The 111,504-nt window shown below is 52.6% G+C and overlaps 1 protein-coding gene and 5 long non-coding RNA genes across 24 annotated transcripts; 2 read left to right on the forward strand and 4 right to left on the reverse strand.

The window, feature by feature from the left end:
• Nucleotides 1–4,426: 4,426 nt before the first annotated feature.
• On the reverse strand, nucleotides 4,427–20,528 carry LOC144336679 (uncharacterized). The gene is made up of 2 exons (XR_013408937.1): nucleotides 18,960–20,528; nucleotides 4,427–4,774 (listed from the first exon to the last, which is right to left on the reverse strand). It is a non-coding gene; the product is annotated as an uncharacterized LOC144336679 (long non-coding RNA).
• SMARCA4 (SWI/SNF related, matrix associated, actin dependent regulator of chromatin, subfamily a, member 4) lies at nucleotides 6,130–108,554 on the forward strand. Of its 19 annotated transcripts, none has more exons than XM_028839590.2 (36): nucleotides 6,130–6,278; nucleotides 30,287–30,539; nucleotides 31,445–31,577; nucleotides 32,357–32,761; nucleotides 33,085–33,183; nucleotides 33,842–34,100; nucleotides 35,495–35,621; nucleotides 37,396–37,569; nucleotides 39,071–39,244; nucleotides 40,466–40,633; nucleotides 40,747–40,797; nucleotides 48,203–48,333; nucleotides 48,514–48,571; nucleotides 52,781–52,902; nucleotides 55,237–55,387; nucleotides 57,822–57,985; nucleotides 64,060–64,126; nucleotides 64,672–64,782; nucleotides 67,112–67,354; nucleotides 69,237–69,350; nucleotides 70,053–70,160; nucleotides 71,132–71,218; nucleotides 72,010–72,056; nucleotides 74,115–74,281; nucleotides 76,615–76,778; nucleotides 79,170–79,397; nucleotides 79,649–79,747; nucleotides 80,005–80,082; nucleotides 80,795–81,013; nucleotides 85,840–85,935; nucleotides 87,495–87,748; nucleotides 104,164–104,272; nucleotides 104,698–104,799; nucleotides 105,681–105,813; nucleotides 105,974–106,116; nucleotides 108,065–108,554. In XM_028839590.2, exons 2-36 carry the CDS (start codon nucleotides 30,318–30,320, stop codon nucleotides 108,095–108,097), a joined length of 5,040 nt encoding a protein of 1,679 aa, XP_028695423.1. In that variant the 5' UTR covers nucleotides 6,130–6,278; nucleotides 30,287–30,317; the 3' UTR covers nucleotides 108,098–108,554. The 19 variants fall into 19 exon arrangements, with proteins under 19 accessions (XP_028695423.1, XP_077833407.1, XP_028695427.1 ...); XM_077977281.1 differs by having other exon boundaries at nucleotides 30,290–30,539; XM_028839594.2 differs by lacking the exon at nucleotides 85,840–85,935.
• On the reverse strand, nucleotides 7,081–8,530 carry LOC144336673 (uncharacterized). The gene is made up of 2 exons (XR_013408931.1): nucleotides 8,380–8,530; nucleotides 7,081–7,775 (listed from the first exon to the last, which is right to left on the reverse strand). It is a non-coding gene; the product is annotated as an uncharacterized LOC144336673 (long non-coding RNA).
• Nucleotides 20,903–25,443, reverse strand: LOC144336663 (uncharacterized). Its single transcript, XR_013408921.1, has 3 exons — nucleotides 24,743–25,443; nucleotides 22,577–24,337; nucleotides 20,903–21,189 (listed from the first exon to the last, which is right to left on the reverse strand). It is a non-coding gene; the product is annotated as an uncharacterized LOC144336663 (long non-coding RNA).
• On the forward strand, nucleotides 40,865–46,357 carry LOC144336658 (uncharacterized). Its single transcript, XR_013408915.1, has 3 exons — nucleotides 40,865–41,147; nucleotides 45,101–45,365; nucleotides 45,448–46,357. It is a non-coding gene; the product is annotated as an uncharacterized LOC144336658 (long non-coding RNA).
• Nucleotides 89,387–92,430, reverse strand: LOC144336657 (uncharacterized). Its single transcript, XR_013408914.1, has 2 exons — nucleotides 92,010–92,430; nucleotides 89,387–91,708 (listed from the first exon to the last, which is right to left on the reverse strand). It is a non-coding gene; the product is annotated as an uncharacterized LOC144336657 (long non-coding RNA).
• Nucleotides 108,555–111,504: the final 2,950 nt, after the last annotated feature.

The raw sequence follows: 111,504 nt of genomic DNA on the forward strand, positions 1-111,504 counted from the left end.
CCACAGCCTCCCAAGTAGCTGGGATTACAGGCGTGAGCCACCGTGCCAGGAATTTTTTTTTTTTTTTTTTTAATTGAGAAGGAGTTTTGCTCTTAGTTGCCCAGGCTGGAGCGCAATGGTGCAATCTAGGCTCACTGCAATCTCTGCCTCCCAGCTAATTTATTTATTTTTAGTAGAGACAGGGTTTCTCCATGTTGGTCAGGCTGGTCTCGAACTCCCGACCTCAGGTGATCCACCCACCTCAGCCTCCCAAAGTGCTAGGATTACACACATAAGCCACCGCACGCCTGGCTGATTTTTTTTTTTTTTGAGATGGAGTCTCGTTTTGTCGTCCAGGCTGGAGTGCAATGGTGTGATCTCAGCTCACTGCAACTTCTACGTCCCAGGTTCAAGCGATCCTCCTGCCTCAGCCTCCAGAGTAGCTGGGACTACAGGTGTGTGCCACCATGCCTGGATAATTTTTGTATTATTATTTTTTTTAAAGTAAAGATGGTGTTTCCTCATATTGGCCAAGCTGGTCTCAAACTCCTGATCTTGTGATCTGCCTGCCTTGGCCTCCCAAAGTGCTGGGACTACAGGTGTGAGCCACTGTGCCTGGCCTACACTTACAATTTTTAAGAGGCTGTTACTGTCTTCTGTTTTCAGAGCAGTGCATTTCAAGTTTACAAAATTGCCTAGCATGGTAGCTCACACCTGTAATCCCAGCACTTTGGGAGGCTGAGGTGGGAGGACTGCTTGAGCTCAGGAGATCAAGACCAGCCTGGGCAACATGGCAAAACCCCATCTCTACAAAAAAAAAACAAAAATTAACCAGGTGTGGAGGTGCGCACCAGTAGCCCCAGCTACTCAGGAGGCTGAGGCGGGAGGATGGCTTGAGCTCTGGAGGTTGATGCTGCAGTGAACCATGACTGTGCTACTGCACTCCAGCCTGGGTGTGACAGAGTGAGACCTTGCCTCAAAAAGTAACTAACTGGCCGGTGCGGTGGCTCACACCTGTAATCCCAGCACTTTGGGAGGCTGAGGCAGGCGAATCACGAGGTCAGGAGATCGAGACCATCCTGGCTAACACGGTGAAACCCCATCTCTACTAAAAAATACAAAAAAAACTAGCCGGGTGAGGTGGCGGGCGCCTGTAGTCCCAGCTACTCGGGAGGCTGAGGCAGGAGAATGGCGTAAACCCGGGAGGCGGAGCTTGCAGTGAGCTAAGATCCGGCCACTGCACTCCAGCCTGGGCGACAGAGCGAGACTCCCTCTCAAAAAAAAAAAAAAAAAAAAAAAAAAAAACAAAAAAATTGGCCGGGCGCGGTGGCTCAAGCCTGTAATCCCAGCACTTTGGGAGGCTGAGACGGGCGGATCATGAGGTCAGGAGATCGAGACCATCCTGGCTAACACGGTGAAACCCCGTCTCTACTAAAAAATACAAAAAACTAGCCGGGCGAGGTGGTGGGCGCCTGTAGTCCCAGCTACTCGGGAGGCTGAGGCAGGAGAATGGCGTGAACCCGGGAGGCGGAGCTTGCAGTGAGCTGAGATCTGGCCACTGCACTCCAGCCTGGGTGACAGAGCGAGACTCCATCTCAAAACAAACAAACAAACAAACAAACAAACAAAAAATTAGCCAGGTGTGGTGGCGGGCGCCTGTAGTCCCAGCTACTCCAGAGGCTGAGGCAGGAGAATGGTGTGAACCTGGAAGGCGGAGCTTGCAGTGAGCCGAGATCACGCCACTGCACTCCAGCCTGAGCGACAAAGCGAGACTCCCTCTCGAAAAAAAAAAAAAAAGTAACTAACTTAATAAATAAATGTTTATAAAGTCATTAGAAGAATTGGTGTGCAGCCCCAGGGAAAAGTAATAGCTGGATGAGACCAGCACAGCAAAACGCCTTTCCTGAGAGAAGCAGAGCTGCTGAGGCCCAGACTCAGCCGGGCTTACTCTCTCACATCTGCAGGTGATGTTCGGGAAAGCCCGGCTTGATTTGCCTTGGGACAGCTTCCAGCAGCTCCAGTTCAGGGTTGGAAAACTTGTTCTGCCACTGTCTTGTGGATGCCACTCCCAGATTTATATATTTATTTTTTGATGGACTCTCGCTCAGTCACCCAGGCAGGAGTGCAGTGGTGTGATCTCACTGACTGCAATCTCCGCCTCCTAGGTTGGAGAGATTCTCCTGCCTCAGCCTCCCAAGTAAAACTGGGACCACAGGTGCCCGCCACCAAGCCTGGCTAACTTTTGTATTTTTAGTAGAGACAGTGTTTTCCCATGTTGGCCAGGCTGGTTTCAAACTCCTGGCCTCAAGTGATCTGCCCCCCTTGGCCTCCCAAAGTGCTAGGATTACAGGAAAGAGCCACAGCGCCCAGAGCAATCTTAGGTGGATTTTCTCCATTTTAGTTGTACTCATTTGTGTGTGTGTGTGGGTGTGTGTGTGAGTGTGTAGTAAATTTTATAAGATTTGCTTCCTACGTAGGTTTGCATATTCACGCCCACATTCAAAATACTGATCAGGGCTGAGGTGAGTGGCTCACTTGAGGTCAGGAGTTCCAGACCCACCTGGCTAACGTGGTGAAACCCCGTCCCTACTAGAAATACAAAAATTAGCCAGGCATTGTGGTGGGCGCCTGCCATCTCAGCCATTTTGGAGGCTGAGGCAGGAGAATTGCTTGAACCCAGGACGTGGAGGTTGCAGTGAGCCAAGACTGTACCACTATACTCCAGCCTGGGAGACAGAGCAAGACTCCATCTCAAAACAAAACAAATTAATCAGATAGTATGTAACATTTTTGAGATTGGCTTCCCGCCCCTCCCCTCCCTGCTCCCACCCAGAGCATAATTTCCTAGAGATTCATTCATTTCAGCTGTTGTGCATCTCAGTAGTTTATTCCTATTTAGTTTTTTGAGACTGGGTCTCGCTCTGTGGCCCTGGCTGGAGTGCAGTGATGAAATCATGACTCACGCAGCTTTGATCTCCTGGCCTCAAGTGATTCTCTCTCCTCAGCCTTCCGAGTAGCTGGGACTATAGGCTGAATGAGCACGCCTTGCTCATTTTTTTTTTTTTTCTGAGACGGAGTCTTGCTCTGTCGCCCAGGCTGGAGCGCAGTGGCCGGATCTCAGCTCACTGCAAGCTACGCCTCCCGGGTTCACGCCATTCTCCTGCCTCAGCCTCCCGAGTAGCTGGGACTACAGGCGCCCGCCACCTCATCCGGCTAATTTTTTGTATTTTTTAGTAGAGGCGGGGTTTCACCGTGTTAGCCAGGATGGTCTCAATCTCCTGACCTCGTGATCCGCCCGTCTCGGCCTCCCAAAGTGCTGGGATTACAGGTTTGAGCCACCTCGCCCAGCCGAACCTTGCTCATTTTTAAAAGTTTTCTAGAGATACCGTCTCATCTCCCTATGTTGGCCAGGCTGGTCTCAAACTCCTGGGCTCAGGCGATCCTCTTACCTCGGCCTCCGAAAGTGCTGGTATTACAGGCATGAGCCACCATGCCCAGTTTGATGATTACTCTTGATGGAGACCCAAAGTGCCATAATTCAGAGCCAGAATCTTTTTTTTTTTTTTTTTTTTTTTTTTTTTTTGAGACGGAGTCTGGCTCTGTCGCCCAGGCTGGAGTGCAGTGGCGCGATCTCGGCTCACTGCAAGCTCCGCCTCCCGGGTTCATGCCATTCTCCTGCCTCAGCCTCCCGAGTAGCTGGGACTACAGGCGCCCACAACCGCGCCCGGCTAATTTTTTGTATTTTTAGTAGAGACGGGGTTTCACCGTGGTCTCGATCTCCTGACCTTGTGATCCGCCCGCCTCGGCCTCCCAAAGTGCTGGGATTACAGGCGTGAGCCACCGCGCCCGGCCAGAGCCAGAATCTTAGAAGAGCTTAATAAATTCAACTTAAGATAAAAAAAAAAAAGGCTAAAATAAAACACAAAATTTCTGACAAGTGTGGGCAGTCAGGTTTCCATATGTAGTTGGTAGAAGGGGTATGCTTAGTATAAACATAATGTGAAATGCTGGGTATTTCCTGAATTGTGTTAAAACCACAGCTACCGGCCAAAATAAAACTATTACCCTGAGTTTCTGTCTTGGAAGAATTGTTTTCTGAACTGTATATCTCACTGCTAGGTTTAGGGAAATCACGTTTTCTTTTTTTCTTGTGAGACAGAGTCTCGCTTTGTCACCAGGCTGGAGTGCAGTGGCACGATCTCGGCTCATGGCAACCTGTGCCTTCTGGGTTTGAGAGATTCTCCTACCTCCGCCTCCCAAGTAGCTGGGACTACAGGCGCATGCCACCACCCCCAGCTAATTGGAAAATCACCTTGAGGCCCAGATTTGAGGGCAAGAGGTCATCTTCCCTCCCTCCCCCTCCTTTCTTTCTTTCTTTCTCTGTCTTCTTTTTTTTGAGACGGAGTCTCCCTCTGTCAACTCTGTCACCAGGCTTGAGTGTAGTGGGGTGATCTCGGCTCACTGCAACCTCACCTCTGCCTCCTGAGTTCAAGCGATTCTCCTGCCTCAGCCTCCCGAGTAGCTGGGATTATAGGTGCCCACCACCATGCCCAGCTAATTTTTGTATTTTTAGTAGAGACGGGGTTTCACCATGTTGGCCAGGATGGTCTCCATCTCTTGACCTCGTGATCTGCCTGTCTCGGCCTCCCAAAGTGCTGGGATTACAGGCCTGAGCCCGGCCAATTTTTTTTTTTTTTTTGGAGGTGCAGTCTTGCTGTGTCACCCCAGCTGGAGTGCAATGGTGCGCTCTTGGCTCACTGCAACCTCGCCCTCTGGGGTTTAAGCAATTCTCCTGCTTCAGCCTTCTGAGTAGCCAGGATTATAGGCGCCTGCCACCATGCCAGCTAATTTTTGTATTTTTAGTAGAGACAGGGTTTCACCATATTTGTCAGGCTGGTCTTGAACTCCTGACCTTGTGATTTGCCTGCCTTGGCCTCCCAAAGTGTTGGGATTACAGGTGTGAGTCACCGTGCCTGGCCTCTTTTTTTGTTTTTTGAGACGGAGTCTTGCTCTGTTGCCCAGGCTAGAATGCGATGTTATAATCTCGGCTCACTGCTAGCTCCGCCTCCCGGGTTCACGTCATTCTCCTGCCTCAGCCTCCTGAGTAGTTTAGGACTACAGGCGCCTGCCAACATGCCCGGCTAATTTTTTGTATTTTTACTAGAGACCGGGTTTCACCATGTTAGCCAGGATGGTCTCGATCTCCTGACCTCATGATCCACCAGCCTAGGCCTCCCTAAGTGCTGGGATTACAGGCGTGGCCTACCGCGCCCGGCTAATTTTTGTATTTTTAGTAGAGACGGGGTTCACCGTGTTGGTCAGGCTGGTCTCTAACTCCTGACCTCAGGTGATCCGCCCGCCTCGGTCTCCCAAAGTGCTGGATTACAGGCGTGAGCCACCAAGTTCAGCCTCTCACACTGCGCTCTTTTGCTTATTAATCTTGCTTCTTGTCCTCCTCCCCCACTAGACCGTGGGCTCCACGGTGGCTGAGATACAGTAGCAGATCAATAAATATTTGCTAAGCTAATTAACGGCACTCGGGAGGTTTTGCAGAGAAGGCGGCCACGGTCGGGCCCCGCCTAGCTCCCCAAACAGGCCTTGCCGCCCCAGATCAGGGATCAAAGCGGTTCCCAAGCGCGCCCTTGGTCCGCGGAAAACCACTGCCCGGTCTTGGCCCAGGCGGCCGGTCCTACGGTCCAGGGTTCCTATTTCCGAGCCTCAGGAACCTCCTTTCCCCATGGATCCCACGGCCACCGGGATCCCATCCCCCAATTGCCCCGCCGCCACCGCCACCGCCGTCGCCGTCGCCGCCGCAGTGGCGCCCGCTCTGCGCATGCTCCCGTGCGTCAGGACGCGCGGCGTGCGGAGGGCGAAGCTGCCCGTGCGCAGGCGCGAGGCCTCGCAGCCCGAGTGGGGCGGTGCACGGGACGCGCGTGCTTCCTCCGGACCACGCCCACCTCTGTCAGCTCAGGAGCGGGCGCGCACGCGCGGGGGGAGAGGAAGGGCGGGCTGGCGCGCGCACAAGGCTGGGCAGGCGGCGGAAGCTGGAGAGGCCGCCGCGGTGCTGAGGGGGAGGGGAGCCGGCGAGCGCGCGCGTAGCGGGGGCGCGGGCGGCGCGCGTGTGTGTGAAGGGGGGGCGGTGGCCGAGGCAGTCGGGCGCGCGCGCGAGGCTTCCCCTCGCTTGGCGGCTGCGGCGGCTTCTTTGTTTCGTGAGGAGAAGCGAGACGCCCACTCTGCCCCCGGCCCCGCGCGGAGGGGCGGGGGCGGCGCCGGGAAGGCGACGGCGCCGGCGGCTCCCGGTAAGGAACGCGGGCCGCGGGGGCAGCGCGGCGCGGGGCCAGGGAGGGCGGTTTGAATGGAGCCGGGGCGCCGAGGGGGGAGGGGGCCGCCGGCGCGCCCTGTGCGGGACCGGGGTACGGCGGCGCCCGAGGGTCAAGAAGCGCCGCCGGCAGCCGCGCTCGTGGGGAAGGCCACAGCGTCGCGAGGCCGCGGCAGCGGCGGTCCCCGCGGAGCGGCGGGGTGGGTGGGGGGCCCGGGCCGCGTGGAGGCCGCGCGATCCTCTCTGCGCGCGCTCTCGCCGGGGTCGCCGGACAAAGCTCGCCCCCCTCGCCCGGCACCCCTACAGTAGCCCTCCCAATTGCAGCGGCTCCAACAATAGGCAGGCGTTGGGGCTTTTCTGGCTGCGTGTTAAGGGGTCCGACCCGAATGTTGCCTTTTTGGCGAAGCTACGATCTGGGCTCAGTAGCCAAACCTCCAGATATGTCCGGCGTCGGCCGGACACGGGCATTAGCGGCCCCCTTGGGCTAGCCGACTTCAAATTGTCTTAAAAACGCGTCATTCCAGATTTTCAAGGAAAGGTAAAGGACTCCCCCAATGACTTTCAGTTAGTGACTTCAAAATGTTTGCCCGGAATTGGGGTTGGGGATGGGGTCGGCGGCAAGTAAGGGAGCACGGTGGAAATCCTTTGCTGTGTAAAAGCATTGCTTTTCTTTTGCATCCTTTTTCCTCCTTCCCAATTGGTTTTTCAGATTAAGGCTTTTATTTTCAACGTGGACCTTTTAGGCGAGTGTTTTGTCCGGATCTTGAAGACACCAGTCTTGATTTTTGTTTTTTTTTTTTTTTTGGTCAATGTCTCCTTGGGGAAAGTAGAAAGGGAGTAAGCGGAAAAGCCACTTCGCAGGAATTTGAAACAAGTTTTCAGTTTGGATTGATAGGGTGCATTAAGCTTGATTCCTGGTGCTGTCAGTCACTTAGCACACTGTCACTTTAGGGAAGTGCTTAACCTCTCTGAACCTCTTAGTTTTCCTCCTTTGTGAAAGCTCCTTTGTGAAAGGGGGTAATCTCCCAAATGCAGTTGGTAAAAGCCTGTAAAATGGTTCCTGGCAAGTGGGAAGCACGTTGTTACTGTCTGGTTCAGTCTCCCTCATTGTTCAGCAAATAACTTCTTGAGGTCCTACTAAGTGTTGGATGGTCGGGGGGTTGGATCCTGGAACCTCTGCAGTCTTGGAGGGGATCGGGTGGTCAACGTGGGAACAAACACTCTTGGCCTGTCATTTAATGCTCTTGACCTGCGCTGTGAGAGGGACACAGCGGACAGGCAGGGGATCGGTGGTAGCCAGAGATCACGGGGGCTGCCTGAAAGAGGGGCCCTCAAAATCAGGGAGGATATATGTAGGATTGTATTTTGTTTTTGAGACAGAGTCTTGCCTGTCGCCCAGGCTGAAGTTCAGTGTCCCGATCTCCGCTCACTGTAACCTCTGCCTCCTGGGTTCAAGCGATTCTCCTGCCTTAGCCTCCTGAGTAGCTGGGACTACAGGTGCCCGCCACCACGCCTGGCTAATTTTTGTATTTTTAGTAAATATGGTGTTTCACCATGTTGGCCAGGCTGGTCTCAAACTCCTGACCTCAGGTGATCCACCCACCTCGGCCTCCCAAAGTGCTAGGACTACATGTGTGAGCCACCGCGCCAGAAGTGTATTTTGACTTTCCCTGGCCACCTGGGACTAGCCATTGTTCCCCTCAGCTATACTCACGCATCACCTTGGTCCTTTCCGGTGTAGCTGTCACCCCCAGCACCGTGAGAGCTGGGGTTGTGTCTGCCTGGCTGACCCCAGAGTACTCTGGGCCTGACACATAGTAGGTCTTTAGAGAAATTCTGTGGATTGAATGAGGGGGGTGGGGTCCTGTGGAAGATCACGTGACCATCTGTGTAAAAGGCTTGGTGCAGGGTGGGGTGCAGTGGCTCACACCTGACATCCCAGCAATTTGGAAGGCTGAGGTGGGGGAATTGCTTGAGCCCAGGAATTTGAGACTAACTTGGGCAACATAGTGAGACCTCATCTCTACAAAATATATAAAAATTAGCTGGGTGTGGTGGCATGTGCCAGTGGTCCTAGCTACTCAGGAGGCTGAGGTGGGAGGATTGCTTGAACCAGAGACGTGGAGGCTGCAGTGAACCATTCTTGCGCCCCTGCATTCCAGCCTGGGTACTAGAGTAAGAATGTCTCAAAAAAAAAAAAAAAAAAAGAAAGAGAAAAAGGAGAAAAAAAAGCTTGGTGCAGAACTGGGCATGGGTTGTAAGGGATACAGGTTAGTTATTTTAACAGTTTTTGAACTTTCCAAGCCATTGTTTCCCGAACCTCAGTTGTCTTCCTCTCCCCTACAAAGTGTGGGGTGGTGGTTAGCGTGGGGCGGTGGTAAGGAGTACCCATTCTGGAATCAGACCTCCTGAATTCACACCCAGCTCTTGAAATCCTAGCTTAACCTCAAACGAGGCGCTTAGCAGTAGGGCCCCCACTTGTGAAACAGGTAGGACGAGGATGCCTGAAACTTCACAGGCTTCTTGTGAGGGTTGAATGAGGTCACATGGGAAGCCGCTAACACACTGCAGCACCTGATGCATAGTGAACACTCGATTTTTTTTTTTTTTGAGATGGAGTCTTGTTCTGTCACCTGGGCTGAAGTGCAATGCCCCTGTAGTCCCAAGCTCCTTGAGAGTCTGGGGCAGGAGGTCCAGGCTGCAGTGAGCCGTGATTGAGCCACTGCACTCCAGCCTGGGTGACGAAGCGAGACCCTGTCTAAAAAAAGAAATAAAAATTAATGCATACCTAGTTAGGAAAGTAATAAATGGTTTTGCATGGGCCACCTAAAATCATTTTGTGTTCAGCCCTTTAGGAGATGTAAATGTTGATGGTGCAGGCTTTTGAGCAGGGGAGGTGGTATCATCAGAGGTAGGGTGATACAGGGCAATGCAGTGGTCTCCAAACTTTTTGTCAGTGAGTAGCATTCCAACATATGTGTATTTATTTACAATTTATTTGCATACCTTTGCTTCTCCTTGGGGACCCTCAAAACACCTGGAAATAACCTTAGACTAAATCCATGTCTTGGCTGTTTATGGGAGGTGGGAGCATGGGAGGGACTAGGGTTTTGGGCAGATGTCTAGTGGAACTTTCTTTTTTTTTTTTTTTTTTTTTTTTGAGATAGAGTCTTACTTTTGTTGCCCAGGCTGGAGTGCAATGGCACGATCTCATCTCACTGTAACCTCTACCTCCTGGGTTCGAGCAATTCTTCTGACTCAGCCTCCTGAGTAGCTGAGATCACAGGTGTGCGCCACCACACCCAACTAAGTTTTGTATTTTTAGTAGAGACGGGGTTTTACCATGTTGGCCAAGCTGGTTTTGAATTCCTGACCTCAACTGATCCACCCACCTTGGCCTCCCGAAGTACTGGGATTACAAGCATGAGCCACTGTGCCCGGCCCTTTTTTTTTTTTTTTTTTTTTTTTTGAGACAGAGTCGTTCTGTCGCCCAGGCTGGAGTATAGTGGCGCGATCTTGACTCACTGCAGCTGCCGCCTCCCGGTCTCAAGCGATTCTCATGCCTCAGCCTCTCGAGTGGCTGGCACTACAGATGTGCACCACCACGCCCAGCTAATTTTTGTATTTTTAGTAGAGACTGGGTTTCACCATGTTGGCCAGGCTGGTCTCGAACTCCTGGCCTCGTGTGATCTTCCCACCTCAGCCTCCCAAAGTGCTGGGATTACAGGAGTGAGCCACCGTGTCCGGCCAGTGGAACTTTCTATCCGTAAGGAAACTTTCTATCAGTTCCATCGGTGGAACTTTCTATCAGTAAGGAAACAGAGGCCTAGGGTTATTTTCTTTCACAAGCGCTGTCAAGTCAACTGCCTGGGTTTGACTCCTGGGTTTGTCTTTTTCCGTCCCTAGGTCATCAAGGCTGCCGTGGCACAGAGGGACCCATTCATGGTGCCTATAGACAGAACACAATGTGAATGGCGCCCCCTGGAGTTGTGCAAGAAATGACCCAGTCACTCTGCCCCATTTATGTGGCAAACAGGCATGCATTTAGTGCCTGCCATGTGCCAGGCACTGCTGGGGAGCTGGGTGTTCCGTGGGGAATGGGCAGACAAGGGTCCTGTTCTCAGTAGCTCACATCCCACTCTTGATTTGCAAAGCGGGGCAGTATTAGTACCCAGGTTGTAGGATTGCTGCAAGAGCTCAACAACCAGTGACAAATGCGAAGTGCTTAGGATGGTGCCTGGCATGTAGTGCTAAACAGTTGTTAGGTCTCATCATTTATCGGGATTTCTGCAACAGCCTGGTGGGATGACATAGATAATATATTTTTTCCTCTCGTAAGAAGTTCTATATGTTTCTTTTTTTTTTTTTTTTGAGACGGAGTCTTGCTCTGTGCCCCAGGCTGGAGTGCAGTGGCGCGATCTCGGCTCACTGCAAGCTCCGCCCCCCCCGGGTTCACGCCATTCTCCTGCCTCAGCCTCCCGAGTAACTGGGACTACAAGCGCCCACCACCTCGCCCGGCTAATTTTCTTGTATTTTTAGTAGAGACAGGGTTTCACCGTGTTAGCCAGGATGGTCTCGATCTCCTGACCTCGTGATCCGCCCGTCTCGGCCTCCCAAAGTGCTGGGATTACAGACTTGAGCCACCGCGCCTGGCCAGTTCTATATGTTTCAAAGTGGTAGCAAAGGAATTAGCTCCTCCATTTTGTCCTTAATGGTTGCGCGTTAACAGCAGGGATACGTTCTGAGGAATGTGTTGTGAGATGATTTTGTGGTTGTGTGAAGATTGTAGAGTGTGCTACACACATCTGGATGGTGGCGCCTCATCCACATGTAGGCTCTGTGGTATAGCCTGTTGCTCCCAGGCTGTAAACCTGTACAGCATGTCCCTGTACTGATTATTGTAGGCAATTGTGACCCGATGGTGTTTGTGTATCTAAATATATCTAAACATAGAAAACATATGGGAAAAATACAGTATTATGATCTTTAATAAATTTTTCTAACTAGACAATTCAAAGAGGAAGGTATAATCTTATGAGACTATTTTATATTTGGTCTGTCATTGGCCAGAATGTTACGTGGTGAAGAAAACCATGCTTTGAAATTTCACCATAAGGCATTGGAAAGGGGAGAGTGTCTTTAATGGCATGGGTTTTGTTTTGTTTTGTTTTGTTTTTTTGAGACAGAGTCTCGCTGTGTCTCCCAGGCTGGAGTGCAGTGGCGTGATCTCGGCTCACTGCAAGCTCCGCCTCCTGGGTTCACGCCATTCTCCCGCCTCAGCCTCCCAAGTAGCTGAGACTACAGGCGCCTACCACCACGCCCGGTTAGTTTTTTGTATTTTTAGTAGAGACGGGGTTTCACCATGTTAGCCAGGATAGTCTCGATCTCCTGACCTCGTGATCCACCGGCCTCGGCCTCCCAAAGTGCTGGGATTACAGGCTTGAGCCACCGCGCCCGGCCTTGTTTTTTTTTTTTTGAGGTGAAGTTTCCCTCTTGTTGCCCAGGCTGGAGTGCAATGGCGCGATCTTGGCTCACTGCAACATCCGCTTCCTGGGTTCAAGCGATTCTCCTGCCTCAGCCTCCCGAGTAGCTGGGATCACAGGCGCCCGCCACCACATCCGGCTAATTTTTTGTATATTTAGTAGGGATGGAGTTTCATCATGTTGACCAGGCTGATCTTGAACTTCTGACCTCAGGTGATCCACCTTCCTCAGCCTCCCAAAGTGCAGGATTACAGACATGAGCCACTGCGCCTGGCCGGGTTTTTAAAAATATCAAATGTTCAGCCAAGTGTGATGGCTCATGCTTGTAATCCCCACACTTTGGGAGGCCAAACAGGGCAAATCACTTGATCCCAGGAGTCCAAGACCAGCCTGGGCAGCATGGCAAAACCCCATCTCTACAAAAAAGTTAAAAAATTAGCCGGGCGTGGTGTTGCACGCCTGTAGTCCCAGCTACTTGGGAGGTTGAGGTGGGAGGATCAAGCCCAGGAGGTGGAGGCTGCAGTAAGCTGTGATTGCACCACTGCACTCCAACCTGGGTTATGGAACAAGACCCTATCTTTAAAAAGCCGGATGGGTTGGGCTGGGTGCAGTGGCTAACGCCTGTAATCCTAGCACTTTGGGAACCTAAGGCAGGTGGATTGCCTGAGCTCAGGAGTTTAAGACCAGCCTGGGCAACACGGTGAAACCCTGTCTCTACGAAAATACAAAAGAAAGTAGGCGGGCGTGGTGGCATGTGCCTGTAGTCCTAGCTACTTGGGAGAGTGAGGCAGGAGAATTGCTTGAACCTGGGAGGCCGAGGTTGCAGGGAGCGGAGATTGTGCCACTGCACTCCAGTCTGGATAACAGAGCAAGACTCCGTCTCTTTAATAAAAAAAAAAAAAACAAAAAAAAAACCCCGGGTGGGAAGGATAACAGCTGCTCTAATACTGGGGGAAGGTATGAGAGGGAACAGGTCAGAATGAAGCCTGAGGCTGAATGGAGGAGCTTCAGGTGCTGCCACCCTCATAGGTGTCAACCCTAAGGAGACATAGCAGACTCATTAGTATGCCCAGTGATTTCTTGATTGAAGTTTTCTGTTAACTGCATCCTGAGGAGATTAATTTTTCAGGGTGTGGGATTGACGGGCATGTGAATTGTGGCCTCAACTCTTTTTCATATATGGGAAAGGGCCTGGATGGAAGTGCCAAGTGTAGCTGAGTTTGTTGTTACAGGGCAGAGAGAAGGGGTGCATTGATTTCCCTCCAATTCCCTCAGGGAAGGGGGCTTTCTTTTTTTTTTTTTCTTTTTTTTTGAGACGGAATCTCGCTCTGTCGCCCAGGCTGGAGTGCAGTGATGCGATCTCAGCTCACTGCAAGCTCCGCCTCCTGGGTTCACACCATTCTCCTGCCTCAGCCTCCCGAGTAGCTGGGACTACAGGCGCCCGCCACCAAGCCCGGCTAATTATTTTTTTGTATTTTTAGTAGAGACGGGGTTTCACCATGTTAGCCAGGATGGTCTCGATCTCCTGACCTCGTGAATCACCCTCCTCGGCCTCCCAAAGTGCTGGGATTACAGGCATGAGCCACCGCGCTCGGACGGAAGAGGGCCTTCTTTAGAAAACAGTTAAATGTTAGCAGGGTGGAAACCATCCCTGGCCCCTTTCAATTTTTTTTTTTTTTTTTTTTTTTTTGAGACAGAGTTTCGCTCTTGTCATCCAGGCTGGAGTGCAATGGCGTGAGCTTGGCTCACCTCAACCTCCGCCTCCCAGGTTCAAGCGATTCTCCTGCCTCAGCGTCCTGAGTAGCTGGGATTACAGGCATGTGCCACCACGCCCGGCTAATTTTGTATTTTTAGTAGAGACAGGGTTTCTCCATGTTGGTCAGGCTAGTCTCGAACTCCCGACCTCAGGTGATCCACCTGCCTTGGCCTCCCAAAGTGTTGGGATTATGGGCATGAGCCACCGCGCCCGGCCTCAAATTTTTTTTAAGTCCCAGACTGGTTTCCAGAGCTTTACTGTTGGGGACTCTGTTACCTCCCTAAAGGGACATAGCTTCATCTATGTATGTGGACACTTGTCACTGTGAACCGTTTTGCCCTGCGTGCAGCCAGCTGTGAGTGTGATAGAGGAGCACGAGCCCCATTTTTAGTGGCGAACGACTTTAAAATGGTTCTTTGAGGTGCTTTTTTTTCCCCCCCCACTTTTTATTTTTTTAGAGACGGAGACTTGCTGTGTTGCCCAGGCTGACCTTTAACTCCTGGACTCAAGTGATCCTCCGGCCTCCACCTCCTGACTAGCTGTAATTACAGGCGTGATCTGCTGTGCTAGCTCTTGGGGGTTTTTTAGGTTTTCTGTTGGCCACTGACAAGTCATGCCCCAGTGGCTCAGGAAGCAGGTGGCTGATGTGACAGTTGCTGCTCACCTGTTCCAGTGGGAGACTTGAGGGGGAGGGTCTGCTGTATGCGACCCAGCTTGCCCCGAAAGTCCCAGTAAAGGGGCACAGTGGATGTCTCATTGTGCCCAGGGAGCTGAAACTGGCCCTGTGATGATCAAATGTGATTCTGGCACAGCCTGGACTGGCTGGGCACCAGAAGGCCTTCCCCACCTCCTGGAGGCATCTCCTGGGTGCTCCCGCCTGTGGGAGTGGCTCTTGGCTTGCCCTTCCTCTTGGCTCTGCCCTTCCTCGATCTTCAAGGTTCTCATCCTATCCCTTTTGATCCTCGGCCTGAATCAGTTACTCAGGCCCTGGAGTCAGCGAGACTTGAGGTGGGATTCTCTTCTGCATGACTTAACCTCTTTGAACTCAGAATTCCGTTTTCCCAACAGAATCTCCCTGACCTCCACCCCCCACCTCAGGAACCAGGGGCTGAACCCTGGCCCTGCTTGGCTTTGCCAAGCCTTGCTCTAGGGCTTGGTCAGCCTCGAGGAAGGGGGGTCTTTTTATGTTTATTTAAAAATTTATGTTTTAGGTTTGACTTTCTTAGAAGTGGAGGTCTTGCTGTTATCTCCCAGGCTGGTCCTGAACCCCTTGGCTCAAAGGATCTGCCTACTTCAGCCTCCCAAAGTGCTGGGATTATGGGCGTGAGCCACCACACCCGGCCCCTTTTTATATTTCTTTCTTTTTTTGAGGCGGAGTTTGGCTCTTGTTACCCAGGCTAGAGTGCAATGGCATGGTCTTGGCTTACCACAACCTCTGCCTCCTGGCTTCAAGTGATCCTCCTGCCTCAGCCTCCCGAGTAGCTTGGATTAAAGACATGCGCCACTACGCCCAGCTAATTTTGTATTTTTAGTAGAGACGAGATTTCTCTGTGTTGGTCAGGCTGATCTCAAACTCCCAACCTCAGGTGATCCGCCTGCCTCAGCCTCCCAAAGTGCTGGGATTACAGGCTTGATTCACTGCGCCCGGCCCCCTCTACGTTTCTAACAGCACGTCCCAGCCGAGACCCTGGTGCTCACCCTTGCCTCTTCTCTTGCCCTCACCTGCACATCCATTCCATCAGCATGTCCAGAGAAATTAAAGTCATCAGACCGTGCCACTCCTGTGCCTGGAACATTCTAGCACCTCCCCACTGCACTGGATGCTCCTGGAGCCCCTTTACTGCGGCCCTCAAGGCCTATGACTTCTCCCCTACACCCCACTTGCAGCCGCACCCACTTGTCCTCTGAGGTATGATATGAAATATATTTGGTCTTTGTGCCACATGTCATAGGAGTGATAGGGGTGTCTTTTAAAATTCATAATGAGCCCCTTTTGATCACAGCTGAGTTTATGCTTATGAGGTGATTTAGGGTGGGGCTCCTAGATAGCCCAGGATGGGGCTGGTCACCAGAAAGACCAAGTGGTTAGAGGGTGGCATGCGCAGAGGGGGTGGTGAAACTCTGCATCTCTTCCATCTGGTTGACTGCGAGTCGTATCCGTTATAATAAACCATTAATGGGAAGTGAAGTGCCTGCCTTAGTTCTGGGCGCTGCTTTAGCAAATCAATCAAATTGAGGAGGGGGCTGTGGGAATTCCCAGTTTATAGGTGGCTAGGCAGAAGCACTGGACCCTGGGATGTGCAAATGGCATTTGTAGTGGGAGCAGTCTTGTGGGGCAGGTCTTCTTTTCCTTTTAGAGACAGAGTGTCACTCTCTCAACCAGGCTGGAGTGCAGTGGTGCAGTCATAGCTCACGGCAGTGTCCAGCTCCTGGGCTCATGTCATGCTCCTGAGTAGCTGGGACTACAGGTGCGCACCACTGCCAGGCTTAGCTAATTTTTACATTTTTTTGTCAAGACAGAGTGCTATGCTTCCCAGGCTGGTTTCAGACTCTTGGCCTCAAGCAGTCCTCCCTAAGCGCCGTGGTTAGGCGAGCCCACTGCATCTGGCCGATAAAGTCCTTAACTTGTGGGAGATAGGGTCTGAATTGAGTTAAATTATAGGACACCCAGCTGGTGTTTGGAGACTTGGAGAATTACTTGGAAAAGACCCATGCGTCTGGTCACAGAAGTGTTCTCTGTTGTGAGAGTATTTTCTCTGAGTTGGTTTTCTCTGAGTTGGTGTCAAAAGTGCTGTGTGAGAGTGTAGAGAAACGAAGTGTGGGCCGGGCGCCGTGGCTCACGCCTGTAATCCCAGCACTTTGGGAGGCTGAGGCGGGTGGATCAGCTGAGGTCAGGAGTTTGAGACCAGCCTGACCAACATGGAGAAACCCAGTCTACTAAAAATACAAAATTAGCTGGGTGTGTTGGCTCGTGCCTGCAATCCCAGATACTTGAAGGCTGAGGCAGGAGAATTGCTTGAACCCAGGAGGTAGAGGTTGCAGTGAGCCGAGATCGCACCATTGCACTCTAGCCTGGGCAAGAAGAGTGAAACTTCATCTTAAAAAAGAAAGAAAGAAAGAAAGAAATGGAGTGTTTTCCCACCCTCCCTGCTCCAGCCACACTGGCTGACTTGCTGTGCTTTGGAATATGCCAAGCACAGTCCCACCCCAGGGCCTCTGCACTTGCTGCTCCTTTGTGGTAAATAACCACATGATGCCCATGTCACTACAGATCTCCGCTCAGACATCATCACTAATATGTCCCAGGCCACCGTAGACGGAGTACCTGTCATCTGTTAACCCTGCGAACCCTCCTTGATTAGATTTATAGCACTCCCACCGTCTATGTGGCATTGTGTCTTTTTTTTTTTTTTCTCTTTGAGACAAGGTCTTGCTCTGTCACCCAGTGGGGAGTGCAGTGGTGCAGTCATAGCTCATGGCAGTCTGGACCTTCCCACCTCAGTCTTCCAGGTAGCTGGGACTACTGCTGCATGCCAGCTAATTTTTGTATTTTTAATAGAAACGAGGTTTCACCGCGTTGGCTAGGCTGGCCTCAAATTCCTAGCCTCAAGTGATCTACCTGTCTGAACCTCCCAAAGTGCTGGGATTACAGGTGTGAGCCACCGTGCCCACCCTGAGTACTTTTTTTATTTTTATTTTTCGGGGGAGGGGAGATGGAGTTTTGTTCTTGTTGCCCAGGCTGGAGTGCAATGGTGCGATCTTGGCTCACTGCAACCTCCGCTTCCTGGGTTGAAGCGATTTCGATTTTCCCGCCTCAGCCTCTGGAGTAGCTGGGATTACAGGTGTGCACCACCACGCTCGGCTAATTTTTGTTGTTGTTGTTGTTGAGACGGAGTCTCGCTCTGTCGCCCAGGCCGGAGTGCAGTGGCACAATCTCAGCTCACTGCATCCTCCGCCTCCTGGGTTCAAGCGATTCTCCTGCCCCAGCCTCCACACCAAGTAACTGGGATTACGGGCGCCCGCCACCGTGCCAGCTAATGTTTGTATTTTTACTAGAAATGAGGTTTCACCATGTTGGCCAGGCTAGTCTCAAACTCCTGACCTCAGGTGATCCACCTGCCTCGGCCTCCCCAAGTACTGGGATTACAGGCATGAGCCACCGCACCTGGCCCTGAATACTTTTTTTTTTATAACGCTTCCACTTCCTATGTGACATTGTTTTGTGTTTGGCTGTTTCTGTCACTCTGCTGTCCACTCCGCCAGGTAGGAACTATGTTGTTCTCTGCCAGATGCCCGGAGTTTGGATCCGACTTGGTGCATTCAGCGCTGTTAGTATTTGGAGGTAGTCATCAGTAAGTCCTCTGCTGTGGCGGTGGAGAGGGCCTGTCACGAGTGACACTGGGCAGGTGTGGATTCTGCATCTCCCTGCCCACTCTTGGCCTTTGCGTGCCCCTGTTGTGGGGACTCCTCTTGCCCTCTCCACACAGTGTCACTCATCGTGCTCAGTGTTGCATATATAGCTGATAACAGCAGACCCAGTGGTGGCGCAGGACATCCATCCAGTGGGCCTGGGCCAGCCTAAACAAAAGAATAGGGACTGGGCAAGTGGTTCACGCCTGTAATCCCAGCACTTTGGGAGGCCAAGGTGGATGGACCACCAGCTCAGGAGTTTGAGACTAGCCTGGCCAACATAGTGAAACCCCATCTCTACAAAAAATATGAAAATTAACTGGGCATGGCGGCATGCGCCTGTAGTCCCAGCTACTCGGGAGGCTGAGGCAGGAGAATTGCTTGAACTCGGGAGGCGGAGGTTGCAGTGAGCTGAGATTGTGCCACTGCACTCCAGCCTGGGTGACAGAGCCAGACTCCATCTTTAAAAAAAAAAAAAAAAAAAAAATGGGGTTATTGGTGTTCCATACGGAGCATGGGTCAGGATGGATTTGTAACACTTGATGCAGTTACTGTATGTGTATTTTTTGCTGGGTCACATTGTCCCATGGAGACATGGTCAGAAGAGCTTGACAAACATCCATCTAATTAATACATAGGATAGTATTTGCAAGCTTGCAGTGTAGACACCACACATCCCTGTGGGGTTAGAGGGCCCCTTAAGGCAGAGAACTGTCCTGGATGCTTTTAGGTCCTCTGTGTAGGTGCTCTTAAGTGGTTTTCTTTTTTTTCTTTTTTTTTTGGAGACGGATTCTTGCTCTGCAGCCAAGGCTGGAGTACAGTGGCGTGATCTCGGCTCACTGCAAGCTCTGCCTATCAGGTTCACACCATTCTCCTGCCTCAGCCTCCCAAGTAGCTGGGACTACAGGCGCCTGCCACCACTCCCGGCTAATTTTTTGTATTTTTAGTAGGGACGGGGTTTCACCGTGTTAGCCAGGATGGTCTCGATCTCCTGACCTCGTGATCCGCCCACCTTGGCCTCCCAAAGTGCTGGGATTACAGGCGTGAGTCACTGCACCAGGCCAGCGGTTTTCAAGTGAATGAAAATAAAGGGGGAGATTTCAGCCAATAAAATCATGCGTAATTTCCAGTGCTAAGAATAATACTTGGTAACAATTTGGCTCTTGTACCTTGTAGGTAGAACTGAGAAGACATTGTAATTTATCACCATTATATGATTTAGTTTCTGAAATGTATTCCCTTTTAAATGTAGGGCAGGGCTTTGCTACTTAATTATATTGCAAGTAAAATGCCACAGAGCAGTCAGCATTGGAAAAGTGCGGTCGCCTCACGAGGAACCCATTTCCACTCATTCTCTAAGACCACCACATATGTAATTTTAGGGTTCACAGATGAGTGCCCTGCACCATCAGGTCAGATGGGGGAGGTTTTCTTATAGACCACCGAGGGAACCATTTTGTTTTGTAGTTCACGCATAGTAAACGGGCTGGCTCTGCCGAAGCCATCCTGCCCATTGCTGCTGTTCTGCCTAAGCCCCTGCCATAACATGACGCCCATGTTCGTCTGCTGCTGAAATGTGTCCATGAACAAATTTCCCCAAGCCCCAAAAAACAAAATAGCAGATATCCTGGGGCCAAACGTAAATATAATGCTGGTTTCTCAGGCAAGGTGAAAACAACCACCATAATTCCAACAAACAGATTTCCAAGGGATCCCATTGCCTGTTAGCAACCTGCCGTGCCTGGGGCTGGTCACCGCAGTGCTTTAAAGACAAAAGCTAGGGGTGGCGTGAAAGAAGAGACCAGACCTCTTCCTCAAGCAGTCTGGTTCCACATTTGAACATCAACAGATGTTTCTATTTTAGATGATAATTTTGATGAAGTTGAAAGTAATGAGAACATGGTAGTCCTCACATCCTTTGATCTTTCTGTTTTATTTCTACAGAGACACTTCCTGGGCATCTCCTGTGGGTATTTATTTCATGGGTATTTTTCTGATTTAGGTTTTTTTTTTTTTCTTGGAAGTTTTTCTTTAAAAATCTGAATATAAAAAGTAATAGATGGCTATTGTAAAAAATAAATAAAAAGCGCCAGACATCTGTGATATGGAAAGTGTAAGTTCCTCATCACATGCCATCAGAGAGAGCTACTGACTGTGCTGACAGCAGTTTGTTCATGTTTCCTTTTGGGTAATCTCTATGCATGGATTAACACGCATATGTGTGTGTGTGTGTGTGTGTGTGTGTGTGTGTGTATATATATATATACATTTTTTTTTTTGAGACAGTTTTTTTTTTTTTTTTTTTGAGACGGAGTCTCGCTGTGTCTCCCAGGCTGGAGTGCAGTGGCGTGATCTCGGCTCACTGCAAGCTCCGCCTCCCGGGTTCACGCCATTCTCCCGCCTCAGCCTCCCAAGTAGCTGAGACTACAGGCGCCCGCCACCACGCCCGGCTAGTTTTTTGTATTTTTAGTAGAGACGGGGTTTCACCATGTTAGCCAGGATAGTCTCGATCTCCTGACCTCGTGATCCACCCGCCTCGGCCTCCCAAAGTGCTGGGATTACAGGCTTGAGCCACCGCGCCCGGCCAGAGACAGAGTTTTGTTCTGTTGCCCAGGCTGGAGAGCCGTGGTGCGCTCTTGGCTCACTGCAACCTCCGCCTGCTGGGTTCAAGTGATTCTCCTGCTTCCGCCTCCCAAGTAGCTGTGATTACAGGCACCCACCACCATGCCCAGCTAATTTTTGTGTTTTTGTAGAGATGGAGTTTCACTATGTTTGCCAGGCTGGTCTCAAACTCCTGAATCCAGGTGATCCACTCGCCTTAGCTTTCCACAGTGCTGGAATTACAGCAGTGAGCCACCACGCCCGGCCATATGCACATATAGTTATTCTTTCTTTCTTTTTTTTTTTTTTTTTTTTTTTTTGAGACAGGGTCTCACTCTGTCACTCAGATTGGAGTGCAGTGATCTCGGCTCACTGCAATCTCCGTCTCCTGGTTCAAGTGATTCTCGTGCCTCAGTCTCCCAAGTAGCTGGGACTACAGGCGCATGCCATTATGCCTGGCTAACTTTTGTATTTGTACTAGAGACGGGGGTTCTGTGTTGGTCAGGCTGGTCCCGAACTCTTGGCTTCAGGTGATCTGCCTGCCTCAGCCTCCCAAAGTGCTGGGATTATAGGCATTTGCCACCACACCCAGCCTCACTTTGTTTTTTTTTTTTGTTTTTTTTTTTGAGACTGAGTCTTCTCTGTTGCCAGGCTGGAGTGCAGTGGCACGATCTCAGCTCACTGCCACCTCCAGCTCCTGGGTTCAAGCAATCCTCTTGCCTCAGCCTCCCAAATAGCTGGGACTACAGACCAGCGTCACCACGCCCAGCTGATTTTTGTATTTTAGTAGAGGTGGGGTTTCACCGCGTTGGCCAGGATGGTCTCAAACTCCTGACCTTGTGATCTGCCCACCTCGGCCTCCCAAAGTGCTGGGATTACAGGTGTGAGCCACCATGTCCGGCCTCTGAATTCTTTAATGGTGCCAGGACTTCTGCAGCATGGGTTGTGTGGGGGTTCTGATTGCTGGGCAATTGGAGCTTCTCAGGAGAAACTGAGGCAGTATAGCCACACCACTTCCAGACCTTTTGGCCCAGGGAAGCTGAGAGCTTATTTTTATCTCCTGTCCTCCTGGACGTTTGACTGAGTGTTTTAGATTTTTAGCTTTTACATTTTCGTGCCTGAGTAGTTTCATTTCTGGTCATTCCTTCTGGCCACTGGTCTGGATTCCCAGGCTCTGTTTTCTCCTTGTGGAGGCCCCTGCAGCGCCCGATCCAAGGGCCGCACACATCTGGATTTGGCTCCCACACACATGTACTAACTATTCTCGCCCTTTTGGCCCCTGAATCCCCTTGTCCTTTGCTTTTTCCGCCTGAGTAGGTGTGGCCTCCTGGTCTGCGATGAATTTCAGTGCTGCGTGAATTTCCCCTGCTAGTGACTTATCCTTGAGGCCTCCATCGCAGGAGTCTAAGTGGCATCGTGTAAGACACCTTAGGGACAACCTTTGGGGACCCCAGGACTTTGCTGAAGATGCCAAATCCTTAGTTTCCTGTATAGAAGGGCAGGGATGATTGATGATGGGGGAAGAAGGGGTAGAGAGAGGGGTGTTCCTTGTCCTTAGACCTCTTTCCTGGCTGTGCTCGTTCGGCCTTCCCATGTAGACATCTCGCTGGAGCAAGGTGCACCTGGCCCCACTCTCCATCCGGCTTCTACGGGGCTGGGCTCACACCGGTCCTTCAGGGAGGGTTAGCTGGCCAGGAGGAGTTTGAGGACTGAGAACAACACCATGCTTATGGCTGTGGGAGCAAGGAGGGATAAGAGATGTTTGTGCGTCAGGCACTGTGGCTTGGGCTGGGTGCGGTGGCTCATGCCTGTAATCCTAGCAGTCTGGGAGGTTGAGGTGGGTGGATCACTTGAGCCCAGGTGTTTGAGACCAGCCTGGGCAACATGGTGAGACCTCATTTCTACAAAGAAATACAAAAATTAGCTGGGCATAGTGGCACGAGCCTGTAGTCCCAGCTACTTGGGAGGTTGAGCTGGGAGGATCACTTGAGCCCAGGAGTTCAAGGCTGTGAGCTGGGATGGCGCCACTGCACTCCAGCCTGGGAGACAGAGCGAGACCTTGTCTCAAAAAAAAAGGGGGGTTCGGGTGTGGTGGCCCACATCGGTAATCCTAGCACTTTGGGAGGCCAAGGCAGGCAGATTGCCTGAGCTCAGGAGTTCGAGACCAGCCTGGACCACACGGCAAAACCCTGTCTCTACTAAAATACAAAAAAATTAGCCGAGTTTGGCAGCCTGCACCTGTAATCCCAGCTGCTCGGGAGGCTGAGGCAGGAGAATCGCTTGAACTCCAGAGGCGGAGGTTGCCGTGGGCCGAGATTGCGCCACTGCGCTAAGCCTGGGTGAGAGAGCAAGACTCTGTCTCCAAAATAAGCAAACAACCAAACAACAAAAGAATTGTTGGCAGCTGCCCAAATCTGTGTTCACTGATTGCCAGGGTGGGCGTGTCATGGCTGACAGCAGGTCCTGGATTGCACCTGGGGGTTTGCTGCTCTCCAGCCAGCCACTTCTGCCTGATGGGTCCCCAAAAGGGGAAGCCAGTCTGTTGTTCCTGAGCAGCACTTGGCAGGAGTGTTACTCGCGGTTTGTGCTGGCGGGAGGCTGAGTTTCGGACTGGAGCTCTCAGGAGTGTCACTCATCTTATGGCTCAGGTTTTTTTTTTGTTTTTGGTTTTGGTTTTTTGAGACGAAATCTTGCTCTGTTGCCGAGGCTGGAGTGCAGTGGTGTGATCTCGGCTCACTGCAGCCTCTGTCTCTTGGGTTCAATCAGTTCTGCCCCAGTCTCTCGAGTAGCTGGCATTACAGGCATGCACCACCATACCTGGCTACTTTTTGTTTTTTTAAGTAGATACGGGGTTTTACCATGCTGGGCAGGCCAGTGTCGAACTTCTCACCTCAAGTGACCCGCCCGCCTCGGCCTCCCAAAGTGCTGGGATTACAGGCCCATGGCTCAGTTTTCTCATTTCTGTTCAGGGAAGGGAGCCTCTGCTTCACATTTTGATAGGAGCGTCCGAGGACCTCATCCATGTGATGCTCCTAGTGTGATACTTTCACGTGCTAAGCAGCTGCTCAGTAAACCTGGGGAGAGATGGGCACCTTGATTTCACCAGCTGAGTAGCCGGCACTTCCTGCCGTGAGTGATCGTTTGATGTTCCAGCCTGTAGAGGAGGAGGTAGAGCCACAGGGAGGTTACCCGTGAGGCAGGTGGTACTGTGGCTTCACAGTCCATGTTCAGAGTGTGGGATGCATGGCAGTGAGTTCCACTGTGGCCTTGGCCTTGTGACCTGAACTCTTTCACTGCCCTGCTGTGTGGCCTCTGAGCCTCAGGGACTCATCTGTCAGCAGGACCACTGTAGTCCCTGTACTAGTGTGGCGGGGAGGGCCCAGTGGCTGAGTCTCAGTTGTTACTGTCAGGTAGGCTGAGGCCCCTACCTCCTGGCTACATCTTCCTTCCTTGTCATTTCTTTGTGACTGAGACATCCTCAGCAGTTGTAAATCTCTGGGAGGGGAAGGCAAGCCACAGTGCCCCCTGGATTTGCAAATATCCCTTCGCTTCCTCTGTCATGACCTTGGGATAGACGAGAGTTTCTTAAATAGGACTGCAGAAATGTTAAACCTCAAAGACCAAACTTGATGAACTGGCCTTCGTTAGAATTAAGAGCTTCTTTCTTTCTTTTTTTTTTTTTTTTTGATATGGAGGTTTACTCTTGTTGCCCAGGCTGGAGTGCAATGGCACAGTGTCGGCTCACTGCAACTTCCACCTACCGGGTTCAAGCAATTCTTCTGCCTCAGCCTACCAAGTAGCTGGGATTACAGGCACGCGCCACCACGCCTGGGTAATTTTTGTATTTTTAGTAGAGACAGGGTTTCACCATTTTGGTCAGGCTGGTCTCGAACGCCTGACCTCATGATCTGCCTGCCTCGGCCTCCCAAAGTGCTGGGATTACAGGTGTGAGCCACCACACCCGGCTGATACTTTTTACTTTTTAAAAGTGGATACCGGCCACATACATGGTGGGTCACGCCTGTAATCCCAGCACTTCTGGAGGCTGAGGCGGGCAGATCACTTGAGATCAGGAGTTCAAGACCAGCCTGGCCAACATGGCAAAACCCTGTCTCTACTAAAAATACAAAAAAAAAAAAAAAAAAAAAAAAAAAGAAAAAGCCAGTTATGGTGGCGTGCGCCTGTAATCCCAGCTACTCGGGAAGCTGAGGCAGATAATTGCTTGAACCTAGGAGGTGGAGGTTGCACTGAGCCGAGATCATGCCACTGTACCCCAGCTTGGGTGATGGAGCGAGACTCTGTCTCTAGATAAATAAATAGATAGATATCTCAGTAGCCAGTAAGCATACGGAAAGGTGCTCAGTGCCATTAGTTGTGAGGGACATGCAAATGAAGACCATAAAAAGATGCAATTGGACATTGATGAGAATGTTAAAAGTTGTAAAGACTGACAGCAAGTTTTAGGGTTGATGAAGAGCAACTGGGATGCTGTCCCTGTTTGGGAGATGGGACCATGTGTGTAGATGATACGACTATTTTGGAAAACTAGCAAAGCTAAGTTTATGCCTCCCTTATAACCACCAGTTTCATTCTTGTACACCCAGGAAGAACCAATGTCAGTGTCCACCAAATGACTCTCATAGCAGCTTGATTTGTGCTGACCAGAACCTGGTAGAGTACAATGTCTATGAAAATGACAGTGCTCAGATAAAAAGAATGGATGACTGTCCCAGACATGGTGACCCTGTGATTGTCTTTTTTTTTTTTTTTGAGACAGGTTCTTTCTGTGTTGCCCACGATCATGGCTCACTGCAGCCATGACCTCCTGGGCTCAAGCAGTTCTCCCTACTCAGCCTCCCGAGTACCAGCTAATTAAAAAAAAAAAAAAAAAAAACTTGTAGAGATGGGGTCTTGCTATGTTGCCTAGGCTGGTCCTGAATTCCTGGACTCAAGTGATCCTTCTGCCTCGGCCTCCCAAAGTGCTGGGATTATAGGTATGACCCATTGCTCCCAACATTACATTATTTATATAGTTTATAAATTAGGTATCATAAGTATATACTATATATCATATTATATATATTATAGGTGTGACCCACCACACCTGTCATTTTATTGGAAGTGCAATAACAAGTGAAAGGAAGCTACAGTGGTAGTGAAAATAGTGGTTTCCCTGGGAGAGTGGTATTGACTAGGAGGGGCTCAAGAATGCCTTCTGGAATGTCGGGAGGGATATCTGACGCAGTGTTCTTGAAGCTGTTCACCTGTGATTCTGCGATCAGGGCGTGTACAAGTCAGTGAGAGTAAGCAGAATCACATGCTGCTGCCCTCAGTACTGAGCTGAAGACATGGAGTAGCTCCACGGCTCTCCACTTGGTGCTGCAGGTTGGCCAGTGCTTGTTCAAGTGCAGGCACCAGCAACTTCATCACATGCTTTGGCATTGGGTGATACTGCTGGGGATGGCTTTGCATCATGCCCAGGCTGTTTGGATCCCCTTTTCTGTCACTCCACACGTGTCTGAGCTTTCAATCCAGAAAGGAATTTGTGGATGCCGGTGGCACACGCGTTCCTGCTTCACTGCAGTCTGACTCTAGAGGCAGCATTTTCAGGAGCAGAGGCCATTCTAACAAGCTTCTGTGAAACCCCTGTTTCTAAACAGCAGACTTGCCATATTCGGGCACAAAATGGTTTTTTGAGGCAGCACCTTCGGTGTTCTCTGTGTGTCTGTTGACGAAGTTAGCACTGCTGTGAGTCGGAGCTCTTCCTGGAGTACTGTGATGGCATCGCATGATTTGATGGAAGGGAGAGGGAAGAAGTTCTAATGCTGAGTGTAAAGTATGATTAGGAGATCTGGGGGTGGTGGCATACATCTGTAGTCCCAGCTACTCGGGAGACTGAGGCACGAGAATTGCTTGAACCCTGGGGACAGAGGTTGCAGTGAGCAGAGATCACATCACTGTACTCCAGCCTGGGCGACAGAGCGAGACTCTGTCTCAAAAAAAAATGTACAATGAGGAGAGCTATAATTTCATTCACTTCCCAGTGTACACTCATTGGCTTGTCCACCATTAGAGAGGGAAAAGATGGTTTGCACTTAATGACCTGGATCTTTTTTTCTTTTTCCTGTGAGACAGCATCTCGCCCTTTTGCCCAGGCTAGAGTGCAGTGCGCAGTCATGGTTCACTGCAGTCTCAAGCTCCTGGACTCAGATAACCCTCCCACCTCAGCCTCCCGAGTAGCTGGAGCTATAGGCATGTGTCACCAAGCGCGGCTAATTTTTGTATTTTTTGTAGAGATGAGGTTTTGCCATGTTGCCCAGGCTGATCTCGAATTTCTGGGTTCAGGCCACCCCCCCGCGTTGGCCTCCCAAAGTGCTGGGATTACAGGCTTGCTCGATTGTATTTTGCTGTCAGTTTCAGTTTATTTGACTTAGAATACAGACCTTCAAGTGAGGAAGAAGCTATAGGTCCCTGAATATCACAGGATCTGTGAAGTATGTGGCAGTCCTGTTGTCCCTTTTCCTACCTCATTGCAACACTCTTTGGGCCTGAGAAGCCTATGGGGACAAAAGGCCCAGAGGGAAGCGCCAAGGAGCCAATGCGTCCCCGCTGCCCTGGCCATGCCCACGTTGCTGGGCTTCCCACCTATATATAGAGGCAGCTGCAGGCGCATCCTCCCTGAAGACACACCCGCGGACCAGAGGCTTCAGGCTCCAAAATCAGCATCTTAGTAACGTAAACACAAGGTTCAGACTGTTGTCACATGGCAGAGGTGAGGGCGGCATCTCATAATCAGACAGTCCTGTTTCTGTAGCAGAATGTGTGAATATCCACATGGAGAGTCAGGTCAGATTTTGCCTCCAGATGAATTTCCTCGCAGTAACATATTTAGATTTTTTTATGTCAGGGTTCGCTGGAGTGCCAGTCACTGGTTCCTCCCCTGCTGAGTTTCCTGGTCCTCTCTCCTGCTGTTCGCCATGAAAGTGGAATGAGGTCGTTTTGAGCCTTTCGTCTCTTGTCTAAGAATATATCCCTATGGCTGGGTGCGGTGTCTGACACCCGTAATTCCAGCACTTTGGGAAGTCCAGGCTGGAGGATCCCTTGAGCCAGGATCAACAAGAGTTTGAGACCAGCCTGGGTAACATAGAGAGACCCCGACTCTACAAAAAATTAAGAAAAATTGGCCGGGCGCGGTGGCTCAAGCCTGTAATCCCAGCACTTTGGGAGGCCGAGGCGGGCGGATCACAAGGTCAGGAGATCGAGACCACAGTGAAACCCCGTCTCTACTAAAAATACAAAAAAAAAAAAAATTAGCCGGGCGCGGTGGCGGGCGCCTGTAGTCCCAGCTACTCAGGAGGCTGAGGCAGGAGAATGGCGGGAACCCGGGAGGCGGAGCTTGCAGTGAGCCGAGATCGCGCCACTGCACTCCAGCCTGGGCAACAGCGTGAGACTCCGTCTCAAAAAAAAAAAAAAAAAAAAAAAAAAAAAAATTAAGAAAAATTAGCCAGGCATGGAGATGCACTCCTATGGTCCCAGCTACTCTGGAGGCTGAGGCAGGAGGATGGCTTGAGCCCCTGAGGTCAAGGCTGCAGTGGGCTATGCTGGCTCCCCTGCACTCCAGCTTGGGTGATAGTGTGAGACTCTGTATACAAAACAAAACAAAAACCCCTACCTTTCAAATTAAACTTTTTCCCCGAGATTACCTAATACAATGTAATTTTTGACCAGGAACGGTGGCTCACACCTGTAATCCCATAACTTTGGGATGCCAAGGCAGGTGAATCACCTGAAGGTCAGACATTCGAGACCAGCCTGGCCAATATGGTGAAACCCCGTCTCTACTAAAAATAAAAAAATTGGCCAGGCGCGGTGGCTCACGCCTGTAATCCCAGTACTTTGGGAGGTTGAGGCGGGTGGATCACGAGGTCAGGAGTTCAAGACCAGCCTGAATAACATGGTGAAAGCCCATCTCTATTAAAAATAGAAAAATTAGCCAAGCATGGTGGTGCGCACCTGTAATCTCAACTACTCAGGAGGCTGAGGCAGGAGAATCGCTTGAACCTGGGAGGCAGAGGTTGCAGGGAGCCAAGATCATGCCGTTGCACTCCAGCCTGGGGAACAAGACCGAAACTTCGTCTCAAAAACATAAATAAAACAAAAAATAGAACTTTTTCTTTTTTTTTTTTTTGAGACAGGGTCTTGCTCTGTCACCCAGTCTGGAGATCTCAGCTCACTGCAAGCTACGCCTCCTGGGTTCATGCCATTCTTCTGGCTCAGCCTCCAGAGTAGTAGTAGGTGGTGGTGCCCACCACCATGCCCGGCTAAGTTTTTTTGTATTTTTAGTGGAGATGGGGTTTCACTGTGTTAGCCAGGATGATCTCGATCTCCTGACCTTGTGATCTGCCCGCCTCGGCATCCCAAAGTGCTGGAATTACAGGCTTGAGCCACCGCGCCCGGCCAAAAAATAGAACTTTTTAAATCAAGATAATTAAAAATGTTCCTACACGTCTTACAGAATTTATCCTTAGAACCGGAAGTATGCTGGAGAGTTCAGGGGCAAAGAGATTCATTCCAAAAGGCACCTGAAACAAAAGACAGATTTGCGACATGCTTAACCAGAGAGGGGCTATCAAAAAACCCAGGGTGTCAGAGCCAGGAAATGCAGTGTAGCTGTTAGAATTTGTGTTTTAAAGACTATTAAATGATAAGAATCGCCACAGGTAAGATTATATGAAGGAAAGCCTAGAATATATTGAGAAGTTCCACAGAGCGTGTGTGCGTCTTCAGCCAGCGAGGACCTTCAGCCAGTGAGGCGGGGAAGCCTCTTTACAGACACAAGTATCTTTCCTCTCCCACGTGTCCCTGGGTGGTTGGAGGACATCTCCTGATGCATATTAGCATCTAAAGGAAAAGGTGACGTTTCTAAGTGTCAGGGACCAAAAAGTGCCATTATTTGTGTCATCCTTTAAATTATCCTTTTTAAATTAAGTTCATTTATTTTAAGGGAAACTTGGTCTTACTACTTTCAGCGGAAAACCAGCAGAATTTGCCATAAATATTTGTTTTGGCTGAATTGATGGCATTTCAGTCAGAGGCGGTTTTTTTTTTCTGAGACAGAGTCTCACTCTGTTGCCCAGGTGGGAGTGCAGGGGTGTGATCTGGGTTCACTGAGACCTCTGCCTCCCAAGTTCAAGCGATTCTCCCGCCTCAGCCTCCTGAGTAGCTGGGACCACAGGCGTGTGCCACCATGTCCGGCTGATTTTCGTATTTTTAGTAGAGACGGGGTTTGCCTGGTTGGCCAGACTGGTCTTGAACTCCTGACCTCAAATTATCTGCCTGCCTTGCCCTCCCAAAGTGCTGGGGTTACAGGTGTGAGCCACCGCACCCGGGCAGTCAGAGGCTATTTGAGCCATAGTCCTGCTCTTTCTGTTAGGAAGATAAGCAAGTGGAGAGCAGTGTGAAGGGTAGACCAGCATCCCGGTGAGACATTCTCTGCCGTGATCAGGAATATGGCAGGAGACCCTGAAGGTCCCTGTGGGGCAGTGCTTGTCTGTGAGCGTGGCCCACCTGTGCCTGAGATGTTGCACTTCCTCTGAGAGTGGTCGTGAAGAAAAGGTTCAGGTGACTGGGGTGAAAGGTGCTGGCTTCCTGTCGGAAGGAGATTCTGATGTCCCTTGCTATCCCTGTCCTGCCTCACCCTGGGTCGTGAACCCCAGACTGACTGGGACTTTCTGCCAGCAGGAGGCCACTGTCTGCAGCTCCCGTGAAGATGTCCACTCCAGACCCACCCCTGGGCGGAACTCCTCGGCCGGGTCCTTCCCCGGGCCCTGGCCCTTCCCCTGGAGCCATGCTGGGCCCTAGCCCGGGTCCCTCACCGGGCTCCGCCCACAGCATGATGGGGCCCAGCCCGGGGCCGCCCTCAGCAGGACACCCCATCCCCACCCAGGGGCCTGGAGGGTACCCTCAGGACAACATGCACCAGATGCACAAGGTAGGGGCCCCTGCCCCCTAGGGCTGCAGGCAGCCTCTGGACCGAGGGCCTTACTCAGAGGACGGGGGGGAAGCCTTCTTGTTGGAGGTGGCATGCCTTGGCTCAGCCCCCTACGCCGGGGCCCATGGCCGTGAACAGAGGGGTCAGCTCGTCGGACTCCAGCCTGTGCTGGCACATGATCTGGGCCTGAGCAGCACATCGTGGCCCCTGCGGACACCTGCCCCACCGTTTCCGCTCCCTTGCTTTCTGCGTGGGAAATTTGGGAATATCACTCCAAAGTTTTCTTTTGGTAACGAAGAAAAACATCCAAATTACTAAAAAGGCTTTTAGCCACGTTGTTTCCCCCGTTCTGGCTGTCGAGCTCACCTGTGCCGCTCGCAGAGCCGAGCAGCGGGTGCCCTTTTCTCCAAGGCGCGCCCCTCAGCCACTCTCTTTACCACTCACCTGCGCTGAGCAGGACCTTCAGTCAGCGAGGCGGAGAAGCCTCTGTATGGTCACAAGTCTCTTGTGTGTGTCCCTGGGCATGGTTAGAGGACATATTCTCTTATACATACAACATCTGAAAGAAAAGGTCGTATTAGCATCCATAAGAAAAGTGATGTTTCTAAGTGTCGGGGCCACAGGAGGTCCTGGGTGGTGGAAGATGAGGATTGCCTGGCCACAGTCTCCCAGGTGCTCGTGCTCCACTGGGTGACATTTATTTTGTGTACCTGTCTTGAGGCCTAAGTAGGTGTCAGAACCCTGCCTTAGAGCCAAGCCGTGTAGTAACGCTGGGGACTGGGGAGATGCATGTTGTCATAGGTGGCCATTCTCAGTGCCCTCGAGCTTCTCTTGGGCAGCGCATAGCCGTGCCACCACCTCACGTTCCACATGCTCACCCTGCCTTGTCATGGTCCCTCTCGCAGCCCATGGAGTCCATGCACGAGAAGGGCATGTCGGACGACCCGCGCTACAACCAGATGAAAGGAATGGGGATGCGGTCAGGGGGCCACGCTGGGATGGGGCCCCCGCCCAGCCCCATGGACCAGCACTCCCAAGGTACCAAACTGCTTTCCTTCCTGTCTTGTGTTTGTCATACACCAGAGTCCTCAGATCATTTTCTTCCCCTGGGTTCCCACAGGATGGATTCCGGGAGTACCTAGGATGATTTAGCCAGGTGGGTGGCCTGCCACAGAGGGCTGTCTGGCGTGGCATGGCTGGTGCTCTGTTCTGGCCACCTCGTCTTGGAGCAGCCCCAGAAGGGGAAGTGCTGGTTGGGGGGCAGACCGTATTCAGCATGGGTGATAGAGGACGGCTGTGCAGGGCAGCAGCCCCATGCCACTGAGGAACTTACTGAAAATACAGATTCCTAGGGCCTGGGACTCTGCTTTAATGAGCCCAGCAGGTGCCTTTTCTGTACGAGGACAATTGAGAAGTGATATGGTGGGTGACTTGCCAAGTTCTTGCTGTCATCAGGGGTGGGAAGCTCAGGGGCTCCACTGGGAATGGAAATGTTGGGAGCGGGCCCAGCCAGCCCGAAGATGTGGACCCCACCTGTGGACAAGCAGGCGGAGGCCGGGAGAGAGCCGTGATTTCATGCACAGGTTCTCAGCATTAACCAGCAGCACCTTACTGAGACGTGGGTTAAACCAAATCCACCATGCCGGCTACTGGGCTGAGGTGTCTCCAGCGCGTGCCCTCCAGGTGCCCCTGATTGACTCAAGAAGGATGCCATTTGGTCGTGCCCTGTCTCAGAGTAGGAGCTGGTGTAGGGAAGAAGTTGTAAAAATCACAGACGTAGGCTGCCTAGTGACCAGTGGGCTGGCCTTTCTCTGCAGGTTACCCCTCGCCCCTGGGTGGCTCTGAGCATGCCTCTAGTCCAGTTCCAGCCAGTGGCCCGTCTTCAGGCCCCCAGATGTCTTCCGGACCAGGAGGGGCACCGCTGGATGGTGCTGACCCCCAGGCCTTGGGGCAGCAGAACCGGGGCCCAACCCCATTTAACCAGAACCAGCTGCACCAGCTCAGAGCTCAGATCATGGCCTACAAGATGCTGGCCAGGGGGCAGCCCCTCCCCGACCACCTGCAGATGGCGGTGCAGGGCAAGCGGCCAATGCCTGGGATGCAGCAGCAGATGCCAACGCTACCTCCACCCTCGGTGTCCGCAACAGGACCTGGCCCTGGCCCTGGCCCTGGCCCTGGCCCCGGTCCCGGCCCGGCACCTCCAAATTACAGCAGGCCTCATGGTAAGGCTGGCTGCCCTGGCCCTCAGGTGTCTCAGAGTGAATGGCTGGGGCGTGAGTGGAGGAGTGGACAGACTGGGCTCTGCTGCCAACTGGGTTCCCCGGTTTGGGATTGCACGGGCCCATGCTGCACTTCTGGGTGCTCGGGTGGTGGGGGCAGCTGTCCTGCTAAATGCTGTTTCCCCAGCTCCCTGCTTCCCCTGGGGGTGCTGGTTAATAGGTGTATCTGCTGTGTCCCCTGAAGCCAGGGCTGCCCACGGGGCTGGGCGCAGGCATAAACCTGGGGAGCACTATTTTCTCTTTTGTTTGTTTCTCCCTACGTGTAGGTATGGGAGGGCCCAACATGCCCCCCCCAGGACCCTCAGGCGTGCCCCCTGGGATGCCGGGCCAGCCTCCTGGAGGGCCTCCCAAGCCCTGGCCTGAAGGTGAGCTCCCTCTTCTATGGTGGTGCACCCATGCCCTGACTCCCCGTTGCAAGCTTGGGTGGCGCAGGCCTTGAGATGAGCCCTGGCAGGGAGGAAGGGCCAAGGTGGCCAGCCCGAACCGCAGCCTGCACTTTTCTTGTGGTGGTCCCCAGGTCTCCCCTGTAGCCAGTCAGTTCCCAATGACTGTCATTTTATCCCATCCCTCGTGGCCTTCACCCAGTCCCTGAGCCCTGTATATGTGGTTGCTCAGTAAGTGCTGCAGGCTCCCATCTGGTGGGCTCAAAGAGACAGTGGGACTCATTACCCACCCTCTTGGAGCCTGAGGTTTAGCGATGGGCATTGAAGGGCAAATTGCTTCCGTTGGATTTAGCACTGGGAGGAGACGACAGGAAATGCTGCTGTAGAGCCACAGACAGAACACTGAAGCCTCAGGGGTGTGGGGCTGGCCCCAGTGAAGGGTGTGAGGGACAAGGGTGAGGCTGAGATCTGGAGGAGGTTGGCGCCCAAGGCGGGTGTGAGGGACACCCCTAGGTGAGAGGTGGGAGGTGGGCGGGGTCTGCCTGTCCCCAGGGCCTCGAGCAGCCCAGCAGCTTTCTGTTTCCAGCCTGGATGGGCCCCAGAGCTCAACACGATGCCCTGGCTCCTTGCCTCCTCCCAGGACCCATGGCGAATGCTGCTGCCCCCACGAGCACCCCTCAGAAACTGATCCCCCCGCAGCCAACGGGTCGCCCTTCCCCTGCGCCCCCTGCCGTCCCACCTGCCGCCTCGCCTGTGATGCCACCCCAGACCCAGTCACCCGGGCAGCCGGCCCAGCCCGCACCCATGGTGCCGCTGCACCAGAAGCAGAGCCGCATCACCCCCATCCAGAAGCCGCGGGGCCTCGACCCTGTGGAGATCCTGCAGGAGCGCGAGTACAGGTGAGGGCGTGGCCCCAGTTCCCATATGTCCCATATGTCCCCCTGGGGAAGCCACTCAACTTTCTCCCCCGCCTTAGGAAACAGTGCCCTGTGCCCACCGCTGCCACTTGGCCTACACCTCCTTCCTCACCTCCCTGCTCCCACTCTGGCTGCGGTCTGTTTCCCACACAGCAGTCTGAATTCTCTTTTTTTTTGAGATGGAATTTCACTCTTGTTGCCCACGCTGGAGTGTAATGGCGCGATCTCAGCTCACCACAACCTCCATCTCCCGGTTTCAAGCGATTCTCCTGCCTCAGTCTCCTGAGTAGCTGGGATTATAGGCATGCGCCACTGCGCCTGGCTAATTTTATATTTTTTTTAGTAGAGACAGGGTTTCTCCATGTTGGTCAGGCTGGTCTCAAACTCCTGACCTCAGGTGATCTGCCTGCCTTGGCCCCCCAAAGGGCTGGGATTATAGGCGTGAGCCACGTCGCCTGGCCTGAGTTCTCTTTTCACGATTGATTGACGTCAGATCTACTCCCTGGATTAAAACCTGCCTGTAACTCCAATTATCTGCCCAATAATCTTTGCCTTATGTCCACTCCTGCCCAGCATCCTTCCTCACCCACCCCACTCTCTCTGTTCCTCTTTTCATTTATTTAATAAGTTAGGCTTTTTCCTGCCCCAGGAACTTTGCACAGGCCGTGCTGGCTCCTTCTACTCATTCAGGCCTCATTGCTGGGATTCCCTCCTTCTGGAGGCCCTTCCCGTCACTTCCAGCCACTCTCTGGAATTGCAGTGGTTATTTTATTTTTTTAAATCTCTGTTATGGACTGTTTTTTCTAATGAGGCTGAGAGTTCCTTGACTTGCTGATCTTGTTTAGTGGTAAGGCCCTGCGCTCAAAATGGTCCCTGGCATACAGTTGGTGCTCAATGAGTATGTGCGGAAAGACTGATTAAGAGGATTAGTTCACATAACCTTCCTATGTAACCTTTGTAATCTTCAGACCACACCTCTAGGGTCTCTCCAAGGGGTCGCCTCAGTTTTGAGATGAGAATGCTGAGGTGTGCAGGTGAAGTAGATTCTCACGGCCCTGTGCCTCATCCATGCCAGGGCTGCATGAAAACCCCGGCCCACCTGATGCCAGAACCTGGCTCACACCACTGAACAGGCATGAACTGGGCGCGCCTATCAGGAATCTTGTTTGCTGCCCCCTAAGGCCCGGTCCTGAGGAGTGTCCCTGGCTGCCTCCCTCTCTGCTCTGCCCTGCGGCCAGCATCCTCTTCTGAGGCATCTCTTGCCTCATGACCAGCACCTTCCTTCCTCGAGGGATGGGTCCCCTGCAGCTCCAGCTATAACCGGGTGCCCTGGCAAGCCTCTCACTGCCTTTGCTCCTTCTCTTCTCTGCTCCCAGGCTGCAGGCTCGCATTGCACACCGAATTCAGGAACTTGAAAACCTTCCCGGGTCCCTGGCCGGGGATTTGCGAACCAAAGCGACCATTGAGCTCAAGGCCCTCAGGCTGCTGAACTTTCAGAGGCAGGTGGGTGCCGGCACGGCCGCAGCTTTCCAGGAAGGGCCTTTGTCACCAACACTTCTGTTAAGCCTCCAAGTATGGCTTGCTGGGCTGGTATTACACCTGCCTGGGCTGTGAAAAGCAGCTGTGGCCACCCATGGGCACTCATTCACTGCAGAACCTTCCTCTTGCGTCCTGCACAGTGCTGGAGACATGGACCTCTCTACCCTAAAGCACTTGCCTCTTGAAGCAGACTTGCAAGGGCTTCTTTCTTCCTTTTCTTTTCCTCCCTTTCCCTTTTTTTTTTTTTTTTTTTTTTTTTTTGGGAAACAGTCTTGCTCTGTCACCCAGGCTGGAGTGCAGTGGCACAATCTCTGCTCACTGCAGCCTCCGCTTCCCGGGATCAAGCAGTTCTCCTGCCTCAGCCTCTCAAGTAGCTGGGATTACAAGTGTGTGCTACCATGCGTAATTTTTATATTTTTAGTAGAGACAAGGTTTCACCATATTGGCCAGGCTGGTCGCAAACTCCTGACCTCAAATGATCTGCCTGCCTCGGCCTCCCAAAGTGCTGGGATTACAGGCATGAGCCACCATGTGCTGTCCCGCATGGGTCTATTTCTGAGGGTACTGTTCTTAGTGAGACCCTGGAGTGCAGTGGAGAGATCACAGCTCACTGCAAACTTGACCTCCCAGGCTCATGTCATCCTCCCACTTCAGCCTCCTGAGTAGCTGGGAGTATAAGCGTGCACCATTACACCTGGCGAATTTTTCCTTTTTTTGAAACAGAGTTTCACTCTGTTGCCCAGACTGGAGTGCAGTGATGCTATCTCGCCCCACTGCAGCCTCTGGCTCTGTGGTTCAAGTGATTTTCCTGTCTCAGCCACTGAGTAGCTGGGATTACAGGTGTGCACCACCATGCTGGGGTTATTTTTTTTTTATTTTTTATTTTTTTTGAGACAGAGTCTCACTCTAGCCCAGGCTGAAGTGCAGTGGCATGATCTTGGCTCACTACAACCTCTGCCTTCCAGGTTCAAGTGATTCTCCCACCTCAGCCTCCCGAGTAGCTGGGATTACAGGCACGTGCCACCACGCCTGGCTAATTTTTGTATTTTTGATAGAGACGGTGTTTCACCATGTTGGCCAGGCTGGTCTCGAACTCCTGACCTCAGGTGTTCCTCCTGCCTTGGCCTCCCAAAGTGCTGGGATTACAGGCGTGAGCCACCACGCTGGTTTTTGTGTTTTTAGTAGACTCAGGGTTTCTCCATGTTGCCCAGGCTGCTCTCGAACTCCTGAGCCCAAGCCATCCACCTGCCTCGGCCTCCCAAAGTGCTGGGATTATAGGCATGAGCCATTGCTCCTGGCCACCTAGTTAATTTTTCGGTTAGTTTTTGTAGAGGTGAAGTCTCACCATATTGCCCAGGTTGGTCTCAAACTCCTGGGCTTGAGCAGTCCTCCCACCTTGGCCTCCCAAAGTGTTGAGATTACTGGTGTTAAGCCACACACCCAGCCAAGGGTGCTGTACTTCTGAATGACTCCTAAGAAGCTGTGTGTGTGGTAGAGGGGGGCAAGCTGGAGGTCCAAGAGGACCCACTGGCTAGGTGTCCAGAAGTGATCACCTTCTGTCCTGTGCTCGCCCTGCCCAGGGACACCTATTAGATGTCCCCTGCACACACGGACTGGGTGTGTAAGGCACTTAAAATGCTCCTTTAGCGGTGTAGCATGTGACGTCATCATGCGTGTTCGTCATTGTGGATGCCACAGAGCCGTGCAGCGCATGGGCATGTCCTCTTCCCTCCTACAGCTGCGCCAGGAGGTGGTGGTGTGCATGCGGAGGGACACAGCGCTGGAGACAGCCCTCAATGCTAAGGCCTACAAGCGCAGCAAGCGCCAGTCCCTGCGCGAGGCCCGCATCACCGAGAAGCTAGAGAAGCAGCAGAAGATTGAGCAGGAGCGCAAGCGCCGGCAGAAGCACCAGGTACACCCCGGTGGCCCCAAGGCCCTGCAGCCCACCCACCTGGCTGCCTGGCTTGTCCCAGCGGTTGTCACGGGGCTGTGTTTGCTTTGTTCCTAAACATGCTGCTTGTCTCTCTCTTTTGCTCATCGTAACAGTATTCTAGGCACTGAGAGCGTATTGGTGTAAAAACCGAATGGTAGGGAGAAGATAGTGATCAAATCCCTGCATAGTATGTCTGGAAGGTGATAGGGCACAAAGAAAAATCAAGCTGGGATAGAGAGAAAGGAAAGGGCTGTTGTAGACCTGATGTTGGGGGAGTTCTTTCTTTTGGAGGTGACATCTGGGCAGACCCCCAAGGGAGGGAGCCACACAGATCTGTGGAAAGAGCTTTCTGGGAAAAGGAGAAGGTGCAAGGGCCCTGGGGCTGGAATGTGCCTATGTTTTCTATGGAAAGTAAGGACCTGCATGTAGCCAGAGTACAGTGAGTGGCGGGGTGAGCTGAAGGAGGGGAGGTCAGGGAGGTGACGGGCAGGTGATGTGGGACCTTGTGAGCTTCAGGGAGGATTTGGGCTGTCGCTCTGAGTGAAGTGGGAGCCATAGAGAGTTCTGGGCAGCACAGGGACTGATCTGACTCAGGGTTTCCCAGGATGAATCAATAAGATGGAAATCTTCAAATCTAAAGTCAAGTAAGGATTTGGGGATGATTGTGCTGATTTGGTCATTTATAGATTTTCTAGAGATTTTCTATCATTTATATCTTACTGGTGTAGTGTAAAATAATCTAGACAGTCAGCACAGCAATCTCTGTTAACAATTTTTTTTTTGAGATGGAGTCTCGCTCTGTCGCCCAGGCTGGAGTGCAGTGGTGCAATCTTGGCTCACTGCAACCTCTGCGTCCCGGATTCAAGCGATTCCCCTGTCTTGGCCTCCTAAGTAGCAGGGATTACAGGCATGCGCCAATACGCCCGGGTAATTTTGTATTTTTGGCATGCGCCACTACACCTGGGTGATATTTTTTATGTTTGTAGTAGAGATGGGGATTCGCCATATTGGCTGGGGTGGTCTCGAACTCCTGACCTCAGGCATTCTGCCCTCCTTGGCCTCCCAAAGTGATATTCTAGGTTGTTTTTTTTTCTTTTTTGAGACAGAGTCTCTTTCTGTTGCCGAGGCTGGAGCACAGTGGCACAATCTTGGCTCACTGTAAGCTCCACCTCCCGGTTCACGCCATTCTCCTGCCTCAGCCTCCCTAGTAGCTGGAACTATAGGCGCCCGCCACCATGCCCGGCTGATTTTTTTTTTTTTTTATCATTTTTAGTAGAGACAGGGTGTTAGCCACGTGTTAGCCAGGATGGTCTCAATCTCCTGACCTCGTGATCCACCCACCTTGGCCTCCCAAAGTGCTGGGATTACAGGCATGAGCCACCACACCTGGGCAGTATTCTAGGTTTTAAACAAGCCTTACGGGGGATGTGTCCGCCATGCTGCTGAGGGGTCAGCCTTCTCTTTTGCGTGTTCTCTACAGGAATACCTCAATAGCATTCTCCAGCATGCCAAGGATTTCAAGGAATATCACAGATCGGTCACAGGCAAAATCCAGAAGCTAACCAAGGCAGTGGCCACGTACCATGCCAACACGGAGCGGGAGCAGAAGAAAGAGAACGAGCGGATCGAGAAGGAGCGCATGCGGAGGCTCATGGTATGGTCCCACCTTCTTGACATGCACCCTTCCACACGTGTGGCTGGTACTGCAGGTTCCAGGGGTCGCTCCCCAGGGTCACACCCAGGCATTTCAAAGCTTGGAGTTAGAAGTGGGGCGAAGGAAAGAGCAGGCGCGGGCTTGGGAGTCAGTCCTGGGCTCGGATCTTTGCTGATCCCTCTGATCATCAGAGTGACTGTGTGACCTCAGACCACTTTGCTGTCTCCTCTGCCTTCACTGGAAAACGGAGGTGGTGCCCCCTCCCCTCATTCTGTGAGAGCCACAGGTGGTGTGATCCAGACCCCCTACCCCTAGGATAAACATCTCTGACCATTTATTTGTGGCTGAGTCGCTGGTTGGACAGATATTGGGAGCGCATTCTGAGCCAGGTGCTGCTCTGTGTAAGGGGGACACAGAAGGGAGCACGACACGGCCTCTGTCCTGGTAGGTTGTGCTTGAGGGGCAGATATACGAATGAAGCAAACAGAGTAGTGGATGGTGACAGCTGCAGTGAGGAGGGTGAAGCGGAATGGAAGGGGAGGGACAGGGTAGTAAGTGAAGGCTTCGGAACAGAGGCCCAAAGGGTGGCCCTGATGCACAAATGCAGAGACCTAGGAGAGGAGCCCCAGGCAGCACGGAACAAAGGTCGAGGTGGCAGGCAGCCGTATGCCAGGGACAGCCGGTAGCCCTGGGCTCCCAGCACAGCATCGTGTGAGGTGGGAGGTGAGGTCAGAGCTCACAGGGGCAGGTGGGGCGTGGGACCTTTCAGGCCATTGGGAGGACTGTGGGTTGAATTCTGATCGTGAATGAGAGCCTCACCCGGGAGGGTTTTGGCTGTGGGTGATGTGATCTGATGTCTTCTTAGAAAGGTGAGGGGCTGCTGTAGGAGTTGGTGGGAGGGATGCACCTTGGACTTTGTGGAGAGAAGGCTTTGGGTTTGGGGTGTGTTTCATGAACAGAGTGGATAGGACTGGCTCATGGCCTCTGTAGCTGGCTCCTGGCGGGACCATCTGCTTAGCAGGTGCCTTTGGAACCTAGCCCTTGGTAGGTTTTGAGGAAATAGTTCCTGAACAGGGAGTCGATTGCTGTGTGAAGGGTCAGTGGCGCGGCACCCCCATGAGCCATGCACGCCCTCAGTGTGCCTCTGGGTTGACTGGCCATGGGTGCCCACAGACGTGCACAGTGTGCCACCACATTGCAGTAACCCCCACGCTTTTGTAGGCTGAAGATGAGGAGGGGTACCGCAAGCTCATCGACCAGAAGAAGGACAAGCGCCTGGCCTACCTCTTGCAACAGACAGATGAGTACGTGGCTAACCTCACAGAGCTGGTGCGGCAGCACAAGGCCGCCCAGGTCGCCAAGGAGAAAAAGAAGAAAAAGAAAAAGAAGGTGTGCTGGGCCTGGTGTGGCGCCTGCCGTGGGTGGGATGGGAGCGGCCGCCTTCGCGTGTGTGGCCTCAGCCTGGCGGGTCAGAGCCTGACTGTGTCTCTCTCTATTTCCAGAAGGCAGAAAATGCAGAAGGACAGACGCCTGCCATTGGGCCGGATGGTGAGGTGAGGAAGCAGGGCTTCTTTTGGAGGTACCAACCCAGCCCTGAGGCGCTGGTCTGTTTCAGACATTAAAACCTATGTTCTTTTAAAATTATGAACAATGATATATGATGATGGTGAGAATCCTGGGGTGTCCTCTGACCCCCATCCCACCCGCCCCTTCATCCCACACGTTGTTTTCTTCCAGACCTTTTTCTATGCATGTGCCGCAGGATTCATCTTTCAGGTTTTACTTTATTGTAGCGTCTGACTTACAGGAGAGGCGCGAGAACCATCCCGAGATGTCCTGTGTGTTCTTTACCCAGAGTCTCCATTTTCACGTTTTGTATTTTGTTTTGTTTCTTTGAGACAGGGTCTGTCTGTCACCCAGGCTGGACTGCAGTGGCGCATGGCTCATTGCAGCCTCAACCTCCTGGGCTCAAGTGATCCTACCCTTCTGAGTAGCTGGGACTACAGGCATGCCCCACCACACCCAGCTAAGTTTTTTTTTTTTTTTTTTGAGATGAAGTTTCGCTCTTTTGCCCAGTCTAGAGTGAAGTGGCGCGATCTTGGCTCACTGCAGCCTCCACCCCGCGAGTTCGAGCAATTCTGCCTCAGCCTCCTGAGTAGCTGGGATTATAGGCATCCACCACCACGCCCGGCTGATTTTATTTTTATCTTTATTTTTATTTAGATAGAGTCTCGTTCTGTCACCCAGGCTGGAGTGCAGTGGCATGATCTCTGCTCACTGCAAGCTCTGCCTCCTGGGTTCACACCATACTCCTGCCTCAGCCTCCCGAGTAGCTGGGACTACAGGCGCCCGCTACCATGCCCGGCTAATTTTTTGGCTTTTAGTAGAGATGGGGTTTCACCATGTTATCCAGGATGGTCTCAATATCCTGCCCTCGTGATCCACCTGCCTTGGCCTCCGAACGTGCTGGGATTACAGGCTTGAGCCACCGCGCCCGGCCAGTTTTTGTCTTTTTAGTAGAGACGGGGGTTTCACCATGTTGGCCAGGCTGGTCTTGAACTCCTGACCTCAGGTGATCCACCTGCCTCAGCCTCCAAAAGTGCCAGGATTACAGGCATGAGCCACCGTGCCTGGCCTAATTTTTTAAAATTTATTTTTTATAGAGATGGGGTTTCCCTATGTTTTTCAGGCTGGTCTCCAATTCCTGGGCTCAGGCATTCTCCTGCCTCAGCCTCCCAAAGTGTTAGGATTATGGGCCCCCGCACCTGGCCTTCACATGTGTTTCTACCTAAACTCTTTGAGAGTCAAATTCAGACATGACAGTGCTTTACCTCTATCTATTTCTGTTTTTTTTTTTTTTTTTTGGAGACGGAGTCTTGCTCTGCCGCCCGGGCTGGAGTGCAGTGGCCGGATCTCAGCTCACTGCAAGCTCCGCCTCCTGGGTTTACGCCATTCTTCTGCCTCAGCCTCCTGAGTAGCTGGGACTACCCGCGCCCGCCACCTCGCCCAGCTAGTTTTTTTGTATTTTTTCGTAGAGACGGGGTTTCACTGTGTTAACCAGGATGGTCTCGATCTCCTGACCTCGTGATCTGCCCGTCTCGGCCTCCCAAAGTGCTGGGATTACAGGCTTGAGCTACCGCGCCCGGCCACCTCTATGTATTTCTGTATCTACTTCCTGAAGACAAGTTTGCTCCTGCACACTGTGCCGAGGTGACGGAAGCAGGAGGTGAACATTGGTACAACACTGTTTCCAGTCTGCAGGCCTTTATATAAGGTTTGGCCAGTTTTTCCAGTTGTCTTCACAGCAGCAGAAAACTCCAGGTCACATTTAGTGGAGGTCCCTTTAGTCAGCTTTGATCTTAAAGAGCTCCCTGTGTGTGTGTGTGTGTGTGTGTGTGTGTGTGTGTGTGTGTGTGTGTTTGTTTTTTTTGCAGAGATGGGGTCTCAGGTTGCCCAGGCTGGTCCTGAACTCCTGGGCTGGAGTGATCCACCTCAGCCTTCCAAAGGCTGTGATTATAGGCGTGAGCCACCACACTTGGCTTCAGGCCAGCTATGTCAGCCAGTGGCCCTGGATTTTGGTTTGTCTGATGTTCCTTGTGGTTAGAGTCAGGTTATGTGTCTCTGGCAGGCATACCCAACATGGCCCTGGGTACCTCTCAGGGCATCACGTCAGGAGTGCATGGCAGAGGTTTGCAAATAAGGTCACTGGTGATGCTGACTTTGAACCCCTGCCAAGGGATCTCCACTGTCCAGTTTCTGTTTTTTTCTTTTGTAATCAGTAAGTACCCTGTAGGAAGACACTTGAGACTCTGTAACTATGTTGTAACTCCTTAGAATTCCAGCTACTCCTTTTAGTATCTTTTTTTTTTTTTTGCCTGTATCAGTTTTTGCTGTGACAGCTACAGGATGGTGACTTTTAGTTCCATCATTCTTTCTGCATTGATTTATTTGTTTTTCTATTCTAGGTAAAGCTTTCTCTTTGGTCCTGTTAGACCTGTGGCCATGGTCTGCCAATCCCGGGTGTAGACTTATGGATTCTTGTTTAGTTGAATGAGTGGATTCTGATCCTTTAAAATGATTTCTTTTGGCTATTTAGCTTTAGCCAGTAGAAGCCCCTTGACATTGGCTCCTGTTTGCTTTTGGCATGTGCCCACCATTCCTGGATCACTTCCTTCCTCACCAGGTTTTTCTTCTGCTTTCCCTGCCTGAGTTCCCTGGACCCAGCTCTTCCCCCGGGGAGTCCTGATTCCTTTTTTTTTTTTTTCCCCCAAGAAAAGGTCTCCCTGCATCACCCAGGCTGGAGTATGCAGTGTACGATCATTGCTCACTGTAGTCTCAACCTCCTGGACTGAAGTGATCCTCCCACCTCAGCCTCCTGAGTATCTGAGGCTACAGGCACATGCCACCATGCTTGGCTAATTGTTCTGTATTTTTTTTGTAGAGACAGGGTTTCACCATGTTGCCCAGGCTTGTCTCAAACTCCTGAGCTCAAGCGATCTACCTGCCTTGGCCTCCCAAAGTGCTAGGATTACAGACGTGAGCCACTGTGCCTGGCTATATTTCCTTTTATTACAGAAGAATATTTACATGGCAAGATCTGACTTTGGGGGTGCTCCTTGCTAGTGGGCCATCACTGCTTCTAGGAGCCGGATCTGGGAAATAGATGTATGTACACTTAATCTGTCTGCGTTGCTGCTTGTATACGTTAAAAATCGTGGCTGGGCATGGTGGCTCGTGCCTGTATTCCCAGTACTTTGGGAGGCCAAAATGGAAGGACCACTTGAGCCCAGGAGTTCGAGACCATCGTGGGCAATATGGCAAAACCTTGTCCTCTATAAAAATTTTAAAAATTAGCTGGGTGTAGTGGCATGTACCTGTTGCCTCAGCTACTCGGGAGGCTGAGGTGGGAGGATCCCTTGAGTCCAAGAGTTTGAGGCTGCGGTGAGCTGTGATCTCACCATTTCTCTCCAGCCTGGTCAAGACAGTGAGACCCTGTCTCCCACACACAAAGAATCTTGAGGTTGTGTTGACACCTCCAGTTCTAATCCAACAGCACAGGGTTGATTGTCATCCTTTCCCCCTTTCCTTAATTCTAAAATCAGGAACCTGATTTCCATGAACAGTAATAGACTGACTTACCTGCTTCATTCTAGAATACACAGAAAGTATGTTCCAAAGTGCTAACGGACACCTCTATGCAGAAGTTTCCTAGCTAGAGTTCAGTATTTATGGAGTTCCTCCACTCCAGGGTATGTGTTCCAAATATGGTGTTCAGAAGTTACTGGGGCCAGGTGCAGTGGCTCACGCCTATAATCCCAGCACTTTGGGAGGCCAAGGTGGGCAGATCACCTAAGGTCAAGAGTTCAAGACCGGCCTGGCCAACGTAGTGAAACCTCGTCTCTGCTAAAAATACAAAAAATTAGCCAGGTGTGAGGCCGGGCGCGGTGGCTCAAGCCTGTAATCCCAGCACTTTGGGAGGCCGAGACGGGCGGATCACAAGGTCAGGAGATCGAGACCAGCCTGGCTAAATACGGTGAAACCCCGTCTCTACTAAAAAATACAAAAAACTAGCCGGGTGAGGTGGCGGGCGCCTGTAGTCCCAGCTACTCGGGAGGCTGAGGCAGGAGAATGGCATAGACCCGGGAGGCGGAGCTTGCAGTGAGCTGAGATGCGGCCACTGCACTCCAGCCTGGGCGACAGAGCGAGACTCCGTCTCAAAAAAAAAAAAAAAAAATTAGCCAGGTGTGGTGGCGCACCCCTGTAGTCCCAGCTACTTGGGAGGCTGAGGCAGGAGAATCGGTTGAACCTGGAAGGTGGAGGTTGCAGTGAGCCAGGTTCGCAGCTACTGCACTCCAGCCTGGGTGACAGAGTGAGATTCTGTCTCAAAAAAAAAAAAGAATTACTTAGGGTCAGGCGTGGTGGCTCATGCCTGTAATCTCAGCAGTTTGGGATGCTGAGGTGTGTGGATCGCATGAGCCCAGGAGTTTGAAACCAGCCTGAGCAACATGGTGAAACCTCATCTTTACAAAAAATTAGCCAGGCTTGGTGCGCACGCTTGTAGTCCCACCTACATGAGAGACTGAGGCAGGAGGATAACTTAGCCCAGGAGGTCCAGGCTACAGTACATTGTGTTTGTACCACTGCATTCCAGCCTAGGGGGCTTTTTATTATTACTTGAGACAGGGTCTCTCTCTGTCAGCCAGTTCTGTCTCACAGTTCTGGAGCCATCTGGAATACTCAAGAAAAAAGTCATGGGCCAGGCGCAGTGGCTCACGCCTGTAATCCCAGCACTTTGGGAGGCCGCGGCAGGCGGATCACGAAGTCAGGAGTGCGAGACCAGTCTGGCCAGTATGGTGAAACCCTGTCTCTACTAAAAATACAAAAATTAGCCGATGGTGGTGGCGGACTCCTGTAGTCCCAGCTACTGGGAGGCTGAGGCAAGAGAATCGCTTCAATTCGGGAGGCGGATCACGCCACCGCACTCCAGCCTGGACGACAGAGTGAGATTCTGTCTCAAAAAAAAAGAAGTCATGAAATGGGAATGTGCATGAAGTGGAAGCTTGTGCTGAACCCTGCTGTGGCTGCCTGTCCCGTGGAGTATTGAGAACAGGCACCGGCACTTGCTGCTGCTTGTGAGTTTTCCTTGTTCTCAGCCAGTGGTACTCAGCCTCTGCTGTATGTTCTCGTCACCTGGGGAGCTCTCTATTTTTATTATTACTATTATTTGAGACAGGGTCTCTCTGTTGTCCAGGCTGGAGTCCAGTGGTGAGGTCATGGCTCACTGCAGCCTCGACGTCCTGGGTTCAAGTGATCCTCTGGGGACGTTTTTCTGAGTAGTAGCTAGGCGTGAAGGCATGTGCCTGGCGTTGCAGCTGCTCAGGAGGCTGAGGTGGGGAGATTGCTTTAGTCTGGGAGTTCAAGACCAGCCTGGGCAACATAGGGAGACTCTGTCTCTCCAAAAAATAAAATAATTACCTGGGCATGGTGTTGTACACTTGAGGTCCCAGCTGCTTGGGAACCAGAGGTAGGCGGATCACTTGAGCCCAGGGCTTTGAGGCTGTGATCACACCTGTGAAAAAGCATGGTACTGAGCCCATCTCCAAAAAATAAAAAGTAAATTAAAAATTTAAAAAAGCAGGCCGGGCCTGGTGGCTCACGCCTGTAATCCCAGCATTTTGGGAGGCCGAGGAGGGTGGATCATGAGGTCAGGAGATTGAGACCACGGTGAAATTCCATCTCTACTAAAAATACACAAAATTAGCCGGGCACGGTGGCAGGCGCCTGTAGTCCCAGCTACTCCGGAGGCTGAGGCAGGAGAATGGCGTGAACCCAGGAGGCGGAGCTTGCAGTGAGCTGAGATCGCGCCACTGCACTCCAGTCTGGGTGACAAAGCCAGACTCCGTCTCAAAAAAAAAAAAAAAAAGCAAGGATGCCCAAGCCTCACTCCAGAGCAGTTCAATCAGAATTTTGGGTGTCGGGGAGGCATGTAGCAATCGGCACCTTTGACCACTCCTCCCAGTGATCTCAGAGAGGTTGTGGAGTTGAAAGTCCTTGATTGAGGCAGCCTGCAGAGCCCATTGTTGGGGTAAGAGGTTGTTGTGACCCTCTGTGGTGGCTGCTCTGTGGGTGAGCTTTCAGCGCATGGAGACTGATATCCCTCTGCTCTGTGGACAGTGGTGACACTATGAGGGCAGCAGTTTTGCAGGTAGTTATAAATTCCTGCAAGATGGAAACCAAAATTTAAACCAAGAACTTTATCCCCTTCTTGGGAGTTTTCTGTAGGAAATGTACAAGAATCAATGAGGGAGAAAATGTTTATCCATTGAATCTCAACAGGAGGAGTTTCATATTTGTTGCTAAGAGGAATTATTTTTGAAATATTTCAGTTAGCTTTTTAACAAAAAAGAATGAGGACCCTTGATGAAGTCTACAAATAGAGTATAAGTGGGAGAAAAAAAAAATCAAGGTCCAAAAAATGTAAATTAATATAGCCATTAGTGTAAAAAACAGGGAGAAAGTGGAAACGTCTAACTCTTTGTTTCTTATCCATGGAATTCATCTGGAAGGATGGACAGGAAACTGATACCAGTGGACAACTGTGAAGAGAAAAACTTAGGCTGGAGGACAGGAGAAGGGAGAGAGCCCACATTATACTATTCAGTTTTCGTTAAAAAGATAAAAATGGGCCTTAGGAGGCCGAGGTGAGCAGATCATGAGGTCAGGAGATTGAGACCATCCTGGCTAACACAGTGAAACCCCATCTCTACTAAAAATATAAAAAATTAGCCAGGCTTGGTGATGGGCGCCTGTGGTCCCAGCTACTCGGAAGGCTGAGGCAGGAGAATGGCGTGAACCTGGGAGGCAGAGTTTGCAGTGAGCCAAGATCGCGCCACTGCACTGCAGCCTGGGCGACAGAGTGAGACTCCGTCTCCAAAAAAAAATGGCGCGAGCATAGTGGCTCACCCCTGGAATCCCAGCACTTTGGGAGGCCAAGGTGGGTGGATCACATGAGGTCAGGAGTTTGAGACCAGCCCGGCCTGAATTTTCAACTGTGAATGTCTGGACTATTTGAAAATTGCAGTGTATATGTCAGTTAACTTGAAGAAACAGGTGTTGGGAGGCTGAGGCAGAGAACTGCTTTAACCCAGGAGGCAGAGGTTGTAGTGAGCCGAGATCATGCCACTGTACTCTAGCCTGGGCGACAGAGCTACACTCTGTCTCAAAAAAAAGAGAAAGAAAGGAAAAAAAAGAAACAAGTGTCACTTAGCCAAGACTCATGGATTATATATTTTTACTGGATTACTGAGTATACAGTTTGCCCATTTTCACCACCACTGGCCATGTTTGCCTGCCCTTTTCTGTGCAGACAGTTGAGTGGGTGCTTCCCACCTTGGCCTCTGTAAGCCTTTGGTCTGGAGGCCCTGCAACCTCAATGTCGCACGGATGACTCTTTTTCAGCCTCTGGACGAGACCAGCCAGATGAGCGACCTCCCGGTGAAGGTGATCCATGTGGAGAGCGGGAAGATCCTCACGGGCACAGATGCCCCCAAAGCCGGGCAGCTGGAGGCCTGGCTCGAGATGAACCCGGGGTGAGTTGGGTCTTGCGTTCCAGATGCAGTGGGGATCTAAGTCCTCGGTGGGCCTTATTCCAGGGAGGTGGCAGCTGGGGCCAGTTTTACTTCTGTTTGGATCCTTGGCAGGTTTGGTAGGGAAAGTGCATTCTGCTGGTTCTGAGCAGATTTATATGAAAGCCCTTATATTTTTTCTAGGTATGAAGTAGCTCCGAGGTCTGATAGTGAAGAAAGTGGCTCGGAAGAAGAGGAAGAGGTAAGAATGCATTTCCTGGCTTTCAAGGCTCTCAGTGTCCACTGGCAGTGACTTCCACCCTGTGTGCCATGAGACCCTCCCCTGCCCTGTCTGGGCATCTTGTGGGGCAGAGAACAGCTGGGGCCCAGGCCTGGCTGAAGTCGGTGCTTTAGAGCTGTGCTATCCAATAGGGCAACTTCTGGTGACATGTGACCGTTTCCATTTTAAATTAAATCAGTCACATTACGTAAAATTTAAGACTCATTTTCTCTTTCATACTGACTGCATTTCAGGTGCTTGGCATCCCTTCTCCGGGAATGGTCTACCTCATTTGCCTGTTTCTTTTTTTTTTTTTGAGATGGAGTCTTGCTCTGTTGCCCAGGCTGGAGTGCAGGGGTGCAATCTCACCTCGCTGCAACCTCCGCCTCCCAGGTTCAAGCGATTCTCCTGCCTCAGCCTCCCGAGTAGCTGGGACTACAGGCACCTGCCACCACTTCCAGCTAATTTTTTTATGTTTAGTAGAGATAGGGTTTCATCATATTGGCCAGACTGGTCTCGAACTCCCGACCTCAAGTGATCCACCTGCTTCAGCCTCCCAAAGTGCTGGGATTACAGACATGAACCTCCACATCCGACTTGTGATTTTTTTGTTGTTGTTTTGGAATGAAGACTTGCTGTGTTGCCCAGGCTGGAGTGCAATGGCGTGATATTGGCTCACTGCAGCCTCCACCTCCCGTATTCAAGCGATTCTCCTGCCTCAGCCTCTCTGGTAGCTGGGACTTCAGGCACCTGCCACCATGCCTGGCTAATTTTTGTATTTTTAGTAGAGACAGGGTTACACCATGTTGGTCAGGCTGGTCTTGAACTCCTGACTGGTGTTTTTTTTATTTTTTGAGACAGAGTCTCACTCTATAGCCCAGGCTAGAGTGCAGTGGCACAATCTCACTCACTGCAACCTCTACCTCCCAGGTTCAGGTGATTCTCCCACCTCAGCCTCCTGAGTAGCTGGGATTACAGGCGCATACCACCATGCCCGGTTAATTTTTAAAGTGTTTTTAGTAGAGATGGGGTTCCACCATGTTGGCCAGGCTGGTCTCAAACTGCTGACCTCAAGTGATCCACCCACCTGGGCCTCCCAAAGTATTGGGATTACAGGTGTGAACCAGTGCACCCGTCTTCCAGTGGTATTTCTTGTTTTAAGGTCTGTTCTGTCTTAGAGTAGTCACTCTAGCCCTCTTATGGTTATTGTTTGCATGGTACATCTTTTTCCCTTCTTTTACTTCTTTTATTTTCAGTCTGTTTCTTTGAATCTACGACAGCATATGGGTTTTGCATTTTCAGCTGGTATGACAGTGACTGCTTTTTGACTGAGTTTCTAAGACCATTTACATTTACTGTAATTTCTGATATGATTGGACTTACACTTGCTGTTTCTTTTCTGTGCCTTCCGTTTTTGTTCCTCCTTTACTGCCTTCTTTTGTGTTTAATGGCTTTTTTTCTAGATTTTTATTTTTATAATGCCTTTTTTTTTTTTTTTTTCCTCAGACAGTCTCGCTCTATCGCCCAGGCTGGAGTGCAGTGGAGCAATCTCAGCTCACTGCAATCTCTGCCTCCCGGGTTCAAGCAATTCTCCTGCCTCAGCCTCCGGGGACTACAGGCGCCTGTCACCACACCAGCTAATTTTTTTTTTTTTTGTAGTTTTGGTAGAGACAGGGTTTCACCATGTTGGTCAGGCTGGTCTTGAACTCCTGACCTCAGGTGATCCTGCCCACCTTGGCCTCCCAAAGTGCTGGGATTACAGGCAGGAGCCACCACCCCTCGCCTCTCCTATTTTTTTGCTTACCTCTTCATGTTTAGTTGAAGTGTACTTTAGCTAAGCTGGAGTCTGACTTACCTGTGGGAGATTGTGGTGGCCTGTGGTCTGTTTAATAATTTCCTTGGGCTAAATCTGTGAAATCTGGTTCTCGCACAGTATGTGTAGCCTCTGCTATATTTGCTCAGTTCTTTTAAACATTTTTTGGCTTTGTCTTATTCGTGATTTTTTCCCCTGGTTCATCAGGGGCAGACAGTGTTTCTTTGTCACTTAGTGGTCATCTAAAGATTGGGCACAGTTTATGCTCAGACACGCACCTTCTTTCTCCTGCTGATGGTTCAGTTGTATGAGGAGGTGCATTCCACATTTGGGCCATTGTCGGGTTCTCCCTCGCACTTTTGCTTTTCTGGGCCCTTTGGCGTCTGTGCATATGCACAGACTCAGCCTCAGCCAGCAATACGCTTTTTCCTACCGCGGCTGATCTCACCTCCATTGGCAGTGCCACTGGGCTTGAGCATTGCCTCCTTCTACAAGTGACTGAGCCCCTTCCACCTCCCTGCCAAGCCTCACAGCCTGCAACTCTCCAGCCATAAGACCTTCATGTGTCCGGAGCTGTGAGGCAGAAGAGGTGAAAGTGGCCCACAGTAAAAGTGCTGCAAACTCCCGCTCTTCCCACCTGAAGTTCAGTTTTTTAAGGTTCAGTGATTCTAGTAGACCTTTGGTCAACTTGGTGAGCTCTGAAATGCTCACTTTGTCAATTTGTCCTGCTTTATAGTTGCTTTTTGGGGAGGAAATTTGCCCACCTCCTCATTTGAGTTTAGCCCGAAGTCTCACTCCTGTTTTAATTCCAGTATGTCTGTACCAGCTCTGATTTTCTTGCCTAAAATGTTGGTGTTATTACCACCTGTTTATTCCAAGTGATCTGTAAAATCATTTTTTGTGATCTAAGGGAAATCCCACTGGCTTTTCACTGGAATTATTTAACAGATTAATTATAGATAATATTTTTAAAGCTTTGTAGCAGTTCCAGTATAGATAAGGGAACAATCCACTGTGGTGTATTTGTATGATTTAAGTGGCAAGACAAGAATAGTTTAAGATAAGGAAATGCATTCATGTCTATTTTCTCAATATGTGTTATGCAAAATCCCAGTAAAGGCTGGAAAACCATTAAATGACACAACGTGAATGCTTAAACAAGTCCATAGAAACTTTCAGTAAACTGAGATGCCTCATGTTGCCAGTGTTATTAGACATGTTGTAGATGGTTGAGACTTGTCAGTAAAGCTGGAAGTAAATTACAAGCAATAAATATTGAAAGTTGGCTCTAAGATATTTAAGGCCAGGTGTGGTGTCTCACGCCTGTAATCCCAGCATTTTGGGAGGGCGAGTTGGGTGGATGATCCGAGGTCAGGAGTTTGAGACCAGCCTGGCCAACATGACGAAACCCCGTCTCTACTAAAAAATACAAAAATTAGCCGGGGATGATGGTGGGCTCTAAGATAATACCTAGAAAATCCAAGAGAATCAATGAAAACCTGCTTTAGTAGGTTAGCAGAGAATAAACGTGTAATGTTCATTTTATAACAGGGGTAGGAGGGATATGGAGTCTACTTCTAATTAGTAACAAAAGTCCAGAATACCCTGAGATAGCCTTAGAAGAAGTGTCGGGACCAGGTGTGGTGGCTCATACCTGTAATCCCAGCACTTTGGGAAGCCAAGGCAGGCGGATCATGAGGTCAGGAGTCCAAGACCAGCCTGGCCAACATAGTGAAACCCCGTTTACTAAAAATACAAAAATTATCCAGGCTTGGTGTCGTGTGCATGTAATCCCAGCTACTTGGGAGGTTGAGGCAGGAGAATCGCTTGAACCTGGGAGTTGGAGGTTGCAGTGAGCCGAGATCATGCCACTGCACTCCAGCCTGGGCAACAGTGCGACACTTCGTTTCAAAAAAAAAAAAAAAAAAAAAAAAGATGTAGCCAGTATGGTGGCATTTGCCTGTAGTCCCAGCTACTTGGGAGGCTGAGGCGAGAGGATTGCTTGAGCCCAGGAGTTTGAGACCAGCCGGGGGAAGGTAGCGAGACCCCATATCTACAAAATTTAAAACATTTGAGCTGGGCGTGGTGGTGCGTATCTGTAGTTCTAGCTGCTGGGGAGGCTGAGGCAGGATGATCTCTTGAGTTCAGGAGTTCGAAGCCATCTGGGCAACATAGTGAGACTCCCATATATTAATAATAATAAATACATAATTTTAAAAGGAAGACGTAAATAACAAACATCACACATTCCAGGATAGGTAGAGAGGGTGAGGGCTGTAAGAAGATCACTTGCTTCTAAAACTATGTTCTCCCCATGGGAGTCCCGTTCCCCCTCTCTGGGGAATGAATCGAGGTGACACGGGCTTGTCTCTTGGTAGGAGGAGGAGGAAGAGCAGCCGCAGGCAGCGCAGCCTCCCACCCTGCCCGTGGAGGAGAAAAAGAAGATTCCAGATCCAGACAGCGACGACGTCTCTGAGGTGGACGCACGGCACATCATTGAGTAAGGGATCCTGACACACACTGTTCTGTGCCAGCTTCCTGTGAGGTGGCGCTGGTGGGAGTGGCTAGAATCCCAGCCATCCCTAGACGACATTTAGCACTGTCCAGCCAGCTGCTACTGTGGAATCACAGAGAGCAAATTTATTTACTTCACATTTCATGTATTTTATAGGGATTTAATAGAGCAAATGCATTCGCATGGTTCACCATATGCTTACGAGGTAGTCAGGTGTGTGGGAGAAGCCCTCCTCCCCCCGTCCCCTGCTCCTCAGCTCCCTCCCTTTCCACTGCCCTCCCTGGGGAAACTTTCCAGCCTCGTGTGTCATCTTTCAGAGATGCTGTCTGCATTAGCAAGGAAAATGTGCATGTTTTTGTCTTTTCATTTGCATACATATCTCCGGTGTACATTGTTGTGCACCTTGTTATTTTCACTGAACCTTCCCTCTCGGAGGTGATCCTGTGTCCGTGCAGAGTGCTCCCAGTCTGGTCCTCAGTATGCAGTGTCATACTGAGTCACGTTATATTCTCATTTTTGTAGGCCTGTCCTTTGGTGGCAGGCATTTAGGTTATATTTCTCATCTTTTGCTCCTGTAACACATCACAGTTAACACACTAATCTCATCATTGCTTATGGTAAGGAATGAATGGATCCTGTTAAAAGGCAAGAGAGGGCCGGGCACGGTGACTCACGCCTATAATCCCAGCATTTTGGGAGGCCAAGGCAGGCGGATCCCTTGAGGTCAGGAGTTCAAGACCAGCCTGGCCAACATGGTGAAACCGCATCCCTACTAAAAATACAAAAATTAGCTGGGCGTGGTGATGTGCACCTGGAGTCCCAGCTACTTGCGAGACTGAGGCAGGAGAATCGCTTGAAATGGGGAGGAGGAGGCCGCAGTGAGCCGAGATAGCACCACTGCACTCCAGCATGGGCAACAGAGTGAGACTCCATCTCAAAAAATATATATATATATAGGTGGCTAAAAGTCACCTTTTTTTTTTTTTTTTTTTTTTTTTTATTTCACCAGGCTGGAGTACAGTGGCACGATCTCAGCTTACTGCAACCTCCACCTCCTGGGTTCAAGCAACTCTCCTGCCTCAGCCTCCCGAGTAGCTGGCACTACAGGCGCGGGCCACCATGTCCAGCTAATTTTTGTATTTTTAGTAGAGATGGGGTTTCACCATGTTGGCCAGGATGGTCTTGATCTCTTGACCTCGTGATCCACCCACCTCGGCCTCCCAAAGTCCTGGAATTACAGGCATGAGCCACTGCACCTGGCCAAAGTCACTTTTTAAAATAAAAAGATTCAGATTATATTACAAATTGCCTAAGTTTTAACAATTCTGGTTTTGTATGGACCTGTTCAGTCTGTGTTTCTTTTCACCTTTAGGCTCATGAATTGTTATTAGAAAGAATGGGTCCTATTATCAGCGTCTGGCTAGGTGCAGTGTGTCTTTATGTGCTTTGGCAAGTGACAGCATTCTTTTTGTTTGTTTGTTTTGAGACAGTCGCTCAGGCTGGAGTGCAGTGGCTTGATCTCTCAGCTCTCTGCAGCCTCTGCCTCCCGGGCTCAAGCGATTCTTTCACCTCAGCCTCCTGAGTAGCTGGGGTTACAGGCATGCGCCACCACCACGCCTGGCTAATTGTTTTTTTTCTTTATTTTGAGACGGAGTCTCACTGTGTCACTTAGGCTGGAGTGCAGTGGCGTGATCTCGGCTCACTGCAGGCTCTGCCTCCCGGGTTCACGCCATTGTCCTGCCTCAGCCTCCCGAGTAGCGGGGACTACAGGCGCCCGCCACCACGCCCGGCTAATTTTTGTATTTTTAGTAGAGATGGGGTTTCACCATGTTGGTAAGCCTGGTCTAGAACTCCTGACCTCGGGTGATCCGCCTGCCTTGGCCTCCCAAAGTGCTGGGATTACAGACATGAGCCACTGCGCCCAGCCTAATTTTTGTTTTTTGTAGTACAGATGGGGTTTCACCATGTTGGCCAGGCTGGTCTCGATCTCCTGGCCTCACGTTATCCGCCTGCTTCAGCCTCCCAAAGTGCTGAGATTACAGGCATGAGCCACCGCGCCCGTCTGAGTGACAGAATTCTTGTTCTGTGGTGGTGCAGTCAGGACCCAGAGCTCCCAGGAGTCCAGTCTGGGCCCCTCAGGCTCAGTGTGCGCTGCCCTGCCTGGCCTCACACTCTCCGGCTGCACCTCTGTATGTCTTACAGTGCTGGCCACAGGTCATTCTGCAGAAAGGGCCACTCCACAGAGTTTGTGTCAGGAGTGAGCACGTTGTCACAGATAGGAACGTGTGTCCTTACTCAGCGCTTCCGTCTCACTCCCAGGAACGCCAAGCAAGATGTCGATGATGAGTATGGTGTGTCCCAGGCCCTGGCACGTGGCCTGCAGTCCTACTATGCTGTGGCCCACGCTGTCACCGAGAGAGTGGACAAGCAGTCAGCGCTTATGGTCAATGGTGTCCTCAAACAGTACCAGGTGAGGTGGGGACTGGGGAGGCCACTGCCGTGTAGCTGCCTCGGTGCAGGTGTTCCCAGGTGGTGGGGGCTGCGGACGTCAGGCAGACCTGAGTTCACTTTTTGCTCTTTGTGGGCAATGCACTTTTCCCCTCTGAGCCTCGGTTTCCCCATGTGTAAAACAGAGATGTGGTCTGATACGTTAGCTGCCAGGAGGAAGTGCAACAGCAGAAAGTCAGTGTCTACTGAGTGCCTGATGTGCCAGGCAGAGTGGGAGCGATTTGCACGCCAGTGGCCTCACGGAGGAGATGGGGCCACCTGAGGAGCAGAGAGGTGCAGCAGCTCCTCAGCATCACACCGTGTGTAGGGCTGAACCAGGGCCGGAGCTCAGATCTGGGCATCTGCTTGCTCAGGACAGGTTACCTGAGCTCTGTGTGGTGTGAAACGGCAAGCGTCTGGAGCTTAGATCTAGGAGCCGGCAGCCCTGGACTCCGCTCTTTCTTCTGGGGATGGGGTAGCAGGTCCTGTGTGAGGGTGAAAAGATGATGGCTCTGAAGCTTTTCACCTGGGCCTGACTTGGGACAGTCAAGAAGCAGAGCTGCTCATGCTTTTAATGCGGCCCGCCATCCCGAGCTCATTACAAGGTCCCACAAGACAACCAGCACAACTCCAACCAAAGAACAGGCCTCTCTGGTTTTCCATTTGATTGTGATCCCTCTTACCCAACTCTCTTTTCTTTTCTTTTCTTTTGAAATGGAGTCTCTCTCTCTTGCCCAGGCTGGAGTGCAGTGGCGCGATCTTAGCTCACTGCAACCTCTGCCTCCCGGGTTCAAGTGATTCTCCTGCCTCAGACTCCCGAGTAGCTTGGACTACAAGTGTGCACCATCACGCCCAGCTAGTTTTTGTATTTTTACTAGAGACAGAGTTTCACCATGTTGGCCAGGCTAGTCTCAAACTCCTGACCTCAGGTGATCCACCCACCTTGGCCTCCCAAAGTGCTGGGATTACAGGTGTGAGCCACCTCACCCAGCTCCAACTTTCTTTAAGACAACTCTTAAACCTTTTGTGTTAATATCAGCATTCAAAACTGCGCATGCACCTATAGTCCCAGCTACTTAAGAGGCTGAGATGGGAAGATCACATGATCCCAGGAGTTGAAGATGGGCTGGGCAACATAGTGAGACACTGCCTCTACAAAAATATTTTTAAAATTAGCTGGGGGTGGTTGCACACATCTGTAGTCCCAGATACTCGGGCGGCTTAGGTGGGAGGAGAGCCCAAGCCCAGGACTTCTGAGCTGTAGTGCCCTATGTCGATTAGGTGTCTGTACTAAGTTCAGCATGAATATGATGACCTTCAGGAGTGGGGGACCACCAGGTGGCCTAAGGATGAGGGAATCTGCCCAGGTCAGAAATGGAGCAGGTCAAAACTGATGTGCTGATCCGTAGTGAGATAGTCCCTATGAATAGCCACTGCACTCCAGCCTGGGCAGCATAGAGAGACCCCATCTCTATAAAACAATAGTGAAACAAAGGCAAATCTCATGGTCAGTGGAATTTTCCAGGAGTCCAATGCAGTTAAAAAAATTAGAACTTGGCTAGGCGCAGTGGCTCACGGCTGTGATCCCAGCACTTTGGGAGACCAAGGCGGGTGGATCACCTGAGGTCAGGAGTTTTGAGACCAGGCTAGCCAACATGGTGAGACCCTGTCTCTACCGAACATACAAAAAATCAGCTGGGCATGGTGGTACATGCCTGTAATCCCATTTGCTTGGGAGGCTGAGGTAGGAGAATTGCTTGAACCCAGGAGACAGAGGTTGCAGTGAGTCAAGATCGGGCCACTGCACTCCAGCCTGGGTAAGAGTAAGACTCGGTCTCAAAAAAAAAAAAAAAGAATTAGAACTTGGCCAGAACTTACTTCCTCAATCCATTATGAAAATTTCCAAATTTTCCTTCATAATGTTATCTTCAGTTTGCAAATAGTCTTCTATTTAAGGCCTGTATTTCAGAAAGCTCCCAGGCTTTGGAAATCCCTCCCATAATCTTGAAATGATGTTCAGGCGGCAAATTCCTCACCAAGTCGCCCTGAAGCCCTCGTGGTTTCCTGAGTGCAGGTGTCCCGTGGTGTGGGCCCGTTTTTCCTGTGTGCTGTGTGGGGCATGGTCAGGCAGGGACAGGCGGACAGTGTAACAATTGGGAATGAGCTGTTGGGATGTGCCCCAGAAATGTTACACTTGTCCATCATTAGCACAGTCACCCTGCAACTTCACAGACGCTATTGTAAGGATGAGGTTCCGCAATAAAGAATCGGGTTGGTTCAGAGGAAAAATCCTCGTAAAGGCAGTCAAGGGTGGGATGTGGCTCAGGCAGAACTCGTGGCTGACTCTCTGAATGTGGAGAACCCTCTGGTGTCCTACCCGGCCTTCAGTCCTGGCGTGGCCGTGTCTGTCTTTGCAGATCAAAGGCTTGGAGTGGCTGGTGTCCCTGTACAACAACAACCTGAACGGCATCCTGGCTGACGAGATGGGCCTGGGGAAGACCATCCAGACCATCGCGCTCATCACGTACCTCATGGAGCACAAACGCATCAACGGGCCCTTTCTCATCATTGTGCCTCTCTCGTGAGTACCCGGTGCCAGCAACACCGCACACGCTGCTCACACGCTCCTGTGTTCGTTTCCTAAGTTTGCCACAGTAGAATACCACAAACGAGGTGGCTTAATGACGGAAATGTATTTTCCTGGAGGCCAGAAGTCCAAGGTCAAGCTATAGTAGGTTGCTTCCTCCTGAGGCCTCTCTTCCTGGCTTGCAGGGATGCGTGCTTACACGTGTCTCCCTGTGCCTTCACGTGGCCCTTCCTCCGTGCGTGCTTGTGTCCTCATCTCTTCTTCTTAGAAGGACACCAGTCAGGTTGGATGAGGGTGCATCCTAATGGCCTGCTTTAACTTCATTGCCTCTGTATTGGCCCTGTCTCCAGGTACAGTCACATCCTGAGCTACTGGGGGTTTGGACAGCTCCACCCGCCTTGGGGCTGTGCACAGCTCCACACATCACAGCCTCTGCCTCTGGGTCCCAGAGCAAGTGGGGGCATGACTGCTTATCCCCTTCACCCCTGAGGAGGCCTAGGGTCCCTCTCCTGGGATGTCCTTGGTGTCCTTTTCAAGTCCCACAACCAGCAAAGTCCATGCATGGGAGTCGCAGGAGACAAAAACCTCCCACTAGAAAAGTAGGGTGAGGCCATTGAGGCTCCATTGAACAAACAGTCTCCACTTCCTCGCCATGCAGTGCGATGCTAAGGCCACCAGAGCCGTCAGGCACATCCCAGCGTGGCCCAGGTGCTTGGGCATGGTGGGATCTGGATACCCTAAGAGGCTCTCACTTGCCACTGCCTGGCTCCACTGGCCTTTTTCTTCCAGCAAACTGAGAGTCCGCCCCCTTGCCCACCTCTCTGGACATCTCCTTACCCAGCTCAGCCCCTGCACCAAAAGGGAGACCAGCCCAGGGTTTTCCCAGAAAACCCCAGGGCTGACTCTTACTGGTCCAGTTCAAGTCACATGTCCAGCACGCAGGCAGTCACTGGCCTGGGGGTTAGTCTGCTCTGATTGGCCAAACCTCAGCATGGCACTTGGTCCGGCCCTAGAGCACAGCCCCTAACTCCAGCCAGGCACTCACAGGGACCACTGCAGCCACGAGTCAGCAGCGCACCCCCAACCCCCAGCAGGCTGGCGAGCTGCATGCCCATGCCCCAACCCCGTGGGAAAATGCCCTCCTGTCTGTAAGACAGCCAGGTCCCATGGTGGGCCTCACATCCTGACTGTTGCAGGTAGGACTGGAGGAAAGGTGAGGACCCCAGAACCCTCCCAGGTTTATCGTGGAGCTGTTTCTCTCTTCTGTCCCCCTGCTTCCCTCATGGCGGGTAGAACAGACTGCCCTGGAGGAGCAGGGCTTCCTTGTTGTGCACAGTGCTACAGGCAGCCGCACCTCCCCTCGTGGTCAGACCCAGATTGCTATAGTGATCCCGCTGCACCTTCCTGAGCTCTGTCCCCTGTCTGTCCGGAGGCTGTTCCTTCCGGCTCTGCCCATCTCCTGGCTCCCCTCTGCCCTTCTTCCCCCAGAGGATGATGGGTGCGGTGGCAGCCGCCCTCTGAGGTTCCCGATTTTCCCTTCTTTCACTTAAAAACTTCTCAGATCACCATCTCTGCTGGAACGCCACTCTCCGGGGTGCTGTTGTTTTGCAGCCTTGGTTCTTAGTTAATTTTTGCTTTAAAAAATTTTTTTTAAACTTCATTTTGAAATGATCTTGTTATTTATTTATTTATTTATTTATTTTTATTTTTTATTTATTTATTGTGTGGGGCAATCTCACACAGTGAGCGCAATCTCAGCTCACTGCAAGCTCCGCCTCCCGGGTTCAGGCCATTCTCCTGTCTCAGCCTCCTGAGTAGCTGGGACTACAGGCGCCCGCCACCTCGCCCGGCTAGTTTTTTGTATTTTTTAGTAGAGACGGGGTTTCACCGTGTTAGCCAGGCTGGTCTCGATCTCCTGCCTTGTGATCCGCCCGTCTCGGCCTCCCAAAGTGCTGGGATTACAGGCTTGAGCCACCGCGCCCGGCCTATTTTTATTTTTTGAGAAGGAGTCTCACACTGTTGACTGGCCCGGAGTGCAGTGGCGCCATCTCGGTTCACTGCAACCTCCACCTCCCGGGTTCAAGGGATTCTCCTGCCTCAGCCTCCCAAGTAGCTGGGATTACAGGCATGCACCACCACACCCGACAATTTTTTTATATTTTTAGTAGAGGCGGGGCTTCTCCATGTTGGCCAGGCTAGTCTTGAACTCCTGACCCCGTGATCTGCCCGCCTCGGCCTCCCAAAGTGCTGGGATTAGGGGAGTGAGCCACCATGTCTGGCGAACTCATTTTTATAAAACATTGAAGTGTTAGTGTAAAGAATTACTATGTACCCTTCACGCATCTTCCCCATTCTTTCATAACCCCAGGACAATTATGAAAACCAGGAAAATAACATGGACGTAATACTAATAGCAAACCAGAGGCCTTATTTACCAGTCTTGTCAGTTTTCCCACAAGTGGCCTTGTTCTGGTCCAGGATCCCACACTGTCATGTCTGTGTGGCATGCCTGTGGCAGTTCCTCATTTCATCCTTCATCCTTGTCGAGCTTGACGCTGTTGAATCCTGGTCAGAGCTTTGGTAGCCTCTCCTTCAGTTTGGGTTTGTCTTACGTGATCACGTGGAGCAACGCCACGCCCTGCTTGATGTGCCTTAGCGGGGAAGGCATGAGATGTTGAGGTCTTGGGCTCTTGGGCAAGGTGCCTGCTGGGTTTCTCACTGTAAACCTAGGAGTTACACTTTCCATTAATAACTATCTCGTGGGAACGCACTTTGACAGTATGTAAATATCCCATTTCTCTTCCTACTTTTCCCAGTCATTTCAGCATCTGTCCTACTCCATTTCTTGTTGCCATAAAGGAATACCTAAGGCTAGGTGGTAAAGAGGTTTAGCCAGGTGTGGTGGCTCACGCCTGCAATCCCAGCACTTTGGGAGGCCAAGGTGGGCGGATCACCTGAGGTCAGGAGACCAGCCTCACCAACATGGTGAAACCCTGTCTCCACCAAAAATGCAAAAAAAAATTAGCCAGGCGTGGTGGCGCATGCCTGTAATCCCAGCTACTCCGGAGGCTGAGGCAGGAAAATCGCTTGAACCTGGGAGGCAGAGGTTGCAGTGAGCAGACATCGCACCATTGCACTCCAGCCTGGGCAACAAGAATGAAACTCTTTCTCAAAAAAAAAAACCCAAAAAAACCAGAGGTTTATTTGGCTCATGATTCTGCTGGCTGGAAGACTGGGCACCTGGTGAGCGCTTCAGGCGGATTCCACTCCTGGTGGAAGGCAGAGGGCAACCAGTGTAGAGATCCCATGGGGAGAGAGGAGGCGAGCGAGGTGGGGGTGCCGGGCTCCTTTTAACAGTAGCTTCCAAGGGAGTTCAGAGAGCAAGAACTCACTCATCCCCCATCCCCAGTATGGTACAGGCCATTCATGAGGGTTCCGCCCCTGTGACCCATTCGCCTACCACCAGGCCCCACCTCCAACACTGGAAATCAGATTTCAGCATGAGGTTTGGAAGCACCAAATACCCAAACTATAGCAGCAAACATCGGATAAGTCTTGCCTGAAAAAATAATTACATGAGAGTTGCTAGATACATGGTTACCTGTTTCTATCCACCCTTCTCTGCAAATTACCTGGAATTCTACTATTAGGAAGAGCTTTCTCTTCTCCCCCATGTGCTTGTTAGGGTAATTCTTACATCATTGTGGACTCACGCAAACAAATATTATTTATTTCGTTGCTTCAGTTTTTTCAGGTTCGGCCTAGGAGAATTCTCCCTGGATGAATTGTGTCCTTTCTATTGATTTAGTCATTTCTTCATATGAGTATGGACCCACGGATTAAATTACTTATTTTCTACTCCAGGCTATGCACCAGTGCTGGGTTTTGTTTTGTGGCTCAAATCCATCCAGCTTTGGCCACTGGGAGCTCTTTAGGTTGGCTCTTCTGTCCTTTGACACGCCCCCAGCATTGGGTGAATTTTGAGGACTTTCTTGCTTTTTGGCACCAAGAGATGCCACAGGCTTACATAGTCCATTTCCCGCCCACTCCCTCGAATCAGCCATTTCTCCACGGAGCCTGGTTTCCCTTCTTACAGAATGGGTTTGGGAACCAAGACCTGGGTCCTGGATGGGCTCTTTGCTTCTGGGGTGTCGTTGCTCCCGGGGCCCTCTCAGTGGTCAGTGCTTGGAGATTTGTGTCCGCGTGCGTCCGCGTGCTGATGCTATGTGCACATACCGTCTAAAAGGCCTTCTCTGCCTCTGCATCTGTTTCTGTGTTAAGCTGAACATGAGTTCACGCCACTGTCTGCGGCTCTGAGTGGGGACCACAGGTTCCTTCTCGCACTTGCACCCTGTGCGTGTTCCCAGTCTCAGCGTCCGTGGACAGCAGTTTCAGAGGAGTGAGCCCGTACCTCTGAGAAGCATCTTGAGCCACTAGAACGCAGGCCTTGGGACCAGTTCCTTGTGTCTTCAGGCATCCAGATTGCAGTCAGATTCCATTTCCAGGGTGATAGAGGTCAGCTCCTTCCCTCACTTCAGTGAGGTTGTGAGGTGGGTGCTCCTGCAGTCTTTCCACACCACGCCCCACCTGGGCAAGTGTCCACACTGTGGAACGCCAGCTCCTGCAGGCCAGAAGAGGGCCCGCGCCCTGGGGAATGTTTACAACGTATGGGCATCCGACCGTGCCGGCCCTCTCAACTGGGAATTGCTGCCTCCTCCCATGAGCTGCTTGTCCTGCCTCCGTTTGGACTTCTGTCTCCGGAACCTGTCCCCTCAGGCCCCTCCTGACCCTTGCTCCTGGCTCTTCTCCCTCCCAGTGCAGATGCTTCTCACATCTCCGGCTTCTCCCTTGGTGCCCTGACTGTCCCCCATCATTCCAGGGAGGTTTCACTGTTCCTAAGTCAGCGGAAGCGCAGGGTCAGGCCCTATGGGCCAGGTCCAGTGGCTCCAAGATGCCATCAGGGACCCAGCCTCCCCCAGGTTTTTGCCCAGTCATTCTTGGGTGACTCCAACCCTCAGGCTCCTTACCTCATGGTTACAAGACGGCTCCACTGCCTCCCTCACCTCATCCAGGTTCCAGGAGAGTGGACAGGGCAAAAGGCAGCGGAAGCGCAAGGCTGCTGAGCCCCTGCTCCCCACGCTCCTTCAGAAACTATCCCCGTTGGCTCTGCCGCCTGGTTGGCTGTGGCTTCCAGGGGGGCTGAAGATGGGTTCATGGTGGACACAGCACCTCCCTCCTGGAACTGCTTGGGGGTAAACCAGGAGTAGTCCCTGGAACTCCAGCTTCGAGCCCTGTCTTTACGAACCACCCTGTCTAGACTTTCTGAGTGGCTTCACTCCCCCACTGAAAACTCCCGGCCCCAGTCTTCCTCCCAGAGCCCGCCCCCTTGGGGACTCAGCTTTATCGCCGCCTCCACCCTCTCCTCAGTCTCTAGGCTGTCGGTCCCAGGTGACTCACCCCTCCCCACTGCATTCTGCCTTCCCCCACATCCTCCCTCATCCCAGTCCTGGTCATCCCACAGGGGAGCAGCCACGTGTTGCCACTCCCTCCCATCCCTGTCCTCCTGCCTGCCACCTGAGCCAGGCCCTGCCTCGCCCCTCACTGTCCTTGTTCTCTCTCACAGTCAGGAACCTTCCATGGCTGGAGGGTGGCAGAAAGACAGTTTGGTGTCTCCCATATCCCCAGGTCTCCACAGCACTGTTGATAGCCTGGCTCTGGGCATGAAGCCTGTGTTCTGCAGCTGCATTTTCCTGGCAGCAGGTGCAGGCTCCCCCAGCCCTGGCAGTGTTGTTTCTGTCCCCCATCACATCTCTGTGTCCCTACTTCTCACTCTAAAAGCCCTTGTCCTCTTTTCCCAGTGGCCTCCCTTGTGCCCTCCGAGGCAGAGCCCTTTACGTCCTCGCCAGTCTCCTTCCCTCCCTCCCTCCACCGCCCTAAACACAGTTTCTCTGCCCGCTCTGGGGGCCGTGACCATGTTGGCCTCGCCCTGGCAGCCAGTGGCTGTGGGTTTGCACAGTGAGCCGTTGATGAGAGGCCAGCACTTGACTCTCATTTCCTTGTCCCATCAGAACGCTGTCCAACTGGGCGTACGAGTTTGACAAGTGGGCCCCCTCCGTGGTGAAGGTGTCCTACAAGGTAGGTCACGGCCGCTGAGGTTTCCGCTCTTGCTACGGAGGTGCAGGCAGTGGGCGAGCGGGACATCCACACACACCTCTGCCCAGTGAACTTGGGGAGAATGCTGGGTCTCCCGTCACACGGAGTCTCCAGGACAGCCGGGAACTCCAGTCACATGGGTCCGGGAGTTTGGACTGGGCAGGGACAGAGCAGATTAGCTCAATGGGGAGGAGGAAGGAGTGAGCATGGTGGTCAGCACTCAGAGGCCAGCTCGGGAGCCTGAGATGGGGACCCAGCCACCAGGAATGGGCAGATGGCGGTGCAGGCTGCGCGATTCCCTCAGGCCCTGGCCACCGCTGGCCCGCATTGCTTCCCCTTCCCTCTGCAGCGCATGTTCTGCATGGGGAGGTCTGGGGACGGGCCAGCGGCCCTGCCAGCCCCTTTCCCCACTCCCCTCTGTGAGGACAAGCTCTCCCACCGTGTCACTGGGCAGCTGCAGGGGGTGCCTGTGCCCCTCCTGCCACCCGGCCCCAAAAGCTGAGCTGCGTATCCTGCTTCCCTTACAGGGATCCCCAGCAGCAAGACGGGCCTTTGTCCCCCAGCTCCGGAGTGGGAAGTTCAACGTCTTGCTGACAACGTACGAGTACATCATCAAAGACAAGCATATCCTCGCCAAGGTAGCGTGTCCCCGGGGGAAACGCCAGGCCACGGGCCTAGTGCTTTGGGGCTGCTGCTGCCTGACCACGATGTTCACACGTGGGTCATGCGCCCGTCCCCTCCAAAGCCCCTGCGAGTAACTTCCCAGAGCCCCACCTGCATGTGGGTGAAGACAGCTGCCCTGTGTAGGGGGAAGGCCCAGGTAGGGGCGTCCTCGGGTTTACCTCCCCAACTGTCTCCAGGCAGGCCCTGAGTCAGGCCCAGAAGCTGGGGCCAACTACACAGCATGAGCTCTGCCTCCTCTCGGGCCTTTTGCCCAGAGAGCCTCAGCACCAAGGCGTCTCCTGACCCACCTACAGGGTCCCCATGGGCCTTGGCCAGACCAGTCTTGTCCTCCTGTCTCTCACTGCTTTGGCTGTCCCTCCCTGGGGCCCTGGCTTCTCACCACAGGCCATGGTCTGAGATTCAGCGTGTGGGGGAGAGCTCGAGGGCCAAAAACCATGACTGCCTGCTGGCCTTGGGCAGCTGGTTTGGGCTGTTCTGTGAGGGTCCTGCTGGCTTGGAAGCCTCTTCTGGGATGAAACTGTGATAGCAGTCCCAGCATGGCCATCAGTGATGAAAATATGGCCCAGATAGAAAACAGACATAGTCCTCTGCCTCCAAAAACTCATGTTCCTCATTCGAGGAGGGGTCGCAGGTAAAGATGTACCTGGTCTCACTCCTAAACATCCAACTGAGTGAGTGTTGAGCAGTAGAATTTTTTGTGGTTTTTTTTTTTTGAGACCAAGTCTCGCCCTGTTGCCCATGCTGGAGTGCAGTGATGTGATCACGGCTCGCTGCAGGCCTAATCTCCTGGCCTCAAGCGATCCTCCCACCTCACCCTCCTGAGTAGTCCCACCAAGCCCAGCTAATTTTTTTAAATTTATTTTTTATGGAGATGGGGTCTTGCTGTTCTGCTGATCTCAAACTCCTGACCTCAAGGAGTCCTCTCACCTTGGCCTCACAAAGCACTGGGCAACTGTGGCTGGCCTAACAGTGGAGTTCTTGACCTAGGGATGGGGGAGATGGAGGAGCTGTTTATGGGTTGCCCCGCCTCTCAGTGCATGGCTGGAGTGACGATACTGGGGCTGTGGACTGGGTGCTTTCTTTCCTTTTTTTTTTTTTGAGACAGAGTCTCACGGCTGTCACCCAGGCTGGAGTGCAGTGGAGCGATCTCAGCTCACTGCAACAGCCTCTGCCTCTTGGGTTCAAGTGATTCTCCTGTCTCAGCCTTCCGAGGACTGGGTGTTTTTTCCCTGAGCCAACACGGGAGGAAACTGAGGCCCGGGGAGTTGGGTATCCTGCGTGCAGGCTCTTGCCTCAGGTCTGTGCTTCAGGTGCTTCCTCTGCGGCTGACTCTGTAGAAAGCCAGGTCGTGTGCAGGCCCAGGAACCAGGCTGTGAAACCCCATGCTCCCCTGCCAGTGACTCGGGTGACGTAATCACCCCACAGTGGGAGTGCTCTTTGAGTGCGGCCACTGCGCCCCCTCCCGACCTGCATGGCCCTGTATGTAGTGGCGCGGTCCCTACCCCATGGGGCACACGTTCTGAATCATAGGCTGCTCATTAGAAATGTACCCATCACGGGCCGGGCGCGGTGGCTCAAGCCTGTAATCCCAGCACTTTGGGAGGCCGAGACGGGCGGATCACGAGGCCAGGAGATCGAGAGACGATCCCGGCTAACACGGTGAAACCCCGTCTCTACTAAAAAATACAAAAAAACTAGCCGGGCGAGGTGGCGGGCGCCTGTAGTCCCAGCTACTCGGGAGGCTGAGGCAGGAGAACGGCATAAACCCGGGAGGCGGAGCTTGCAGTGAGCTGAGATCCGGCCACTGCACTCCAGCCTGGGTGACAGAGCAAGACTCCGTCTCAAAAAAAAAAAAAAAAAAAAAAAAAAGAAATGTACCCATCACCAACCCAGTTCCCCTGAGACCCTCCACACCAGCGGGACAGACTCCCCAGTCAGCAAGATGTATCTTCTGTCAGAATGTGCTGGGCATTTTTCTGTGCTGTAGATTGATATGTGTGATTTTGCGGGGAAGCCAGATTACTTTTTTGCAATTCGCTTTGCTCACCTGACAATAGTCATGGGGTCACGGGCCTGTCTCTACCTGAGTCTTGCGAGAGGCTACCTTGTGTGGCTCCAACTCGGTGAGTCGGCCCTGGGGCAGGACATCGGGACTGTGCTCTCCACCCAGCTGCGCTCTTCCACCTGGAGCCTTCCTGGCTCCTGGGCACAGAGTGGGAGATTCTCCCCCTGTGCTGGGCCACCTGCTGCCCCCGCCCCTGATTGCCCACTCTGTGCCGGCAGATCCGTTGGAAGTACATGATTGTGGACGAAGGTCACCGCATGAAGAACCACCACTGCAAGCTGACGCAGGTGCTCAACACGCACTACGTGGCGCCCCGCCGCCTGCTGCTGACAGGCACGCCACTGCAGAACAAGCTTCCCGAGCTCTGGGCGCTGCTCAACTTCCTGCTGCCCACCATCTTCAAGAGCTGCAGCACCTTCGAGCAGTGGTTCAACGCACCCTTCGCCATGACTGGGGAAAAGGTGGGTTTGTCCAGTTGTGCCCATGCTGACGGTTCCAGGTGCGGCTGGTTCTGCTGGCTGGAGCGTGTCCAGCGCCTGCTACAGCTGGCTAGGCCTGTGCTGGGTGCCTGGCGAGATTCCGCATCTGCATGGAGCCAGGGGAGCCCTGGAACCCAAGGCTGGGGCAGCCATAAGGGCCCCAGGGGAGCAGGGCAGAGGTCATGATGGTGAATCTCGGAATGCTCGGGGTGTCTCTGACTCTATGCTCCAGGTGTAGAAGGAATGGTGAGGAAGATGGCCCTGAGGCAGCTGTGGAACCGCAAGTGTGTGGAGAGCACCGCTAGAGTCTGCAGCGTGCTGTAGGCCCCTTTAGGTGCCCTCAGAACTCACCCTCAGGGCAGTGGGAAGGAAGCTTGGAAGATTCCAGTTAACGAGGCCGCATGGTCCGGTTCTGTCTTATGTTGTTTTCGAAAAGCGCAGTGGCCAGTGTGTCTCAGTGTCTGGGTGACAACATCAGCCAGGCTGTGGCATGGCGGCATCATCATGGATGAGTAGCCCCACACCAGCACTGGTCCCTGAGCCTAGAGCCCCCCTTGCTGTTGGAGGTTGAAACTGTGGGACGGGCTGTGTTTCTTTCTGAGGGGTTTAGCCAGATGCTGAAGTGTGGGCAGAACTACAGAGGTTACCTCGAAGTGCCCTGCCCACCCCCTTTTTCCCACCTTAGACAGGTCCAGGGCAGCTGGGGCCTTCCTGGTGTCGTCCGTGAGTTCCCTGCCCTCTCGGCTGCTGGTCAAGGCTGTGACTCTTCTTTTTTTTTTTTTTTTTTTTTTTTTGAGACGGAGTCTCACTCTGCTGCCCAGGCTAGAGTGCAGTGGCCGGATCTCAGCTCACTGCAAGCTCCGCCTCCCGGGTTTACGCCATTCTCCTGCCTCAGCCTCCCGAGTAGCTGGGACTACAGGCGCCCGCCACGTCGCCCGGCTAGTTTTTTGTATTTTTTTTAGTAGAGACGGGGTTTCACCGTGTTAGCCAGGATGGTCTCGATATCCCGACCTCGTGATCCGCCCGTCTCGGCCTCCCAAAGTGCTGGGATTACAGGCTTGAGCCACCGCGCCCGGCCCAGGCTGTGACTCTTCTGACAGAGAAACTGAGGCATTCCCCAAAGCCTCATGATAAAGGGGTCCCCAATTTTTAGATTCCCAGGCCCCCCACACCAAGAGCCAGGATCTGATGCCGTAGTTTCGGCGCTTTCTGAGCCGAGCAAAAGCTCTGCCAAAGGATTGCTTGGGAAGCAATAGAAGAAAAGTTCTGGCTTCATCTTATTTTCCTTTAACTTTTTAATTAAATCATTTTAAAAGTTAGTTCTTAGTAGAGGAGTAGGCGCCGTGGGAGGTCAGGGTTTCTTTCACCTAGTTCCACCCAGGCTGAATGAGAGCCCTCCCTGAGAATCACTCTGTGTAAGCCCCACGTGGTCAGGCTGGCCCCTGCAGCGCTGCTGGCGTGAGCTTGGTGTGTGGTGGGTCTGTGGGCACTCCAGTCTGTGTTACTCGTGGAGAGCAGCATGCCCGCTGCCGGGGTCTTTCTGGTGAGGCACAGGGAGCAGGGTGAGACGCTTCCCAACTGGATGGGGTGAGCAGATGGTCCACACAGAGGTTTGTGCTCTGGGTACTGCGGCTCCATGTCCCAGGAATTACACGGAGGGAACCAGATCCTTACAGTTTCCTAAAGAAGAGGGTGCCCTGCTGGGCCCCCAGAAAGCATAAAGCGGTCTGAAAAGCCACATGCCAAGGGCAGAGTCACCCCAGGGGACCCCATCCCCCCTGTCTCCACATCTGCACCTTCTAGTGAGACCTCCGTTGCCCTCCTTTGGAGGTAATGCTTGCTTCTCGTGTCTTGGTGGGGCCAGGTGGACCTGAATGAGGAGGAAACCATTCTCATCATCCGGCGTCTCCACAAAGTGCTGCGGCCCTTCTTGCTCCGACGACTCAAGAAGGAAGTCGAGGCCCAGTTGCCTGAAAAGGTGACGGAGTTTTGACGGGAGCCACTGGTGAAGCAGCCTCATGTGGGGGCTTTCCCCAGGGCTGGGCGTGCTCTGGGTCTCTCCCCACAGTCCCGGGCCTGCCCTGGTCAATCCAGCTTGGGGGCGGCGATGACGCCACTGGGTCTGTCACGCTCTATGCTGCTGTTCTGCCGTAGGGATTAAAAAGCACTCATAGACTCACATAGCTCACAATAGGTTAGAGCACAAAATCCCACTTCCTGTCGGGGGCCAGGTGCCTGTGCAGGCTCTCCTGGCCACATCAGGAGGGGCCGTGGGCTTGGGGTCGCCCCCTGGCCCCCAGTCATGGCTCTGGGTTTTCAAGGCCTGCAGCAGCCACACCCCCGGACCCAGTTCCCACAGCAAGACCCGCAAACTCGGGGTCCCCAGCCACAGTTGCCCCTCTTGCTGTTTGTTTCCTGGCTGGCTGTGGAGAGGCCCCCAGGAGATGGCTGAGGGGCCCTTTCTGGCCCAGTATCCCCCGGGTATCTCTGTGTGCTACTTCCTCTCTTTGCGCAGGTCTCCCCTCTTCTCTCCAGCTGTGCGGGACTCCTCACCCACACCCCAGTGTGCCCTGGTCAGAGCTCATATGACAGGGCCGGGGAGGTCAGAGCTCGGTTTGGGTGGTGGGAGTCGGGCCTCAAGCCACCTTGGGCCCTCGTGAGCTTCGTGTGCCCCCTGCAGGTGGAGTATGTCATCAAGTGCGACATGTCTGCGCTGCAGCGAGTGCTCTACCGCCACATGCAGGCCAAGGGCGTGCTGCTGACTGACGGCTCCGAGAAGGACAAGAAGGTGGGCCCCGGAGTCCCCCAGCTGCATTCCCCACTGGGTGTCAAAGGCGGGCAGTGTGGCAGGCAGGGCAGAGCACGCTCTGACCATCGGGTCATGATCTGGTCCTGATCCCCAGGGCGTCTGGCCAGCCCTGGTTATGATGGCTGGTGGCTTGTGTCAGGACACACTGACTCAGTTGCCAGTGGCTTCCCCTTTGCTTATGAAACACTGACTCCTTCTGCAATTGGCAGCCTGGGCCCAGCACTAACCCTAGCAGGGTTAGAGTGTTCTAGAATGCCCCCCTTCTCTCTCTTATTAAGTGAAAGGGAGGGAGCGGGCTGTCTCCTTCAGGGGCTGCTCTTGAGAATCCCGGGCCCCAGGACCCACCTGCCTGGCTCTGCTCAGCAGGAGTGAAATTGTCCTCCCAGAGAATACACCAGACCCCTTGACTCTGACCCCAAGGCCTTGACTTCGGCCTGGCTTCCCCCAGACGTTGTGTCTGTGCCCCTCCTCCCCTGAGCTGAACAGCAGTGTGTTCCCTAGTCCATTCCCAGCCCAGAGCACGCACCCCCCGCCCCTGCCCCCACCTCCTTCCTCATCCTGGAGCCCAGGGAGCCTCCTGAGTCATGGCTCACCCAGCTGAGACCCTCTAGGGAATCCCACAGTAACAGTGCCCAGAACAAAGGTGGCATCACAAAGCGTCGGGGACTCTGCCTCAGCCCTTTGCCAGTCTTGCTTCTGTCCCGTCGTGCTGGCCCTGTCCCCGCCATCTGTCCTCTGCTGTACCAGGCAGTCGTGTGTTTCCCAGGGCTTGTTGGGGGCCTCCAGGCCTCCAGCCTGCCATCTCCTCCCAATTGCTGTGCCTAAAGCCACTCCTCCCCACTAGAGTATCCCCACGGCCCTTCTCCCAGCAGCCACCCATCCACCAAGCCCACCCCACCCCGCCCCAGGAGGGCAAGACCCCATTTGGGACCCTCTCATCTGCCTCCCAGGGCAAAGGCGGCACCAAGACCCTGATGAACACCATCATGCAGCTGCGGAAGATCTGCAACCACCCCTACATGTTCCAGCACATCGAGGTGAGCCCGCCGCGGCCCGGACGGCTCAGGGCCTGCCGTCCACTGAGCTCTTAGGCAGAGCTGGCTTGCTTCTCCTCGACAACTCTTTAAAAATAGATTCGAATATTTTCATTAGGTAATGCTGGTACATCTGTTCCTTGTTTGATCTTCACTTCTCCAGTGCTTACGGAAAGAACCCCGGCAGTTAGGGCGCAACATGCAATAGGAATACAGGGCCCTGAAAGCTTACCCTCAGAGAACAGGAGCGTTTGGAGACGTCTCTGGGGGACGTGTCCCCCCGCCAAGGGGGCCCTGCTGCATCTCTTAGGCACGCTGACTTTTCTCACGTTGCGGGGCGTCAAGAGTCATCACCCTCTTCAGTGAAGTGTGGGGGAGTCAGAACCCTTTTGGGTCATGGTGCCTTTGAGAATCTGGGTTCTTCTTAGAAGCATGCGTATGTTCGTGTTTCTTGGTGTAAAGTGTGGGGGTCGTTGGAGACCCCGTGATGCCCACCAGGAGAGCCCCTGGGGCTGTCTCAGCACCCTGAGCATGGCTGTGGCCCCATGACGTCCTCGTGCACTTGGTGTGAAGAGTGCTGTATGGGATGTCTTTTCCTTCGTTGGAGGAGTGTGAGGGAAAAGATGTCAGTGGACTAAGAAGGATGGTTTTGGCATCTGTGTCTGGTCTCAGAGCTGCCGTGGGCCCACAGTGCAGGGGCTTTGTCCTCTGAGCACCAGAGGTGTGTGTGGACCGCAGGGGTGCCCGGTGGCCCGCACCTGCCTGTCACTGACGCCTCTCTCTTTGCCTTGCAGGAGTCCTTTTCCGAGCACTTGGGGTTCACCGGTGGCATTGTCCAAGGGTGAGAAGCTTCCCAACTGGATGGGGTGGGCAGGTGGTCCATGCAGAGGTTTTCTGTCATTTTGTTGCCTTTATTGCTGCTGTTATGTTTGTTCAATTTCAAAGGCAGAAAATTAGAAAATACAGAAAAATCCAAAACAAAGAATACAAATTTTTTTTTTTTTTTTGAGATGGAGTTTTGCTCTTGTTGCCCAGGCTAGAGTGCAGTGACGCAATCTTGGCTCACTGCAACCTCTGCTTCCTGGGTTCAAACAATTCTTCTGCCTCAGCCTCCCGAGTAGCTGGGATTACCGGCGCCTGTCACTGCCCAGCTAATTTTTTGTATTTTTAGTAGAGACGGAGTTTTACCATGTGGACCAGGCTAATCTTGAACTCCTGACCTCAAGTGATCCACACACCTTGGCCTCCCAAAGTGCTGGGATTATGGGCGTGAGCCACTGCACCCGGCCCCATAATACATATCTTTAGTGCTCGGAGAGCTGACCACTATTAACCCCAAGAGACAGGATTCCTGAGGCAGGATTCCTGGCTTACAGATCCCACTCTGCCGCCTCCAAGCTCTGTGACTCTAGACAGCTTTCTTTTTTTTTTTTTGAGACGGAGTCTTGCTCTGTAGCCCGGGCTGGAGTGCAGTGGCCGGATCTCAGCTCACTGCAAGCTCCGCCTCCTGGGTTTACGCCATTCTCCTGCCTCAGCCTCCGGAGTAGCTGGGACTACAGGCGCCCGCCACCTCGCCCGGCTAGTTTTTTGTATTTTTAGTAGAGACGGGGTTTCACAGTGTTAGCCAGGATGGTCTCGATCTCCTGACCTCGTGATCCGCCCGTCTCGGCCTCCCAAAGTGCTGGGATTACAGGCTTGAGCCACCGCGCCCGGCCTAGACAGCTTTCTTAACCTCTCTGAGCCTAAACTCTGTTCACTAGTATAGAGGCACTCTTTTTTTTTTTTTTTTTGAGACGGAGTCTCGCGCTGTCACCCAGGCTGGAGTGCAGTGGCCGGATCTCAGCTCACTGCAAGCTCCGCCTCCCGGGTTCACGCCATTCTCCTGCCTCAGCCTCCCGAGTAGCTGGGACTACAGGCATCCGCCACCTCGCCCGGCTAGTTTTTTGTATTTTTTTTTTTTTTAGTAGAGACGGGGTTTCACCATGTTAACCAGGATGGTCTCGATCTCCTGACCTCGTGATCCGCCCGTCTCGGCCTCCCAAAGTGCTGGGATTACAGGCTTGAGCCACCGCGCCTGGCCGGAGGCACTCTTTATACTATGTGGGTGTTTTGTATAGCACCCTTTGTAAGGTGCAGCTCCGACTCTTTTACGCCCCTAATGGATGTGGATGTTGTGTCTAGATTTTCACCATTGCAAAGAACCTTGCTAAAAGCATTCTTCCAGCTAAAGCCTCCATTCAGTTCCCCTGGGGTATTAAGCCATTTGCAAGACGAGAGGCACCTAATGAAAACATGACAAATTCTTTTTGATGTGTTTTTTTATACTGAGTTATGGAACAGGGTCCTATACACCTGGCTTCAAGGCCTAGAGGCCTGGCTTGGTCATGTGGTCAGCCATATCACATTGTACCCCTGCCAGCCTCAGTGTCCACATCTACCACACTCGGGGTGTTGGCTAAAGGGAACGTGAGAAGCCGAGGTGGCCCTTCCTCCTGGGCCTGGCAGACCATGGGTGTCTCCAATGTGGCATTTGCTCTTGGGGCTTCTTTATCAGGCAAGGAGACAAGGTCCAGCTTCCCGGAGCACCCCTGTCCCACCCCCATGTTGTCCCGGCCACGTGACCCACAGCACCTCCTTTCATCATCATGAGTGTCTGGGTTAGACGAGAAATACATGTGCCACCCTGGTAATGTGCCTTCCAGCGAGGGTGGCCGGGCTTATTTCAGTTGGGGGAAACGGCTTTGCCGAAGCTTTGGGTGATGTCTGCTTAGGAAGCATGTCTGTGCCCTTGAACCCGACGCCCGGCCTAGAGGCGGGCGATGCACCTCCTGCCTTACCTGCCCGCAGGCTTCCGGGTTTAACATCCTGCGCCTTCTCTCCTGTCTCCTCCACACTCCAGGCTGGACCTGTACCGAGCCTCGGGTAAATTCGAGCTTCTTGATAGAATTCTTCCCAAACTCCGAGCAACCAACCACAAAGTGCTGCTGTTCTGCCAAATGACCTCCCTCATGACCATCATGGAAGATTACTTTGCATATCGTGGCTTTAAATACCTCAGGCTTGATGGTGAGTTCATATGAGCCAGTGAGGCGTTTGTTACAGAGTTTTGTCGTTGCAGCTGCCACAGAAGCTTCTCACTGGGATTCCCTCCCGTGAGGCAGGGTAAGGCCCAGGCACTCTGGGTCCAGTGGCCAGAGTGGGCCTAGGCACAGGCTGAGCGTCTTGGGCACTCAGCACTGGGATGGGCCCTGGATTGGATGCCGGGTGTCCTGACTCCTGGGCTGACAGTCTTTCCACAGCACTGCTGGGTACACTGGGGAAGGGGTGCCCTGTGCACCTTTAGCTGGAAGTGCCAGAATTCCATCCCATGTGGACACAGGGAAGAAAGCACCGATTGGCTTACATAGCGCTAACCCCTGGAGGTTAAACATGCTTCAGGTACAGCTGGATCCAGGCATGCAGGCGATGTTGGAGAGACTCTTCTCCAGCTCTTGACTCTGCCTTCTTCCATCTTGGCTTCCCTTCTACCTGCTCAGTGTCCCCAACAAAAGCAGGTCCCAGGCTGGCTCTCATTTGGCTGCTGTGAGCCACATGCCCATTGCTGGGCCATTTGTAGCAGCCCAGTGGCTGCCACCTTGCCACAGGTCAGGCCTGGAGCTGGAATCAGACTCTGTGACGAGCACAGAGGGAGGGAAGCAAGCACTTCCAGGCAGGAGCAGCAGCTGCCGGAGAGAGGCCTTCAGCCCAACCGCCCGCCCTGTGGTCCCTGATGGGAGAGGTCGCCGTGTGTGTTTTTGTGCCCACCTGCCCCAGCACACGGAAGCTCAGGGAGGAGAGGCTGTGAGACGCCGACAGGGCACGTGAGACATGTTGTCAGTCCCAGTGGGTCAGGGAGGCCCTGGAGTGAGTTCTCCGTGAGATTTACTAGAACAGGGCTTACGAGAAACACGAGCGTGAGCTGCTGGGACAGACACAGCTCAGCCAGTTCATTGTTCCCCACCTGGGCCGACCTGCCCAGGTGCCATCCGGAATGTGCTCTCTGTATCCCTCCAGCCACAGGTCCTCCCCGGGGTTCTGTCCAGGATCACTCTACAGACACGAGTCTTGCAGGGGTCTCCCCAGCTTGCCTTAATCCTTAGGGGCTTCCCACTGCTTTGAGACTGAAAACCAAAACCCTTCAGGGTCCGCGTGGCCGGGCCACCCCCCACCCTTTGCTCTCCTTTGGTCTGTCCAGCGGCTTCTCCCGTCCTTGAGAGGGCCAAGGCTTCCTGAGGACCGTCCCATCTGTGTCGCATCCCTGACTCCCCCAGGAGAGAGCCCAGTTCCCACCCATCCCAGTGCCTTTGTGGCTACTCCATAAGGACAAGGACTTTGGTCAGTTCAACTACAGATGTGTCCTCTGCATGTGATGTGGTCACAGCCACAGGGATAGAGAATCTGTTGAGAGTGGAGGAAGGGTAGGAGCTCAGTGAAGTCTCCTGAGACTGCAACTCCCATGAGTGGGCTGGCATCTGGGAGCCGGGTAGCCCCTCACCTCAGCCCCTCCTCCGAGCTGGGGTACCAGGGGCACATCGAGCCTGCGAGAGGGCGGGACAGCAGGCGGGTGGCCAGGCTACTACGGGCTTCCACACTGTGCCTGGGCACATGTAGGCTGGTGGCAGGAAATGGCTGGTTTTTATTTCATCACCAAAATGACTTCAGTGTTCCAAGGGCACCTCCGTGTGAACTCCCAGCAGCCCAAGGAGTGTAGACGTTGCCTTAATGCCCACAACACTGAGGGCATCCTTGGTTGTCACCCAGGAAACCTGCACTGGCTCCTGGACTTGGGTTTTCTGGGGCATGGGGACACCGATCCTGCCAGAAAGGATACGAGCCCCGTTTATAAGGTCCCCATGCTCTTACCTGTAGAAGATTATCTTTGTGAACCACAAAACCTTTTGAGACAGGGCTGAGGGCAGGTGCACCCACAGTCACTGTCCACCCATCCCCAGGTCCCTTGTGTTGCGAGCGGCAGTGTTGCCAGCATTGGCCACTGTGTCTCCCGCTCCCCATGGAGTGGCACGCGGCAGAGTAGGGGAGAGAGTCCAGGGCTGTGGTGGTGGTGGCTGTGCTGACGCTGTGGCCTACTGTGAGCTGGGTGCCGGGCTCTGCGCTCCGGGCCCACCTCCTCTAGTTCTCCCAGCAGGGCCTGTTTTCATCTCTGGGATGTGTGGAGAGGATTTTGTGGTGAAACACTGGAAATCCGGTTACTCGCCAGTGGCCCACAGGCCTGTGTGGAGAGTGCGGAGCCGGGGATCTGGGGGTGCTGGCAGGCGCTCATCCTGCGCCTGCTCTCAGAAGCAGGGTTCCCACTCTACCCCTGAGGTCACCTCTCTGACGCTGTTCTCTGTGCCCGTCAGGAACCACGAAGGCAGAGGACCGGGGCATGCTGCTGAAAACCTTCAACGAGCCCGGCTCCGAGTACTTCATCTTCCTGCTTAGCACCCGGGCCGGGGGGCTCGGCCTGAACCTCCAGTCGGCGGACACTGTGATCATTTTCGACAGCGACTGGAATCCTCACCAGGTAAAAGCGGGCTGGGCCCCAGGTCGAGGAGAAGGAAGGGCTGCCTGCAAAACCTCAAGGAGACACGGGCCCTGGCTTGAGGGTCCTCCAGTCTCCTCCACATTGTGGTAGACCCCAGGAGCCGGGAGGATCTGCACCTGTATCTCCATAGGTCATCAGGGAGAAAAGAGGAGGGGTCCTCCTATTTCTCAAAATACAAACAGCCTTTCCCTCTGATTGGGAAAGCAGTGTATAAGCCATCCGTCGGTTTGGTTTTTCTTAAATCCTGGAATGTCACCAATGAGGAGGAGGTGGAAAGTACCCTGATCAATCTGTGCCATTACCGTGGGGCGGCCCCTGCAGCGTGCCCTGTGAGTGGGCACACTGGCACTTGTTCAGGCAAAATTGGGGGTGAACTCCATGCCAGTTCGTTTACTTCCTCCTCTTGTTCCATAACCGTGTACCCCTCATGGGCCTCAGCATCGGTGGATACCAGGTCGTGCTGTTACATAGCTACGAGAGATTGAAAATGCGTACAGCTTTTCTCTCTTTCGTTATAAGACTAATAGGTTCTTGTTGTTTTTAATATGCAAACACCAGTGACATGGTCAGGAGTCCCTTTTCCCTTCCTCTCCAACCGTGCTCTGTTCTGAGCCTCTGCCAGCCCGTCTGCCTTCGCACATGTGTGTGCTGAGATTAACACAGATGCGGCGTGGTCTAGCATGTGCCTCTTCCACCAAGCAGTGGGTGTCAACTACCGAGTGCACATCGGAAGCCACCCGGCCGTCTAATTGACCACCAGGCGTCCCGGCAGATGGCCGCCCCAGGACATCTGCTCTCAAACTCTGGTGGTTGGCAGGCGTCCGGCTTTTCTGTTGATCAGCCTGTTCACCAGCCCCGCAGGGTCCCTCTTTCTGTCGGAGTGTTGTGCGAACACCCTAGGTCTGCTCAGCCCTCAGACGTGGTGTCGCTCCACCCAGGCACTGTCCTCTTCATATTCTGGTTGCTTCTGCCAAAGTGGTTTCACTCCCGCCGCTGGGGTGTGAACGTGCCCTGCCCTTCCCTGCAGCGTGAGGGCACCAGCGTTCTCAGTGTGTAAATTGTCACCCATCTGATGGGTGAATGCCCTGGTGGTCACTGATGGCCCTCTTATGATCAGGCTGGGGTGTAGCTTCTGCCCAGACCCTGGTGACCAGCCAGTTTCCTGAGAGGTGGTAGGGTTGTGCCTCCCTGTTGGCAGGCCGGCAGCAGACAAAGGCTGCACCTCAGGGCCTGGGGCGCGTTGGGAAGGGCTGGCCCTGCCAGGAAGTGTGCTGACAGGGCAGGAGGGCTGAGCGGCAGACACAAGGCACTCCTGGTCCCCACCAGTTGTGGCCTCTGCCACCCCATGGGTGCCAGTCTTCAGTTTCGGAAGCATCACTGGTACTCAGCCTGGTCCCGCAGCTCCTGGGCCCACAGACAGGATTTCGTGGGAGCCTCCTCGTTCTGTGCTGGGGTGATGATAAAACTGACAACCCAGGCCAGACATGGTGACTCACGCCAGTAATCCCAACATTTTGGGAGGCCGAGGTGGGCAGATCAGCTGAGGTCAGGAGTTCGAGACCAGCCTGGCTAACATGGTGAAACCCTGTCTCTACTAAAAATACAAAAATTAGCCAGGCATGGTGGTGTATGTCTGTAGCCCCAGCTACTCAGGAAGCTGAGGCAGAAAAATTGCTTGAACTTCGGGAGGCAGAGGTTGCAGTGAGCTGAGATCGCGCCACTGTACTCCAGCCTGGGCGACAGAGCGAGACTTTGTCTCAAAAAAAAAAAAAGCCCAGGCACAACACCCGCGTTGTCGGGAGCTGACTGCACCAGTCACTGGGCCATATTCCTGGTTCTTATTCACTAATTCAAGCCACGCAGTAGCCACGGGATGGGCCCCGTGTCAGCTGAGGGAGTTTTGAGGCTCACAGAGGTGAGACCTGGTTCCAGTTCTGTGTGCATTTTGAGAGTGGCAGGGCCCACAGCCAAACCAAGCACTGCCACAACGCCACCAGGCTTTGGCCACATCCTGTAAATGGTGCTCAACTGTGCAAGTCCACGCTGTGGGGAGCCATGCCGCTGCCACAGGAGCTGCTTGGGAATATAACCCCCTGGGGGTTGGTGCTTTCTTCCCGAGTATCTGTTGGGTCCCAGTAAGGTAGAAGGTGGCACTTCTGGAGGAACGTGATGAGAGCCCCCTTCCCCCCAGGGACACATGGGGCCCAGGCTCCACCAGCTCTGTCTTCGTGCAGCGGCAGATCAGGCTGGGCAGAATTGCCAGGCTGAGAGTGGTACTCACAACACACCTGTCCAGCTAGTATCGGAGGCCGCCTTCCCTTTTATGACCTCCTGGGCTCCTTTGGGATTGACTGGCACCTCCTCCCCCAGGACCTGCAAGCGCAGGACCGAGCCCACCGCATTGGGCAGCAGAACGAGGTGCGCGTGCTCCGCCTCTGCACAGTCAACAGCGTGGAGGAGAAGATCCTAGCCGCGGCCAAGTACAAGCTCAACGTGGACCAGAAGGTGATCCAGGCTGGCATGTTCGACCAGAAGTCCTCCAGCCACGAGCGGCGTGCCTTCTTGCAGGCCATCTTGGAGCATGAGGAGCAGGATGAGGTGAGCCCAGCGCCGGCCCCGACCCCTCCCCAGCGTGAATGGTGGACGCATGAGCGGCTTTCATTTTTGTTTTTTTACCTTTTTTGCACTCTTATTTTTTTTTGCATCCCTTTGGAGTAAAGGGAGTGTGGGCTGAACGGAAAGAGGATGAGTACTTGCTTTTTCTTTGAAGTGGTTTTTTTTTCCTAAACTGCTGGTAAAAGACGCCGGATTGACAGCCCTGGAGACTGAAGTCCTCTATTTATCCACAGAGCAGACACTGCAGCACGGGCAGCGGCAGTGCCAGCTTCGCCCACACTGCCCCTCCGCCAGCGGGCGTCAACCCCGACTTGGAGGAGCCACCTCTAAAGGTGAGAGGGGTAGTTCAGTCTCCATGCCCATTCAATCCTCGGCTTCTCGGCTGAGACGGCCAGCAAGGGCCCTGGTCCCACGGAGCGTGCGTGTGCGTGTGCGTGTGTGTGCCTTTCGCTGCCGTGTGGGTCCCCATCCACCGCAGCCGTGCCGGGACCACCAGCTCATTCCCACGGACGCCGCCGCTCACCTCTGAGCTTGGCAGCCGCCCACCCCGGCCCCTCCGCAGCGGCGCTGACAGTTTGCAATCTTGTAGGAGGAAGACGAGGTGCCTGACGACGAGACCGTCAACCAGATGATCGCCCGGCACGAGGAGGAGTTTGATCTGTTTATGGTAAGCACTGCGGGCTGGACAGGATGGTTCAGGCATCCCACCGTGCCGCCACCAGGAGCAAAGCAGAGGTCCTAGTGCCCATGGTGGTGTCCCCAGCAGGTCAGGGAACTGGGGACAGCTCACAGTGCAGCCCACTCATGCCTCCAGCCTGACCCTTCTTCCACCCCCAGTCTCCTGAGCATGGCGTCGGAGGGCAAGATGCACACCCAGCCATTCTGTGTGTGACCCTAGACCTGCCCCACCGGCTCTGTTTTCTAACGGGCTCTTCAGGGCTTCATGCACTCCCTTTCAGAGGGAGTTCGCCGTATCCAAGGCCAAGGGACTGACCAGACCTTCAGTTGCAGAGCCCCCTCGCCCCTGGGTGGGAAACAGGAAGTAAGGCAGCCAAGCAGGGGCCTCTTGGCCCGCAGGCCGTATGCCTCCACCGGCGCTGTGCCGCGCAGCTGCCGCCCTTCTGCTGGGGTCTGCAGCCCTCTTGTGCAACCTTCTATCTTTTCAAGTTTCCTCTACCTCCCGAGGCAGAGCCCCTAGTCAGGGTCGGACGTAGCCAGGCCGGGTCAGCCACCGAACAATGAAGAGCTGCTGTTTAACTCTTGCAGCAGCATGGGTCCCCACGGGCAGAGAAAGGCCCTTCTGAGCCCGGCGCTCTGGCTCTAGTGTGCCCCTGGTGCCCGCATGCTGATGCCTCTCCCTTTGCCTCCCTACCCACCAGCGCATGGACCTGGACCGCAGGCGCGAGGAGGCCCGCAACCCCAAGCGGAAGCCGCGCCTCATGGAGGAGGACGAGCTCCCTTCGTGGATCATCAAGGATGATGCGGAGGTGGAGCGCCTGACCTGTGAGGAGGAGGAGGAGAAGATGTTTGGCCGCGGCTCCCGCCACCGCAAGGAGGTGGACTACAGCGACTCACTGACAGAGAAGCAGTGGCTCAAGGTACATGCCGGAGAGGCCCGGCAGGCCCCGCAGGCCAGTGCCAGGCAGGGCTGGGGAGACAGAGGGCCCACCGCCAGGACTCAGGCCTGGGTCCAAAACGCTCCCCTTGGGCCACTCCTGGCCAGGCTCCGCGGACAGCCGAGAGCCTTCTGTTTTGGGCCAGGGATGGTTAGGTCCTTCTGGCTCCTCCTCAGAATGCAAGGAGGACCCATAGTTCCTGAGTAGCTCAAAACCTGCTGCTGGGTATGGTTGGTCTTTCAAGTACAAGGGTTTACCTCCTCCCGAGGTTAAAAATCATGTCGCTGATCTCAGTGGAGTGCTGGCTTTCCCAGTACCTGCCAGGAGGGAGGCACAAGGGTGAATCATGGACTATTGAGGCACCCTGCAAAGCGGTGCATTGCCGGCTCCAGGAAGCCTCACTTTGGGCAAGTCCCCCCCATGTGCTGGGGAGACTCAATCACAGGAAGGGAGGAGCGGGTAAGCCCCCAAGGGCCTCTGAACCTGGCAGGCGCTGCACAGGGCTGGCAGCTGCTTGTGGAGCTGACGTGAGGGCCATTTCTCAGCAGATGACACCTGGCCCTGCAACAGCAGCTACAGATGTCTGAGTCAGTCATGTGGTGCTCCTGGGACCGCCCCCGACCCACCCTTCCCAGCCTAAGGCACACTGTGACAGGTGCCTGGCACTGACGTCCTCACTGGGGTTACGGTGACAAATCAAACCCCTTCCCATCTCAGGGGCTCTGAGTTACGGAGATGATGATTCAGACTCCATCCATGAAGTTGTGTCATTAAAATGTCCTGAAGTAACAATTCCGAGAAGGCAGGTGGCGGCTTTTGGCTATGCTGTACAAAGTGCCATACCCAGGAATGAGCCATGTGGCCCAGCGCATGTAGCCAAGCAGCCCCAGGCTCCTCCTGGGACCTCAGCAGCCCAGACTCATGAGCTTGCCTGCCAAGCTGTGCACCAGAGGGCGCTGTTGAAACACACCAGGAGCCCAGGTCACAGGCCATCCTGTTCCCCAGCCAGCCTCCCGAGCAGAGCGCTCCGGGACCCAGAAGAGAAACCCTGAAAAGCCGGAGTGTGAGCCCTGCCGCAGACCTGTGTGACCGCAGAGCTGTCTGACTGCTGTATGAGTGTCACCGGCCCTGCATTTTTTTCTTTTTCAATAGAGACAAAGTCTTGCTATGTTGCCCAGGCTGGCCTCCAGTTCTTGGGGGGCTCAAGTGATCCTCACACCTCGGCCTCCTGAGTAGCTGGGACGACAGGTACACACCACCACGCCTGGCTAGTTTTAAATTTTTTGTAAAGTCAGGGTCTCACTGTGTCACCCAGGCTGGTCTCAAACTCCTGGGCTCAAGCAATCCACCCGCCTCGGCCTCCAGAGTAGCTGGGATTACAGGCATAAGCCACCACGACCGCCTCAGCCTTACATATTTGAGGCAGTGAGTGCCTTTTAAATTTAAGATCAGTTCATATGCGGATGCTCTATGTACACATTTTTCTAGGTGTAATTTACATACCATACAATTCACCCTTTTAGGGTATATGACACAGTCATCTTCAGTGTATCCAAGAGTTGTGCATCTATCACCACAGTCCATTTTAGGACATTCTCGTCACTCCCAAAGAAGCCTTGCCCCGATTTGCCATTTCCTGTTAATTCATTGATTCTCCCCAGCCCCAGGCAACCACTGATGTACTTTCTGTCCGTATAGTTTTGCCTGTTCTGGGCGTTTCCTGTCAGTGGAGTCCTACAGTGTAGGATGCTTTGGTGTCAGGCTTTTTTTCATACAACTTAACGTATTTACGCGTGATGCAGCAGGTGGTCGTGCTTCATTCTTTGATGGTGAAATGATCCTACCTCGTACAGATTCGTCACGTTCTCTATTAAACCTTTTGAGGGACCCCTAGCCTGGTTTCCTTGGTGACTATGCCAGTTCACAGCCCCACCAGCTGTGTACGAGGGTTCCTCTCTCAGCATCCTCAGCAACCCTTGCTGTTCCCTCGTCCGCTGATTCTAGCCATCCCAGCAGGTATGAAGTGCCATCTGAGTGTGGTTTGGATTTGCATTTCCCTGATGGCTAATGGTGTGGAGTATGTTTTTGTTTTTTTTTTTTTTGAGACGGAGTCTCGCTCTGTCGCCCAAGCTGGAGTGCAGTGGCCGGATCTCAGCTCACTGCAAGCTCCGCCTCCCGGGTTCACGCCATTCTCCTGCCTCAGCCTCCCGAGTAGCTGGGATTACAGGCGCCTGCCACCTCACCCGGCTAGTTTTTTGTGTTTTTTTTAGTAGAGACGGGTTTCACCGTGTTAGCCAGGATGGTCTCGATCTCCTGACCTCGTGATCCACCCGTCTCAGCCTCCCAAAGTGCTGGACTTATAGGCTTGAGCCACCGCGCCCGGCCCTGTGTGGAGTATGTTTTCATGTGCTTATTGGCCCTTTGTGTATCCTCTGTAAAGACATGTCTATTCACATCATCCTTTACCCAAATTTAAAATATATTTATCTTAATATTGAATTGTAAGTTATTTACAGGTGCCTTATCAGATATCATTTGTAAATATTTTGTTCCATTTTGCACAGTTTTTCACTTCCTCGATATCCATTGAAGCACAGAAGTGTTTCATTGTACTTGCAGTTGATTTTTCTTTTTCACCTGTGCCTTGGTGTCGTATCTAAGAAACCATTGCCGGCCGGGCGCGATGGCTCATGCCTGTAATCCCAGCACTTTGGGAGGCTGAGGTGGGCGGATCATGAGGTCAGGAGATTGAGACCATCCTGGCAAACATGGTGAAACCCCGTCTCTACTAAAAATACAAAAAAATTAGCCGGGCGAGGTGGTGGGCGCCTGTAATCCCAGCTGCTCAGGAGGCTGAGGCAGGAGAATGGCGTGAACCCGGGAGGCGGAGCTTGCAGTGAGCCGAGATCGCGCCACTGCACTCCAGCCTGGGCGACAGAGCCAGACTCCGTCTCAAAAAAAAAAAAAAAAGAAACCTTTGCCATATCCAAGGTCACAAAGACTTGCCCTTGTCTTTTCTTCTAGGAGGGTTATAGTTTGAGCTCTTCCATGTAGATGCATGTAAGATCCATTTTGAATTAAATTTTATACATGATGTGAGGTAGAGGTCCATCTTCATCCTTTTGTATGTGGAAATCCAGTTGTACCAGCAGCATTTGTTGAAGAGACTGTTTTTTCCCATTGAGCCCATCTTATTACACATTGTATTCAAATTCACAGTTGTGAAAAATATTATACAAAACACGCTCTCCCCACTACTGGTGGCCTTGGAATTGGCACCACTCTTCTGGCAGACATCTGTTGCCAAGTGAACACAAAGCCTTCAAAATGCTCCTATGGCCGCCATTGAAAATGGCCATGACTGTGGCAGCCTAAAGCAACAGAACTATTTTCTGTCCATTCTGGGTCAGAAGTCTGAATCCACGGTGTGGGCAGGGCTGTGTTCCCTTCGAGGCCCTAGGGAAGGACCCTTCCTTGGCTTTTCCAGCTTCTGATGGTTCTAGAAGCCTCCTGGCTTGGGGCAGCATCACCCCATCTCTGCCTCTGTCTTCATGGGGACTTCTCTGTGTCCCCTTCTGTCTCCTTTAAGAACATGTTTTAAAGCTTAATCCCAAGAGTAAAGACCTCATTTGTAAAAAAGGTCCCATTCTGAGGTTTTAGGTAGACATGAGTCTGGGGGCACCTGCTGCTCTGCCCTGGGTCTGCAGGGGGACTTCTCCCAGTGCCTCCTGCCTGCTGTGCCCTCCATGCTGCTCCTTTGGCCCGGATGCCTTCCCTCCTCCCGGGCCCCTCAGGCTCTCAGCTTCTCATCTCCTTTAAGACACGTCTGCTCCATCATTGTGGTGTCTCTCTCTTCCCTGTTTCCTGGCACCTGACATGTTTGTCACCCCACTTGTGGGATGTTGCCATCTGATCACCATCTCCCTTTCAAGGGTAGGGGAAAGGGCCCCGGCTGGTTTGAGTCACTGCTGTGTCCTCAGCGCCAGGCACAGTGCCCAGCTCACTGGCACAGCCTCAGCGTGAGGGGAACAACCAGCTTTTGGGTCCAGGCCCTCCTTCCTTTTCCAATTCCGGGATTCCCTAGACACCTGGCTACCTAGACTGCATTTTTAACCATTGGGATAAGTTATTAGTTAGTACCATTGAATTAATACCTGGGGATTCTCTTAATGTTGTTCATATTCATGTTCTTCTCAGCAGTTTTACCATGAGGGAATCTGTCTTAAACAATGTCAGTTGTCAATACATTACTTAAAATAGCAACAACAATAAAAAAAAAAAAGTGGTCAGACCTGGCAGCTCATGCCTGTAATCCCAGCACTTGGAGAAGCCAAAGCAGGAGGATCATTTCAGCTCGGGAGTTTGAGACCAGCCTGAGCAAAATAGCAAGACCTTTGTCTCTATTTAAAAAAAAAAAAAAAAAATGGCCAGGCACAGTGACACATACCTGTAATCCCAGCACTTTGGGAGGCCGAGGTGGGCGGATCACCTGAGGTCAGGAGCTCAAGACCAACCTGGCCCACATGGTGAAAACCCGTTTCTACTAAAAATACAAAATTAACCAGGCGTGGTGGCGGGCAGCATCCCAGCCATCCCAGAGGCTGAGGCAGGACAGTCGCTGGAACCTCTAGGAGTCGGAGTTTACAGTGAGCCGAGATTGCACCACTGCACTCCAGCCTGGGCGACAGAATGAGACCCTGTCTCAGAAAGAAAGGGAAATGACCTAAATGCCCAAGAACAAGGGGAGGCTAAATTAGGGCACGTTGTGCACTGAAACACTAAACAGACGTTAAAAAATTTTGTTGTAGAAAATTACAGGAAAAGATATCCATGACACAGCCAGCAGTGTGGCACGTGGGCTACAATTCCAGCGTGGCCTTCAGTTCTGCACACGTGCGTCAAAGGTGGGGAGAGTTCTGGAGGTGGGTGGCGCTGAGGGCTGCACAACACTGGGGACGCGCCTGATGCCCCTAAACTGTGTAATAGAACATGGCTGCCATGGTAAATTTTATGTTATATATGATTTATAATAATTTTTTTTTTATGCCCAGCTACTCAGGAGGCTAAGATGGGAGGATCACTTGAGCCCAGGAGTTCAAGTCCAACCAGGACAATGTAGCAAGACCCCATGTTTAAGAAAATTTAAAAATAGGCTGGGTGCGGTGACTCACACCTGTATTCCTAGCACTTTGGGAGGCTGAGGTGGGCGGATCACAAGGTTAAGAGATCAAGACCATCCTGGCCAACATTTTGAAACCCCATCTCTACTAAAAATACTGAAATTAGCTGGGTGTGGTGGCTGGCGCCTGTAATCCCAGCTACTCAGGAGGGTGAGGCAGGAGAATCGCCTGAACCAGGGAGGCGGAAGTTGCAGTGAGCCGAGATCGCACCACTGCACTCCAGCCTGGTGACAGAGCGAGACTTCATCTCCAAAAAATAATAATAATAATTATATATATAGATATATGAAAGAAGAAATAGATGGAAGCCAGGCACAGTGGCTTACATCTGTAAACCTAGCACTTTGGGAGGCTAAGATGGGAGCACTGCTTGAGACCAGGAGTTCAAGACAAGCCTGGGCAACATAATGAGACCCCATATCTACAAATATTTTTTTAATTAGCTGAATGTGGTGACACGTGCCTGTAGTTCCAGCTTTTTTTGTTTTTTTTTTTGAGACGGAGTCTCGCTTTGTCGCCCAGGCTGGAGTGCAGTGGCCGGATCCCAGCTCACTGCAAGCTCCGCCTCCCGGGTTCACGCCATTCTCCTGCCTCAGCCTCCCGAGTAGCTGGAACTACAGGCGCCCGCCACCTCGCCCGGCTAGTTTTTTGTATTTTTTTTAGTAGAGACGGGGTTTCACCGTGTTCGCCAGGATGGTCTCGATCTCCTGACCTCGTGATCCGCCCGTCTCGGCCTCCCAAAGTGCTGGGATTACAGGCTTGAGCCACCACGCCCGGCCAGTTCCAGCTTCTTAAGTGGCTGAAGTGAAAGGATCTCTTGAGCCCTTGGAGTTCAAGACTCCAGTGAGCTATGATGGTGCCACTGAACTCCAGCCTAGGCAACAGAGCGAGACCCTGTCTCTAAAAATAAATGAGTAAATAAAAGAAATAGATGGGGAGGGTGTGGAACAGAGGTGTCAACATCTCCTGGGTGAAGGGATTTCAGGAGCACATTCTTCTCTGTACAGAGAAGATAGTTATTTTTTTGGTCAAGAAATTCAACCATTAGTGTTTTAAGGACATGCTTGGGTGGGGTGCCTGCTGGGGCCGTGCTGGTCTTTCACTGCAGCCCAGGGACCTCTTGAGAGTCCAGTGTGTGTTATGCCCCAAGCCAGCCACACTGGAGGGAGAGCGGGTGCGGGGGCCCTCCTCCGTGTCCCAGCCCGGCCCCCGGGATAGCGTCACGGCCTCTGCTTGTCGACCTGGGTGCTGGCTGTCCTATTTTACTACTATTGACCCTGAAGGCCATTGAGGAGGGTACGCTGGAGGAGATCGAAGAGGAGGTCCGGCAGAAGAAATCGTCACGGAAGCGCAAGCGAGACAGCGATGCCGGCTCCTCCACCCCGACCACCAGCACCCGCAGCCGCGACAAGGACGACGAGAGCAAGAAGCAGAAGAAGCGTGGGCGGCCGCCTGCCGAGAAGCTCTCCCCGAACCCACCCAACCTCACCAAGAAGATGAAGAAGATTGTGGATGCCGTGATCAAGTACAAGGACAGGTAAGCGAGGAGGCGGGGTGGGCGGGGCCTTCATGGGTCCCTGTGGGAGCAGCCCTGGCATCTGCATTCTGACCCTGCACACTCAGGTTTGGGCCGCTCACTCTTTCACTTATCCACAAACACTGAATTAATCTCTGTCTTTGAGCCTGGCCCTGAGGAACACACTTTCAGGAACAGGGAAGCACACACATGTTTCCACCATGATGAGAGGAAATGTCACATGTGGTCGAGAGGAGAGGCAGGGATGCGGGTCTCGGGGAAGGGGACATTGCAACAGAGCCTTGAGAGATGGGAGGTTTGGGAGAGTGCACCAGCAGAGGCCACAGCAGGCGGAGAGGCTCTGCCAAAGCTGTGGCCTGGTGGCCTCAAGAGGCAAGGTGGGATGAGGGGATATGTGGCAGTAATGGGTGCTGCCCGTGTGGCCAGGAGGATGGCGACAAGAGGTTGGCATGTCTAGAGCAGAGAAAGTGGCAGCCCTTTCCTGTCCTTGGACGCTCCCAGGCTCCCCGTGCTGTCTCTGTGTTGGTGAGATGGTGGCCACGTTCCTGCTCTCTGCCAGGCTCTGCTCCAAGCCTGGAGGTCGCTGTCCTCACAGATATGTCCCGTATATGAGGCAGCATGTGGTTCCAGCTGTGGCCACGGCGCAGTGGTGGATCATAACGTGTTCGTGGATCATGAGTGCCATTTATATGTTTTTCATTTACTATTATTCTTTTCCGTGAGTGACTCTATATGAGCACCATTTAAATAAGAAGAAAGGAATGTTCTCACCGGCTCCCCAGGGAGGTGTGTGCACCTTCTGCCAGCCCAGGGCAGGTCACAGAGCTGGGCAGGAGCCAGCAAGGGGTGTAAGTCCCATGCCTAGCCCAGGACTCACCCAGTCTTCCACTCTCCAAGGTCTTATTTCACTTCCTGGTACACACTGGCCAGTACCGCTGTCCCCGTAATGGGGAGGTTGTACTGTTTGATTTTAAAGTAACAATTTGCTGTTAGTCATGAAGCAGAGGGTGGGGGAATTGTATCTGTTGGAGGGGAGAGTGAAGGGAGCCCACATGCATGGTTTGGAGAGAATCTTACCAAGTGTGAGGTTTTAGAGGATGGTAACAATTGGAGTGCCTAAATGGGTAAAAATTACTGTGTAAGGCCAGCCGTGGTAGCCCACACCTGTCAACCCAGCGCTTTGGGAGGCTGAAGTGGGAGGATCACTTGAGGTCAGAAGTTCGAGGCCAGCCTGGACAACATGGTGAAAACCTGTCCTTACTGAAAATACAAAAACAATTACCTGGACGTGGTGGCACACGCCTTTAATTCCAGCTGTTTAGGAGGCTGAGACAGGAGAATCACTTGAACCCAGGAAGTGGAGGTTGCTATGGACCAAGATTGCACCATTGCATTCCAGCCTTGGGTGACGGAGCAAAACTTCAACTCCAAAAACAAATACTGCTTTAAAAGGTTCTTTTAGCCAGGCGCGGTAGCTCACGCCTGTAATCCTAGCACTTTGGGAGGCTGAGGTGGGCTGATCGCTTGAGGTTAGAAATTTGAAACTAGCCTGGCCAAGATTGTGAAACCCCTTCTCTACTAAAACTACAAAAATTAGCCGAGTGTAGTGCACGCCTGTAATCCCAGCTGCTCAGGAGGCTGAGGTAGGAGAATCTCTTGGAGCCGGGAGGCGGAGGTTGCAGTGAGCCAAGATCACATCAGTGCTCTACAGCCTGAGCGAGAGTCTGTCTCAAAAAAAAAAGGTTATTTTATTATTGGAAGAGAAACAGATAATGAAGGAAAAGAGACTTTCAAATTCAATGCCAGATCTGAAAATGTCATGTATTGTCAGTATTGAGAGAAAAAAATATTGACTCTAATTTACAAACCTAACTCCAAGGCTAAGTCCTCAAAGAGGAAAGTGAGTGGAGGACTTAACTTACTTAAAGTGTGGGATACGGCTGGGGGCAGTGGCGCACGCCTGGGGTCCCCGCTACTCGGGAGGCTGAGGTGGGAGGATCACTTGAGCACAGCAGGTCCAGGCTACTGTGAGCTGTGATCACACAGCTGCACTGCAGCCTGGGTGATGGAGTGAGACCCTGTCTCTTAAAAAAATAAAATAAATACAGAATACTTTTTTAAAATACGGGCCAGGCATGGTGGCCCATGTAATCCCAGTACTTTGGGAGGCTTAGGCGGGCGGATCACTTGAGGTTAGGAGTTTGAGACCAGCCTGGTCAACATGGCGAAACCTCATCTCTACAAAAAATACAAAAAAAGAAATGAATTGGGCGTGGTGATGAGTGCTTGTGGTCCCAGCTACTCGGGAGGCAGGGCACCAGAATCGCTTGAACCCAGAAGGCAGAGGGTGCAGCGAGCCAAGATTGCATCACTACAGTCCAGCCTGGGTGACAGAGTGAGACAATATCTGAAAAAAAAAAAAAACAAAAAAAACTGAATTTTCAAAAATCTAATGACAATGACAGACCCTCCCCATGTTTTATTTGGAATGATATTCTTGTGAGGGAAACTTAACATTACCAACCTGAAGAAGGTCCTTGAAGTGCAGTGGGGAAAGCACGGGCGTCTCCATCACACTGGTCTCCTGGGTATCCACGTAGAGAGGATGAGCCCTGACCCCCCGCCCCCCCGACACACACACCATGCACTTGGATCCACGTGACATGGACTATAGATGTAAGAACATGAAAGGTAAAACAAAGTTCTAGAAGAAAGCACAGGAGAAAATCTTCGTGAATAGGCATCGATTTCTTCCACAGAAGCCAGAAGCCACTAATCACAAACAATTGAGAAATTAGACTTCACTAAAATTAATAACATCTGTTTATTAATGGACACGCTGATGGAGACAGTGAAAACCCCTCATAGATTCGGAAAAGACAACACAATTTAAAGCTGGGCAGGAGCTGGGAACAGATGCCTCCTTACACAGGACATCCCAGGACTAATCAGTGTAGGGAAATGTGCTCACATCATTGCATTAGCATCACAACTTCAAGGAAATGCTCGTTAAAACCAGAGTGACTTGCGCCAGCACCCGCCCTAGAATGGCCGAATGCCCATCAGTGCTGGCAAGTCTGAAGCAGTCTGACCTCACGCCCTGCGTGTAGAGTATGCAGCTCTTTGGCGGTCTCTTCTGTTTTGCTTTGCTTTGCTTGTTTTTAACCATCAAACTGCAGAAGACAATGTTTTCTGAGGTTCAGCCTGTGCACGCCCTCTGACCCAGCAACCTGCAGCCCTCGCTCTACGCGGGAGAGCTGAGTACGTGTCCACACAGACAGACATGGCCATAGCCACTTTGCTCATGCTCTCCCAAAACAGGAATCAGCCCAGTGTCCATCTACAGGGGCATGGATCCGTGGGGGCGTAATTGTACAGGGCCCCAAATAGCTGTGAAACAGACTACCTGAAAACTGCTACCTGGAAGAAGCTTACATGTTACTGAGTGAAAGAAGCCAGATGCTAAAGAGGGCCTACTGTGTGCCTCCAGTTCTGTGAGAGTCAGAAGCTGATCCACAGCGATGGCTGCCAAGCAGTGCTTACCTTGAGAGAGGGAATTAGCAGGAAAGCCACATGATGAGCCTTCTAGGATACTGGCGATATTCTCTCTGTAGATCTGGACGTGTATATGATGTGTACATGCACCAAGGTGCACACATGAGATATGTACGCTTCTCTGCATTCCATTACACCTTGGTTTTTAAAAAGACAGAAACAGCATGCTCAACCTATTAAGACTCTGAATATTTTCAGACAAAAATGTATGTCTGTGTTAGTCCATTTGTTTTTCATTTTAGACTCACAGAAAGAGCCCTCTTAGGGTCATATTTAGTTGTATATCATCTGACAAAAGAGGAAATGGCTCACCCAGCTGCTACAGTCAGTCTTCTAGCCTGTGTAAGATTTGATGATAAATCATACAATAAATTAAAACTTCCGGCTGGGCACGGTGGCTCATGCCTGTAATCCCAGCACTTTGGAAGGCCGAGGTGGGTGGATCTCTTGAGCCCAGGAGTTCAAGACCAATTTGGGCAATGTGGTGAAAAACCATCTCTACAAAAAATACAAAAATTAGCCACGCATGGTGGTGCCTGCCTATAGTCACAGCTACTCGGGAGGTTTAGGTTGGAGGATCACCGAAGCTCGAGAAGTTGAGGCTGCAGTGCACCATGATCGTACCACTGCACTCCAGCCTGGACAACGAGAGTGACACCGTGTCCCAAAAAAGCCACAACAGTACAGGCTGGACATGGTGGCTCACGCTTGTAATCCCAACACTTTGGGAGGCCGAGGCAGAGGATCACCTGAGCCTAGGATTTCAGATGAGCCTGGACAACATAGTGAGACTCTGTCTCTATTTAAAAAAAAAAAAAAAGGCCGGTTACGGTGGCTCACACCTGTAATCCCAGCACTTTGGGAGGCCGAGGTGGGTAGATCACGAGGTCAGGAGATCCAGACCATCCTGGCTAACACAGTGAAACCCCGTCTCTACTAAAAATACAAAAATATTAGCTGGGCATGGTGGCGGGTGCCTGTAATCCCAGCTACTCGGGAGGCTGAGGCAGGAGAATGGCATGAGCCTGGGAAGCGGAGCTTTCAGTGAGCCGAGATTGCGCCACTGCACTCCAGCCTGGGCGACAGAGCGAGACTCCATCTCAAAAAAAAAAAGATCAAAAAAAAAACCCAAATCCTAACTCTTACTGCTAAGTGACTGCTTTATCGAAACTGTTCTGTTTCAGGACATGCAATTCTGGTGGAGATTTTGAGACCTGTTTTGAGAAGAATACCGACATTTCAGTCACACAGCAGTGCTCCTGTCTTATCTGGGACCCATGTGGGAGGGTGCCTCAGTGAGGGATTTGATTTATGTTTTCAATTTAACCTCACATCTTCCTGGAATGGATGGATTCACAGACCTGGGGGTTGCCCATTAGACTGGGAGTAACTTATGTTGGAATTATAAGTAGGACAACAAAGATGACTATTAAAAAAAGCCTCCTGGCTGGGCGCGGTGGCTCATGCTGTAATCCCAGCACTTTGGGAGGCCGAGATGGGTGGATCACAAGGTCAGGAGATCCAGACCATCCTGGCTAACACAGTGAAACACCGTCTCTACTAAAAATACAAAAATTAGCTGGGCGTGGTGGCGGGCGCCTGTATTCCCAGCTACTCGGGAGGCTGAGGCAGGAGAATGGCGTGAACCTGGGAGGCAGAGCTTGCAGTGAGTGGAGATCACGCCACTGCACTCCAGCCTGGGTGACAGAGCGAGACTCCATCTCAAAAAAAAAAAAAAAAAAAAAAAAGGAAGCCTCCTTAATGCTGGAAGCACAGCAGGTGTGGGTCTGTCCACTCACTGTAATGTGATTTGCACAGGAAAACATCACATAGGGCACATCAAGTCAAGAAAGATAGTTGTTGAAAAGCTGCCTCAGCTGGGCATGGCAGTTCACCCCTGTAATCCCAGAACTTTGCAAGACGGAGGTGTGTGGATCCCTTGAGACCAGGAATACGAGACCAACCTGAGCAACATAGGGAGACCCCGCGTATGCAAAAAGTACAAAAATTAGCCAGGTGTGGTAGTGCATGCCTGTTGTCTCAGCTCTTCAGGAAGCTGAGGCAGGAGGACCACAAGAGGCCAAGGCCACAGTGAGGTATAATCACCCCCCTGCACTCCAGCGTGGGTGACAGAGTGAGACTCTGTTGCAAAAAAAAAAAAAAAAAAAGCGAAAGAAAAGCTGCCTCCATTTAGCAATAATTTCCAACATGATGTTTGGATACAAAATTGGCGTACTTAATGGATATTTCTGATATTCTTAACGAAATTTGAAGCTATGAGGGAAAACAACCTCAGGGTCCACCCTGTTGCACGGTTTGGGGAAAGTCCGCAAGATCACCCTCACGTGCCGTCATTCTCAGCCTGTTACGCCTGCAGTTATGATTTATTACAGTGCAAGGCTACAGATTAAAATCAACCAAGGCAAGAGGTATATGGGGCCTCTTGGGGGCCAAGGTGGGCGGATCACTTGAGGTGATCTGGACGGTTCCAGACACAGGACTTTCCTTTGTCTCCTCCCTGTGGAGTTGCAGACGGCACTCATGTTCCTGGTGACGCTGACAACATTGCCAACCAGAGAAGCCTCTGTGTCCAGAGTTTGTTTTGTTTTGTTTTGTTTTCACTCTGTCACTCAGGCTGGAGTGCAATGGTGCAATCTCGGCCTGCTGCAATCTCTGCCTTCTGGATTGAAGTGATTCTCCTGTCTCAGCCTCCTGAGCAGCTGGGATTACAGGCTTACGCCACCACACCTGGCTAATTTTTGTATTTTTAGTAGAGATGGGGTTTCACCATGTTGGCCAGGCTGGTCTCGAACTCCTGACCTTAAGTGCTCCGCCTGCCTTAGCCCCCCGAAGTGTTGGGATTACAGGCGTGAGCCACCGCACCCACCCTGTGTCAAGCATTTTTACTGGGACTTGGTCATAAAGACACAGCTGGCTACCCATATGACTGACCTCCATCTCAAGCCCCTCTGCAGGTCGAGCAGAAACTACATAGCCCAAAGCCCCAACCTAGGACTGGTTCCAGACCCCATGTAAACCGAGACGCCCATTAGGTGTGACATTCTAAGTGCCCAGCGATCACCTCCCAGTAGTGCTGGGCAAAAGACCTCATTTGGGGTGAAGTTACGTTCTTTTTTATTATTATTATTTGCCCATCATTGGCTAGAAGTTACATTCTGTATGACACATCTGTCAGACCCATGGAAGGTTCCACGCTACCAACTGCGTGGCAGGTGGTGCTCATGTCACTCGGCCCTTCCTTGGCGCCACACAGCTGCACCAGGCTGAGAAGAGCTTGAATGGAATAAAGTCAGACACAGCTAACAGCTTACTTTTTTGTCTCCAACTTTCAATTGCTCCTTTCTAAGAAAAGAAAAGACAAATTATTTTTAATTGGATTTGTGTGTGTGTGTGTGAGGCAGAGTCTCACTCTGTCACCCAGGCTGGAGTGCCATGGCGTGATCTTGGCTCCCTGCAACCTCCACCTTCTAGGTTCAAGCGATTCTCCTGCCTCAGCCACCCAAGTAGCTGGGATTACAGGTGTGCACCACCATCACGCCTGGCCAGAATTTTTGTTTTTTAGTTTGCTTTCCAGAAACCCCTAATTAGTTGAACTCTGTAATTGAGTTAAATGTGAAGCCTGAAAAGAGATTGGCGTCTGTGTAGACCTGAGTTCTGACAATTCACAGAGTGAACACAGGAGGTTATCCTCTGGATTCGGTGTCAGGATCCTGCCTCGCCGAGCTGGAGACTGTGCCCGTGACTGCAGGTGGGAGTCACGTGGTCCCTCTAGGTGGTGACATCTGAGGACAGAAGTGGTTCAGCTGGGCACCCGCTGCTGTGTTGGGGCCAGACCCTTTAGGAGAGGCAGGGACGCCCTTCCTGTCAGGTGGAATCTTTTCGAATATTGTTTTTGATCATTGGAGATACCCGCAGCCCCCTAGTTTGTATTTTATACCGGCAGAATTGTGTTTGACGTGACCTCCGTGATGACCTCCTCATACGTGTCCAGTTGTCTTGCCTGGAAAGCTTTTACTCTGTTCCTCTGCAGTCAGATTCACAGCCACAAGACCCCTCCTCCCCAGGCCCCGGAGTGTGGCACTGCCGGCCTTCACAGCCACTGTCCTTTACGTTGTGGACACAGTGCACTGACAGGCCCCTCCTGCTCAGCGGCCACCGTGGGAACAGGCTGGAGTGTTCTGTGGTACCATGTGGGCAGTTCTGGCCTCTGCTGTCCAGGGACTTGTGGTGGCTCCAGTGGGAAGGGCCACATAAGCAGAACAGGAAGCGTGAGCAGTGTCCACTGGGAGGTGAGGGACAGGTGTCCCAGGCAGAGAGGACACAGTGCATGCAGAGGCTGGAGGGAGGCTAGGGGCTTGAGCGGGGCTGTGCCAGCACCAGGGGCCTCACAGGGGCCCTGGGCCACACACCTGCCCTCAGCCAAGGGCATTTCTCCTTGGTGGTTTGAAATCTCAAACCACATTGAGGAACCTGCCAGAAATCGAAACCAGAATGAAGAAATTAAGTTGCATGTAGGAGATTTTACTTCAAAATCAGAACATGCAGAAATGTTCGCTGTGACTCTGGGTCAGGTTCAGACTTGTGGGGCTGTGCACTGCCAGTTGATACCTTCTTCCCTGGGTTCTTTTTTTTTTTTTTTTTTTTTTTTTTTTGAGACGGAGTCTTGCTCTGTAGCCCAGGCTGGAGTGCAGTGGCACAATCTTGGCTCACTGCAATCTCCGCCTCCCTCCCTGGGTTCTTTATAGCAGTCGGCAGCTGGTGGCTGAGGCATTTGGGGCACTGTGTCCAAATGTCAAGGCCGCATGTTTGTCAGGGGGCATCCCCTTGGTGTGCTTGGTAAGGGCTCAGAGAAGGGCATCTGCTGGCCCACATGGGTTCAGCAGGCAGGCTGCTGAAGACCACCCCGCCAGCCACCAGCCTGCCTGCGACAGTGAGAGGGCAGAGATGCTGCTACAATAAAGACCATGCAGGCCAGGCGCAGTGGCTCACGTCTGTAATCCCAGCACTTTGGGAGGCCGAGCCGGGCCGATACTTGATGTCAGAAGTTTGAGAACAGCTTGGCCAATGTGGCAAAACCCCGTCTCTATTAAAATACAAAAATTAGCCAGGCATGGTGGCACATGCCTTTAATCCCAGCTACTCGGGAGGCTGAGGCAGGAGAATCGCTTGAACCCGGGAGGTGGAGGTTGCGGTGAGCTGAGATCACGCCACTGCACTCCAGCCTGGGTGACAGTGAGACTACGTCTCAAAAAAAAAAAAAAAATACATGGTAGACAATGGTGTTGAACTTGATACCTGTGCTGAGGTCAGGAGACACATGCGCACAGCCTCAGGGCTAGAGAGGCGCTCAGAAAGACGGAGTCGGGTCCAGGCTGCCGCAGCTAAGCCTCACAAAGCTCTGGCCCCACAGGGTGGGTCCTCTGGGTTCCATTCCCACTCCGCACTACCTGGAGGCAGCAGCCCTGTGGTTACTGTAGGAGGGACTTGAGTATGGTGAAGATCTGAGCTCCACATCTGTCTCTGTGCCTCAGTCTCCACATCTGCAGCACAGGGGCCTGACTGAAATAACGTGGCCAGGCACACAGCCCAGAGGCCAGCACCGTGTGCACTGTGAGAGGGGATGATGGTCCCCAGCCCAGGGCCTGAGCTGCTGCCTTGCCAATTCGTGGTGACAGCTTTGGCCTGAGTCTAGCAGGGGCTGGCTGCTACTGCACTCAGCCAGAGAGGCCGAGGTGAGCAGATCATGAGGTCGGGAGTTTGAGACCAGCCTGGCCAACATGGTAAAACCCCGTCTCTACTAAAAATACAAAAATTAGCCAGGCCTGGTGGCAGGCATCTATCATTCCAGCTACTTGGGAGGCTGAGGCAAGAGTATCGCTTGATCCTAGGAGGCGGAGGTTGCAGTAAGCTGAGATCTCGCCATTGCACTACAGCCTGGGGGACAAGAGCAAGATTCTGTCTCAAAAAAGAAAAAAAGGCCGGGCGCGGTGGCTCACGCCTGTAATCCCAGCACATTGGGAGGCCGAGGCGGGCGGATCACAAGGTCAGGAGATCGAGACCACGGTGAAACCCCGTCTCTACTAAAAATACAAAAAATTAGCCAGGCGCGGTTGTGGGCGCCTGTAGTCCCAGCTACTCGGGAGGCTGAGGCAGGAGAATGGCGTGAACCCGGGAGGCGGAGCTTGCAGTGAGCCGAGATCGCGCCACTGTACTCCAGCCTGGGCGACAGAGCGAGACTCCGTCTCAAAAAAAAAAAAAAAAACTTGGAGCCTGGGCACAGTGGCGCACGCCTACAGTCCCAGCTACTAAGAAGGCTGAGTTGGGAGAATCACTTGAACCCGGGAAGCGGAGGTAATAGTAAGCCGAGATTGCGTCACTGCAGCCTGAGTGACAGAGGGAGATTCTGTCTCAAACAAACAAACAACAAAAAACTGAACTCATGCCAGACCAGGGCTCATGCCTGTAATTCCAACACTTTGGTACACTGAGGTGGGTGGATCACGTGAGCCCAGGAGTTCAACACCAGCCTGGTCAACATGGTGAATCTTCATCTCTACAGAAAATACAAAAAAAATAGCTGGGCATGGTGGCATCCTGTAGTTCTAGCTACTTGGGAGGCTGAAGCAGGAAGGTCACCTGAGTCCAGGAGGTCAAGGCTATGGTGAGCTGAGATTACACCACTGCACTCCAGCCTGAGCAACAGAGTGAGACCCTGTCTCAACAAATGAAACTGAACTTGGATTTCATTGTTCAACTGTATTGAACCCATAATAAGAAATAGGTGTCCCCGGGTGTGGTATTGGCGTGTTAGAATCTATCAGCTTATTACAAATACTGGTGCACTGGAAGCCATCAACATCATAACCTGTAGCCAGGCGAGAGCCTTGATGCACAGACCTCTCAACAGAGCTCCTGACACCTCTGTCTTTACTGGAAGCCTGTGCCTGGCCCGCAGGGAGGTGCCTTCAGACCATGTTCATTGACAGATTCACTGGTGAACTTCCTTTCACTCCCCGATGCATGAGTCAGAATGTTTTCTGTGTCACAGCTGTAAGTCTAAATAATTCTCAAGGTAATACTTTATAACGTGTCAAAACATTCAACCTAGGCTCACGCCTATAATCCCAGCACTTTGGGAGCCAAGGCTGGCGGATCACTGGAACTTAAGAGTTCCAGACCAGCCTGGCCAACATGGCGAAACCCCATTTCTACTAAAAATACAAAAATTAGCCAGGCGTGGTGGTGGGTGCCACCTCCCAGCTACTCGGGAGGTGGAGGTTGCAGTGAGCCAAGATCGTACCATTGCACTCCAGCCTGGGTGACAGAGTGAGACTCCATCTCAAAAAAAAAAAGAAAATGAAATTCAAATCTCAGTGTTGATAAATGATGTTTTGTTGGAATGCAGCCAAAGCCCACCAATTTCTGCATTGTCTATGGTTCCCTTCATGGAACAGCGGCAGAACTGAGCAGTTGCAACAGAGGCAGGCCCAGCAAGCCTCAAATATTTACACTGGGCTGAGCGCAGTGCCTCACACCTGTAATTCCAGTGCTTTGGGAGACTGATGTGGGAGGATCCCTTGAGCCCAGGAGTTTGAGACCAGCCTGGGCAACATAGTGAGACCCCATCTCTACAAAATATTTTTAAAATTAGCCGGGCGCTGTGGCGTGTGCCCGTAGTCCTAGCTACTTGGGAGGCTGAGGCAGTAGGATCTCATGAGCCCAGGAGTTGGAGGCTGCAGTGAGCTAGGATGGCATCACTGCACTCCAGCCTGGGCAACAGAACAAGACCGTGTCTGTAAAAAGAGAGAAAAGAAACAGTTCCTAGACTGGAGCAGGTGTTTGCAATAATGCATCCAACAAAGGACTCCCCAGGGAGGGAAATGGGCCAAAGATGGGAACAGGCGCTACTTGGAAGAGCCTGTGAAACGGTGCTTGACTTCTCTGCACAACAAGGAAACGTGTTTAGGGCCACGTTGTAGAATGGCTGCAAGGACGAGCACCGCTCACGCTGGCTCAGTATCTACCAAGTAGAGGATTTCCCCACCCTGTGACCCAGAGTATCTTCTCCCAGATAAATTCCCAGGAGAACTGCAAACTAAACACTTGTTCCTGAGTGTCCACAGACACTTGCTTCCTGGTTTCCAACCCTGGGCACAGCCCAGATGCCCAGCAGCGGGAAGTGGACATGGCTGGTATGTGCCCACTTCAGGACCTGCCGCTGCACTCGGCAACAGGGACAGCGGGAAGGTAGGAAGCCATGCCAGGCTTCGGGGCTCCCGTGTGTTTCTGCATCATCAACTTCAAGAAGCAGCGAACCTCGGCCCAGGATCACCCCTGGGGAAAGGACTGACAGGAGCACATCTTTAGCCTCATGCTAAAGATCTGTGCATTGGGCCAGGCGCGGTGGCTCAGCCTGTAATCCCAGCACTTTTGGGAGGCCAAGGTGGATGGATCAAGAGATCAGGAGTTTAAGACCAGCCTGACCAACATAGTGAAACCCGTCTCTACTAAAAATACAAAAATTAGCCAGGTGTGGCGGTGCGCCTGTAATCCCAGCTACTTGGGAAGCTGAGGCAGGAGAATTGCTTGAACCTGGGAGGCAGAGGTTGCAGTGAGCCGAGATCGCACCACTGCATTCCAACCTGGGTGACAGCGCGAGACTGTGTCTCAAAAAAAGATCTGTGCGTTGGTGTTAAGTCAGATATTAAGAGGTGTGGGCTGGGGTATGTGTGGGGGTCAGAGGAGGCGATGTTTGCCCTGAGATGAGAACAGAACCCAAATTCCCATGGGGGTGGAATCCCCTTTGTAGGCCCTGACATGAGCGTGAGAGTGGAGCTAGGAGCACTGACATCAAAGGTGATGGCGCCTATCCGGAGGACTCCGGGTTTTGTTCCAAGGGGAGGCTGCAGCATATCCCTCTTTAATATAGTGGTGAGGGAGGCTCTCGGCACCCCGCCTGCTGCAGCAAAGCCTGAGGACAGGACCTCTGGAGAACTCTGCACCAGAGCGAAATCCTCAAACTGGCCCCTGGGTGGCCTTTTTTTTTTTTTTTTTTTTTGAGACGGAGTCTCGCTCTGTAGCCCAGGCTGGAGTGCAGTGGCCAGATCTCAGCTCACTGCAAGCTCTGCCTCCCTGGTCCACGCCATTCTCCTGCCTCAGCCTCCCGAGTAGCTGGGACTACAGGCGCCCGCCACCTCGCCCGGCTAGTTTTTTTGTATTTTTTAGTAGAGACGGGGTTTTACCGTGTTAGCCAGGATGGTCTCGATCTCCTGACCTCGTGATCCACCCGTCTCGGCCTCCCAGAGTGCTGGGATTACAGGCTTGAGCCACCACGCTCGGCCCTGGGTGGTCTTTATTCATCCAGAACCTAATTCTCCTAGAGGTCCGGAAGGGGGTGCTCTTGTACTTTGGTTTTGTGTTTTGTTTTTGTTTGTATTTTGAGACAGAGTCTCACTCTGTCATCCAGGCTAGAGTGCAGTGGTACGATCTCAGCTCACTGCCACCTCTGCCACCCAGGTTCAAGCGATTCTCCTGCCTCAGCCTCCTGAGTAGCTGGGATTACAGGTGCCTGCCACCACACCCGGCTAATTTTTGTATTTTTAGTAGAGACGGGGTTTCACCATCTTGGCCAGGCTGGTCTTGAACTCCTGACTTCGTGATCCACCCACCTTAGCCTCCCAAAGTTCTGGGATTACAGGCGTGAGCCACCGCGCCCAGCCACACTTTGTGTTTTTTTTTGTTTTGTTTTGTTTTGCTGCCTGTAGCTGTTTCTCATTAGCCTGATGGAGGTGGTGTTGGGGTGGCGGGGTGCTATTATAAAGCCTTCTGCTGTCACAGTCCTGGGGTCTTACTTCCTGCGCTGCCTGCATAGGGAGCTGCCCTCCAGGGCAAGGGCCACAGTGTGCAGCAAGCCCCCCATGGCCACAGGGCAGGGCGTTTCAAGCCAAGAGTCTGCACTGTTTGCTGGCCACTAAGGGCATTGAGTGGATCACAAAACTGGCTTTTTTTTTTCTCAGTGAAATAGAAATGGGGTTTTGCCATGTTGCCCAGGCTGGTCTCAAACTCCTGGGCTCAAGCAGTCCTCCCATTTTGGCCTCCCAGAGTGCTGGGATTACAGGCATGAGCCACTGCACCTGGCCAACAACTGGCATTTCTTTAAAAATGTAATAGAATGGAAAGTGGCAGAGCGCGCTGCTCTTCATAGACGAGAATATCGCACTGGGGCTCTTCTGTTGCTCCTGCCTGTGCTGCACATCCTGCTTCACAGCGTAAGGTGCAGCTCTTTGATGTGCCTCATCGTAACAGGTATAGGGTGGATGCCGCCATTGTGAAGAGAGAGGAGAGCTCTTTGCTTAAAAAATTCCGTAGAGTGGAGAGCAGGATGTGCCGGCTTAGGCGAGGGAAGAGGTACAGGCCTGCTCTGCCTGAGCTGCAGATGGGACACATGCTTCCCAACTCAAAGGGGAGTCGTGTCTTTCTCCAGGGCCACCAAGCAGCAAGTGCCTCTGCTGCGTGTTCTTTCCTGAGCCTGTGGACCGGGTTTACCAACAGTTGCCCGTGGCCGAGGCGGCCACCAGCCTGTGCATAAGAAAAAGGAAGCCTGTGCTTCCTTTTCTTATGGAAAAAGGAGGGCCCATGTCGAGAATGCTGGCTTAGAAGGGTATGTGCTCCTATACTGGACCAGCTGGTCCCACACCCAGGACCAAAAACACCTCCTGGCGGGAGATGGGGAGATGTAATGTACTTCATGAGCACACACTGGAGAAGGACAGCCCTGGAAGGCAGAGGCTCAAGGCGGGCTGTGGCCAGGCCAGGAAATTCACTCCCACCTCGACTTCCCTCCTCAACACAGCTGGCCTGACACTGCTGCCTGCTTCAGAGTTTAGTGTGCGTAAAGTGTGACTGGCCCAGCAAGGAGGGGATAATGGCGATTGTCAAGTCCAGGGGAGGTGCACGGACAGGATTCTGGCTCCTGTGTGTGCCATCTGCATCTCAGGAGGCTCTCGTTTTAGAAGCCGGGTCAGGGGCTTCGTGATGCACACCAACGCCAAAGAAGCAGGAGGCCTTCTGGGATCCCGCCCGCGGGCAGCCTCCTGGAGGCAGGCCTGGCCCGTCTGCCCCTTGGTGACATCAGGATCCCCCAGCGACAGAACCAAGGAAGCCACCATGTTGTCGCTGCCATTTTCCAGGACAGTAAACAGAAACAAGATAAGGAGCACTCAGGACACCCAGACAGATGATGGGGCCAGCCAGTGGCATGAGCGGGCTGCCCTGCCCTCTGGAATTTTCTGGAAAAGAACATAAGGATAGAAGCGGTGCTGATGAGGCAGCTGGAGTTATCAGAACTCAAACTCAGCTCCTTCTTCCCATCGGGCCCCGTTGGCCACTTTTAGGCCTCATCCGCCTGATGGCTCCCTGCTTAGGGCCGTTTCCCGGCCAGGCCCTTCCTCTGGGCCAAAGCAGAGGGGAGAGCGCGTTTGCCATGCGTTCTCATTTTCCCAGCCTGCGGTCTAGGTTCTGTCAGAGCAAGGTCAGCTCTCAGAGCTTCTGTCCCCACCCACCCCATCCTCCTGAGCCAGGCTCAGGTATGGGCAAGACCTGGTAAGAGCTGGGAGTGCTGTGCACGAGGCCTGGTAGTGTCTCATCACCGCCGCTGTGCCGAGTACACGAGGGCACTTCCTGTGGTGTTCGGGGGGTTAGATCAGTCCCCAGTGAGGACAGAGCGGAGATCCAGATGCATCCCAGGCCAGGTGCGGTGGCTTCTGACTATAATCCCAGCACTTCGGGAGGCTGAGGAGGGAGGATTGCTTGAGGCCAGAGGTTTGAGACCAGCCTGGGAAAAATAGTGAGACCCCCATTTCTACAAAAAATTTTAGCTGTGCCTGGTGGTGCACACCTATAGTCCCAGCTACTCGGGAGGCTGTGCTGGGAGGATCGCTTGAACCCAGAAGGTTGAGACTGTGGTGGGTCATGATCACACCACTGCACTCCAGCCTGAGCAACAGAGCAAGACCTTGTCTCAAAAACAAATGTATTGGCCGGGTGCAGTGGCTCATGCCTGTAATCCCAGCACTTCGGGAGGCTGAGACAGGCGGATTATGAGGTCGAGAGATTGAGACCAGCCTGGCCAACATGGTGAAACCCCGTCTACTAAAAATACAAAAATTAACTGGGTGTGGTGGTGGGCACCTGTAATCCCAGCTACTCGGGAGGCTGAGGCAGGAGAATTGCTTGAGTCCTGGAGGCAGAGGTTTTAGTGAGCCAAGATCACACCACTGCACTCCAGCCTAATGACAGAATGAGACTCCGTCTCAAAGGAAAAAAAAACAAAACCGCGTCACAGGCCTGTGTGTGTGGTTGTCGCTGGGGAATGTTCCGGAAGCTACAAGAAAGCACATGTGCAGGCCACGTGTGGTGGCTCACACCTGTAATCCCAGCACTTTGGGAAGCCGAAGTGGGCTGATCACCTGAGGTCAGGAGTTTGAGACCAGTCTGACCGACATGGAGAAACCCTGTCTCTACTAAAAGTACAAAATTAGCCTGGCATGGTGGCGCACGCCTGTAATCCCAGTGACTCCAGAGGCTGAGGCAGGAGAATCGCCTGAACCTGGGAGGTGGAGGTTGCAGTGAGCTGAGATTGCGCCATTACACTCCAGCTTGGGCAATGAGCGAAACTCCGTCTCAAAAAAAAAAAAAAAAAAAAAAGTGCAAGAAATAGGTCCTGAGCCAAGTTTGAATTTCTCATCCTCTCTGTCCTCAATGTGGGGACCTGCTGAGGTGGAGTAGGGGCTCCCAGGTGGGCGGGCCGAGGGGTGACGCCTGCCGGTTCTGCCTTGCAGCAGCAGTGGACGTCAGCTCAGTGAGGTCTTCATCCAGCTGCCCTCGCGGAAGGAGCTGCCGGAGTACTACGAGCTCATCCGCAAGCCCGTGGACTTCAAGAAGATAAAGGTAACACTGACGCTGTGCCTGTGCCGTGCATCTGCCCGCGGGAGGAGTCTGACCCAGGGGCACCCCCATCCGAGAGCTGTGGTGTGTGGGCGGAATGACCAGAAACTGCCTGGGCAGAGCCTTGGGATGCCTGGTTAGGGACCTGGTCGTGGGCTTTTGGGGTTCCTTGTAAGGGTTGGGGGTGTCCTGTGGGATGTCAGTGAGCAGTTGGTGTTGGGTGTTCCTTCAAGGTCCTGCTCACTCAGTGCTGGGCCTCAGTCATGCAGTTCCCATGCCTGGTGGGCCGGGTTACCAAGGCTGGGGCTTCAGCCACATCCTCATAGGCGCGAGGAATCCTGGCCCGCGGGGTCCCCAGCACACAGCGGGACCTGCGGGCAGGCGAGGCGGGGTCCTGAGGTAAGACCTGCTCCTCCCGTCCATTGCAGGAGCGCATCCGCAACCACAAATACCGCAGCCTCAACGACCTAGAGAAGGACGTCATGCTGCTGTGCCAGAACGCTCAGACCTTCAACCTGGAGGGCTCCCTGGTGAGGGCACGGCTGGGGGATGGGGATGGGCCACTCCCACAGCTGGGCTTTGAACCAACCCGCCCCTGCTTCCTTTCTGAATTGATGGGTTAAAAACAATTCCCGCTAGCTGTGGTGGTTCGTGCCTATAATCCCAGCACTTTGGAAGGCCAAGGCGGGAGGATCACTTGGGGCCAGGAGTTCAAGACCAGCCTGGGCAATGTAACAAGACCCTGTCTTTAAAAAAAAAAAAAAAAAATTTAAATTTCCAACAACTTGGGATATTTTAGCAATTACAAAAGCAGTACGTATTTACCAAAGAAAATAAAGATAGGCACAACAGAAGAAATAGACTCAGAGTCCTCTGTCTGTTGGAATTTTGTTTTAAATTCCCTGGGGCACACTCTCTTCAGAGGAATCCTATGGGTGTGTTCTTTCCTGTGATAGAATTGACACATACACAGCCTCAACTTGGCAAACTTTTCTTAAGTGTGTTTGGGATTGATGCCTCTCAGAAAAAATACTTGACTTGGATGCGTTTGGGGAAGATGCTGGCTTCAACAAGGGACATGCATTTCTAATGTTATTGCAGACCTCAGAGATTCTGCAGAAGGAGGGAGGCACCTGCAGCCATTTCCAAACCAGTGTGCCTGACCTTTCACCCCGGAGCATTTCAGAAGCCTGATGCTCTCTGGGGTACCTGTGGAGGAAGATCATGGAGAGGGCCTTCCACCCTGGGTGGGCTGAAGCCCCGACCCACTGAGGCTCGCACTGGCCACTGATCAGCTGTCCAGGGACAACACAGGGCTGGGGCTGGGGCTGGGGCTGGGGCTGGGGCCAGGGCCGGGCAGGCAACCCTCCAGTCAGGCCCATCCACTCAAGCCCCTGGTGTCTCCGCCCAGATCTATGAAGATTCCATCGTCTTGCAGTCAGTCTTCACCAGCGTGCGGCAGAAAATTGAGAAGGAGGATGACAGTGAAGGCGAGGAGAGTGAGGAGGAGGAAGAGGGCGAGGAGGAAGGCTCCGAATCTGAGTGTGAGTCCCGGGGGGGGTTCAGGATGCCGGGGTTCACGCTGGCCCAAGAGCCCCCAAGGTCACAGCTTTTCACAGCCCTCCCAGCTCCCAGACACCCCTTGCTGTGAGGGTGCTGCATTCCCAGAGCTCAAGGCTGTCTTTCCCTCGTGGTCCCCTCTAGCTCGGTCTGTCAAAGTGAAGATCAAGCTTGGCCGGAAGGAGAAAGCACAGGACCGGCTGAAGGGCGGCCGGCGGCGACCGAGCCGAGGGTCCCGAGCCAAGCCGGTCGTAAGTGATGACGACAGTGAGGAGGAACAAGAGGAGGTGAGGTCGGGCCCCCGAGCAGGCAGGGCTGGTGGGTGGCGGGAGGCATCCCAGGGCCCTGATAGGATAGCCCTGCGGGGCAGTGCTCTTACTCCCCCATGCTGCAGGTAGGGAAACTGAGGCTTGACCTGCCGTGGCTGACCCCAGGTCACACAGCCAATATGTGGCAGGGCTGCCACTGAAACCCAAGCCTGTGTGACCCTGGAACCAACTCTTAGTACCCGTGGGTGTCTAGGGACTGGGGGACATATGAGGTCTCAGGACAGGCAACAGGCGGTCCCATGGCACCAGGGCTGCTGGGCTGAGGCCGGGGAGGCCAGGGCTTGAGTAGGGTCGAGTGGGAGGTGCTAGGATTGGGGACCAACCAGGCAGTGCCTTGTCTCCTCAGTGTTGTAGAGAATGGGCAGAAATGCCAAACCCACAGTGGATAGTTTTTGGGGGACAGTAGGAAGCCTGAGCAGATCCACTTGCTGGCTTTAAATAATCTTCACCTTTGTCTCTGGCCCTTCTGGCTGTGGGACCTGGCAGGTCACTTTGCTTCTCAAGCTTCAGTTTCCTCTTATGCAAAGCAAGGAGGCTCCATGGATGAGGGAACTGCCCCCACTCAGGCCTGGCTCCCACTGAAGTCTGGTGAATGCCATTTTGTCAGCACAGAAGCAGCAAATTTCAGTGCCTGGAAATCAGTCTGACAAAAGAGGCATGTGACCTTTGAGGACATTCATGAAGTCCTCATGGGGAGGGGTGGCCTTCCAGGCAGGAGGGCCATGGGCTGTGATGGTGTGTCTCTTGCCCAAGCCAGAGCAGGGTGTTTTATGGCCCATGCCAGGCTGTTTAAAAATTTTTTTTTTTTTTTTTTTTTTTGAGACGGAGTCTCGCTCTGTCACCCAGGCTGGAGTGCAGTGGCCGGATCTCAGCTCACTGCAAGCTCCGCCTCCCGGGTTTACGCCATTCTCCTGCCTCAGCCTCCCGAGTAGCTGGGACTACAGGCGCCTGCCACCTCGCCCGGCTAAGTTTTTGTATTTTTAGTAGAGACGGGGTTTCACCGTGTTAGCCAGGATGGTCTCGATCTCCTGACCTCGTGATCCGCCCGTCTCGGCCTCCCAAAGTGCTGGGATTACAGGCTTGAGCCACCGCGCCCGGCTGTTTAAAAATGTTTTACGAGGCCGGGTCTGGTGGCTCACACCTGTAATCCCAGCACTTTGGGAAACTGAGGCAGAAGGCTCACTGGAGCCTGGGAGGTCGAGGCTGCAGTGAGCCATGATAGCACCGCTGCACTCTAGCCTGGGCAACAGAGCAAGACCCTGTCTTTAAAAAAAAAAAAAATTAGGCCGGGTGCGGTGGCTCAAGCCTGTAATCCCAGCACTTTGGGAGGCCGAGACGGGCGGATCACAAGGTCAGGAGATCGAGACCATCCTGGCTAACCCGGTGAAACCCCGTCTCTACTAAAAAATACAAAAAACTAGCCGGGCGAGGTGGTGGGCGCCTGTAGTCCCAGCTGCTCGGGAGGCTGAGGCAGGAGAATGGCGTAAACCTGGGAGGCAGAGCTTGCAGTGATCCGAAATCCGACCACTGCACTCCAGCCTGGGCGACAGAGCGAGACTCCGTCTCAAAAAAAAAAAAAAAAAAAAAAATAGCAAAGATCTTTCACAGTCAGGAAGAGCCAAGATGGTTTGGAAGCTGTAGGTCAGGGGCCAAGGGCCAGGCAGGTGACATGGGACAGAGCAGGGAAGACACATGGAGCCTCGCAGGTCCCGAGAGGGCCGAGTGTGGTCACAGGGACTGGTCCTCTAGAGAAACATGAAGTTCAGGCGTGGCTATGGCTGCAGTAGCTTCTGTTGCCGGCATCGGTGTTTTCTTGAGCAAGTTTATTTAAAGCTTGGCAGGCCCCTGGCAAAGTGCCCTAGCAGGGGCAGCCAACACATTCTCTCTCCTCCTGTCCCCTCTCCAGGACCGCTCAGGAAGTGGCAGCGAAGAAGACTGAGCCCCGACATTCCAGTCTCGACCCCGAGCCCCTCGTTCCAGAGCCGAGACGGCATAGGCCTTAGCAGTAACGGATAGCAGCACACGTAGTTTCAGACTTGGGGTAAAACTGTATAAACAAAAGAATCTTCCATATTTATACAGCCGAGAAGCTGTAGGACTGTTTGTGACTGGCCCTGTCCTGGCATCAGTAGCATTTGTAACAGCATTAACTGTCTAAAAGAGAGAGAGAGAGAATTCCGAATTGGGGAACACGTGATACCTGTTTTTCTTTTCCTTTGCTGGCAGTACTGTTGCGCCGCAGTTTGGAGTCACTGTAGTTAAGCGTGGATGCATGTGCGTCACCGTCCACTCCTCGTACTGTATTTTATTGGACAGGTCAGACTCGCCGGGGGCCCGGCGAGGGTATGTCAGTGTCACTGGATGTCAAACAGTAATAAATTAAACCAACAACAAAACTCACAGCCTTGCCTGCAGGTGGACTCATGCCTGGCTCCCGGGGTTTCTGCCAGCAGGAGTGGTGGGGGCCACCTCATGTCCAGGTCCCTGTCCTTCTCCTGACACCAGAGCCCATGGGGCCTGTTTCACAGAGGAGGATACTGAGGCCCCGGCAGGGGAAGAGGACTTGCCTGGCCACACATGTGGCCTTTGCCGCTGCAGGTCTCCAGCATTTGTTCAGTTGAGACCTATAGTGCAGGGAGCAGGCGGCTCCGTCCCTACCCTGTCCGTGGCCAAGCCTGGGTTGGGGAGACCCTCACAGAAATGGGCAGACGCCACATAGAGCTCTCAGGGCCATGATGCAGGAAGCTCAGGGCATAATGGGAGCCCAGGTGGTCAGGGAGGGCTTTCAAATCCAGAACGTAATTTGAGTTTTTGTTTTTTGTTTTGTTTTGTTTTTGAGACGAAGTCTCTGTCACCAGGCTGGAGGGCAGTGGCAGTATCTCGGCTCACTGCAACCTCCGCCTCCTGGGTTCGAGCGATTCTACTGCCTCAGCCTCCTGAGGAGCTGGGTTTACAGGGTGCGCCACCATGCCCAGCTAATTTTTTGTATTTTAGTAGAGACGGGGTTTCATCATGTTGGCCAGGCTGATCTCAAACTCCTGACCTCAGGTGATCCACCTGCCTCGACCTCCCAGAGTGCAGGGATTACAGGCATGAGCCACTGTGCCCAGCCGCTAATTTTTGTATTTTAGTTAGAGGCAAGGTATCACCATGTTGGCCAGGCTGCTCTCAAATTCCTGATCTCAAGTGATCCACCCACCTTGGCCTCCCAAAGTGCTGGGATTACAGGCATGAGCCACCGTGCTTTGAGTTTTTTACAGTAAGTCTTGGCTGGAGTGCAGTGGCTCAATCTCTGCTCATTGCAACCTCTGCTTCCTGGGCTCAAGCAATCCTCCCACCTCAGCCTCCTGAGGAGCTGGGATTACAGGTGCACACCACCACGCCCAGCTAATTTTTGTTTTTGTTTTTGTTTTTTGGTTTTCGGTTTTGGTAGAGACAGGGTTTTGTGATGTTGCCCAGGCTGGTCTCAAACTCCTGAGTTCAAGCAATCCACCCGCCTCAGCCTTTCAAAGTGCTGAGATTACAGATGTGAGCCACTGTGCCCAACTAATATGAATTCTTACCATTTTTGTCTATTCATTAAGAGCCATTATTAGTGGGTCATTATGGTCATGCTGGGCTTTAATTCTTGAAATATGGTTTCTTCTAGCTCTTTGAACCTTTTTTTTTTTTCTTTAATTGAGACAAGGTCTTGCTCTGTCACCCAAGCTAGAGTGCAGTGGTGTCATCACGGTTCATAACAGCCTCCTGGGCTCAAGTGATCCTCCTGCCTCAGCCCCCTAAGTAGCTGGGACTACACCAGCACACCAGCACACTGGGCTAATTGTTGTGTGTGTGTCTAGAGATAATGTTTTGCTTTGTTGCCTGGGCTGGTGGTCTGAACTCCTGAGCTCAAGTGACCCTCCTGCCTCAGCCTACTTTTTTTTTTTTTAAATCAAGACAGGGTGTTGTCCCGGCCGGGCGCGGTGGCTCAAGCCTGTAATCCCAGCACTTTGGGAGGCCGAGACGGGCAGATCACGAGGTCAGGAGATCGAGACCATCCTGGCTAATATGGTGAAACCCCGTCTCTACTAAAAATACAAAAAACTAGCCGGGCGAGGTGGTGGGCGCCTGTAGTCCCAGCTACTCGGGAGGCTGAGGCAGGAGAATGGCGTAAACCCGGGAGGCGGAGCTTGCAGTGAGCTGAGATCCGGCCACTGCACTCCAGCCTGGGCGACAAAGCGAGACTCCGTCTCAAAAAAAAAAAAAAAAAAAAAAAAAGACAGGGTGTTGCTCTGTTGCCCAGGCTGGATTGCAGTGGTGTGATCATAGCTCAGATGATCCTCCCTCTTCAGCCTCCAGTGTGTCTGGGACCACAGACATACACAACCCAGCTTGAACCTATTTTTAGTAGCTGCTTTGAAGGCTTTAGGTCCAACATCCGGACCCGTTCCTCCACAGAAAGGTTCTCTTGACTCCTTTTTGTCCTCAGCGTAGGTCACACTTTCCTGTTTCTTCACATGTCTGGCAAGCTTTTGTTGTCAGAAAGTAGACATTGTATTTTATTTATTTGTTTTTAATTTTTGTATGTTTTTGAGATGGAGTCTCTCACTGTCGCCCAGGCTGGAGTGCAGTGGTGTGATCTTGGCTCACTGCAGCCTCCACTTCCCGGGTTCAAGCGATTCCCCCGCCTTAGCCTCTGGAGTAGCTGGGATTACAGGCACCCGCCACCACGCCCGGCTAATTTTTGTTTTTTTTTTTTTTTTTTTTTTTTTTTGAGACGGAGTCTCGCTCTGTCGCCCAGGCTGGAGTGCAGTGGCCGCATCTCAGCTCACTGCAAGCTCCGCCTCCCGGGTCTACGCCATTCTCTTGCCTCAGCCTCCCCAGTAGCTGGGACTATAGGCGCCCGCCACCTCACCCGGCTAGTTTTTTGTATTTTTTAGTAGAGACGGGGTTTCACCGTATTAGCCAGGCTGGTCTCGATCTCCTGACCTTGTGATCCGCCCGTCTCGGCCTCCCAAAGTGCTGGGATTACAGGCTTGAGCCACCGCGCCCGGCCAATTTTTGTATTTTAATAAAGACAGGGTTTCACCGTGTTGGCCAGGCTGGTCTCGAACACCTGACCTCAGGTGATCTGCTCACCTCAGCCTCCCAAAGTGCTGGGATTACAGGCTTGAGCCACCGCGCCCGGCCTTGTTTTGTTCTTAATTCTTGTTTTTCTTTCTTTCTTTCTTTTTCTTCTTTTATGTTTCCCCTCGGAGACAAGGTCTTGTGCTGTCACTGATACTGGACTGCAGTGGTACAATCTCAGCTCACTGCAGCCTCCTGGGCTCAAGCCATCCTCCCACCTCAGCCTCTCGAGCAGCC

The sequence above is a fragment of the Macaca mulatta genome, chromosome 19 (genome assembly GCF_049350105.2).
Source record: "Macaca mulatta isolate MMU2019108-1 chromosome 19, T2T-MMU8v2.0, whole genome shotgun sequence".
In the NCBI taxonomy this organism is placed as follows: Eukaryota; Metazoa; Chordata; class Mammalia; order Primates; family Cercopithecidae; genus Macaca; species Macaca mulatta.

Bases quoted from the DNA above. Each gene is read 5' to 3' on its own strand.
- SMARCA4 (XM_028839590.2), top strand. From the start codon at position 30,318: ATGTCCACTCCAGACCCACCCCTGGGCGGAACTCCTCGGCCGGGTCCT. The intron at 64,783-67,111 runs GTAGCGTGTCCC...CTGTGCCGGCAG, and splicing joins ACAAGCATATCCTCGCCAAG to ATCCGTTGGAAGTACATGAT. The intron at 70,161-71,131 runs GTGGGCCCCGGA...TCTGCCTCCCAG, and splicing joins GCTCCGAGAAGGACAAGAAG to GGCAAAGGCGGCACCAAGAC.